This window comes from Esox lucius, chromosome 17, assembly GCF_011004845.1.
Source record: "Esox lucius isolate fEsoLuc1 chromosome 17, fEsoLuc1.pri, whole genome shotgun sequence".
Taxonomy (NCBI): domain Eukaryota; kingdom Metazoa; phylum Chordata; class Actinopteri; order Esociformes; family Esocidae; genus Esox; species Esox lucius.
In genome coordinates, this window is record NC_047585.1 from 4,849,279 (window position 1) to 4,993,457 (window position 144,179).

Genomic DNA, 144,179 nt, shown 5'->3' on the forward strand with positions numbered 1-144,179 from the left:
CCGACGTCCTGTCCGGTAATGTAACAGTCCATCTGGAGAACATAAAATAGTAGCCCCCAGTTTTATTAGAAAGTCTCTCCCTAATAAGTTCACTGGTGTGTTTGCCGACACCACATACGGATGGCTGAGGGCCTGTTTACCCAGTATCGTTTTAAGAGGAAACGGCACTGGCAAAGTCTGTTCCACCCCTTCAAACCCCACAACCTCCGCTGTCTTAGAGGATAATAGTCCTGGGGCGGGAGGGGCGGTGATGGTGGAAAAAGTGGCACCTGTGTCGACCAGAAAGGGGAAGTCCCTCCCGTCGACATTCAGGGACAGCATAGGGTCTGCCTTTCCCCCGCTGTCCCCTCCCCTCCCTGTGGACCATCATTCCTGGTCCCACCCTCCCTCATAAGAGAGTGGGTACTGCCAGGTGCACTAGGTGGTGGGACGGCGTGTGGGTTGGGAAATGGCGCTGCCCCTTGGTTTGGGTATCCTCTGCCTCTTCCGGCGTTCTGTGGGCACTCCCTGGACCAGTGGTTCGGGTCCCCACACGTAAAACAGTATGGGACTTGGGCTCCTGGAGCCCCTCTGCCTCTACCCCGCCCCTTCCCCCTACCGTAACCTCCCCTCGGAGTCCCTGGTCGATAGGGCGCGGTGAATGCCTCCCCGGCCACCGTGAGGTTGGGGTGCCCATGTGGGAACAGGGTATAAATCGGGTGTGTCAGGTTCTCTCAAGCCTAGGGCTGCCATCTGTCTGTGTCTCTTTCTCCCTTCATTTACTTTTAAGTTTCTCTTTCAGTTCCTCTATCTGCTTCTCTTTTTCTGACTCCTCGTCCTTAGCTCTCTGCAACTGGTGTACTACATGCCTTTCCCATACATGTGACTCGCTCCTTGGCAAATCTGGGTTAGCCATCAATGCCTCTTTTATTTTCTCAGGAAGTCCCTCTAATACCGCCCTTCAAACCACTCCTGCTGCAGACCTCCCTTCCCCGGGTGGTGCCCTGGGTGTTTGGCCCATGTTTCTTTATACGCTTCTAGATACTGTCTAGGGTGTTGGTCTTTTTCCCAAGGTAACTTGTGTACCGGGGCCCCAGCCGGCAAGGGGAATCGTTCCCTCAGGGCCGTGGCTATGTGCCCGACCACCTGACTGAAAGGGGTGTCGTCAGGGTTCCACCTAGTGGCACCCCCTTTTTCTATTTCAGTCATAGCCTGGGCAGACATGGCTCAGGCGGCTATTGCCCTCCAGTCCTCCAATGCCAACGTTTGACCGGTTGTACGTTTGTCAAATTGCGCCAACCATAGTCCACCTCCCTCTCCCATCGGGGGGAATTTATCTACCAGCGCCTGTACGTCTCCCAGCCCCAATGGTTTATACCGTGGTTCGCGGCCTCCCAATCTAAAGAGAGGCAGCTGAAACCCAGCACAACTAGCTTCCCCTTTTTCTGCTTGTGATCACGTGTACCTTTTATTTGTAGTCTTTTGAGCCGATTGTACTGCGTCATGGTGTTATTTTTGTTCTGATGGGGGCGAACGCGGCAGAGGTTCTACATCTACATCTCCCTTCCCCCAGTCTCTACTACTGTCTGAGTTGGTGTCTTCGTCTGAGTCAGTCCATCTCCCTACTGCTTTCCCCGTGAGCACTACCCTTCTCTTTTGTGCCCAGTTTCCCCTTTTCTTTTTGCTTTTAGTCCTTCTCTCCGTTGCCTCCCCGTCAGACTCAGATCTCGTATCCCCGTCCAGCCAACCATTACTGCCACCTGACTTTCTCTTGGCTTCCTTTATCTCATCCTGTTCCTCCTAATCTACCTCCCACACTCTCTCTCTGCTCTGGACTTAAACGATTTCACTTCCTCCTCAATGTCTGTCTCGCTCTCTGACTTTGCCTTTCTACTCAATTTCCTCTTTTCTTGCTTTCTAGTCAACTGAGCTACTGGCTCGCTGCCCTCTGGGTCTACACACAATATTCCTTCTTCTAAGCGCAGCACTGGATACAGTGGTGCGGGCGGTGCACTAGGCGACACCGGGTCATTCTCATATGCTGGGGGTTCTATCCTTCCTTCCTATCCTCCTTAATTTTCTCCTCCTTTTTCTCCTTGTTCAAATGTTCTACTACCTGACACCACACTGCTAACTTACACAATTTTTTCTGTCCTTTTCCCATGCCTTCTCCTCATCTTTATATCTCCTTTTCTTGACCAAATTTGCTGTTTCCCTCTTGTCCCTAACTCTATCTCGATTCTTAGCATAATCCATCTCTTTATCCCACAAAATAACTTGTAATGGTCTCCTTTCATCCATCCTTAATCCTGCCTCACTCACCACTTGTCACAGTTTCTCTTCTATCTGTCCCTTTTCTTTCTGAGTTGGGTCCATCCTGCCTACAACTGTCGGTACATTTGCCACCTGTATCCCCAATTTCTTCCATTTTCCCGTACCTGGACCCCACCCACCGTCATCTACTTCTCTCTCAAACTCCACGTCCATTTCCTTGCTAGTGTCACGGCTGTGGTGGTTGAAGGACACAGGCGCAGACTGAATGTCACAAGGGTAATCCATGTTTAATACAAATGAAAGAAGGACTCCAACAAAAACAAAAGGCAGCAACCAGTGACGTGGGTATTCCTTACACAGGATAACAAAACCAAAATGAACCACGCCCCGGGGCCTACAAACTAAACTTAAATAGGGTCCCCAATTGGAGGCAATGACTAACACCTGCCTCCAATTGGGGAAACCAAAAAGGAGTAGAGGTGGCTAAAGGCCACCTCCTGTCCTGTCCTGGCTATGCCCCGAGCCCAGCGCAGAGATGGCTAGGGACACAACCAGGACGTGACAGCTAGTGTTTATTTTTGTGTGAGATCCTAACTCACCCGTTATGTTCAAGGTGCCCCTAAGTCCTCTGGCCTTTCACCCGACTGATTGTCAAGTCTCCTAGTTACAATCTCCACCATCCCCGTCGGGAAGTGGGGGGGTAGTCAACCCCGGAACAATCACCAATTGCCTCGCCCTCCTGAATTTAAACCAGTCCCACTACGTTCTTCACAGGATCACTATTTGGTTCACAGCTAATATGCAGATTTAGATATAACAGTCTCTGCTTACCTTTTTGATGCGCCAGCACTGGAACCTGTGAATCCCGTGTAGGTTAGCTGGACCGGATCAAATTCCTTCTCCTTTATCCAATTCCGGACGAGCCCCCAAAATTGTTGAAGTTTAACACTTCCCCGAGTTGGTTTGTTGGAAAGGAGAATAACACACCAGGAGTCAGGTCAATTACCGTACCGTATATTCTGTTTATTACAAAAGCTTTTAGAGACAGAGTGTCGCCGCACAATGTCTGAAATTCAGCATTCACATCAGCATTATTTATACTTCAAACACGCCTAAAAGTGGGGTTTGAATATGCCAAGCATGTGTGCCATTGGTCCAGTTTATGTTCTATACCTTATATGTGTACATGCAGCACAAACGTCATCTTGCCCTTTGTGGTTTCTGTCTTGTCTATTCTTAATCTGACACACAAGCTGAATTCTGCTCTCTCTCCCCAGCAACAGCCTAAATAAGATTTCCTGTTTTCTACTTGCAACTTTCAGTTTCAGCTTGTGCTACAGACATTCAACATTTTGATTCAATGCTCACAACAGTTTGACAGCTTATACACTCAATGTATCCACATGAGCCAATCACTACTTTCTGCAAAAAAGTCATACCTGTCTCTAAAAATGCGCTCTCGACAAAATGCAGTGTGTGCTAAATCTTCCAACACAAAGATCTGCCGTTTTCCATGTTAATTGACCGTCTTTTATAGTGGTCCATGAGCATATTATTACATGAAACTGTACATTACATAAATTCGCCAATGTTAATAACTTCCCTTATGGTGTTCAATTATATCATTACAATATTTAATGAATTCGTAAAATCCTTATGAAATGCTTTCATTATTGATTTCAATCTTATAGGCCAACATCGACTGCTCATTGGAAGAACCAATCCAGTGTGCAATCGCTGGCAGGCCGCTGGCGTTTTGCTGCTGGCGGAGCACCGAACGAAAATTGGACATCAGGCCAAAAATTGTTGAACGCCGAGTCACCTACATAGCTATGGTGAGTTCTGTTCTGCGCTATTATAAACTAGCGTTAAGTGTTGTTAGTTTGCTGAGTAAGAACGTACTGACTGTTTTGTATTAAACAATTACTGTTTGCAATATTCTATTAAGATTTGCATTCTTTAGTCAAGTTACTGGTAGCTGAACACAAGTTCTAAACCATTGGCGGGAAAACTATTTATAGAAACTGAGCTTGAAAAAAACAGCGTTGGCCTGAGATTAAATACCTACAGTAACCCTTGTTTCTTCGTGTGTCCACAAGTTTGGTTGTTTACTATTTTTGTTTCTTCGTTTATCCTCAAGTTCGGATGTTTTGTTACTGAGGTGTCTGTGTATCCACATTGTTCTTAGCTAGCCAAGGATGCATATCTACACCACAACAGCATGTGGATTGCACCCCTGGAGGTAAGTGAATTACCTGTTGATCTCGTAATTTCTGCAATGTTTACTTGGTTTCACCATATTTACCTGTTCACCAACAAATAAACTATGTTTATTTTTAGGATGGAGCAAGCACAGTACTCCAAGGCACCAGATAGGTACTCCACGCCACCATGTAAAGGATGGCTACATAGGTAAGTGTGGGTTCATTCACTTAACCCAGATGCTTAACTTGTTATCAAAGCATGTTGCTTCCAATTTTATTTGTCAATTTAAATTAATTTTTAAGGGCAAGAAGGCAGAGGTAGGGGGAAGTTTTAGCTCTGCACAACATTTCGGCGGACACTGCGATTTGAGTTCTGATTGTAAAATAACCAGATATTTCGGACTGAATAATTAACTGTCTGTCTTTACTTTCAGAACATTTGGAGAAGATCAAGTGGCTGACTGAAGAGAAGGTCGAGCTGAGGGCACAGCTGGCACTACAATCAGGTAAACACAAGACTATAGTTGCGCTAACATTTAATTTGTCTTGAATGTCATGCAATTCTCAAAATCATGTCAGACCATTTAAGTACAATATCTGATTACTGTATTACAGGAGCCATAAGGAAGAATCTTTCCAACCGGGATGCCACTGATGAGGCTGTCCAGAACATGGTCCCCAGGTACCAGAAAGGGGCAGCTGAGTGTGCAGATGGGAGACCTGCCGTGAATATGATGAATGACATCTCCAGCACAACCAATATTGCTGCTAAGCTGCAGTACTGTATTATTATTATTTTTTAACTGCTGCTATGTACAGTGTTATATATATGATTGCATTATCCTCTTAATATATTTATAGCTCTGTGTAATTGTTTTTAACTCTGACTGTAGTTGTAGTGTTATGCCACCATTCATAAGCTTATTGCACTGATGTATCTATGATATTCAATAACTATTGATTGCTGCTAGGTCATACTTATGCATATTACTGCCATTCTAGCCCTTATTTATTTTGTATTGTATTATGTTTATTTTTTACTTTCAAATACTGTAATTTTACTATCTGTTGCTGGACACGTTTTCTTGCACTATTTGATTTTGTAATTTTTTTATTTCAAATCATTTGCACATGTTTATTTTGTATGCTTGCTGTATAATGTATGTTATTTTTGTATGCATCTTGCACTATTTGAAATAAATTGTTTAGATTTTATTCAGTTCATTGTCATTTGTGATATGACCAAAATTATTATAAATATAACCTAATATTGGGGCGTGAGGCATCCCGCTAGGTTATTGCATAAAAGCGTCTAGCCGCCATCGGGCCGCTTGTGAGCCACTGATCAGGGTATTGTTAGAAAGCATTGTCATGAAAGTGGCCCAACGGATGCTTTGCAGAAACGCTCTGCGGCCACTGCAGCAAAAACCTGGGGTGTTGCTTGTTGGGAAGTCACTGAAATGATCCAGTTTTCAAATTTCTAGAACGTGTGATTCCTAGTTTGCAAAATGGCGATTGTCTTGCCTTACGTGCAATTCACATTTGCTACAGCCCCTTCTACGGACATGGCAGTGTTTAAACACAGTTAAGAACTGTCCCCCATGAAGCGATTAAAGTCGAGGCTATAGGCGAGTAGTTGAGCCGGTACCATGCAGTGGAAAATGGCCATTAGTTTGGGGAAAAAATTATGGTAAGCAATGTACATGTCTACACAAAGATCCCAAGCAATAGTGCAAAAGTCAGTCTATTTTATTTATATACCCTAAGAAACACGATTTAGACAAGTTAGCTAACGATGTTGATATGCGAAGAAGCACAAAATATCCGAACTTGAGGATAAACGAAAGAAACAAAAATAGTAAGCAACCAAACTGGGCCTAACAACATATCCATAAATATGTAAAAATACTTAGGACTAAAAAAAGCTCAGTCCATGATGAACATAAACCTAATATACACACACAAAGAATCACACACACACAAAATCTCTTTAAACAAATCATTATCAATGCTTGAGTAAAAACTACAAGGCATACAAAAATCTGAAAAAGGCAAAAAACTAAATTAGGTAGGCCATGTATTGGTTAATAACACATGTCAAGTTATATGGCATTTCTAACTTAATATCAATGGTGAAGACACAAAGGCAACAAACAATATTTGAGTATTCTGTTAAAAAATCACGTTGTAAGCTTACATTTTAAGCTTAACTACAGAATCTACATCTAAAACGAAAGAAAGCATCTATTTTAAATACCTAATATAATTTTCTTTATAGTTATTGCTATTAAAACAATGATTTTGCACTTAATGCATTGCGTCTCCAGAACTGAAATGTCTGACAAATTACAGTGACGCCGGACATTTTGATCTGCATGCAGCAAATATAGCGGAATTACTGCCCTTCAGAACACAATATAAATCTGTAGGGGAGTGCACTCAGTAAAAATAAGTTGTTCTACATTTTCATCCCGAAAAGGCTGTGACATTCAGCACCTCTGAAAGACTTTAGGGGAACATTATAAATGGACATATAACATCCAGAAAAGGCTGTGACATTCAATACCTCTGAAAGACCTTAGGAAACGTTATGAAAGTATTTAATCTCAAGCCAACGCAATGTTTTCACTTTATTCACCAAGCTCACTTTCTATAACTTGTTTTATCGCCTTGGGTTTAGAACCTCTGGTCAGCTACCAGTCACTTTGAATAAAGAATTCAAATGTTAATAGAATATTGGAAATAGTCATTGTTTAATACAAAACAGTCACGACATTCTTACTCAGTAGCCTAACAACACTTAACGTTAGTTATTTGTAATAATGCAGAACAGAACTCACCTGTAGCTATTCATGTGACTCGGCGTTCAATCATTTTCTGTTGGATGTTGAAAAAAATCTTCGTCTGTTTAGGGAGTTCATCAAATTGTAATGATAATAATAATAATACATTTTATTTTTAGGCACCTTTCTAAGCACTCATGGTCACCATACAAGACACATATCACAATAAATATAAAAACCTACAGAACAATGCTAAAAGCAGAATTAATCGTGATGATGAACATTGCTATAAGCAAATGAAACGTGATTATGTTAGATATGTCAGTGTGAAAAGATGGGTTTTCAGACGGATTTTGAAAATGGAAAGCGAGTTGATGTTACAGATGTCTGCTGGTAGCGAATTCCAGAGGCGAGGGGCAGAGTGGCTGAAGCTCTAAACTCCATAGTGGTCAAACGGGCAGGAAGTACAGTGAGGTGAATAGAAGACTTGAGAGTATGGGTGGGTATGTTGATATGAAGGAGGACAGTGAGGTACAGAGGAGCGAGGTTGTGTATGGGTTTGAAGGTGAGGAGCAGAATCTTAAAATCAATGCGGTATTTTACTGGGATCCAGTGTAACTGCTGAAGAACAGGAGTGATGTGATTAATAGAAGATGTTCTGGTGATGATACAAGCGGCAGAGTTCGGAACCAGTTTAAGTTTTTGTATACATTTGAGAGGAAGACCAAAGAGAAGAGAGTTACAGTAATCGATACGGGATGTAACCAGGGTGTGAACAAGAATGGCTGTACAAGTGGGTGTGAGAGACGGACGGAGACGATTGATGTTATGTAAATGAAAGTATAGACAGGGTGACATTATTAATGTGAGCTTGAAATGAAAGTGTGCTGTCGAGGATGACACCCAGACGCTTAACCTGAGGGGAGGAAGAAACTGAGGAGTTATCAATGGTAAGCGAGAAAGTGTCATGTTTTGTCAGAGTGGATTTGGTGCCAATGAGGAGAACCTCAGTTTTGTCATTGTTAAGTTTGAGGAAGTTGCAGGAAATCCAAGATTGGATTTCTGTGAAGCAATCAGAGGAAGGTGGGTGGGAGGATTGTGTTTGGTTTAGGTGACAGGTTTAGCTGGGTGTCAACCGCATTGCAGTGGAAATGAATATTGAATTTACGAAAGATATGACCAAGAGGAAGTAGATAGCCGCAGGGTGGCCGGGCGATCCCTTAGAGATAGGGTGAGAAGCTCGGTCACCCGGGAGGAGCTCAGAGTAGAGCCGCTGCTCCTCCACATCGAGAGGGGTCAGCTGAGGTGGCTTGGGCATCTTTTTCGGATGCCTCCGGAACGCCTTCCTGGGAAGGTGTTCCGGTCCGTCCCACCGGGAGGAGACCCCGGGGAAGACCTAGGACACGCTGGAGGGACTATGTCTCCCGGCTGGCCTGGGAACGCCTCGGTGTCCCCCCGGAAGAGCTAGAGGAAGTGTCTGGGGAGAGGGAAGTCTGGGCATCCCTGCTTAGACTGCTGCCCCCGCGACCCGGCCCCGGATAAGCGGAAGAAGATGGTATGGTATGGAAGTAGATAGATGATAAAGAGAAGAGGCCCCAGGACAGAGCCCTGGGGAACACCAGTAATAACAAGAGATGGATGTGATTTGAAAGTTCTGAGTTGTAGTAAATCATAATCCACCTGTATTGTCCAATTCATAGTTTTTCATTTTCCGTGAGCAAGACTTAAAGAACCAAGTCATTAAAATGAACCAGTTTTCACATCACAACTGAAACGTAGGATTCCTAGCTAGCTAGCGTGCTTCTCGGTGTGAGCAATGATGGCACCTCCCTTGTTGTATTGTGCCTCACGTGCAATTCACATTTACTACAGCACCATCCACGGACACAGCAGTGTTTAAACACAGTAAAGCATAGATCTTCAACTCTCTCCTGGGGACCCCCCAGCCATTCAATCTATTAGATGTATCCCAGAACTAGCACACCTGAATAAACTTTTTAACTAATTAACAAGCCCTTACCTGTTGAATCAGGTGAGCTATTTCAGGGCAAAATCTAAACTGTGAGATGACTGGGGGGTCCTCTGAAAAGGGTTGAAGACCTATGCAGTAAAGAGTTGTCCCCCATGAAGCGAGTAGAGTTGAGCCGGTACCATGCAGTGGAAAAGGGCCATTGGTTCAGGGAAAAAAAAAAATTGTAAACAACGGCGAGACACGGCTGTGTGTATTCAGATCGTATTATTATTTCTATGCACATTTTCCAACTCCAAAACATATAAACTTTAATGCTCATTTTACCCTCAGGTAAAATGTGCTAAAAAAGAGATTTTACTGACACTGTAAAGTAATACATTGTTAAATGCATTTCAGACAGATGCAACACTCTTGAAATTGCTAAACTACTGAGGCATAACCATGTTGATCTGGCATATATACTGATACCGATACTTTTAAAAGTCTTGTGTACGTATTTGCCGGTTGTAATGAAAGGAAAGACAAATATGCCTGGAAATCCACATTGCTGCTGTGAGAACAGCGCTATCTGCATGTTGTAAAGTTGCCCTTACTATGTCTTGACAGTCTTTATACAGGTCTGCAATTTTACCCTCCATCAAGCGTTTTGCAGCTTGGGATTTTATGGTACCAATCAAGGGACTTTACAGATACCTTAAAACAGGGCTGCCCAACCCTGTTCCTGGAGATCTATTGTCCTGTAGGTTTTCTCTCTAATTTAGCACACCTGAATCTAATAATTAACTGGTTGAAAAGCTTAACTGGGTTAGTCACAAAATGGGTTTGAAGAGAACTCCAGGAGCAGGGTTGGGCCGCCCTGCCTTAAAACAATCGAGATTGTTTGGAGGTCCTTCACATTAATCTCTCCCAGGTTTCTTGTAATCTCTGCTGCTCTTTGGGAGTCATCTATTGGAAGAAAATTCTACAAGCAAACTGTAATGTTTTTAAGTCTTTCTGGACCCTATAACTCACATTCAACCTAAAATGGTTAGATTAAATAGCCTCATGCAATTATAAAAGAGTTTAAGAGTTCCAAAATGCATTACACAATTTGATAAGTGACACTTTCGTGATAAAATTATAGTTTTATTCCCTATAGATCATTGAGATCTTTACTTTGAGGACATTTTATGAGACATTTTCTATGCTTTAGAAATCCTGAGCAATACATATGAGTTTTTCCTCAAAATTTATATAATGAATTCAGATATTGTTTGAAAATATGACCAACTTTTACATAGTTGGGAATATTAACCTTAGTCGGTGTATCAGAATATTAGTTTACATGTATATGCACCCACTGTAATATTCTGTAACTGAGTGTGTTACAGTGTGCCTGTGTGTAGGTTATATTAAGAGCGGAAGGAGACAGTAGAACTAGTTCCTATAAACAACTTGTTTTCAGCACCGATAACACATGGAATTGATAAAATAAATAATAATAATGACTGGTTAAAGAAAGCACTTGTTATCGATATTTTTATGTGAACTTTGATTCTCAAAAAGAAAAGTGAGAATTGAAAGTATTGATACTTTGGTATCGATCCGCCCATCCCGACCTGAGACTTGTTCCTCAAACTAGAGACTAACGTATTTGTCCTCTGATTTGCTCCGTTTGCGCTGTTCTTGCATTGGAATAGCCCCTTATTCCAATGCAAGAACAATGGTAGACTGACGAGTTGTTCTTTGTTTCTGGTCATTTTGAGCCTGTAATCAAAACCAAAATTGCTGATGCCAGATACTCAAACTAGTCTATAGACCAGTTTAACTACTCATTTAATCAGCACAACAGTTTTCATTTGTGCTGGGATTGACATCTTCAGTCCTGGTGGGACTTCAGTTAAAATTTAGTTTGGCGGTTGGAATTAATACCACATTTTGAGAAATAAACATAAAATTCTTCCACAACAGCTCCTGTGTGCATTCTTGCAATCAGCATGTTAATTGTTTCTCTGTTGACTTTAAATGTATTGCTTGCTTTGGTGGAAACTACTGTTCACATAATAGGCCTGTTTACAGTTACAAAACATGAAAATATTTACCTAGTATGACATCCCTCCTGTTCTGTTTTCATTTTTGTTTCTTTCTTCTTTACAGTGTTGGTGGGAAGAGCTGGAATGGCCATGCGGTCAACTTTTTGCTTCGAGTTTATAAATACATTATGTTGTTGCAATTATTTTAACTGATGAGTGTTTCCCATTATTTTGTCTGAGCTTAAGAACAGAGTTGTGACACTAGTTGTAATACCCTGCCACGTTGATTTTCTTAAATTGCTACATTATTTCTTATAACCTGACATTTATTATTTTAGCCTTCTGAAAACTTGTCAAAAGCATGGCCTAACAACAGAATTGTAATGAATGTTATGCTGCTATTAAACTACCATTACTGTATTCATAGCTATCTTTGCAAATAAAATTCTATGCCTTCTTTGATTATGAATGATTTGGGATAGGCAATATGTATTTTTTTGCAGTTCAATCATACACACCAAATTAACAATAAATTTATAGGGCAGCAATAGCTTAGATTTATTTATTTGCATTAGAATTCCTAGTTTTTTATCAAAAAATATATTAATGTTCACCTCAAAGTTAAGATCACTAAGTTCAGGCATTTAGCTGTTAATTCCATTTGTCATTTTTTTGTCACTGAGGATGCCCCCAGACCTCCCCTACTTTGGACTTGTGTATTCACATCCTAGAAACACCCAATGGATTTATGCTTTAAAGTCTGGATACAGACATTATGACATAGTGTGCCTGTGTTGCATTATAAAATGAGAAGTTTGCTGAGAAGCCTCCTAATCTCAGCTCAGTATCAAGGCCTTTTCACAGCCACATGTACATACAGATGCAAACCCACACACAACAACTGAGAGGACCCAACAAATGTAGCTGAGCAAATATGGAGCTTGCAAATACAAACTGAAGACTGCATACTTACAGATGCATTTATTTGCCTTAACAATAAAGAGGAAAAATATGTCCTGACTGTCTTTGCAAACCAAAATTGTTACTTCTAGTCATTTATTAAAAATCTTAAATTGTTGATGTTAGATGGTTTCTCAACTTTAAAGTAGTATATAATAAAACACAAACTTCAGCTATGTTTGGCCACAAGTGACATCATTCTTTTTAAATTGAGGTGCCAGCGTGTCTTTTTAGATTAACAAATAGACATGGACTGCCATGTGGGCAACCAGTGTTCCATCCTCGCCTCAGGCAGAACAAAGTATGCATTAGGATTTGTTTAGGATAGACAATAACTTTGCTGGCTACAAGCTTCAGTAGCTATGTTATAGTAAACCTAAAATAAAACGGTTTACGATTATATTGTGACTATTTCTGGTGGATTTTCGAAGTACGCATCCATGCATGCTTTTTGGGGTAATATAGACACCAAACCCTTGCGCAGTAAAAGAGGAGGGGTTTCCACGATTCTCTCGTCTTTTCACTCAACTAAAAAGTCAGTTATCCTCACGTATATGGATAGTTATTGTATCAATGTCATTCACAAATGAAAGAAAAACAAACGTTGTTGTGTCTTCAAATAAAATAGCTTTGGCAGTGTAAAGTACATCTTCAGTCTCGCTAGCAATTGCTCAATTCTTCAAAACAAATTATGCATTAGGATTTGGTCAGGACAGACAAAAACCTTGCTGGCTTCAAGCTTCAGTTGCTACGTTATATAATAGGCCTAAAATAAAACCGTTTACGGTTATATTGCGACTATTTCTGATGGATTGTCAAAGTACGTATCCATGCATGCTTTTTGGGGTGATATAGATCACAAACCCTTGTGCAGAAAAAGAGGATGGGTTTCCATGATTCTCTTGTCTTTTCACTGGATGAAAAAGTCAGTTATCGTCACCTATATTGATATAGGTGACGATAACTGACTTTTTTGTGTCATTCACAAATTAAAAACGAATGTTGTGCCATGAAATGAAATAGCTTGGCTGTGTAAAGTCCATCTTCAATCTCCCTAGCAATTGCTCAACTCTTATGACTATTCCAAGTGAATAAGTAAGTAGATACTAGTAGGCCTATTAGTGCCTAATAAGCAGTTAAAACGACCAGTGGCCATACAGTTCATAGATGCTGTTTATGGTGGAAGTAAACTTAAAAAGAAACGTTATTCAGTTCAACACAATGCTTAATGGTGCCTAGCTAAATATTCAAACTTGGCGTGATGTTAACACATGACAAAATGACACAATGTAGAGCCGCAATGTTATGATGAGGTAGTATGTCCCAATCGGTCCCTACAGTAATCTCTTTTTAATTTAACGCATAGAATGTAGTGTATCAACCCTTTTATACCTGTTGTTGGTTTGGATTTTAGCTAATGTAGGGAACTAGTTTTGAGAACCATGGAGTTTCGACTAATTGGTTTAACAATGCAGAACACTCTGCACATATATAGCTTAGTGACATAGTGATTAAGGAAACAGCCGGTCACATAGGGCACTATTGTTCAAATCCAGTGAGAGCAACAACATTCCTTCCTTTTATTCGCGGGCTGGCCAAACTAGGCTTGCCTGGTTCCTTTTCTTCTTTCTACATTGTAGTGACTTTAATAGACATTCTTATCCGGAATATCTTAACTAAATAATTTTCATGGCTAAGTCAAGTACAATAGTGAATTCCACTAACCCTGGGCTGTTCTTGATGGCCGATGGAGTCATTTTTCACAAAAAGCCATTATTCATGTCTGTCCCAGTCTGGACATCCGTCCAAGCCATAAAAGCGTTGATGCTGCGGTAAATAGCTAAAGGATTAAGTTGCTATATTAAAATCTGATTCTATTCCTATAAGTAGTGTGGTGTGGGCAAATCATAAACAACTTCCAGCTTTGAAGTCAGACTTAAGACGTAGAAAACATATGTACAGTTAAGTCCGGATTTCTTTTTTGTTGTTTTGGCTGTTTACCAAAATAAATTCAAGTTACAGTTAAATGATAAACATGGGCTTATAGTGCAGTCTCTCAGCTTTAATTTGAAGGTATTCACATCCAAATTGGAGGAAGCGTTGAGGAATTATAACTCTTTAATATGTACTGTAACTCTGTCTATTTCTAGGAACAAAAAGTAATTGGACAATTGACTCAAAAGCTGTTTCATGGACAGGTGTGGGCTATACCTTAGTTATTTCTTCATCAATTAAGCAGGTAAAATGTCTGGAGTTGATTCCAGGTGTGGCATTCACATTTGGAAGCTGTTGCTGTGAAACAGGCCATCCTAAGGCTGCAAAAAAAATATATCAGAGAACATTAGGAGTGGCCAAATCAACAAGTTGGGTACATTCTGAGAAAAAAAGAATGCACTTGTGAGCTCTGCAGCACAAAAAGGCCTGGACGTCCACAGAAGACAATAGTGGTGGATGGTCGTAGGATCCATTCCATGGTAAAGAAAAACCCCTTCACAACATCCAGCCAATTGAAGAACACTCCAGTTGGTGAGCTAATCATTTTCCAAGTCTAATAATAAAGAGAATACGTCACAAGAGCAAATACAGAGGGTTAATCACAAGGTGCCAATCATTAATAATTTAAATTATGGATCACTGGATCACTAGTTTTTATTGATGATGTGACAGAGGACAGAAACAGTCGGATGAATTCTGAAGTGTATAGGAATATATTTTCTGCTCAGTTTCAGCCAAATTCAGCTAATTTGATTGTACAGCGCTTCATTTTACAGATGGACAATGACTTAAAACATACTGCAAAAGCAACCCAGCCAAAGAAGTGGAATATTCTGCAATGGCCAAGTCAATCACCTGATCTCAACCTGATCGAGCATGCACTTCACTTCCTGAAGACAAAACTTAAGGCAGAAAGACCCACAAACAATGAACAACTGAAGCCAGCTTCAGTAAAGGCCTGGCAAAACATCACAAAGGAGGAAACTCAGCGTTTGGTGATGTCCATGCGTTCCAGACTTCAAGCAGTCATTGCCTGCAAAGGATTCTCGACAAAGTATTAAAAACATTTTATTTATGATTGTGTTAATTTTTCCAATTACATTTGAGCCCCTGAAATAAAGGGACTGTGTTTGAAAATGGTTGCAATTCCCAAACATTTCATACTATATTTTTGTTCAACCCCATGAATTAAAGCTGAAGGTCTACACTTTTCAAATCTATTGTGGTGGCGTACAGAGCCAAAATTATGTCAATGTCCAATTATTTCTGGACGTAACTTTATCAAACTTACATTAGAAAAGCAAAAGAAGACTACTATGTCATTACGTTATGTACTTGTCATGGATGCCGGTCCAAATTCTGGAAAACAGTAAAATTCTTGAAAAACAGGTAGTTTTGGACTCTGTTACTGATGTACTCTGTACCTGTTACAAAATGCAATTGCTGATGCCTCTAATTGGCACTTAATTGTAGCAGGTGATCTCCAAAAAAATCTTTATGTCCACCTCAAATGGCTAAATGATACAGTGGGGAGAACAAGTATTTGATACACTGCCAATTTTGCAGGTTTTCCCACTTACAAAGCATGTAGAAGTCTGTAATTTTAAATCCAGAAAATCACATTGTATGATTTTTAAGTAATTAATTTGCATTTTATTGCATGACATAAGTATTTGATACATCAGAAATGCAGAACTAAATATTTGGTACAGAAACCTTTGTTTGCAATTACAGAGATCTTACGTTTCGTGTAGTTCTTGACCAGGTTTGCACACACTGCAGCAGGGATTTTGGCCCACTCCTCCATACAGACCTTCTCCAGATCCTTCAGATATCGGGGCTGTCACTGGGCAATACAGACTTTCAGCTCCCACCAAAGATTTCCTATTGGGTTCAGGTCTGGAGACTGGCTAGGCCACTCCAGGACCTTGAGATGCTTCTTACGGAGCCACTCCTTAGTTGCCCTGGCTGTGTGTTTCGGGTCGTTGTCATGCTGGAAGACCCAGGCACAACCCATCTTCAATGCTCTTACAGAGGGAAGCAGGTTGTTGGCCAAGATCTCACGATACATGGCCCCATCCATCCTCCCCTCAATACAGTGCAGTCGTCCTTTCCCCTTTGCAGAAAAGCATCCCCAAAGAATGATGTTTCCACCTCCATGCTTCACAGTTTGGATGGTGTTCTTGGGGTTGTACTCATCCTTCTTCTTCCTCCAAACATGGCGAGTGGAGTTTAGACCAAAAAGCTAAATTTTTGTCTCATCAAACCACATGACCTTCTCCCATCCATCCACTGGATCATCCAGATGGTCATTGGCAAACTTCAGACGGGCCTGGACAGGCGCTGGCTTGAGCAAGGGGACCTTGTGTGCGGTGCAGGATTTTAATCCATGATGTGTGTTACTAATGTTTTTTTTTTTAGACTGTGGTCCCAGCTCTCTTCAGGTCATTGACCAGGTCCTGCCATGTAGTTCTGGGCTGATCCTTCACCTTCCTCATGATCATTGATGTCCCATGAGGTGAGATCTTGCATGGAGCCCCAGACAGAGGGAGATTGACGTCATCTTGAACTTCTTCCATTTTCTAATATTTGCGCCAACAGTTGTTGCCTTCTCACCAAGCTGCTTGCCTATTGTCCTGTAGCCCAGTCCTGTGCAGGTATACAATTTTATCCCTGATGTCCTTACACAGCTCTCTGTTCTTGGCCATTGTGGGGAGGTTGGAGTCTGTTTGATTGAGTGTATGGACAGGTGTCTTTTATACAGGTAACAAGTTCAAACAGGTGCAGTTAATACAGGTAATGAGTGGAGAACAGGAGGGCTTCTTAAAGAAAAACTAACAGGTCTGTGAGAGCCGGAATTCTTACTGGTTGGTAGGTGATCAAATACTTATGTCATGCAATAAAATGCAAATTAATTATTTTAAAATCATAGAATGTGATTTTCTGGATTTTTGTTTTAGATTCTGTCACTCACAGTTGAAGTGTACCTATGAAAAAATTACAGACCTCTACATGCTTTGTAAGTAGGAAAACCTGCAAAATCGGCAGTGTATCAAATACTTGTTCTCCCCACTGTAGAGGAATGCATGAAAATCATGTAATTATGCAAGGGCTTTCACTGGGTCTGTTCACTGAAAAGAAGCTACTTGATTCATTGCTTGTTATACACACTAAGAAAACGACAGGGACTGATAAGCTAGATACAGGCTTATTAGTTAGTGCTGGTCCAATTATCTTTGGAGCGCTAACACATAATTAATCTAACGCTCATTTTGGGGGTTATCCCTAAAGTCTGTAAAACCTCTCATGTGCTCCCACTGTATATGGGTGGGGACACCACTGTCCTTGATAGCTATTGCCTCATATCTAAATTGTCAGGCTTATTAAAATCCTGGAGTCATTAGTAAATGTTCTTCTTCATCAGATTTTGTGTCTTACATTGTCCTACATTAAAATATGTAACTCTTTAAGAAATTGTGCATTTCATTTTTATGTTGACAATACAGTACTTTCCGACTTTCCGTCAGGGTCCGTCAGGGTCATTGTACGAATGAAGGAACAAGGCGTAGATTTTGCAGTACTGGAATATTTATTAACGCGCGACCCATGCAGCAGCACTCATATTATTTGTCAATAATAAAGATACTGTGTAAAAGCAGCAGACAGGTGAGGTTATAACAGAAATATCCCAGGAGACTTACAAAGACTATCAGTCTGCAGTCTAACCAATAATAATTACATCAACACTCTCGTGGTGTCGGCATTCTCTATACTAGACAAAGGACAGGGGAAACATATGATGAATGCCCCCCCCCCCAACACACCCCTTAGCTGCAGGTCAAACCAGGGTGTGACGTGCAGGTTGGTCTGAATTACAATGAAAATCCCTTGTGAGGACAGGGATCAGGATGTTGTGTGTTCAACTGATACCAGGATGACCAGAGGGGGAGGTATGAGCCCAGGACAGGAGACGCCCACTTCCGAAGCATCTACCTTGACTATGAAAGGGTCTGGATGTGCTAACACAGGCACGTTGTTGCAGAGGGTCTTCAGCGTCTGAAATGCCTATCAGCGCCATCATTCCATTGCAGCCTGGTAGGTCCACCTTTCAGAAATGATGTAAGTGGAGTTGCCACAGTGCTAAAAGATCTTATAAAGTGGCGATAGAAATTGGCAAAGCCAATAACCTCCGGAACACCTTTTAGTGTGGTAGGGTTAGGCCAATCATGCACCGCTCTAACGCGCTGTCCCTCTATCCCCACCCCTGATGTAGTTACGTGATGGAGACAGAACATTGAAAAAACAGGCACTTCGCTTTGGCGAATAAATAATACTCCAGCAGTCTCCCAAGCATTTTGCGGGCCATGGAGACATGCTGGGCATGCATAGCAGAATACATCAATATGCAGAGTTTTTGCCGGACCACGTAAGCCGATCCGGCTAAGAAGAGCGAATGTCTCTGACTGACCGACCAACTGCCCGCCTGCCTGTCCACTCCTCCCTTGTTAAATCGCTTAGTGGTTAGAGAAGTAGACCTGCTAACGATAGGTCCCGCGTTCGAATCTCATCACAGTCAAAACAAATTATGCATTAGGATTTGTTCCGGATAGACAAAAACTTTGCTGGCTACAACCTTTAGTATCTACATTATAGTAAGCCTAAACTAAAACTGTTTACGGTTATACAATATTGCGACTATTTCTGGTGGATTTTTAAAGTACGCATCCATGCATGCTTTTTGGGGTATTGTACGTAGGCTTTATCCAAACCCCTTTGGCAGTTAAAGAGTAGGGGTTTCTATGATTCTCTCGTCTTTTCACTTGACGAAAAAGTCCTATATCGTCACCTAAATTGATAGTTATTATATCTATGTCATTTACGAATGAAAGAAAAACAAATGTTTTGTGCCAGGAAATGAAATAGCTTTGGCAGTGTAATCTTCAGTCTCGCTAGCAATTGCTCAATTCTTATGACTATTCCAAGTTGTAAGTTAGTAGATACTAGTAAGCCTATTACTGGCTAATAAGATGTTAAAGCAGGCAGTGGCAAAATCCATCAACTTCATAGATGCTATTTGTGGTGGAGGTAAACTTAATAAGAAACATTAGTCATTTTAAAACAATACTAATGGTGTCTAGCGAAATATACAAAATGTATATGGGTTCACGTAATAACTTTGGCGTGATGTTATTATGTGACAAAATGATCTAAGGTCGAGATACTATACTGACACTGTAAACATATAGTTTTGTGTGGTGCAGTGGTTAAAGAAATCGCCTCTCACATGGGAGATCCAGGTTTTAATCCAGTGAGGGTATGAAATGTATCCCTATTAATTGCGGGCTGGCTGAACTAGGCTTGCCTGGTTCCTCTTTTGGTTAATTTTCATATAAATTGGCACAAATGTCTTCTCATTTTGGGGTATTGTGCATTGATAGAAGAAATATTTTTTATGTATTTCTATTTAATTTTATCCAAGTCCATAATACAACAAATGGGGGGAAAGTCAAGAGGTTTGAAAGCTTTTCACAAACACAGTGCATAACCAATAAGATAAAAGGAAAACTTCATATAGGCTATACTGTATGCCCAGGTATGTAAATGAAGTTGTAAATAAGTTGATTGATCAGGAAATAGGTGTTGTTTAACCTCTGGTAGCAAAACATCCCCAAAGCATCAATGATCCATCTCTATATTTTAATGTGGGTATCAGGTGCTGTTCCTTTTATGCAGTTCTCTTTTATTTAGAAACATGCCAATGATGTGCATGACCAAAACCAGTTTTGTCTAATCTGACCACAAGACACAATTTTAGTTGTAGTTCCAATAACACTTGGCAAATATCAGGTACTGCAATTTGTGGGTTGGGGTAAGTAAGGACATCTTTTGTGCAACTCCTCCCAAAGAGCTTGTTGACATGGAGGTGGTGTCTATAGCTGATTTTGAGAGTTGATAAACCCAAGATTCCACTTGACTGTGCCGTTCTGAATACTCAGTTCCTCTTGAGTTGATTGAATAGGGCAGTGGATACAAAGTGTTTTTATGTAACACAACTTATGGAAGCAGGGCTAGATCATACTTCTACAACGTACTGCATTACTATGTAATTGTGTGAACCTATATACAATATTTTCCTTGCTATTCCAATCACCAAAAAGGCATACATGATTTTCCATTGACAATGTCAAATTAAAAAAAAGAAAATTCTTATTAGGATACATAACTAAGATTAAGAAAATATAATGTGTCCCAAACAGAAGTTGTTTCTGGTTGGTACTGAATGTCGGGTTGATATATATCCATAACTTTTTGTTGTGTGCCAAAATGTTCTAGAAGGCATTTCATCTTTGCAACTTGGGACCAGAGTTGTGATGTGTGTTAAGATTGCTTTACAGCCTTCATAATTCTTTAAACAGTTTGCATTTCTAGTTCATTCCAGTACATCATGACAACTGGGTGACCTTTCGGTCTGACACTCGGGATGAAAGTATGGATTTGCCCTCACACCTTATTTTACTGAACAGTGTATACAATCATGCCTTGATAAGGCCAGTGAAATGTACATCCAACCACAATAGTCTTCCAAGTGCAATACATTGTTTTCTGACCTTCACTCTGATTCTTTGCTCTTCACTGAATTGAGCAGAACAACTTGTGCCTTTCTACATACAACCACAACATTTTTTATATATTGGCAAAATTGCTGTGACTTACCTGTCCATGTAAGGAGATTTGTGGTAAGGTTTTTTCAGTGCCTTATTTCCTTGCTAACTGACTATTCATTTGTTTAGTCTGGCTAACTGGTGTCTTGTGCAGAAAAAAGGTGGCGAAAGCTGCCACAAAGATGGGATCATAATTTAAGTGATCAGATTTACTCTTTTAGAGACCTTGTTTCCGTTTGTTTTGCTCTTGTCCATCTTAGCTCATAGTGACATGGGTAAAGCACATCACATTTCTGGAAAGGCTGAATGCTGACAAATAATGCCTGTTTGGTGCTATCTATGTCAGCAGAGTCCGAGTAGGATAATGCGAGAGAGTGTGGAGCTATAGTCAGAGTGTTCATGTACAGTACAGCCAGATATTTGGGAGCTGTCACAGATAGTGTTGACAGGAAGACCATTATTTAGTTCATACAAGTACAGAGGCCAAAAGAAACAACAACCCAGCTTCCAACCTGGGGATGTCAAGCACCCTTCATAGGTTAGACATTAAGCCATTTTCCCCCTTTTATCATGGGAAATTGAACCTGTGACACAACGTCTTTAGACATTGATAAGGCAACAATATGTTAACTCCTTCACAATTACCTGAATTGTTGAACAGTGCAGAAGAGAATCTCTCACCGAAAGTTGTCTTCAAATCAAAGCCAGTAATTCGGGATCTAGTTTCAGATGCTTATTTGAATGATTTTAATGTTCAGTGTCAGTTTACTTCCCGCCAACCAATTGGTGTCAAATTTCAGTCTGCCTCTGTTTCCCATATTTTCGATGAGCTCGAGGCAACATGGGCTGCCTCAGTTTCACTCTGCAAAGTTGGAATTATGCTCTACCCTTGAAGCTGTGCCAGATCTTACTAGACTAGCGCCAGTGGCTAAATCACCTAGTACTAAGCTGTTGGGATGGTAGTGCCACCTATCATCTATGTGACCAGGATTGCAGGTACCAAAAGAGGCGTCCAGGTGGCTGTGTCCTGTTTTCCTGTCTCTCTGCTAGGATGGTTGAAAAATTTATATTTCAAACCAAGGGCCCCAGCAAAAATGTATTGTTCAAGGGATTGACTTCAACAGTGATTTGTCTCAAACTGGGCATCACCTCCTACCTTTGTGAGGAGTTTAGTGTCAGAATGTCATAACACACTGGCATTACAAATAGCGTGCTATCGTTTGGAAAGGGATGAAGCAGCGATGCCCAGGTTTGGCATTGCGGCATGGGTCACCTAACATAGGCTACTTGATCTAGTGTACTCTGGGCAGGCTTTGGAATAATGTGATAACACCAATGTGTCATACAGATAGACTGACGTAAGGGAACTAAAACATTATGTCTAAAACCAACATTCTTTTAGGGAGGGAATGTGTTTAGATGAAAGGCAAAAATATATTAAGTTCAAGAACAAATATGTGTGAATGTCAGTGTCATTCTCCTACCGTATCGCTCGACACATTTACTAAATTTGTAATGAGTTCTAAACCCACAAACTCTCAGCTAAACCCGATTCCAACAAAATTACTTAAGGAGCTATTTCCTGTGCTAGGTCAGCCAATGCTGAACATAATAAATTGCTCCCTTTCCTCCGGATGTGTACCAAACTCACAAAAAATAGCGGAAATTAAGCCTCATCTAAAAAAATCGAATCTGGATCCCGACATATTAAACAATTATAGGCCAACATCGAACCTCCCATTCCTCTCAAAAATCTTTGAAAAATGTGTTTCCCAACAACTGAATGCCTTCCTAAAGACAAATAACATTTATGAAATACTCCAGTCCGGTTTCAGATCCCATCATAGTACTGAGACTACACTCGTGAAGGTAACAAATCACCTTCTAATGGCCTCCGACAAAGGTTCCGCATCCGTCCTGTTGCTTCTTGATCTTAGTGCTGCTTTTGACACTATTGATCACTCCCTTCTCTTAGAGAGACTGATGGGCAGGCTTTTCAACAACTGAATCATTACAATGCTAATAGTCGTTGAGTTGGCTCATTAATAAAATAGTGTGCAATAACATGACATCATTATTTATTAACTATTGAGGAGACAAAATGTGTCCCAAATGGCACCCATTTCCATGTGTAGTGTAGTATCCAAGCCCATAATGTTGACCTGGGTCCTTAGTCAAAACTAGCACACTACATAGGGAACAATGTTACATTTGGAGCGTCATTGGAGAAGTCAGAGCAACGGAGCTGCTTCATCCTATTGGAGGGGAACTTGGTTGAGGTCTTTCCACTGGAGGGCTAATATAACCCTATAATATTCAACAATATGGGTTGTACTGTGGGAGGGGAGAAAGCTGTAGGTTAGTTGAAAACAGAGAAGCTACTTTATGATTCGGCATGAAATAGAAAGCCCACATCCCTGATATTTTAGAGCTCTAATACAGTAGCTGCAATGTTGTTTTAAGCTGCTGTATTAATTATGTAAAATAGGTAGGCCTGATACTGTATATTCAGTGCCCTAAAAAGAAGAGGCAGTATCCCGCCAGCTTTTAGAATGCACAGTGGGATTGTCTATGACAGACAGGTGACTAACACTTCCATGTTTAATAATTCATAACATTCAACAACAAAAAAAAGCTTTTAAGCGAAACAGTATTTATGATGGTGGCCTTCAAGAGGATATCACACAAATGGTTGGGTCCTTGTGTATCTATAGAAACTCTGATGATGAATTATGACTTTGTGTTTCATACAGGCCAAATTACAATGATGGAATGGGTAAGGAGGTTAAAGCTAAAGGGGATCCAACCAATGATTTGTAAAAACCTTGATGGAAATAATTATGTAAGGTTTAGTTTCCCCTACATTACATGCCTGCATTGTAACCACCTTTCTATACTAACACCTTATGTAATTGTGTTATACAATAAGGAATTGCTTTGGGACTTCCTGAAGAAAACCAATGATTGTCCCCACTTACAATAGCTGTCTTTGAAAATAATACAATTCATGCCCTTAAAAGGGCAAAAGCTTGATTGCTGAGCTGTTATCGATTGTAATTGACTTTTGAACTTGTTGTAGCACTGAGCTCTCCACAGTAAGGTACAATAATCCTGGTCCCTTAATTTAATTTACCGTAGTTGTTCACTGCATGACATTTTCTCAAACGTAATCCTTCTTTTCCCTCTTTTTTGCATTTTTAATAGGATCTACTTAGCAAGGGTACTCTGAAGCTAACAGGATTCAATGAATCAGTGGACCATTGGGAGGTGTAAAGCTAAGAATCTGTTGACAGCGGAAAGCATGACTTGTCTTGAGTCAGTCAGTAGCTATAGTACATTTAAGAGAACTGGTAATCCCTATACAGCCAATCAGCAAAAAGCCCTGTATCTAACGTCCATTCCAATAGTAACACTAAAATATGTCATTGGACATTGCTTGTTTGATAGGCTCACTGCTTGGTGGAATCCTTTCAACCAAATACTGTCTGTGTGTGTGTGCATTTTTGCTTATGTGCAATGTGTGCCCTTGCACACACGTGTGTGTGTATACATGTGAGTATATGTATGGATGTGTATGTTTCAATTCAAGAGGCAAGGTAAGCATTGTGAAGAGCAGGAGACTGCTGTAAAAGAAAAGCATATCTGACTGTGTGAAACAATTAGAAAAAGTGAACCCTGTGCAGGGAGACTGCTAACACAGCTGTTTTTGGCTGGGAGTGATGCGGTCTAGAGTCAAGGCCAGAGACAGGACCTTCAGTGGCTTGAGACATTCTATCAGCAGTTCACTTCAAAGCCAGGGAGCACTGGCCCTCAGTTCAATCTGCATATCAGACGCGTCGCTAGGATCACAATACATTTGGGGCTTTGCCCACCCACCCGCCCCGCCCAGGACAGAAAGTACAGGGATTTGAATCTACACGTGGAAAATTTCGATGTACATGCTAGTGGCCTACACGTCTACATTGTCATAATGCGCCATCGGAATTATAGATGAATAGATCAGGGTCTCCAGCTTCTTCCGCTTATCCGGGGCCGGGTCGCGGGGGCAGCAGTCTAAGCAGGGATGCCCAGACTTCCCTCTCCCCAGACACTTCCTCTAGCTCTTCCGGGGGGACACCGAGGCGTTCCCAGGCCAGCCGGGAGACATAGTCCCTCCAGCGTGTCCTAGGTCTTCCCCGGGGTCTCCTCCCGGTGGGACGGGACCGGAACACCTTCCCAGGAAGGCGTTCCGGAGGCATCCGAAAAAGATGCCCAAGCCACCTCAGCTGACCCCTCTCGATGTGGAGGAGCAGCGGCTCTACTCTGAGCTCCTACCGGGTGACCGAGCTTCTCACCCTATCTCTAAGGGATCGCCCAGCCACCCTGCGGAGAAAGCTAATTTCGGCCGCCTGTATCCGGGATCTTGTCCTTTTGGTCATGACCCAAAGCTCATGACCATAGGTGAGAGTAGGAACGTAGATTGACTGGTAAATTGAGAGCTTCACCTTGCGGCTCAGCTCTTTCTTCACCACGACAGACCGATACATCGACTGTATTACTGCAGAAGCTGCACCAATCCGTCTGTCAATCTCCCGTTCCATCCTTCCCTCACTCGTGAACAAGACCCCTAGATACTTAAACTCCTCCACTTGAGGCAGGCACTCTCCACCAACCTGAAGTGGGCAAGCCACCCTTTTCCGACTGAGGACCATGGCCTCGGATTTGGAAGTACTGATTTTCATCCCCACCGCTTCACACTCGGCTGCAAACCGTCCCAGTGCATGCTGAAGGTCCTGGTTAGAAGGGGCCAACACGACAACATCATCTGTAAAGAGCAGAGACGAAATCCTGTGGTCCCCAAACCTGACACCCTCCGGCCCCTGGCTGCGCCTAGAAATTCTGTCCATAAAAATTACGAACAGAACCGGTGACAAAGGGCAGCCCTGCCGGAGTCCAACATGCACTGGGAACAAGTCTGACTTACTGCCGGCAATGCGGACCAAGCTCCTGCTTCGGTTGTACAGGGACCTGACAGCCCTTAGCAAAGGACCCAGGACCCCATATTCCCCAAGCACCCTCCACAAGATGCCGCGAGGGACACAGTCGAATGCCTTCTCCAAATCCACAAAACACATGTGGATTGGTTGGGCAAACTCCCATGAACCCTCCAACACCCCGTAGAGGGTATAGAGCTGGTCCAGTGTTCCACGGCCCGGACAAAAACCACACTGTTCCTCCTGAATCCGAGGTTCTACTATCGGCCGTATTCTCCTCTCCAGAACCCTGGCATAGACTTTCCCAGGGAGGCTGAGAAGTGTGATCCCCCTATAGTTGGAACACACCCTCCGGTCCCCCTTCTTAAAAAGAGGGACCACCACCCCGGTCTGCCATCCCAGAGGCACTGTCCCCGACCGCCACGCGATGTTGCACAGGCGTGTCAACCAAGACAGCCCCACAACATCCAGAGACTTGAGGTACTCAGGGCGGATCTCATCCACCCCCGGTGCCTTGCCACCGAGGAGTTTCTTGACCACCTCTGTGACTTCAGCCCGGGTGATGGACGAGTCCACCTCTGAGCCCTCATCCTCTGCTTCCTCAATGGAAGACGTGTCAGCGGGATTGAGGAGATCCTCGAAGTACTCCTTCCACCGCCCGACGACATCCTCAGTTGAGGTCAACAGCTGCCCAACTCTACTGTAAACAGCGTTGGTAGTGCACTGTTTCCCTCTCCTGAGGCGCCGGATGGTTTGCCAGAATCTCTTCGAGGCCAGCCGATAGTCCTTCTCCATGGCCTCACCGAACTCCTCCCAGGCCCGAGTTTTTGCCTCCACAACCACCCGGGCTGCAGCCCGCTTGGCCTGTCGGTACCCGTCAGCTGCGTCAGGAGTCCCACAAGCCAACCAGGCCTGATAGGACTCCTTCTTCAGCTTGACGGCATCCCTTACTTCCGGTGTCCACCACCGGGTTCGGGGATTGCCGCCTCGACAGGTACCGGAGACCTTAAGGCCACAGCTCCGAGCAGCCGCTTCGACAATGGCAGTGGAGAACATGGTCCACTCGGACTCAATATCTCCAACCTCCCTCGGGATCCAGTCGAAGCTCTGCCGGAGGTGGGAGTTAAAGATCTCTCTGACAGGAGACTCGGCCAGACTTTCCCAGCAGACCCTTACAGTACGCTTGGGCCTGCCGAGTCTGTCCAGCTTCCTCCCCCGCCATCGGATCCAACTCACCACCAGGTGGTGATCAGTTGACAGCTCCGCCCCTCTCTTCACCCGAGTGTCCAAGACATACGGCCGCAGGTCAGATGAGACGACAACAAAGTCGATCATCGACCTGCGGCCTAGGGTGTCCTGGTGCCACGTGCACTGATGGACACCCTTATGCTTGAACATGGTGTTTGTTATGGACAAACCGTGACTAGCACAGAAGTCCAATAACTGAACACCACTCGGGTTCAGATCAGGGGGGCCGTTCCTCCCAATCAAGCCCCTCCAGGTGTCACTGTCGTTGCCCACGTGGGCGTTAAAGTCCCCCAGTAGAACAATAGAGTCCCCAGTCGGAGCACTTTCCAGCACCCCTCCCAGAGACTCCAAGAAGGTCGGGTACTCTGCACTGCCGTTCAGCCCGTAGGCACAAACAACAGTGAGAGACCTATCCCCGACCCGTAGGCGCAGGGAAACGACCCTCTCGTTCCCCGGGGTAAACTCCAACACATGGCGGCAGAGCTGGGGAGCTATAAGCAAACCCACACCAGCCCGCCGCCTCTCACCATGGGCAACTCCAGAGTGTTGAAGAGTCCATCCTCTCTCAAGGAGTGTGGTTCCAGAGCCCAAGCCGTGCGTAGAGGTGATCCCGACTACCTCTAATCGGAACCTCTCAACCTCACGCACTAACTCAGGCTCCTTCCCCACCAGCGAGGTGACATTCCACGTCCCTAGAGCCAGTTTCCGTGTCCAGAGATCGGGTTGTCTAGGCCCCTGCCTTCGACTGCCGCCCGATCCTCTTCGCACCGGCCCCTTATGGTCCCTCCTGTGGGTGGTGAGCCCACAGGAGGGCGGCCCCACGTCGCCCGTTCGGGCTGAGCCCGGCCGGGCCCCATGGGGGAAGGCCCGGCCACCAGGCGCTCGCATACGAGCCCCAACCCCGGGCCTGGCTCCAGGGTGGGGCCCCGGCTGCGCCATACCGGGCGACGTCACGGTACTCAAAATGTTATTCTTCATTAAGGGGGTTTTGAACCGCTCTTAGTCTGACCCGTCGCCTAAGACCTGTTTGCCTTGGGAGACCCTACCAGGGGCATATAGCCCCAGACAACATAACTCCTAGGGTCACTCGGGTACTCAAACCCCTCCACCACGTTAAGGTGGCAGTTCTTGGAGGGGTAGATCAGGGTCTATGTTTTATTATTATTATTTTTGTTCCATTTGAGATCTGGAGCTATTCATAAAAGATCCGGGGCTATAGCCCTGGACCCCTGGGGCTAACGATGCCACTGCTGCATATAGCCTTAACTGCAAAGAGACACAGGCCGATGTATTTTTATCAAAATGTATTCATTTTAAGTTATTGTCTGTCTAGGGCCATAGTGGACTGGTTACAATCCTGACACAAACAGATATTTTCCTTTCAATCCCTAAATCCACTTTGTATCTGGCCTGTGTGGTGATTTCCAAGCAGGCTGAATACAAAGTAAAAATACATCAATCAGTTACAGTCCACAAAATAGGCTCTGGAGTTGGTTCACATCCCCAGAAAATGCCAATAGTATGTTATTCTAATACAAAATGCATATTAGCAAAGCCTAAGTTGGTCCAGCAGTCTAACCTGATGCCTCTGTTGCTAACGCACTGCTGGAGCATTGGGTTGGAATCCAACCCCCTGGTCTTTCATCAACAATTATCTCATATATATTTTCCACTGTCTCTATAAATAAATGTTAAATGACTTAAAATATCTATTGTATATTAAATATTGAGTATATAACAGTCTTTATAGCAGTATAAAGAACAGCTATGTATTCATCTTAATTTTTGTGTACGTGGTGTCATATATTACATGGCTTATGCGTTTGTACGTTAAAAAGTAAAAATGATCTAAGCAAAACAAAAATGTGTTGTGACTGGTCATTGCACCTGCCATTATTGTTTGGCTGTCATTAGCTATATTTATACGAATTGTGACTTTTCCACGCATTTTGAAATGGCTGTAAATAAATAAATAGCATGTCATATAAACGTTTATTTCATATTTCCATGAAAATGAATGATTGTCTAATCTTGCGGCGCAACAGAACTTCTAGCGCTATGCACAAATAGCTCCCTTGATTCCACCCGTTTGTTCCAGAAGTGGTTTGCTCCATACGGATAGTGGTGCTACGCTTGCTGAATCTCCACAGAGTCAGTGCTTGCTTCGCTGCGGTGACACTAGTCTATACCTTCTTCAGCGTCTGTCGATCTCTTATTGCTCTTTGAAAATTTTTACTCTCTGACATTTTCCTTGGTGAGTAATTTCTTCCCCTCTTACCTTTTCTTCTTTATTTTTTTCTTCAAATTTTTGTTTCTATATTTTGTTATATTTTTTGCATTTCAGTGCCTCAATCCTCTCATTTTTTTCCGACTTTTGGATAGCTGTTGACTTGAATACAGTGTCTGAGAAGACACTCTCTTACGACAACATGTATAACGAATAAGACGTGTTGGAATAATTTATATTTCCAATGATAAGCTATTTGTTTTCATGTTCTTGTGCATCTTACTCCCGAATGACTGTCAATTAATTTTCGTGTGCAGGGTTTTCTTCACATCTGAAAAGTAACCCAGTTGCACACACCATTATTCTTCTTCCGTATCTTTCTTTGAGGTTATTAAGCAATGTTGTTTTGTTTGAAATTTTTATTTTAAAATGTTATGTATTTACATATCGGAATATTTTTTAATCAGCTCGTATTGAGATGGAGTTGTTGATTACCTTTTCCTGGTCGACAGCGTGCGAGACTGTAGCCTCGTGACCGTTTATGATATGGCTAACCCTACCATTCTTTGAGAAATTACTTATGGAATTCGTTTTCCTTATAAAATAACTTTGGCATGCAGTCATTGTGTCACTGTTATAATGCCTACATGTTGGCCTACAGGTGAAGGAGGCTATTTCAGATATTTGCAAAACACTACAGGTTATTTGCACACACAGAACTTAAGGTAAAGCACTTGCATAATCGAATGTAATGTCTCCTAATTTAATCCGAACTTTGTTAACTGTCAATTTGCATTACTGTTTGTTGAGATTCATGCTTTTAGTTATCAGGCCTAATATGGCAATTGCCTACTGTGTGCAAGGAACTTTGGGATTAACAGCCTTGTTTTTAATGTGTGTTTTATGTGCATGTATAGAATTTCTAGTTGAGCTTTACCTGACAGCAGAACAACAAAATAAAGAAGAAAGATGTGTTTCTCAAAACATGAAGTCATAGTGTAGGCCTTCTCTTATAAACACATTTCTCTATCAGTGTAAATAGTCCAAGTCAATGCAATACTAATGTTCAAACACTCCAGATAGGCTACTCATCAGACTAACAATAAAGTGAGTGAAATAGTTTAACCCAAAGACAGCTACAGTCTTTGCAGAATTGTCATCATCATTATTCAGTGCCTCACCCTAACGCAACTGTTGTTTGTTAAAAGCGGTGCTGTCAAATCATTGGTTGTGCTAAACTGCCTTTCTAGTGGTATCTCATACATGCATCTATAGTGTTAACCATGTTTTAGTTTGTAAAAGTCTATTGGGCATACACAATCCTGTTTAGCTATGGTTAATATTTCTTCAACAGGCAAACCATCAAGGTGTTTTTTTATTTTTATTTAATTTTACACTTATTTCCCCCATTTTTTTTCCCCAATTTGTTGCATCAGGGATAGTTGATGACAAATCGGTATGTCCTCCAGTATAAATCCTGCATGTTTTTTTGCTTCATATCACACTGCATATTTAACCAGGACGTATGCTGGAAAGTAAAGGGTTGGAGGAGACTGCTTCTTTGTCTATTGACATGCAACGCCCTCAAGTTGTTGCCAGAACACACCTTGGCATGGCCACCCTGTGCCGTCATCCCTCCCACCAAGCCAGTCCATGCTGGCTTGACACTTTTTTACAGTTCCCGGCACTGTGGGTGTGCTGCCCCCTGTGCAACAATGCTTTAGAACTGCACCATTTGGGAACTCCTTATAGGGTAATTTTTGCATTTATTATTATTTAACCTACCCCTACATTTGTCACTTTTCTGTGTTCTCAATGCTGATATAACCAAGTCATTCCAATCTTTGCCAATTTCCAAATGTGTTTTTTGTTTTGTTTTTTAAAACTTCGACCACACTTAATTGCACAATGGAATAAATCATCAATAATATTTATGCCCAGGTCTGAAGGTCTATACAGGTATATACAGGTATTGCCCTCCAGTATTATTGGCACCCTAGGTAAAAAACTAAAAAATATTGGATTGTTTAATTGAATGAAAATTGTCGAATTGTTCAAAGAATTTGTTATCAAGATTTGTCATCAAGGAATAAGGATCATGTCATTTCAAATCAAAATATGTGTGGAAATCCCCTCACATTAAAACTGGCTATGCACTTTAAAAGTAGAGTCAGCAAAATGTCATTACCACGAGCAGCACACGTGATAGTGACATGCTAAATTTTAGTGATACATTCATACAGTATCTGTGGTTTGTTTTATGCAGCCATAGATTGGTAGCCATGAGACCAGAACAGGCACTCCTAGCTGTTGTGAAAATGTACCCACTGTGTTTACCTCATTTTGCTGAGTCTACCTTTAACCTCATGGTCATGTTTTATATTAAATCCACAGAAGTACAGATCAAAACATGTTACTGTCCAAATACTTTTGCACCTGTAGCACTTACGTGTGAAGTGTAAGGGGATTTTAAATGGAACGTTCGTGTAGTGCCTTAGGCAGAAGCAGGCTGACACGTCTGTGCTGAAAGGTGACAGGTGTTTGATTCTTTGATCTTACCAGGTGTTGCTAGCAGCTAACTGAGATTAAACTCGAATTCAAATGTTAGAGATCATGTCATTTCCTATATACCATGTCCATCAGATACTGACATTTTCATGAGCACATGATGAAACATCTTCAAGAGAGCATGCATTATTTTCCGGCCATGTCTTGAGGACTGTGGTTTTGCCACTTTTTCCCTGTTGATAGCTGTGAGCACATGCAGAAGACCCTCTGTAACTTGGAAGACGTAGACTTGGATTGTTCAACATGTGTCACTGTGATGCTGTGGAGGGCATACTTTTATTATCCGGATGCTGCAGCTGTAATCTTGGACCCCTAATTGAATCCACGGGGTGTTTTTGTGATAAGGAGTCAGGTGAGCTCCTGCTGCCACAGATTAGATGTCTGTAGTAAAATTATTGTGGTTATCATGCTTCTTTTAAAATTGCAGGGTTCCATTGTACAGTCCCGGGCTGAGAGCATTGGGGCCAGGCATCTAGTATCAGACCTTCTCGTCCCTGGTCCAAGTAGACAGGTATGTGCCAGTGGCAAAAGTAATGATGCACTGTGAAAATGGACAAAAAAAAACATGATTGGATACAGAAAAATTGAAGGCTAGTTCACTAACCTGAGATTTGTTGTTTGGATTAAATGTAAACCCAATGTAACTGTTTTAAAAAACAAATGGAAGTACTTTGGACTTTCAGTGCATGAAAATGCATAATGTGTGTTTCAAATAATGAAATAGTGAAGAATTGCAAATAGTTTATTTATTAATTATTGATTAATTAGAAGGACCTATGGGGGAATTTGTAGAAATGTTTGTAATGGGAGGAGAGTAAAGACAAGACAAGAGTAAAGTTTGGACAGGCAGAAGTTAGAACTGAACCTCAGAGTTTTGTGTCTGTAAGATGATATATTTCTCACTGGAATTTCATGCACTTAACTTACCAGCCTCACTATTAGAAATATATATTTGTGGCCTAGGGTGGTTCAGCGATCTAAGCAGCAGCCTGGGGTTAACACATGCTGCTGCAGCATCGGTTCAAAACTGTCCCACTGCTCTTTCAGCCAAACTTTCCTTTATCTTTCCCCACATCCGCGTTACATAATCATTCAAATCCAACACAATTATGGATGTAAAGACCCATTTATTAGTATACTTTATATTACAATCACTGGTTTGTCACATTTTATTTAAAAAAATATAATATATCTAAATATATATCGAAACCGGCCTGTCAGGTGACATAACAGTCAATGATGGGAAGACCAATCTTCCAAAATGTTCATCTGTTAATGGAACAGGCACATACCTTATCTTGCAGTATAGCTTCTGTAAAGCCGCTAGTTACTGCTTGGGTTTTGAGCACTCAACAGTGCTTCCAAAAAGTGTTTAAACTTGATCGGATACATAAATCAGTGTTATGCATTCAAATGCTTGTGGCTTATGTTGGTCCATTGGTCTGAGCTTCTGCCTCTATTAAAAATGTACTGCAGCAGCATGGGTTCAGATCGCACCCACTGCTCTTTCAGCAAAGATGTTCTCTTTGTTTTCCCACATTCCTGCGCAATAATGCACAAAATACCTGAAGAATAAATATGTCAAATATTCAAATATTTAAGGAAAATACTTTGTGGTTCACACATTCTGTCTCCCTTTCCTAGCCTTACTAAAACCATGAAAAAAGTTTGTGGTCACATAGAAATGTCTTTGTTTTCTAATTAAAAAACAACAAAAAATATTTAGAAGAAGGCTAGTTTTGTGTCTGTAATGGAGTGGCCAGCAAACACTGTTGAGCTGTTGTTGGAGCAGCTTGACCGTATGGTACGTAAGAAGTGCCCAACAAGCCAATCCAACTTGTGTAATGTCCTTCAAGAAGCATGGATCTTTTGATTATCTCAAAAAATTGACAACTAGAATGTCAAAGGTCTACAAGGCGGCAATTGCTGCAAATGAAGGATTCTTTGACGAGAGCAAGGTTTGAAGTTATTATTTCTAACCTTGTCAATGGCTGTGTTTCCAATTAATTGGCTATATTTGCAATTCAAACTCACTTCATGTGTATTTTCATGGAAAACAAGGACATTTCTAAGTGACCCCAAACTTTTGAGTGGTAGTGTAGGTTTTAGAAATATATCTAGAACCATATAATTCAAAACAAAAAGAAAAGGAAGAGGCCGACCAGAATGGAATTGAGTGAACCGTGAGGAATCACTGATAGTTACATTCGCTGATGTGTTCAAAGGTTCAATAATGATTCGGGAAGGATTCAGATGTTTGTGCAAGGAATAACAGTTTGCGCTCCAGTTGTGATCACTTTTCTTGACAGTATTAGATTGAGTGTCAATACTGTATATGCACTTCTTTCCTTATCAAAGGATGGTGGACTACTGTGGGACTGAAGCTTCCCTTTCCGCTTTCATTATTCACTGACTAAAGCTAGGCAAGGTTTGACATTTAATTGATGGCATCTCGCGTAGAGGAATCTCATCAAACTAACACAAAGTAATGGCAACTAGCTTGTGGAGGAATGTCTAGGCTTTTCAGTGTCACTTCATAATTTATGTATCTGCTTCAGTAGAAGGTTGACTGAGAGTGAGGAGAGAGCACACAGGTCAGAGAAAATAAAGGTGGCCTAGAAAACTTTCTTCAGTAGCTTATTGATTTCTTTAAGAATGTGCCATTGCCGGTTGAAATATATGTAGTTGGTCTTATACAGTATACTGTATACGTACTTAGCCTATGTCTATAAAGGAATCTCCTATCTAACATATTGTAGCACAGATGTATCATACCATGGAAATCCTTCATCCTCTAATCAATCATCATTCATCATTAATCGGGGACTTGCAGCATGGATTATACCGACCAAGAGCTTTACCATTTGGGAATTTCACATCCCACTCCACGTCAGCAAAACGCTGAAACCTTGCTCTGAGAGATTTACAGTATGAGAGAGTGTGAAACACAGACCTGTAGGATCCACCAGCAGTAGTTGTTAATGGAAGGATAGTGTGAAGAGACAGGAGGTAATATCAAAAACAATGTTTGCTTTAAAGTCTACATGGACGTGAGAGGAGTTCTACTGGATTGCCGAGAGAAAATACTGGAGGATGTTGAAAGGCACACAGGACTTTAGAGGGAGGAAGAGCTTGAAAGCAGACTGCAGACTGTGATTTGTGCATCTGCTGTTTTTAATCACTGCTAAGAAAGCCTGCTGTGTGAATTATAGATGGACCTGGGTGAAAATTTCATGAAAATGTTATTCATGCATTCAAATTTGTCAAACATGTCAGCTACATCAACTAGAGACACTTCAGATCTGCCTAAATAGAGAACAAGAGAGAGGGTGAGAAAGGGATAAAGGGCTATAGGAATAATTGGCTGGAATTTGGTGATTTGGTTTGCAAGAAGATATACTGTACTGCTATAGAGAAAAAATGAATGGGCTTTTGAATATATTTGCAATATTGAATATATTCCTACCAAATGACTAGGTAACAATAGAGATTGCTGTATCTGTGCACATTAAATACAAAGAATGTATTGAATACATCCACCTAACTCACTTAACCTAGAAAGATCTCACCAACGGCTTAGATAAATGAACATGGTAAATATGGTTGAAAGACTTGCTAGGGGAAATCACTCTCTAGGGTGGAAACACAACACCAGAGAACAGGGATATACTGCAGAATGTATTATAAAATTTAAAATATATATAATCTGAGTGGAAAATACATTACAGACTAAACAAGCCTGAACCCAGGTCCACATTGGTCGTTGTTGGAGATTGATTATCTGATGCTTGGTAGAGTATCAGGACATCAATTGGTAGAGTTTATTTAAGAATGCATATTATTAATTCTGGACACAAACATTTCTACTGTTGCTCTTATTTCCCAAAATCTCCCTATCAGAGTTTCCAGCACATCCTCGGTCCCCAGAGTCTAATGTGGTCAAACATTTTAAAAAGCTTTCTGTTTGGCTAACCAAACAGAACATTATATAATCTCTCTCTCTTTCTTTCCCTCTCTCTAGCTCTCTGCCTCTCTCTCTCTCTATGTGTATATATTTATATATATATACAGCTCCGGAAATTTCTTTGACCACTGCACCTTTTCGTCTCTTAATTTTGTTCCTCACTCAAAACCTTCCCTTTTGACTTTTTTGGAAAGGAAAAGGTTCTGTGGTCTCTCATACAGTCTATATATATTATACCCAATGTGTAAGTGTGACTGGTATGTGTATATTATAGATTTGTATATATACGTTACCATTAAAAAGTTTCCAAAGTACAGTGTAGACATTGTTAATGTTGTAAATAATTATTGTAGCTGGAACGATTTTCAATGGAATATCTACATGGGCATACAGAGGCCCATTATCAGCAACCATCATTCCTGTGTTCCAATGGCATGTTCTGTTTGCTAACCTAACCCTAAACTTTGCCATAAGTCAGTTTGTGAAATTTCTGCCCTACGATCTGCCCCGGGCAACTGTAAGTAATATAATTGTGTAAGTGGAAGCATCTAGGAGCAAAAATCCAGCCGGTGGTTGACTACGCAATCTCACAGAGCGTAGCCTTGGCTTTTCATCCAACATCAGTGCCTGACCTCACAAATTCTCTATTGGCTAAATGGGCACAAGTTCACAATCCTTTGGATTGACACACAGTCACCCACAATATTCAAGTGAACCTTTTTTTTTTAAGTCTGAAAATAAATCAAATTAAAATGGTAAAATACCCTATTTAGATAAGTGAACACTTCCGCCACTTCTGCGACATCATCTCACCGAACAATGTTACCAATCTGGCGATCAGTCCATCCATGGTGTGGTCTATCCTCCGACACATGACCTGAGGCTACAGTCCCCTCCCCGTGCCCACCCTGACTCATCTCAAACTAGGCAGTGCAGGGAAAACAAAAAAAATAAAATGAAAACAAATGAACTGATTGAAAAATGGGGGGAAAAGTGCCTCTATGGTGATAGGTTATTCTGTGAGGTGCGAGGGTAGCGAGTACATAATGGAGAGGCAAAAACGAATATAACAAAACAACACTGACACGAGGAATCACGTTTCTTGTCTTTTATCCAATAAAAACGACACCACACAGTCTCAAACAACATGGACACAATAACCTGTGAGGTGCAGGTGAAAACCAGGAACCTAAATAGACCTCATAATGGCTAACTGTGTGGGTGTGAAAGTGCACTGCTGCCATCTCCTCCAACCGGCGGTTAGTACACCGGCGAGGTGGAGTGCCAGAGAGGGAAAGAGCACACAGCTCCACACAAAGCAGCCGTCAGAGTATTTTGATCAGTTTTAACCCTTTTTTTGGTGCCGCATGATTCCATATGGGTTATTTCATAGTTTTGATGTATTCACTATTAGTCTATAATGTGGAAAATAATATTACTAAAGAAATACCCATGAATGAGTAGGTGTGTCCAAACTTTTGACTAGGACTGTACCTTGAGTTGAAGATTTGGCCAATTGAAAAGATGGAGCTGTACATTGGTAACGTCAACTATACTTTTTCCAGCCTACAAATAAGCAGACCTAACTAATTCAGATGTGGAGAAAATATGGTACAAGTTATTGTTATGATAGTATAGCATTTTGAAAGGGCCAAATGGTTTACAAAATTTTGCAGTGAAACTCAGAGGAATAACATGCTCTTTCCATAAGTAATTGAGGTGGCATGGCCTAAGGCATGAGTTATAGTTTAATTTCATGTCTATCCATTTCTACATCCTTCATGATGACGACTCATTAATTGAATAATTCATAATTGTGGGGGATGCATTTTCATATTTAGATTATACTGTTAGGTTCTCTTGAAATAATGGATGCTCCTAACCAGCTGCCACTGAAATAAGGGATCTCCTAACCAGCTGCATGTTCCAACTGATCCATTTCTCGCTCTGTTTCCATTGAAGGCGATCCATTCATAAGAAAATTAAATTTTGTGTATTTCCTGCATCTGTTTTTTGTTGTTGTAAAAAGCAGCAAAGCACTTAATCCATAATTAGTACCATATAGTCTATTTACCTTTGTCTGCTCGTAGAGAACATCATAAATATTAAGGACTTTATTTATTTAGACCATTTAGAATCCATCCAAATTGTCTCTGTTAATTATGAAGTACCCTTATTATTTTGGTTCACTCTAAGCTATACATATTTTCTTGTTCTGCTGTTAATGTTTAGCTGCTCCATTAGATGTCCTGCTCCCTTGGGGTATACCACTTGGACTGTGGCCTGCCTCTAAACCTCAAGCTCTTTTTATTCTACATGCTACCCCAAGTGAACCTTTTTATTTTCTCCATTATCATGCTGGTATGATGTCAGGTATGGATAATGAACTATGTATCTACTGTAATGTTGACTAGAGAGTCAGGCAGCTTTTAATTAATGTTTTAGAGTTTAGTGTTTTTGCTGACCCTCTTGTCCAGAGCAACTTATGGGAGCAATTTGGGTTAACTTGCTCAAGAACAGAACAACAGATTTCTAACCTTGGCCACTCTGGGATTTGAACCACCATACTTTCGGTTACTGGTCAGACGATCTAGACTAGACTAGGCTGGGCTACCTGCTATTAGTATGTTTACTGAAGTGGTATCTGCAAATGTCCAGAAAGAATAGCTGACTGCTTTGGAAAATGTAAATGGGGATCAGAATAATCCGTAACCAAAACTAAGCTCCATTGTTAATTCATTCTGTACAATTGTGCATTCTCATGATTAAATTACATGATTCTTCCATCTTTACCCTAAAAGCCCTCCAGAGTGAATTGGTCCAGTTAGTGAATTGCCCTTTTGAATTCCCCTTTTGATCTCACATTTGACCTTTAAATAAGCGCCAACAGTCATGGAAAATTTGCATTGACTTATTTTTGTAATTACAACTCAAAAAAGCTGTGGGGTGAGAGATAGTATAAGAAACATGGATATGGAATATCACTGAAGTGATTAAACCCAGTTTAGACAGCTTTGGGGGTAAGCAGAGATGTTTGTGTATTGCTGAGCTGGTTGAACATGGAGCTTGTCATTCCAAGGTTGTGGGTTTGATTATCACAGGAGGCCAGAATCAACATGTATTCACTCACTACTCCTTTTCATTACTATCAAGCTAAAGAAAAGTAACTGCACATTTGGTAACACTAAATACATGCTTAATCATGTGGACAGATATCCTGACTCCACAATGTTACATTATGGAGATTATTTGGGGATGTAGGGAGTGACTGGGAAAAAAGGCAGTAACTGCCATCGCTCACATCAGTTACTGCCATTTACCTTGATTTTAGTTAGCTACAGTATACCTTGGTATCATTCATTTTTGTTTGCTGATTCAAGAATTAAACTCTATTAAACTTGTCAAGTAAATGCAAATAAATCCATGAACACAAAATGAAGACAAAATGTTTTCCAGTGTAACAAGCAAGAAGGCAGTAACTGCTGACCACGTCAAAGGTCAGGGTCGATATTAATATGAAACAGTCAACATATTACCATATAAGATAACATATAACCACATCTCTATTGATCTGTTTATAACTCATTTGGCTGCACCATTTCTTTTTGGTTCCACTCTGTTAGCAGTTATCTTTTGCTTGGTTAGGGCAAGTATTTGTGAGTGACTGTGGATAAGTGTGTCTACTACATGACTTTAATGTCAATATATAGAATCGGTAACATTATTGCATGGAGTACAAAATTATGAACTGTGTTTATATCGCTGGGAAGGTTGCTAGTTTTTCACTCAACCACATTGTCTGATTGACAGGAAGTTATTGCCAGGTTGCATGGTTCATAGGTGGTGGCTCTTCCGTCCCGTGAGTCACAATGATGAATTAATGAACAGGCCACTGCTGGTTCAACGTAGCGGCCAATAAGGGATCTGACATGTCTGCCAAATCTACTTAACGTCTCGGTGTACTGTATTTGCTCTTAATCTCAGGGCACGGTGTGTGTGTTTGCTTGTGGAGGCAAATGTGTGCCTTTTTGTTTTCTAATGATACTCTCAAATGGTCCTCCCAATAACTTTCATCTGGACCCCTAGTGGCAGAGGAACTTGGTCTATATGAGTGTGGTTGGGTGTGTGGGCATATAGTGGGTGCATTTAAAGTGCCTGTATAATGTGCTCACATGTGCACACGTATGACCAAGACTGAGAGAAGGCATAGTGACCACATCCCACCACAGCTGTCCAAGCTCCCATCTCCGTTTACGTCTCATTGTCACTTCACTCTATTGCCTTTTTTAAGAAAGCCCTGGAAAACGAATGGCATCACAGGGACTCCCTCCCAGCTGTTAACGACAACCCTCTGTCTTGTCTGTCCAAGTGTTGCTCATCCCAGGGCACTTCCCCTTGTGCCGCTTCCTGCTGCTGTCAGCTTGTCTGAAGCGATTTGGAAAAGTAGTATTACATGCTTTTTGGGGATCAAATTAAAGCCTATTTGTTGTGTCCTGGCACTGTGTGGAGTCTGCTGGCATGCTGGGTCTCTTTGACCTCCTGTGCCCGATGGTATTGGGCTTCTGATAAACACATCTTGGTTAAATGAAACACCTCCGAAAAACAAAGGCATTAATACAAGATGCTGTACAGTAAGGCACTTACTGTATTTCAGGAAATTAAACCACTTCATGACATATTCACTAAAAATAAAACTCTACCCAGAGGCTAAAATCAAATTAGACATATTCTAATTAGACATATTCCTATGTCCCAGACATGGGATGCCATTTTCTTAAAGCGGACAATGCTGGGATCGGATTGTCCTCCCACAGCATTATAGGCCCACTTATCGAGCATCCACCTGAGGGGTCAGGAGGCACAAGGGAGAGTGATTGTCAGGAAGCCTGGAAAAATGGGTAGACTAACCTACACAACTGTGGTTTCAAATCAGGACTAAGAAATATAATGGACAAGAGTTGTTTGCACCATCTGTTTCTAATATACACTGAACAAAATTATAAACGCAACACTTTTTTGTTTTTGCCCCCATTTATCATGAGCTGAACTCAAAGATGTACACAAAAGGCCTATTTCTTAAAAATATTGTTCACAAATCTGTCTAAATCTATATTAGTGAACACTTCTCCTTTGCCAAGATAATCTATCCACCTCACAGGTGTGGCATATCAAGATGCTGATTAGACAGCATAATTATTGCACAGGTGTGCCTTAGGCTGGCCACAATAAAAGGCCCTCAAAACTTGCGACATCTGTGGCATTGTGCTGTGTGATGGAACTGCACATTTTAGAGTGGCCTTTTATTGTGGCCAGCCTAAGGCACACCTGTGCAATAATCATGCTGTCTTATCAGCATCTTGATATGCAACACCTGTGAGGTGGATGAGTTATCTCGGCAAAGGAGAAGTTCTCACTAACACAGATTTCGACATTTATGAACAATATTTTTGTGTACATAGAGAAAGTCTAAGATCTTTGAGTTAAGCTCATGATAAATGGGGGCAAAAACAAAAGTGTTGCATTTATAATTTTTTTCATTTGAGATTGTTTGAATAATTATTTATCTGTACCTCCATGAAAAATGACTTTTTGGAGCTTTTGATCCAGCTTTCAAGCCATGGTTAAGTATGTTAATTTCAAATGTAATCATGATGCTGTGAATAAGGTTTGTCCATGGGTAATATAAGATAATTCATATCCAATTTTTAAAGAGATGTACAGTAAACCTTTAAAGATATACATATATATACATATTCAAATACACATACATACAAAGATATATATGCACGCTAAGCTCTAATATTTATGGCCCTCCTTTCAGCTTTGGGCATGACAAAGGTATGTCAAACAGCGGGGCTTCGCAGTCAGCCCAGCCTCCAATATGTTCATGTGGAGAGATCCTGACAGTGCTGATACTGTTGATGGGCACAGATACCCTGTGCAGAAAATTATATGCAGAGAGCTAAGCAGCAGCCAAAATCACACCACGCCTCGCTGCTTCCGCAAACAGCAGTTGTTCACCAATCTGCCTCACCTTGCACAATGTCTTCTGCTTTTTAAAACATTGCAACTAGTTGCACAAGATCACTGGATCCCTGATTAGGGATGGAAATTACATTTTGCACAGCTGTAACTTCTCAGCTGTAATTTTACATTCCACATCCATCCTCATATCGTGTAAAACCACAGTGTGAGCAGTCAATATTTTATATTTCACACACTTTCAATTTAAATCGTCTCTCAACATGGCGCATGAGCTTTGCAAAGTTAGTATTCATATAAAGCCCCAGGATTTTTAAAACATTTGACACGATTTCCTCCAAATGTTGTATTACTATTTTCCCCTCTGTGACCATCAGACATGCCCACAGGAGGCCTATGGCAGTACCACGATGGCACTAATACTGCATGCGCCTTTTGTCCTTGGCTTAGCTTTACCGTCCCTCTGTGGCGCCATTTCACATTCCAAAGGCAGACTCAGTGTGCATTTTGATTACGGAGTGGTTTTTAGAGCCTCAGAAATCACACATTATAGTGTTAATTCTGGCTGTCCAATAGAGATTTGATGCCAACCATTGCTCAGATGTGCATATACACCAACTTTAAAAACAAACAATTAATTATTAAAAACAGAGAGAGGAAAAAATAAACATTCTAAGACATTCTGAATTGCTTGACAGCTGTTCCAGAAAATGTTTCAAATCCCTTCAACCATAGCTTTGAAACTGCAGTTAAGTCAGCGTAAAAGCTAATGACAGACACTATTGTGAGACAGCGACATATTGTCCAAAGTGGAATGATTTTATTTTTGCAGATGCATGGTTTTCCACGTGGCTGTGTGGGGTGGTGGTGTCCTTTGGAGGACAGCGGGAGGGACTGCTTTCTGTTGATTAGGAATATTCAACAATGATTAGTGTCACCGTTTTTGCGGAAGGAGCCTGCTGCGCAGCCTCAGAGTAAATTAGAATAGCACAAGCATCACTAGGTCCACAGTTGCCACTGGCTACGGCTATTGAGGATGTATTTTGGATTAGCGAGTGAGCAAGATACATTGGGGCTTCCCAGGCTGGGGCTTCCCAGGCTAACGTTTCCTCAGAGATGGCTGCTAGATCTGCTGCAGGTCCTTTTTGATTAGAAAACAAACAAGGGTTCTGTCTGCATTGTTATTAATCTGTTTGGCAGTTGGAACTGAATATGTGTTAGGGTCTAGGTACATTGAATGTAGCAGACATAAAAGAAACGCCTGAAACTAATTGCCTCGGATATTGGTCTTGATGAGAATAAAGAACACATTTCCTGCAAGGTTCTCTTCAGCACTGTTTCCTAATCCAATAAATCTGGAGGAGTTAAGAGGAAAATGTAAATGTAGAATAGTTAAAGCTTTGTTGACATCTTTTGTTAGCTTTTTTCCACTGAAAACTAAATGCTTACAATTGTTGCCAGCTCTGAGGTTAATGTCTAGGTTATTATTCATTTATTTGTAACTATTGTTTGTAACTATTTTCCCCTGTAACTGGTGAAGAGGTGTATATGCAACATACTTCTGGATAATCATGGTTCATCCGACACAGTAAAGCTTTCAAGTGACAAGTTTAGGGAAATTCTGACCACGAACCATTGACCTTGCAACAGCAGTCTAACATGAATTGCCAAACTGGTGAAACTCTACATTGTAAATGCATGTTGAAGGAATAACAGCAAAAAACAATGTAAAAATACAGACTTCGCTCACAAAGTGCACTGTACAGTATGTAGTAGGCTTATATGGTGCTGATGTCAACAATGGTTTCAAAGAAAAAGTAGTGAAATTAAATGGCTGCGTCAGAGTTGAACATAGCAGTGGTGTCATGCTGAGTGCGAAATTATACATAAGTCTTTTTTTACGCTACACTTGAAAGTAATTGGAGAAAAGACCAACAGAGTTGCATTCAAGAACAACAATAAGTGGCTGGTATTGGCAGGACTGCCGTAATAACAGTCCTGTTATTGTGTATAACAAAAGAAAGGTTTTTTCCCCCATGCAGTTGTTTGTGTCTTTCTTGCTTTCCCTGTTCATGCATTGGCTCCCAATGAGCCAAAATGAGGTTGTGGATATGTGTCTATGTGTGCTGCAAGATGCCTTCCAGAAAAAACACAATGGCATCTTTCTATCACACATCACCTTTATCTACTCATTTAATGGGGGTCGGTTCAACCTGTAAGCAAACCCAAATATAAATTCAGGAGGCAAACCTATTCTTATAGGCTAATGGCAGACCTGTACCAGTTTTTTGCTGTTTATGACAAGGTCTGCCTCACTATCAGTACAATCTAAGCAGAATTATACAAACCTGCGCCTGGTAATCCATATGTGGACCAGACATAAATTTAATACAGAACACCTCATACAACAAATACATTTTAAGGGGCTTTTACCAACAAAAAGTCAAAAGAAAAAACAAAAGATCTTTCTTCAGTCTCAAGATTTGTATGCTGTTCCAAAGGCCAGAACTATTGTGACTAGAAGCAGCCTAAACCAAAGTCAGCATTTGCCTTCCTGCTTTTTTTCCTCTTTATCTACTAACGCCTCTCTCTATCTACTGCTAAATCACATCAATCCAGATTTGAACTTTCTTTGGCTAATCCAGGAAACTCCTCCACCATCATCTTTGTCCTTTGTTGACAATTTTGTTAACCACTTGAAAAAGAATGTTGATATCATCCGCATTTCCTCAGCTTATTGATTCCCCTGGTCCCTCACACACAAGTCATGTACACACATCACTTTTTCATTTCTCCAGAAGAAAACCGGCAACTAGTGACGTCTGATTGTCTAGATGGACATGGGGGGGGGGGGGGGGGGGTGGACATGGGGCAGGGGGAGAGGCACCTGGAATCGTCAGGTATCGTCCTGGTCTGCAACTGCAACAAGTCTTTTGAGCCTGGCACTCCGGAGGTATACGTTTAAATGGAGCCAGAGACAAGTAAAATTTAGAGGGTGCATTCCTTAGATTTAAAGGATTTACAATGAAGAAAGAGAACTGTTCCTACTCCCCCGACACAAAAATATAGCAGAATAAAACCTTGGGGCTAAGACAGGGGGTCCAGATACTCTAAATATACCTTCAAAGTATCTAAAATCCTTCCAAAAATACTTTTTCCCCTTCAAGAAAAGACATTGAAAGCTATCCATCAAGCTGTTATAAAGCGTACTTGATGTTTTGGTTGTCCTACCTAGCTGTATTAAGATGAATGAACTAAATTAAATTTGCGCTGGAAAAAAGCATCTGCTAAATTACTTTAATTTATAATAATGCCCAAAGATCTGAGGGCTGACCAGACTCATAACTTTTTATATATATTTGGTTGCTAAGCATTGTTATGCTTTACAAAAACAAAGTTTTTAAAACACAAGGCTTTAATATGGATTTTTCATTTTACCTTATTGGTTAAGTACTATATTTGTGAAAAGTATTCACACCTCTTGACTTTCCCCCCATTTCTTTGTCTTTTGGATTTGGATGATTCATTTAATAAAAATGTAAATACATTACATGAAAAAATGCCTTCTATCTACACACAATACTCCAAAATGACAAAGAGAAAAAATATATTTGTGCCACTTCATATGAAAATGAAAAAACGTGAATACGTTTTCAGACCCTTTACCTTGACACTCTAAATAGAGCTCACATTAATCCTGTGTCTTTTCATTGTCCTTGAGATTTCTCTGGAACTGTGGCAAATTCAATCGATTAGACATTATTTAAAAAGGCAAAATAAAATGTATTGGTCATTTCTGGAAAATGGTATTCACGTTGTATATATGTTTTTTAGTTGTTTGATGTTTTGACCCACAGTCAACAATATTGTAAAAGCTTGCAGAATTTCCCATGCACATGCAATGTGATCACGAGTTTTAGTTGTGAATAACAATGTTTGTAAGACAATAAAACCAAAAAATATAACTTGCAATTCGTCCAAACTAATTAGCACACTTTTTCTTACATAAATATTTTTTTTCTAAAGTATCTGTAATCCGATTAAAATATTTTTGGTTGTAATGTTACAGTTACAGTTTTTTTGCAATCTGTTATGCCCCAAACTTGGCCGAGGCCTTACAAATTATGTTACATGTATGCTTGTTCTGGTTTTCATTAGAACCCTTGCTGCTGCATGTTAAATTAATTAGAAATAAATGTTTCATTTATTAAGCCTGCCAGGGGGGAAGAAAAGCATGACTGTCTGAGTATACTCCTGAGGAAGTGGCATGACAAAATCCCAGGCAGTAATATTGTGACTTCCCAAGGATTCCCACACTGCTTATAAGAACATATCTCAGATGGGTTTGCCATGGAACGAGAGACCAGATCTTCTGAGAGCTGATGAATGGGTGAGACAACAGATTCGAAGAAAGACTGAAAAAGATTTTAACATTGACCAAAAGTAAAAAAAAAGAAGAATAAAAATAAAAAAAAATAATCTTATATACGACGAGATGGTCACAATACTGAAACCAGTAGAACCAAACATTTTACAGTGAAGTGACATCCATGCAAGACCCATGTCTAGAGACACGCCCCCAGGAGGATGTTACTGGCATTTCATGCCCAGCATGCCACAGAGTTTTCCAGGCTCAGATTGACCTCTATAGACAACTGTGCACACACCAGACTGAAGCATGTCAAGACATCTGATAGACAATAATGGGACAGTGTGGGTTGCTTGAATGCATTTATTTGCAACTGTGTGTGTGTGACATCCACAAATGCAATGTTTGTGTGTTTGTGTAACTGTGTTCTAGGAATAATGATCTATACACCCATTAATTGTTCGATGAGGGAGGAAGCAAGATAAATAGACTTTGCTGATGCGAGGGGTGTGTGCACGATTTTATGTGGACACTTGGCAAACAGATAAATAACGCCAAGTCTTGTTTATGGTACAACTGATTGAGACTGGGGACCAAATTACCTAGATCCATCACACCATTACGATTAGACTCGTGATAGTAAATGCAAGATATCTAATGTTTATTTTAACAAGCGGCTCCTTTTATCGCATTACTCTATAAATTACGTAAGAGTGTGGAAGTGATTAATCGAAATGATTATATAATTATTGAGCATGCTGTATAAAATGTTGGAAGGGTGGAGCTAGAATTGCAAGTTATTAATTGGGTTGTTCAAAATGTTAAGAGGTTCTTGTTGGAACTAAGCAGTGTGCATGTATGTGTGTGTTTGCTTACATGTTTTCTTGTGTCCATACATTTAATTGCTTTATTATATGGACCGACATTGATTAGGTGGGACAAAAGTGATCCTATTTAAAACGTGACTGTTTACCCTATAACATGGCTTTGCCTGTGCTATGTGTATTTACTAAATAACTCAAGCCAAAAGGAGATGTGATGGGCTCAGCAGAAGTGTGAGATTGAGCAAGAGAGGATGTAATGAGGAGAGCGGGTAGGAGGGATGAGTGGTATTCCTTGGCCTTGGTGCTTATTGCAGGCATGTTTGTGAGGTCTGTTCACAGTTCTTTCAACCACATTACCAGGACCACATAGGCTCCAGATCCCAATGACAACGAACGCAGCACTCCTCCCATCTCCCAATCAACAAAATACTAAGCCTGTTCAAGAGTTTGTGATAGCTTTCTAACATTTTTTGATTCTAGCATGCCTTCCGTGTTTACAATTTAGTTTATCCTAGTCTGTATGATTGCTATATTTTTTGCTGTATTTTTGCTTTATATATTTCATCATTCTTACTACGTATATATATTGTGCCATGGCCATGGCACAGGAATTACATTGTGCAGCATGACGCTGTGTTATTCGGTGTATTTGATAAATTAACACTGAACTTCTGGGCCACACTGTTTGGCTGCTACCGGGGTTTTTGGTTTGAAATTAAGTTCTACCTGCTCTGCAATTGGGACAATACCTCTGCCTCTCCCGAATTGTATTGTGGGAGAATCTATTAAGCAACTTTGCCAACGAAGTTTGCAAGAAACATTTTACACAGCATCGTGACCCATGTTCACTTAGAAGAGGACTAAAGGTGAATGCAATTCCATCAAGTTACCCAGTTCAGCCTGGACACAAAACCGATTGTAAGTAATACTTCAGATTGCTATATTATAGTACATAAGTACACATTGCCTCCGGATACCCTGGGCAAGGGTTGGGGATTAAAGTGTTCACCAGCGCCCTCCTTTAGCTGTTAGCAAGCTTCTATTCAGTCAGTTCATTATCTGTGTATTATGGTTAAAACTAGAAAGGCTCCCCGAAAATGTTTATTCCTGCTCGTATTCAGAGTCAGACATAATGTATGTATTGTCTTTTCTCAAGCAAGTAAAGTTTCTCTCCGAGGTGAATATCAAAGACGAAATAGGCAACTTGCTTTCTAGCTAGTGAATACTATCATTTACTGTGATGTGTACACGCTGGAGGGACTATGTCTCCCGGCTGGCCTGGGAACGCCTCGGTGTCCCCCCGGAAGAGCTGGAGGAAGTGTCTGGGGAGAGGGAAGTCTGGGCATCCCTGCTTAGACTGCTGCCCCCGCGACCCGGCCCCGGATAAAGCGGAAGATGATGGATGGATGGTGTACACTTATTCTTCCCAAACGAACACGTGGATTGCTACAATTTTGAACATAACTTTATTTAGAGGAATACAACAGAGGTAAACAACACCACTTGTCTTTGTTTGGGGTGTTTTCCGCTTGAAATGCAGCTTTGTGATAGGGGTACGAACCGTTTCCATTCATACATTTGGATGATGCTAATAATGCTAATGATGCTAATTACAAACTGGGGCAGAACTGAATAATAGACTGTTTCAAAAAATTACTCTGTGTCTTCAAGATTATTTTTTGGTGAATGGACTTTGACAAAAATTTGAATTTTGCACAAACTATCCCTTTAAGGTCAGATTATGACTTGACGAAAGAAAGAGGGTATTTATTGCTTTGCAAAATCCATGTGACATTTAGCTATTGCATGTGGCCGAACCCGTCTGAAGGTGATTGGAGCTGCCATGACAATTATGGAGTTAAATACCGAGCATCCAGTACCACCCATTGCCCAGCACAAGTACCCCTGTCTGAGGAGGGCCAGGTGGGAACTTGATAGTAGTGGTAGGAGAAAGAGGAAGGTGTGACATTTTACAATAAACATTTGGCAGTAGGGATTCAAAGAGAGGGATAAGCAAAGAATGAGTGGCCGAGAGTGTTGATATGGGTGTAAAGAACATTAGTGTGTGTTAGACGGGATGTGAAAATAGCTAATTTTCCATCTTAAAAATGAATAGATCCCCAAAAGAGAGAATTCACCCAAATAAAAAAATGGCACGTTGGTTAATGTCAGCAATCCATGATTTGGTTTAGTTTCCCTGGGGCTGTTTCCAAATCATTAGCATTAGTGGCACACACCCTGTCAATGTCAAAAGACTGCTATTAGCATTTTTAATGCATCATGTCCTAATTGTCCAAAAGGATCAAAAATGTTTTGTGTGAAGCTCAGCAAAGGCCCTTTTTGAACATGTTACATGAAAAATTATAATAATTGTAGGACTTTAATGGGATTCGTACCACTAATACCACAAAATCATGGTGCTAATACTTTTATGTTTGTACATCATGTTAAAAAGGTTAACAGTTAGAAAAGGAGACAGCAAAAATAAACCAACTATGGATTGCTGTCATAATTTGTCTATAGACTTCTTGCAGAGTAAGGAAAACAATGTGCTATTTTGTAATTGGACTTTTAATGTTCTGTAAATGCTTTTTAGTATTTTATGTTACTTGTTACTTGAAGCTGCATCTTTGAGCTAGTATCTCACAACAGACAATATAAACATGCAGCAACAGGAGATTTGTATTATGTGGATTATAATTAGTGGAATATTTGTATGGGTACATTTATTTTTTATCTTTTTTAACTTTCTATCTTTCAATGTGGAAATAACAAATGCATTTGCAGTTGTACAGGAACATTCTGGCAAAATTATTATGACCAAATATAGAGACATCATCTGTCTATAAAAATATCTGAAAAAATACCCTTGCCTTCACAGCAAACAAAGAAAGCCAGAGAAGGCGAGATGAAAAGGACAAATGTAATCTTTGAATTGCATGGTATCTGAAATAAGACCAAACCAATCTTTTCCTTTATCACTCTATGTTTACTATGGTCTATCAGCCAAAGATCATCAAACATCTAGGTGTGTCCCTCCCTCCCTTTTCCCTGTGTATACTAGGATCTCTGGGTCCCATGGATTAGTATCTGTGGGTCGCAAGCCAAACCATCTCCTCAAGAGGCACAGGCTTTAGTCTGCTGGCCCCTGCAGGCCTGATTAATGCAGAAGCATGCAAAGGCTTGGGTGCACACCGTTAGTGTTACTACCCAAACTAATGCTAGGGCCCAACACCACAGGAGACCACAGACTGGAAAGGATGAGTGGGGTGAATGTTTTACCTGAGTGGGTCTTTTTGGTCCTATTTCCAAGAATGAATTAAGTTGCATAGTCTATAGTGGAGAGTCCATTTCTTTTCCCTGAGGGATTATGTACTCCCACTGTCTGACTAGATGCCAGGCAGTTACTTTTTAAGTCACAATGTAACATACAATGTTTACCTAGAATTTAGCTCGAGGATGGGCATCTCCCCCTGAAATTTTTGGACATAAGCAGTTGTTAAATTCATAATTACTCAATCAGCCCATGTTACCAAACCATCTAAATAAATTAGTGACTTAGCCTAGCTTTAGAAACCAGGTACTTTCATTTTTCGAAATTAACAATAACACTTATTAGCAACCCATAATAGGTTAAGTTGAAGGACAAACATGCCATGGCCGAATGTGTTGAATTTAGTGGAAGTAGTATAACACTGGAACATTTTCTCTGCGCAACAACATTATGAAGAGCTGCAAAACATTTGCTATAAAACTACTAAATTGAAATGGTCCCAGCCGGACAGGGCTGTTCCGGTTCGTGTTTTCTGTGTGTCCTTGGGTTTGTCATGTCCTTGTTTGGTCTTTCCTGTTCACGTTTGCGTTAATCAGTTCATTCCATTCACCTGTGTCTAGCCCTGACCCGTTGCTGTTCTCCTTGGTAGTCTGTGTATTTCGTTCAGCCCTTGTCTCCCAGTCTTTGTGGATCATTCTTTAATGTTATGTTCTTGTCTCTTGCTTTTTGGCCATTTGGTTCTTCCTTTCAGTTTTGTACTTTTCCAGCACAAGGTGCTCAGTTTGTTTCTATTATATTAAACCTCCTTAGTTTATCCTGCGTTTGCTTCCACCTCCCTCCTTGAAATGGGACAAAAATGGCCCTGTGCGCCATTAATATAGAAAATATTATTTTTCATTCCAACATATTAACACATCATAGTGTATATATTTTTATTAGGATAAAAAACATTCATTTAATAAATAGAACTAAGGCCCCTAGACATAAGAATCTAAGACCGTATATGAGCACAGCAAAATCTGTAGTCAAGTTATTCAGTTCATAGCTGCTGGAAATAAAACAACCCCCTGGATTGCTTTGTTTAACTAAAATTTGACCACTTTAATGGCTTAAGAGGTATTGTAAACTTCAATTTCTTGGTGGTAGAAATATTTTATCTTTGATTAAGGACCAAACTCTGTGATTAGTGTTTTGTATATTTTCCCTCTACTTCTTTGTAGGAGAATGTGTTTGATTAAAGAAGAAAAATATGCAGCGTTTGATTCAGAGAGTGATCCCAGGCATGTTAGGGCATTGATTTCTTCTCGCCCTGCATGATCTAAGGGGATTCTCTGTGTACAATTCAAATGGCAGTGACAAAAGCAAACTTCAAACGCTGATGTAGTGGAGACAAACGGAGAGCCAGAGACCAAATAAAAAAAGATGTTTGCTTTGGTACCAGAACCTCATATTTTGTTTGGCTTCGACTGAAATTTTGTGGGAAGGCAAATCTTTTGTTGTTTCACTCAAAATCCAAATGCTTTTGAAAATGAAATGACAAAGGAGCTTTCAAAAGAGCAGCACTGTCGTTGTATAGAAGGCACAACCAACCATAATATTTTTTCACTGAGAAACTGCTCTAGTGAAGGAAATGTTTGGATTGAGTAGTTGAATAAAATCTTTATTAACCAGGTTGCTGCCAGTAAAACCAATATACTTTCCCACAATAATGTAGAATCTTTACTATTCTCCTGTATGGTGGAGCATAGATATTTTTTATCCTTGATGTTCACTGCAACACAAGTCAGACCCACTTACTCTATTGAATTTACTTTATTCTTCCCCTGTCACAAAGCACTGAGTCTTTCTGGAAGACCCTGGATGCTTAGGTGACCTTGTGTGTGCGACACACAGTCTTAGTAAATGGTTAGACTACGACTGGCCTTTCTGCACCCCCAAGGGTCAAGGAGCATTCCATGTTTTGCTAGTTTCACATCAGTGCAAGGTTACTAGATCCCTCTCTTTACCCTTTCTTTTCCTCTCTTGTCCCATTCTTTCTTTGTCCCTCTCATTCTCACCTGTCTCTACCGCCTTCTCTTTGTCTTTCTCTCCCTCTTTCTCATCTCATCAGAGGTAAAGCTACTATGTGTTAGACACATTTTGTAGATGGCAAAGGTACAGATGGACATTTTCATTTTTTAGTAGAACAATCCCTTACATCGCATCCCCAGACTGTGCAAAACATCCTCTTGCTGATTGAGAAAAGATGTTATAAGGGTTTTTTAAGGGTCAAACTAGAGAAACTATGTCAATGATTTGACTTCTATACTGATTCTTGAAGAGTACAAATGATCAAATTATTAGTTTAAAAGTACATTATATCTATTTATAATCAGAATTCAAAATAATAGCTTCTTTAAATCTGTAATTAAAAAAAGGTTGCTAGTATGGAAACACTGCACCATATTCATTGTCTGTGAATTTCAGACAGAAAGGCCACAAATACTCAAATAACCAGTCTTTACGACTGTGGTATGCAGGAGGGCATCTGAGCGCATAAGTTATTGAACCTTTAAGTGGATAGGCTACAGCAGCAGAAGTCACCAGATCTGACAAATATTGATTTCTGCTGTGTTATGCAGATGAATGAGTTAGAATGTGACCTAAACCACATTAATATATGAGGCCATCATTCCTTGTGTCAACAGTACAGGCTGGTGGTTGTTGTGTAATGGTGTGGGGAGTGTTTCTTTGGCACACATTAGGCCCCTTAATACAAGTAAGCATCAATTGAATGTTACAGCGTACATAAGTATTGTTGCTGACCATGTGTATCTCTTAATGGCCACAGTCTACCATTTTTCAAATGAATACTTCCAGCAGAACCCCCTTTGAACTAGTTTTTTTGTTGTCCTAGACTAACCTTAATCTGTGCCTGTGAAACAGGTCCATAGTGTGTTATTTTCTCAAGTAACAAATCCAAACACTGGTGCCTGTGTGAGTTCAGTGGGCTTAGCTGGCCAGCCGCTCTGTGGCTTGACTGGACTGCAATGGCTTCAGGTTACATGAGGAGACATGGGCTGCAAAATGGGCAGTTTGGCCCTGAGCTTCTTATCCTAGCCCCCTTATTTAGCTTTAGGACCCGCCATTAAGTAGACCTGGGTGGCCCAGCAAGGAAGGCATGGGGACAATACAGTGAGAGCGTGTGTGTGTGTGTGTGTGTGTGTGTGTGTGTGTGTGTGTGTTTTTGTGCACATGTGGGGATGGGGGGGTTGTGTGACAGAGAGAGGGGAAAACAAAGAAAATGTGTGTATGTGCATATGAAATAGAGGTTAGAAGGTGTGATTGTGTGTGTGCGTATTAAAGAGATGGGGCATGATGGGAAATTAAGGATGCTTGTGTATCTGGGGTGTGTGTGTGTGTGTGTGTGTGTGTGTGTGTGGAAAGGAACTGTGGCAAGATGCATAAGTGGGTATGAGAAAGAGAGAAGGTGTGTGTGTATACATTCACATGAGTGTGTGTGAGAGATGAAGAAACCCGGTGTCTCTCGTCCTCCCGGTTCTGCACTTGACAGAGCGTTTTGTAGTGCTCCCCTGTGGGGTCCCATTCTCTCATCCAATCAGCACACGGAGCAGCGAGCACAGAGCTCACAGCTAGGAACATGCAACAGCACTGTGCCGCATGCAGGCGCCAGTAGGTATTAAATCAGAGCGCTCTATTCTGAAAAGCACGAAGGTCTACAAGGCTTGTGCAATTACCGCCATAGCAGCTGTTGTGATTCACTCAGTCACCTATGTATTCCTCATTTTGATAGTCCATCTTTTGACAGTCTCAGTGTCCATGTGCTTCACTCCCCATGTGCATGTGTGTTTCTGCTGTTCCATATACTAACCTGGTAACCGAGGTGCACGTTGAGGTGCAACCTGGTAACCGAGGTGCACGTTAGGTGCACGTTAACAAACCCTATAAATGTTGTGCTGGTCCCGGTGTAATGTTTTAAAATCCTATATACAGTGGGGAGAACAAGTATTTGATACACTGCCGATTTTGCAGGTTTTCCTACTTAAAAAGCATGTAGAAGTCAGTAATTTTTATCATAGGTATACTTCAACTGTGAGAGACAGAATCTGAAACAAAAATCCAGAAAATCACATTCTATGATTTTAAAATAATTAATTTGCATTTTATTGCATGACATAAGTATTTGATCACCTACCAACCAGTAAGAATTCCGGCTCTCACAGACCTGTTAGTTTTTCTTTAAGAAGCCCTCCTGTTCTCCACTCATTACCTGTATTAACTGCACCTGTTTGAACTTGTTACCTGTATAAAAGACACCTGTCCATACATTCAATCAAACAGACTCCAACCTCCCCACAATGGCCAAGAACAGAGAGCTGTGTAAGGACATCAGGGATAAAATTGTAGACCTGCACAAGGCTGGGATGGACTACCGGACAATAGGCAAGCAGCTTGGTGAGAAGGCAACAACTTTTGGAACAATTATTAGAAAATGGAAGAAGTTCAAGATGACGGTCAATCTCCCTCGGTCTGGGGCTCCATGCAAAATCCCTCGGTCTGGGGCATCAATGATCATGAGGAAGGTAAGAGATCAGCCCAGAACTACACGGCAGGACCTGGTCAATGACCTGAAGAGAGCTGGGACCACAGTCTCAAAAAAAACATTAGTAACACACTAAGCCGTCATGGATTAAAATCCTGCAGCGCACGCAAGGTCCCCCTGCTCAAGCCAGCGCAAGTCCAGGCCCATCTGAGGTTTGCCAATGACCATCTGGATGATCCAGAGGAGGAATAGGAGAAGGTCATGTGGTCTGATGAGACAAAAATATAGCTTTTTGGTCTAAACTCCACTCGCCGTGTTTGGAGGAAGAAGAAGGATGAGTACAACCCAGAGAACACCATCCGTGAAGCATAGAGGTGGAAACATCATTCTTTGGGGATGCTTTTCTGCAAAGGGGACAGGACGACTGCACCGTATTGAGGGGAGGATGGATGGGGCCATGTATCGCGAGATCTTGGCCAACAACCTCCTTCCCTCAGTAAGAGCATTGAAGATGGGTCGTGGCTGGGTCTTCCAGCATGACAATGACCCGAAACACACAGCCAGGGCAACTAAGGAGTGACTCCGTAAGAAGCATCTCAAGGTCCTGGAGTGGCCTAGCCAGTCTCCAGACCTGAACCCAATAGAAAGTCTTTGGAGGGAGCTGAAAGTCTGTATTGCACAGCAACAGCCCCAAAACCTGAAAGATCTGAAGAAGGTCTGTATGGAGGAGTGGGCCAAAATCCCTGCTGCAGTGTGCGCAAACCTGGTCAAGAACTACAGGAAACGTATGATCTCTGTAATTGCAAACAAAGGTTTCTGTACCAAAAATTATGTTCTGCTTTTCTGATGTATCAAATACTTATGTCATGCAATAAAAAGAAAATTAATTACTTAAAAATCATACAATGCGATCTTCTGGATTTTTGTTTTAGATTCCATCACTCATAGTTGAAGAGTACCTATGATAAAAATTACAGACTTCTACATGCTTTGTAAGTGGGAAAAACTGCAAAATCGGCAGTGTATCAAATACTTGTTCTCCCCACTGGGGAGATCCGGGAATATTTAGACACCGACACCATTTTCGTAATTTCGTGTCTGTACGCCACCACAATAGATTTGAAATGAAACAACCAAGATGCAATTGAAGCGCAGACTTTCAGCTTTATTTCAAGGGGTTGAACAAAAATATCCTATGTAACGTTTAGGAATTGCAACAATTTTCATAAACTTAATTCAGGGACTCATATGTAATTGGACAATTTAATATAATCATAAAATGTTCATTTTTAATACTTTGTCAAGAATCCTTTGCATGCAATGATTGCTTGAAGTCTGGAATGCATGGACATCACAAAACACTGGGTTCCTCCTTTGTGATGCTTTGCCAGGCCTTTACTGCAGCTGTCTTCAGTTGTTGTTTGTTCTTAGTCCATCTGTAAAGTGAAGCGCCGTCCAAGCAATTTGACTGAATCTGAGCAGACAATATATCCCAACTTCAGAATTCATACTGCTTCCACATTATCAATAAACACTAGTGACCCAGTGCCAATGGAAGTCATGAATGGCCATGTCATCACACTGCCACCACTGTGTTTTATGGATGATGTGGTATGCTTCGGCTTATGAGCCGTTCCAAGCCGCCTCCATACTTTTTTCTTCCCATCATTTTGGTACAGGTTAATCTTAGTTTCATTTGTCTAAGGAATGCTGTTCCTGAAATGGGCTGTTTTTTAAATGTTTTTTTGGCTAATCTGGTCTAATCTGGTTTTCTATTCTTGAGGCTTATTAATGGTTTGCACTTTGTGGTGAACCCTCAGTATTTGCTCTCATGACATCATCTCTTCATGGTAAACTTGGATAAGGATGTGCCTACCTCCTGGAGAGTGTACTTTACTTGGCTGGATGTGGTGAAGGGGTTTTTCTTTACCATGGAAAGGATCCTACGATCATCCACCACTGTCTTCCGTGGACATCCAGGGTCCTCATTTATAAACGGTGCGTATGCATTATTTTGTGCGTACGCAGTTCCTACGCACATTTTGGGATTTATAAAAAACTAACTATATGTGAGAATGTGCGGTCCTCTACGCACACTTTGACCCATGCGTACGCACAAAGAATAGAGAAATAGGAAACTGCGACTCTGATGGTAGAAGGATGAAACTCGAGAAAAGCTTTCAAATTAACAACATTGTGAAAAATAAATGGAAATAAAACCTCTAACGTATTGCATATGAATAGTTCCCTGGAGTGCAAAAATATGATATCCGATAATATGATTTCCGACAAAATAGGATTTCCGATAAATATAAACACAGATATCGGAAATACAAAAGAATACCTCATATTTGTAAAGGTGAATCGGGAATGATATTCAATTGGATCTGTAATAATTTAACAGTTCTTGCATGTAATGAAATTCATTCTCACGAATAATAAGGCGAACATGAGAACAGTATGATTAATATGAATTCAGAGCGTTTCAGTGACCATTTATAGGCAATTATGGGCGTTAACTGGGGAGAACAAGGTGCTCGCACATGTGCGCTTAATTTAAAATCCTATATACAGTTGGGAGAACAAGAATTTGATACACTGCGGATTTAGCAAGTTTTCCTACTTAAAAAGCATGTAGAGGTCATAACCGTTTTGCAATGTTCCAGAATACCATTTAACCCAAACTATAGATCATTTACCCCAACCTTTATGTTCTATTAACCTGTTTTCACCCATTTCTGTTTCATTCAACCGTTGTGTAAGGCTTTACACACTACCCTCTTTGTAAAGATCCATTTGTCACTGTGTTCCCATGTAGAAAACACTGCCATTCAATTCCAACACTTCATTCTTACAATTTTAACACATAGTTGTTGGGGTGTAACCCCACTAACAAGCATAATTAGTCCACAAGCAATCAGGATGTTGGCACTAATAAAGGGAAGCTTGTAGGAAAGCTTACCTATCTTTTGGAACGATGGATGACATCATTACAGAGAGAGAAAGAATGAGGAGAGGTAGACAAGGGAGAGGAACAATGATCTCTAATGACATTTGTGACACTTTGACCGTGTTCATGTACATATACATGTACATGGCCGCCCCGGACCCAGCAACGCTCCTTAGAACCGTACCCAGCCCGGTCCACTATAGCCAGGAGTCTAGAATCACCTCCATCTTATACGCCAGACCCCCAGCTACCTCTACCAGAGGCGCAGGCGCCACTGCGGGATCAGATCCCCCAGCGGACAATGAACCACCAGCCTGAGGAGAGAGACATGGTATGTGGGAGAGATGTGAGTGTACGTGTAAGTTGGAGCTTGTACGTGATGTAATTTACCTTCCGGAGGACTCTGAAAGGCCCCATGTCCCAGGGACCCAACTTATGACTAGGCTGGCGGAGCGGGAGGTCCCTTGTGGACAGCAACACCTTGTCCCCTGGGCGGAACTCTGGAGCATTGCTCCTCTGCGCACACATGTTGCAGGACAGGACGTAGTGTCGCACAGTCTGTTTCATGCCAGGCCACCAGGACTTCTCCCAGAGTGCTTCCAGGATCCGGGTGATGCCTGGGTGTTCGGTCGTTGACGTGGTGTGTGCCCAGGTCACCAACTGGCCCTGCACTCCCCTGGTACAAAAGTCTTCCCCAGGGGGCACGTTGCTGGAGCGGGGTCGAATCTCCCTGCTCGTAGGATGTCTGTGTCAATGTCCCAGGAGACGGGAATCCTGATGCAGGAGGGAGGCAGGATGGGTGTGTCCCTCAAGTGTTCTGGCCTCCGGTTGTGCAGGCGGGATAGTGCGTCCGCCCTGACATTCTTTATTCCTGGTCGGTACATCAGGGTGAACTGGAAGTGCTCAAAGGGACCAGTGGGCCTGGAAGGAATTGAGGTGCTGCACAGCCCTGATGGGTTCCAAGTTCCAGAAATCGGTCAGGACTGTGAATGGCTCCTGGGCGCCCTCTAGCCAATGTCTCCACTCCTCCAGTGCCAACTTTATTGCCAGCAGCTCACGGTCGCCCATGTCATAGTTCCTCTCCGCAGCAGTCAGTTTCTTCGGAAGTAGGCACAGGGCTGGAGTCGGGGGGTTCCCTGTGCTGCTGGGACAGGACCGCCCCCCAATCCGACCTCAGACACATACACCACAATCGTGAAGGTCCGGATAGCGTAGCAAGGGAGCAGTGGTGAACCTGCTGATCAGGTCAAAGAAGGCCATCTCTGCTTCCGGGGTCCAGCTAAGGTTGGCCTCCTTGCCTCTTGAGTAGCCACATAATAACTGATGAGGTGCAGGTGTGTCAAATGGAGTGCGCTGCTCCGACCAGCAGTTAGTATGCCAGCGAGGTGGATTGCTGGAGAGGGTGTGCAGCACCACATGGAGCAACTGTCACATTAAGTCCAAGGGAGGGCCATTTCATTTTATAATCAATTACATTTTACTTTGCACATTCTCCAAAATACATCGATTTGCCATTTAACAATCAGTTTACCATTACCTTGCACATTCAACTTGCCCTCGTTGCACTTTTAGAATTGCCGTCGTATTTGCAATTTTAAGTTGTTACATATTAATGTCTGCCTCGGGGACCTCATTGCTGCTATCTCTGCATCCCGGTTTCACATGCTACTTTTCTCCTTCAATTTTCCTTGATTGCACATTTAGAATTGCCATTTGTACCTGCACAACTATTTATCCCACTTGTAACATACACTATATTTTATACTTGTACATTTTCTGCCCTCCTCTATTTGTCTTTATTCCACATTTAGTATCGCCATTTGTACTGAATTTGCCTTCACTGCACATTTATACATTCCACTTGTAATATACTTAATACTTTATTTATTCCCGTCTTCTGTTTGTACTTCTGGTTAGATGCTAACTGCACTTCATTGTACTATATTTGTACTTGTTCAGTGACAATAAAGTTGAATCAAATCTAATCCAATCAAATTTCAGAAGTCAGACTTTGGGAATTTACATATTGACTGATGGAACATACCTTATTTCTATAAAACCTTTCTACTGGATATTCGATCAGTACCTCTTTGTGCTTGGCATATCCATATTGTGAATTTAGCGCAATATGTAGTGGACAAAAGGCTTGAAAAAATACAACCTTCATGGCATTGCAGAATTACAGAAGGACCGGAATCGTAAACTAAATTCTCTACTCACGAATTTGAGTAGTCTCTGTTTTGCTGTAGAAATATTCAGTAGACCTTCTTAGACTTAGGGAGATGTTCCATTTGGGAAAAAAGTGAGTGGAACGAGTCACATGTTGGAGGAGTTGCTGCTACTGAGTGTAGAGAACAGTCCATGTGGATGGTTAGACTGTCAGTGTGCCTACATGCATGCTGAATGCCGATTATGGCTTTCCTGTTTTAAAATACAGACGATTATCAGGGATACAGTATGTTCTGAACAATGGCACCGTGTCAGTAACAAACGTATTGCTTCGCATAGTGGAAAAGGATGACAAAGAACAGGACAAGGGAGTAAATGAATACTACAGGAAGTTTGCCACAGCCTTGCTCTGCACAGACAAATCAGTCTCAGAACAGGTTCCGCTAGGCCAAAATCCTACCCATGCTCAAGGGGGTTGAGTGATCTGGAGGAAAGGCTAGTAGCATGGAGGCCAGCAAAACTGCAGTTGAAGGCATTTTGACCCCAAGGTAGGGTATTAATTCTCAACTCAAACCCAATCATGACCGGGCCTAAAATTCTGATATTGTAGTCGGGCTGGGCTTGCAACAGAGATTATTTTAAAAAAAATTAAAAATAAACACAACAAAAAATAATAATGAATAAAAACTAGCTAAATCTCGCATTAGCTGCAAGAAGGGCATGCAGTTACTGCTGCATTGTACATATTAAGCTGAGTGCATGTGTATGAGCTGGTGCCGTATTTGTGTTACAATATTCATATTTTTATAGATGTTTGGAAAAGTAAAAACAACTATAATATGGGCTTGAATTTTCAGGTACAGTGAAATCTTTAAGTTAAAGTGTGTTCTGCATTTTAAATATATAGCTAATCTAGGCTATAGACATTTTAATATTTCCACTTTTACTGGGTCAGTTGTTTTATACAGTGGGCCTAGTATAGGTTACCATTGCAAGTATATTGTTGAGCAGGAGATTCTGTTGCTAAGTTTCTCTCAACAGTGTGCAATGTGTATTAAATAGTGTGATTGTATTTGATGCTTTTGTGTTTTATTTGAGGGCATGGTTTAATTTATAAGACAGGTAATATGGTGATGACTGTCACATTAGTAAGTACCTGGTAGGACAAAAAGCAAAACGCTTATAATGTATCATAGAACTTCAAAACAAGACCTCAAAACAAGCTGTACAAATCAGGCAAATGTTGGCAAGACCAAGGTATACCGTACACGTAATAAGACAGCAAATAACTAGAGCAAGCCAAGTAACATGTGTGTGTGAAATACTCTCTAGACGTGTAACAATGCATCTATCAATGACAATGAACAACGGCAATTCAGGGATTCATAGGCACTGATTATGGGAATGGAGAGGAGATGTGCGCAATGGATATGAGTCAAAGCAGGTGTCACAACAACGGTAATATTTAATTTTGTGTATGAAGTCTCAGTTTTTAATCGATGTGGTGTGGGTTTCGAGAAGGGTGTTAATAATTTTAAGGAAATTGACTAGTAAATCAGGAAATTTGTGTTAGCAGTTATGGAAAAATCTGTTACAGTTTTAGAAAATTGCTAAAACACATTGTGCATTGTTTCAAATCTATAAACACCCTTCTCGAAACTCACACCATACTGACCAAACCCGGACTCCTCACTCAAAATTAAACATTACACTCAAAACTGTATTATCTGTCATAGTAATGACACGTTGCCTTCATATGCCGCCAAAAAGCAAATACAATGACACAACTGAATAACAATTGCACACTGAGAGGAATTGAAAACACATTTATAAAAAGCTATTACTATAATGTGTTCCAATATGTCCCCTGTGAATGTTGCACTTTGCATGATACTATAGACCATAAATTGTGTCAGACAGTATGCAGTAAGTACACAGACAATACACAAATACCACATTTATACATTTTATTATTAATGTACTGTAATTCACCAAAACTTGAATTTACCTAAACATACACTACTGTTCAAACGTTTTGAGCTGCTTAGAAATGTCCTTGTTTTTTCTTTAAGAATTATAGCCTCAAAATGACCAGAAACAAACTTTCTTCTGAAACTTGTCAGTCTATTCGTGTTCTGAGAAATGAAGGCATTTTACAGTTTTTTCTGATTGCTTAAGCACATTTTTTGTAACTATTGGCTATTTTTGCAAAACTCTACACACAAACAAGAAAACCTTGCACCCAATTATCAAAACATTGTAGTTCTCTTGCAAAAGCGAACACAGCTAGATTAACTCTTCACACCTTCGTAAAAATTGTGTTTTCGTATCAAACAGTAAACACAAGCCATCATCTACTAAGCACACAATGTGCCAACTACACACTGATGGTATGAATACAAAACACATCTGGCTTTTGCTTTCTCTGTGTACAGATGTCAATTTGAGGTCATACTTTTGTCATAGTGTCATGTAAACATACAAGGATCCAAACTTCAAGTATTGGTGTTTATTCACACTCATCAAAACCAAGACAAAGTCAGAACACAAAATAGTAATTTCACAAAAAAAATAAAAGTAAAAGACAATCAGCCTACATCATGTCGTCTTTCTGGGTCCAGCCACAACATTTCGTCCACATCGCATGCGATATCCTCCAGTCCAAGGCACCGGGGAAAATATCCCCATGAATGCCGTATCCAGGCCTGACATGATGCCTGGTCAATATCTCCACATGCCTCCTCCATTGCCTGTAAAAGGGCTACCTGTTGATGAGGATGACGGTCGTACACTTTCCAGCGCCAGGCAGAGAAGAGTATGGAGGGAGGTTGAGTGCCATGAAGAATGGGTGTTGCGGACCAAAGCAGCCCTATGGAAACTAACATTGTCTCATATGATGACATATCGGGTATGCTCTGGTCTCTGAACAGTGAGCATGTCATGTAAGGTGTCCAGGAATGCAATAATGTGTGCAGTGTTGTATGGGCCTATGGTTGCATGATGGTGAACAACACCATTTAGGCTTATGGCTGCACACATGGTTATGTTACCACCACGTTGTCCTGGGACATTGATGATGGCACGGTGTCCAATAATGTTCCTGCCACGTCTCCTGGTTTTACTTAGGTTAAAACCGGCCTACAAAGTACTTACCGATTCTCATTTCGAAATGTCCTAATGATGCTTGCCACAGTGTAGCGCCTCAAATTAGGCTGAACCCGTTGGCCAGCGTCCCTCAGGGTCATCCCATGGTTGATGACATGGTCCACTATTGTAGCTCTGATGTCATCAGTTATTCTATTTCTTACTCTTCTTACCCTTCCTCTTTCCCCTCCTCGTCTTCTTCTTGCTCCTCCTTGTCCTCTTCCTCTAACTTCCTCTAACCCTCTCGCTTCTTCAACTCCACGTCCTCTTCCTCCAACTTCTTCACCTCCATGTCCGCTCCCTCGGCCTCCTCTGCCTCCTCTGATTCTCACTCTTCTCACTCTTACTGCTCCTTCCATTGTACTCCACACAGACAGCTTACCTGTGGCTTATTTATAGTGCTTAGGCTGATTGCAAAGTGAACTAATTATCTAAAACAGTTTTCACATGTGAAAGTGTGCCAGACAGTTGGCAAAATGGTGTTAATGATAGCCATACATGTGTATAATTTTGCTAGCAGTGTGTTGGAAATTTGGTGATTGAGTGTAAGCAGTGAGTTGTGTTTAAAGTTCTGCAAAAAGAGTGTTGTGCAGTGAATTGTGCCTACAGTTTTGCAAAGTGTGTGTTACAAAATTGCAAACTGAGTGCAAAGCAGTGTTTGTGCTTTTAGTTTTGCAAACTCAGTGAGTGGTTTTGCTATACGTATTAATAGTTTTAGAAATTGTGATACAAGAATCACGATTAGCGCTTAAGCATTCAGAAAAAACTGTAATGCGAGAAATTGCCAAGAAACTGAAGATTTAATACTGCACTGTGTACTACTCCCTTCACAGAACAGCGCAAACTGGCTCTAACTAAAATGGAAAGAGCAGTAGGAGGCCCTGGTGCACGACTGAGCAAGAGGACAAATACATTAGAATGTGTAGTTTGAGGAACAGACACCACACAAAGTTCTGCTGGCTTTCTAGCCAGAGTTCTTCCTCTGTTCAGTGTCTGTGTTCTTTTGCACATCTAAATCTTTTCTTTTCATTGGTCAGTCTCAGATATGGCTTTTTCTTTGCAACTCTGCCTAGAAGGCCAGCATCCTGAAATATACATTGTTGTACAGACTTTCATCTGCATCACTGTTTATATATTCTCTGGCCATACAGCAGGCAAAATGTGCCCTGGAATGCTTGACCCAACCCTGATAGGACTTGACAGTGTTGTCTACACAAGCTTCATCTATTGCTGGAAGGTTTCCTGTATATAGGAATTGCTGTCCTAGACCTTATACCTCCATGCTGAGAATAACTGCTCAGTGCTCTTGTGTTGTGTAGCAGGCTCAGGCTGACTGAGTAAGCTACCTAACGTCTTTTGTGCTGCTTGGGTGAGAAACAATATGGGACAGACCATTTGTGTAAGAGAGGGGGGTTTGTTCTGAAATAAATAATGTATTAGAAGGTATGATTTAATTTGATAATTGTGAGCAACGCAATCAGATTTTAAGACAAAAAATAATTACGAAAAAAATATGTATTTTACAATGTATTTCAGTTTAAATTTTCATGGGGCCCTAAGCCTTCTGTGGCCATATAGGCGGCTGCCTACCTTGCCTAATGGTACCGATCGCCAATGCATTCAACAAAAAGAAAGAAGGTATGTTCATAGGTAAGAAATAGTAGGGCCCTCTACTAGTCTCTGCCTAGGGCCCCCAAATCTCTATAACCACCACTGCATTATACTGCATCTGCAAAGGTACTGCAAAGGTAGGAGCACTCTGCAGCGATTGTGGGCCTTGTGTTCACTAGCCGTTCATTTAACGTCTGAATGCTAACTCATCTCATGTTGTGTTTCAATGACCACCTACTCTGAGAACAAGTATTTGATACACTAGGATACACTAGGTTTTCCTACTTACAAAGCATGTAGAGGTCTGTAATTTTTATTATAGGGACCCATCAACTGTGAGAATCCAGAAAATCATGTTGTATGAATTTTAAATAATAAATTTGCATTTTATTGCATGACATAAGTATTTGATCACCTACCAACCAGTAAGAATTCCGGCTCTCACAGACCAGTTAGTTTTTCTTTAAGAAGCCCTCCTGTTCTCCACTCATTACCTGTATTAACTGCACCTGTTTGAACTCGTTACCTGTATAAAAGACACCTGTACACACACTCAATCAAACAGACGCCAACCTCTCCACATGGGCCAAGACCAGAGAGCTGTGTAAGGACATCAGGGATAAAATTGTAGACCTGCATAAGGCTGGGATGGACTACCGGACAATAGGCAAGCAGCTTGGTGAGAAGGCAACAACTGTTGGAACAATTATTAGAAATGTTTGCCAATAACCATCTGGATGATCCAGAGGAGGAATGGGAGAAGGTCAGGTGGTCTGATGAGACAAAAATAGAGCTTTTTGGTCTAAACTCCACTCGCCATGTTTGGAGGAAGAAGAAGGATGAGTACATCCCCAAGAACACCATCCCAATTGTGAAGCATGGAGGTGGAAACATCATTCTTTGGGGATGCTTTTCTGCAAAGGGGACAGGACGACTGCACCGTATTGAGGGGAGGATGGATGGGGCCATGTATTGCGAGATCTTTGCCAACAACTTCCTTCCCTCAGTAAGAGCATTGAAGATGGGTCGTGGCTGGGTCTTCCCGTATGACAACGACCCGAAACACACAGCCAAGGCAACTAAGGAGTGGCTCCGTAAGAAGCATCTCAAGGTCCTGGAGTGGCCTAGCCAGTGTCTAGACCTGAACCCAAATGAAAATCTTTGGAGGGAGCTGATAGTCCATATTGCCCAGCGACAGCCCCGAAACCTGAAGGATCTGGAGAAGGTCTGTATGGAGGAGCGGGCCAAAATCCCTGCTGCAGTGTGTGTAAACCTGGTCAAGAACTACAGGAAATGTATGATCTCTGTAATTGCAAACAAAGGTTTCTGTACCAGATATTAAGTTCTGCTTTTCTGATGTATCAAATACTTATGTCTTGCAATAAAATGCAAATTAATTACTTAAAAATCATACAATGTGATTTTCTGGATTTCTAGGGGCCCAAGCAACGACGTTTTATTGTTATTATTAGGGGACCAAGTAACTTATGTACGGTACCCTATTGTTTTTGTTAGTTTTATTATTATTATTATTATTCTTTTTCTCCGGGCCCATTTTCAGAGGCCCGTAACTCTGCCATATGTGGCTCAATTTGCATGAAACTTTGCATACTTGTTGCCATGAGAGGCCCAAAGGGCCTCGGCTATTACTATACCTATACACCCCATGGTAGCGCTGTAGCACTTAGTCAAATGTTGAAAGTTTGAGCATGCTTATCTCATGAACCGAATGCCGTAGAGTCATACAGCCAAGTTCCATACATGCCCCTTCTCAAGTTGACCAAATAAGTCTCTGGGGTCTTTCAAATTCGCCCCTTGGATTTTCCTCCATTTTGAATTTGGTGAAAAACATGTTAACGACATCTCCTCAGAGACCGCTGAACGGATTTGCATGCCGTTTGGTGTGAAGGACCTTTGAACCATTATCTTTAAATGTTGTATAAGAAAAGTTTATATCTCAAATAGTATGGCCCAAATCAGCAAATGAAATAGAGCTGGGCGGGTCTATGACTTTTGAACTCCATTAATCCCAAATGGAACATCAAACAGCTACCAAACAAAACATACTCGTAAATGTGTCTACCAGGAATTGAAAGTAAAAGTCCCATACAGAAATACCTCTTGGGGGCGCTATAAACATCAACGATGTTTATTACGATTTTGCCGTTAATAAAAACTCACTAAAACGACATCTCCTCCGAAACCACTGAACAGATTTGGTTGACAATTGGTATAAAGGACCACTGGACCATTGTCTTTAAAATGTATATAAGAAAAGTTGGTATCTCAAACAATATGGCCGAAATCAGTGAATGAAATTGAGCTGGGCGGGTCTATGACTTTAGACGTCTATTAAGCCCAAATGGAACATCAAACAACTACGAAACGAATCGTACTCGTAAATGTGTCTGCTAGGAATGGACAGGAAAACTCCCATACAGAAATACCGCTTGGGGGCGCTATAAACATAACAGATGTTTCTCCCGATTTTGCTGTTGATAAAAACACACTTAAATGACATTTCCTCTGAAACAGCTGAATGGATTTGGATGACAATTGGTGTAAAGGACGACAGGACCATTGTCTTTAAAAGTTATATTGTTGTAAATGTTTCTGGTGGATTTTCAAAATATGCATCTGTGTGCTATTTCGGGTATTATAGATCACAAGCCGATGAGACTCTTCAATTTGCCAGCTGGCCCTGTGGTGTAGTGGGAACATCCTGGTCCTTCAATATTGTGACCCCAGTTCGATTCTCTTCTCAGACATTCCAAGTTCTGTATTTCATAAATGCTCTTCCACTTGGTGCTTTTCAGCCTTCACACAATAATACATATCTGAAATACCATGATTTTCATTTATTTGCGAGAATTTGTATTCCGTGACCTGTTTTATACTGTTGTTTTCCAAAGAAAGGAACCAGCCATGGAGTGATTGGAGTTATTGATTTCATTATAAGTAGGATGTATAGCTATTAGCTAGCCATCTATAATAATCTTTGTACTACAGTACACTTTAGTTCCGTTACAAACGTTTTGTTGCCCACTTTATCCCAGCAAAATTGTAATGGCTGGAGTAAAATATACATTTGGAGAGGATAGAGAGCTGCCAGTACCACCAGTAGCCCCTGTGGTGTAGTGGGGACATCCCTGTTCTTCAATATTCTGACCCTGGTTTGATTCCCCTTTGAGATGTTCCAAGTATTGTATTTCAGAAATCTATAGCCACTCTGTACTTTTCAGCCTTCACACAACAATATATATCCCCTCTGTAATACCATGATTCTCATATGTTTAGGAGAATTTCTGGTTTCAAAGTCTTTTTGTTTTGTTTTGATTTCCTCTCCTTTGATTGGACATCCTGATTACTAGCGGCATTGGGCATTTTTAAATAGCAAAACATTTCTCTTGTGAGAGCATGCAGTAATATGCTTCCTGTGCCTCGCTTGGCCCCCTGAAACACTGCTCGCAGCTTTAATTATTATTATTATTCTTCTCCATGTCCTTTTTTCAGAGGTCCATAGCTCGGTCCCCTCTAGCTCAAAACGCTCCAAACTTTGCGTGATTGTAGATGGTCAAGGTCCAAAGGACCTTGTGTGTTTATAGGGCTGTACACGACACCCATTCCGTTTATAACAATCCACAGCACAGTGATTTTATAAACCAAAACTGATCACCAAACTGACCAATCCAAATTACATTAACCTCTAACAATCCAAACCCTGGGTCTAAATGATTGATTATGTTATCAGGTCTCATTATGTTCCAGCTGGACATAATAGTTCACTGGTGACTTACATTGACGACCTGACAGGTAATATACCTTTTGATTGAAGACAAACGTGAAACCTCAGTAGCTATTTTCCTAAAAGTGTTTTTGTTATTGCGACAAAAAAGCCATCTCTTTCAAGGATAGTAACTACTGCTAGCTTATATAAAAGGCCTCATCTATATTGAGCTTAGAGGTCATAGAGAAAACCTGTTCTAAATTGCAGTACCGTAGCCCAGAAGGTCAGTATCTGCACTACAGGCCTTCATGTTTGTCTTCATGAGCCATCCAGCAGATGAGCTCATTTATTTTCTGTGTAAATACCCTACCGTGAAATGACCTGGTTGGCTCTGATGAAATTGTGCATTTACAAGTTGTTTGTCAAGGCATAATTGTCCTCCCATGTAAGTTCTATCATGTCCTGGATAGAGTCTAGGCTTGACAATACCGGGTTAAGAAAACTCAATCACTGATACAAAAGCTTTGTTAAATTAACAAATTCACAGGACTATCGCTGTTGCAGGACTCTATAATATATCAATGAAAACATGACCAGTGCTTTCGGAAATCAAGTAGCGGCTGTAGATTATATGTAAAAGATTTTAGTTAATAGAACAACAGTTAATTTTGTTTTCTTCAGTTTGATGGCAAACTCTCTGTGTTTACCATTTACTTTTAGTAATTCCAAAAATCAAAGCTGTTATTGGGATAACAATCTCTGTCTTACAGTATCTGTATTACAGTCTCTATTGTGTATTTTTTGAAACTTGTATTATTGAACTTAGAATTGATTTAACGATTGTTACTTTTGTAACTATGTGTGGAGCGTTGTCCATAGGGGCTTCCCTCCTTTTGCTTTACTGCTTTGCCAATCAGCAGGCACTGAAAATTGCAAATTACACCTCTCGTGGCCATGGTGGCTACATCAGGGAGGCACAAACCCCGCTCAGCCTCCTGAATAACCTTTCTTCACGAGAAAAGCATTCAGAGACCAGCCAGGGCATGAACCCTGTGGGCGACGCTCCCCTCATAGAACTGGAGATATGAAAGTAACTATCGTTCTATTTTGTGAAGCTTTGCCCATAGGGACTTCATTCCTATTGGTTTAGGGCAAAGCGAGTGAGCCCAAAATGTACTCCCTGCCGGTCACCAACCTTTCCAAAGAGACAAGTGCCAAACAGGATGGATCCAGCATGGAACACAGTCCGTGCCACAGATCCGCTTCCATCCTGCTCATCTACTAGCACAAACACTTGTGTACTGAAAAAGCAGACACAAAATGAATGCACACGGCACAAACCCATCCTCAATCAGTTAAAACTGAATCGGAGCGCTTTGGGCCAGACCAAAAACATGCAGATTCCCGAATCCGGCGCACATAGGCATATGCTCTAAACATATGGCTACCGCTGCAGACAAGCAGCACACAAGAATACCCGCCCAAAGGAACATACCTGCATGATCCATAGGCAGGTTCCTAGCGTCCTCACACGTCAAAACGGGAAAGCACACCGTGACACCGCCCAGCATCACACCACGCAGGGAAGATGCCCAGGCAGGAAAATAGCTGCACAGACTCCACCGGGAGTCAAACCCCAGTCTGCCACACGGAAGGCGAGCGCCCATCCAAAAAGCCACACAGGCAATCTGGAGCCCTGCAGGGAACAATGCGTTCCAACCGCCCAACGGACAGCTCTTAAGCTCCATCCTCAGCCACACTGAGCTGAGTGAGCCAGAGTACCCGCAGCCATGTTTCGCAAGTAAAACCGGACAAATGGCGACGGCGTCCCCCAAGACACGGCAGCACAAATGTGCTCCACCCCCACGCCCCGAAAGAGAGCAGCGGAGGCCGCCACTCCCTGCATGGAGTGCACCCTGACACCAGCAGGGAGGCGCAGGGATGCCCCGTGCCTCATATGCCACATCAATCATCTCACTCAACCAGTGAGACAGACAATGTTTTGACAACGACTGGCCCCCCCTGGGACCCCTGTGACACATGAAACGCTGGGGCGCAGCCCGCACCGCAGCCATGTGTTGCACATATTGTGCCACAGCGCGCACAGGGAACAAACTCCTCCTCCCTCACGCTCACATAGGGAGGAGGAGAGAACACCCACAACACCATCTTCATGGACCGAAACAACGCTTTGATCACCTTAGGCAGGAAAACAGGGTTGGTGTGCAACACAGCTCTGCTGCCATCGGTGTTGATAGTGAGACAGCCAAAAAACATTTCACCAAGGGATGGCTAAAAACAGACACTCCATTAAAACCTACTTGACACGCTGAGATCGCACATGCGTACACGTTGAGTGTGCCAGACGACCTCTGCTTATCAAATAGGGATTGCAGGAACGAGAGGACACTGCCGATGTCACATCAAAGGGGGTTAACCCCACACCCTCGCACCAGTGCGTAAAGAGTCTTCACCATCCCATGTAGCTAGCGGATGTGGAAACGCCCTAACCCCCAGAATGGTGCAACAATGTCCTTGGTCAATCCCCACTGCAGTAACCTGGCCCTCTCAGGAGCCAGGCCTGTAATGGCTGGCCTAGCACAGGGAGCGAGCGCCCTGTTCAAGCTGTTCACCTGCGTCAATGCCCCGTGTCTGTAAGGAATCAGCCACAGCCTCTCCACCTCCATCTGTGCCGCCTCCACAAACCACAGGGCTCCCTGGTGAAAATGGGATATCAGAATGAGTGACAGCCCCTCTGCCCATACCTGAGACATGAGAGGAAGAATGCATTGGACAGGGGGAACGCTTAAAGCAGCACTCTCTGTCACAACCGGTGCGCCAATGCATCCACAATACAGCCTGTCCTGCGCGTCCTCCTGGGACATGAACAGATCCATCTCAGCTCTCCCGAAATGTCTCCAAATCTCAACGACAATGTCAGGGTGAAGACGCCCCTCGTTTTCTTGGGGACCCCCCGGGACAACAAGTCCTCTCCCACATTGAGCCTCCTGGGAATGGGGAGAGGTCTCAGCGACCTTAGGTGCACCAGAGCCCATTCCCAAATCTGCTCTGCTAACAGATGTAGAGAGAGAGTCCTGACTCTGCCCTGTCTTTTGATGTACGCAATCGCCATGTGATTGTCTGACCACACCAAAATGTCCCAACCCCTTAAGGTCAGTGCAAAGTGCAGCAGCACACGCCTGATGGTGCCCAACTCCAGCCCGTTGATGTGGCGCTCAGACTGAGACCACATTCCACTCACCGAGTATGACCGGGACGTTCCGCCCCAACCCATCAGGGACGCATCCGTAAAGACTGGGACGCGCACAGACACTCTGCCCATTAGAACACCATGCAGCATATTGTGCGGGTTGCTCCCATACCCAAGGTCCGCTCTGAGGGAGCTCGGGATCATGACCAATCGCCGCCGATGACTCCCAGGGTCCAATGGGAGAAGTGTGAACCAGCGCTGTAAGCCCCTCATGCGCAACAGCCCCAACAGAACCATTGTGTGGGCGAGTGACATCAAATGACATTACAGAGAACACCTACACTGTGTGTAACGGCCAGACGCTCAAGGACATGCAGAGTCGCCACCATCATCGACACTGTGGATAACTGGAGACCCAGAAATACCACCAACTGACTGGGCTGAGTGAAACCCAAACGAGTGAACTGAGTCACCAATGTGAATGTGTGAACACAGGCCTGCTCCGAAGGGTGCGCCAACACTAGTAGGACAACCAAGTAGGCCAAAACCCTGACCCCCTGACACCTCAAAGGTCCTAACACCGTCTCTGTGAACCTTGTGTACTCCTGGCCCTGGGACGCCAAGTGCAGGAACTTCTGGTGGTGAGACAGAATAAGGACATGAAAGTACGCATCCTTCAGATCGACGCTGACACAAAAATCCCCAGGGTGCATGTGTTCCAAGATGTTTCGTCGTTAGCATGCAGAATGGCCTCTTGAACACGCATTTGTTCAAAACGCTCAGATCCAAAAGTAGAGCCGCTGCTCCTATGCATTGTAATGAGCCAGTTGAGGTGGTTCGGGCACGTCCAGCTGGGAGGAGACCTCGGGGTAGGCCCAGGACTAAATGGAGAGATTATATTTCGACACTGGCCTGGGAACGCCTCGCCTTGTCAGTGCTGGCAAATGTGGCTTTGGAAAGGGAAGTTTGGGGTCCCCTACTGGAGCTGCTGTCCCTGCAACCCGATACCGGATAAGAGGAAGATGAGATGAGATCCCCATGCCCTTCATCTCATGATGTGTGGTGCGTGAGTGTTTTTTGTTGTGCTTATGTGGAACGGATATGTTTCCCTTCTCCCTGAGGTGGCCTATGTGTTCATTGGCCTGCTCTGGTGGAGGATTTCCAACATTAACGCATTCGATCATCCATTCTCTGACCTCATCGGCTATTGAGGATGTTTTTGTCTTGGGGTTTTAGGGGACGGTTTCTACTGGACCCTGTAAGCTGTGCTGGTTGGTCTGGCAGGAAGTACATCCTTGCCTCGCTCGCTCCGCCATGAACCATTAGGAGCTATAGCCCCTCTAGGGGGCGGAGCACCACGACATATAACATTAGTTACCGGGAATGTAACTTCGGTTATATGAGAGGAGTGGAGCCCCCTAGACCTGTTGCCCTGCTGTCCCACGAGTTATGCTGAATAAACTCGGGAGGGTATTCTCTGGGCTCACAGGTCCTATATAGGGTCAGGCATGCTCTGATTGTCTGTTGCATCTTGCATAATGAGTTTTCAGGGGGCTCCGCTCCACTCATATAACCGGAGTTACATTCCCGGTAACTAACGATTTATCTCAGGCTAATGTTCTCCAGCATTTTTTTAAATGTTTAAATTGGATATGTTTAAATGGGTACAAATATTTTTGAAGGTTTAAAGGATTGGTAATCAATTAACACATAGCTTTTTTATATATATATGTTTTATCTTGAAGGCAGCGCCATGTTACAGCTATCCAACAAATAGTTGCCTAATCTATTAAACAATTCCTGTAAAAGTAATTTGGTGCAACTCGTCTTGGCTGTGTTGTTTGGTGCATTTGACAAATAAACCTTGAAACTGAAAAAGATATAACACCAGGTAGGCCTATTGCCTATCATTGTTATGAGAATTATGCATCGAGTAGATAACTAATATACAGATTACAGTTACTGTTTTTTTGTACATGTAACACATTACTTGTAATCCGTTACTCCCCAACTCTGATACTATATAATCGCATCTCATTGGGTCTGCAGCCATGTGTGTGCTGTGCTTCAGGACGACAAGAATTAGGACCACTTTCTGCAATGCTAAACTCCTAAATGCTAAATCTGTTCTGCTTGTTAGAGCTCTGTGTGCTAGTTTTGCTGTGTGTCTGTGTGCGTCTCCGTGTGCATGTGTGCATGCCTGAGTAAATGCATGTGTTTGTCTAAAACAACAATTGTATTTGTGCACCTGTGTTTTTTTCCTGGAAGCTCAGCATTACAGAAACAGCATAAGAGGTTGAGATGAAAGGAAACGTAGAAAAAGATAAAGAGTCACTAGAACAGGTGCAATTGCCTCTGATAAATGACCGGTTTCAGTCCAGCAACAATGCGACTGACTGACATTCTCAAATCTTCACGTGCCCTGCTGCTGGATTCAGAGGTGACTAAAGAAATAACGCAGGCTGAAGGTCTAGTTGTATTTTCACAAATAATGATCTGTATTTTTTACGCTTGGTTTCAGTGATCTCTGTGTAGTGGAGCATCCACCTGGGAATTGAGCAAGCTATTTTATCCGAATCTCTTCCCAAGTAATCCATGGGCATTGAAGTCTCCTTTGTATGTCTCTGCTAAATCTCAGTGCCAGAAAATATTGCCATATTTGGTGCTAATTAAGCTAGTATGCTAGCAAGATAATCCCCTTCTAGCCACTTGTGAGGGATGGTAGATAACACAGAAGCTCTGCAGACCTAATTAATAGATTGTCCGAACAGGCCAGAGTAAATTGTTATCACTAGAGAGCCCTGCATGTAAGACCGACTCACAGTGCTGCAGGTGATCAGTGTGTGCTTGCGTGCATGTGTGTGCTTGCGTGCATGTGTGTGCACGTACGTGCATATGTGTGTATGTGCACGTACATGCATGCACGTCTAACTCGAACAAATGGTGCTCCATGAACCCCCGGTTGGATTCAAATCACTTCAAAAGGTGGTTTGTTTCATCACAAACAAAAGACTCAAAACATTAGGAACATTTACTTCTCACATAGGAAATTTCATACCGATCATTGAATTGTGCCCCTTTTCCTTATATCTTGGAGAGAATCGCTAGAATATCCAAGGGACAATCACTGGGGTTTGTCAGGACCGTTTCAGTGCCTGTTCTGAAACAATACTCATAACTGTTTGCCTTTTTCCAGCTGTTTGGAAAGGCCACCATCAAACATATTCCTATATCTCTTGAATATGTGATTGCCATTAATATAACACCCAATATGTAATCTACTTTTGTTGAAATGTCTCCAGGTGTAGCACATATGTTTCTTTGTTTAGCCTAAAATGTAATATGACATTCTAGGTCCTTTGGCAGTGGTTCTTCTCCAGAGCAGTAGTAAATGAATACATTTTCTAATTTTTTTCATATGAAATGTGTTCAATTAGTTGAATAGGACCTGGGAGTAAAATAAGAACACTGAAATGGCTTGCAGTGCTGAAATAGCATGTTTTCCATTAGGTTGCCTGCAGACAGCCTGCTGACATTTTGGCACATGAGCAAAACACCAAACAAAAGCCCCCCCCCCCCCCCCCCCCACACACACACACACACACACACACATTAAACTAATGTTTTCAATTAGGGCTTTTAGTTCTACCTTTATATCCTTTTAAAAACTAGTGGTGCTTTCATTACATTGCTTCTCACCCATGTGTCAACTGCTAATATAATTTTACTTAAATGCCAACCCATGCTAAGAGTTACAATTCTGGACAATGCCAATGCATCTAATTAAGGAGTGAATCTCTCCTTTTAGTTTGGTGCACACATGCATATGCATATGTGGCCTATTTTTACTTAAAGACATATTGATCTGCCACAGATGATTGTAGGGCTGTGAGGAAACATAGAACTGAAGGAATATTGATCTGAAGGAACATAGGTCTGAGGGAACATAGGTCTGAAGGAATGTAGGTGTTTAGGAACATAGGGCTGAGGGAACATAGGGCTGAGGGAACATAGGGCTGAGGGAACATAGGGCTGAGGGAACATAGGGCTGAGGGAACATAGGTTTGAGGGAACATAGGTTTGAGGGAACATAGGTTTGAGGGAACATAGGTTTGAGGGAACATAGGTTTGAGGGAACATAGGTTTGAGGGAACATGGAACTAAAGGAACATATTATATGGCATTGGTTTTGTTCAGAGACACTTCTGCTGTAACACTCCATCAGACTTGAAAATTCTCACCATGATAGACATTGTTTATTAGCTTATTCTATGAACAAGTCATTCTCACGCCACCTTCTTGCACATGTCTTGTACAACCAAGCACTAATAACTTTATTGTGAAGTTGTGGTAGGACAGCTGAGCTGTCTTGATTGTTTCTGCACTGAATTCTGGCATTTTTTGGCAGGACAGTTGTTGATTTATTATAATGTGTTCATCAAGATTAAGTGTTGTAACCTGATAGCTAATTAGCTTCTATTTTGTATCATGAAATGACTGGCTCAGATTAGACTGAATGTAAAAATGTGTTTGTTCATGAATTGTCGGAAATACAGTTCAATTTGATGTCTTGCAGTATTTTGATTTGCTATAATCCAAAGTTTATTACTAAAAATGTTTTGCCGGACCGCGTAAGCGGAGCCGGCCAAGAAGAGCGAATGTCTCTTACAGAGTGAGTGACGGACTGCCCCTTGTTAAATAGCATAGTGGTTAGAGAAATGGACTTGCAAACTATAGGTCCCGCGTTCGTATCTCACAGTCAAAACAAAGTATGCGTTATGAATGATTTTGTATGGACGAAAACTTGGCCGGCTACCTTCAGTATCTACATTATAGTAAGCATTATAGAAATAAAACAGTTTACGGTTATATTGCGACTGTTTCTGGCATGGAAAAGTTCATCGCCATTCTCGCTAGCAATTGGTCAATTCTCATGACTATTCCTAGTTTAGTTAAGCCTATTACTGGCTAATAAGTTGTTAAAATGGCCAGTTCATAGACGCTATTTGTGGTGGAGCTAAATCTAATAAGAAACGTTAGTCAGTTTAACACAATGCTTAATGATGTCTAGCGACTGGTGAAACATGTAGTTCCGTAGCGTATTGGTTAAAGACAGTGCCTCTCACGTGGAAGACCTGAGTTTGAATCTGGTGAGATCAATGGCTTTTATAAATTTAAATTGCGGGCCGCAATGAAACTGTTTTGTTATTTTGGATTTTCGAAGTATGCACCCGGGCATGCTTTTTGAGTCAGGATAGACTGAAACTTAGCTGGCTACAACATTCAGGGTGAGCCTAAACTAAAACTTTTTGTGGTTATACAGTATTGCGACTATTTCTGGTAGATTCCACAATTCTCTGATCTTTTCACTTGATGAAAATGTTATTGTCACCTTTACTGATAGTTATTTTGTATCAATGTAATTCAAGTTAAACTTAATAGGAAATGTTAGTCAGTTTAACACAAAGCTTAATGGTGTCTAGCCACTGGGTGAGTGTGTAGTGCTGTGGCATTGTGGTTAAAGGCAGCATATGTTGCGTGAAAGACCCAGGTTCGAAACTGGTGTGGGCAACAGTATTTATTCATTTTAATTGCGGGAACTAAGCTTGCCTAATTCCTTTTCTAATTTATTTCTTTATTAATATATGTTGCCTCATTGAGATTAAATATATTTTTCAAGAGAGACATGTTCCTCCCACCACCGGGTGGGGCAGGGGGGAGATTGCATTTATAACAATATTAAAACATGACAGTATTTCAGACAGTATCAAACATATAAACATAAATACAAACAATTTCAGACATAAACAGTATTAGTCAAATTTTGGACACCTACTCATTCAAGGGTGTTTATTTGACTATTTTCCAAATTTTTGACAAATAGTGAAAACTAACAAAACAATGAACTAACATATATGGAATGATGGAACAACCAAGCAAGTGTTAAACAGATTCTTCAAATGACCCACTCTTTGCATAGATGAAGGTGTTTTCCAAAAAATAAGGAAGCATGTTTCCATCCCAAACATATTTCCATGTTAAATGTCATACTGTTCCTGTGTTCTATGTGCCTTGGTTAAAAAATAGTGCATAACGTAGGAACATATGATTGCTATTCGGGACACAAGCAGTTACTGTTACTGGAACGTTTGCTATTTTGGAAATACAGAATAATTATAAAGTATAATAAAGTCCCAGTCACAAACATTGTCATTTCCAATGTCATTACACAATGAATCATTTCATCTCCTAAGCACCAGTTCTAGATTTTGATCAAACTAATTAATCAGAACTGCAGACACTCATTTTGATTGGGAGAGAAAGTAATTAGGCCTGCCATTTCATTGACCATCTGTTTGATATGGCATGTCCCAAACATCAATGCATTTTTGACTGTCCATCCTTATCGTTTCACTCAACCTTTGAAGTCTCTCAATATTTGGCTATCCCACTTCTCGTTTTTTTCAAGTGTTCCAGTCTTTTGACAAAGATAAATGTGCTGTTTTCTGTTTTATATATTTCCATATGTTGGTAGCATAGCATAGATTGTTTACCAGCTATAGTTCTAGCCTGATGAGTCAACTGATTGATAGAATCTCCAACCTGTGTGGTGATCAGAATATAAAATTCTGATGACGGGGGTTTTCATCCTCTCAATTTGATTTAATTACCTTGCAAATAAATTGCCTGTGAGGGAAAAAGGGAATGTGTGTCAATTAAAATTGAGTTAACACTAAACCATGGCCTGTGCACCATTATGTGATGAATCACAGTTGCGAATGGGTATTATATGCCAGCTATACTGGGGAACCAGGGTACCAAACCCAATTATAAAAATGCTGAATCAATCATTTTAGTTCAGCTAACTTTTTACAAACTGACAAATGTAGCTGACATTTTCATGTTTTCATCATCTGTAAAGCAGTTTAATGTCAATGCACACTTTGTGTGAAGGACAAATGTAAGTGACAGCAACAAGTAAGCCCACAACAAGGAGGTTGTTGGCTTACCCCCCCCGCCCCCCCCCACACACACCCACTATTGAGGTCCTAACTAGCTGCATAACCTGGTAAAGAAACAGGTGCAAGCCCTTTCGGCATGTGGATGACCAAACTCATTTATTGAAGTCTTAAACAGGGACGTATCGCCGACACACAAATGTTCTCTTGTACTTACTTTCTATACCTCCCTCTAGACCTTAATACACCCACAGACATGTTTGCAATAACACAAGCTACCCACAGAGAGCAGTTAGCTGTGTCTAAAGTATTTTGGCGGATTCCAGATCTGCTGCACAACCAGGTTGACAAGGACAGAGCCAATCATGTGAGCTATGTGCAGTGACAACAGGAATCATCAGGTAGCAACTAGATCTGCAACACAACCAGGAGGAATTTATGACAGTGACAGCTAGAAGTCGTGAGGCTAGTTAATCCTGAGGTATGGTCCAGGTGTCACACCTGCCTCGTCTCTCCCCATGCTCCGCCGCTCGGTGTTGCTGGTCTACTAGGTACCACTGACCCAAAACCCCTTTCCTGCAATCCCCTGGTCATCGGCCCAAACGTGCTTCCATTGTTCAATACCAAACTGATGTTCGTCAGGACTAGTCTTGTTGTGCTTAGGTTAGCTATGCATCCCAAACAACTTAAGTTTTGGAATATAAACCAGAGTTGGTTTTGGGAAAGCTCTCTCTTGCCTAGTCTTCATCTCTGCATGCATCTTTGCTCCTCAACCTCTCCAGAGAACTTCATGTACTGTAATAGAAATAGTCTCTTTATACAGTGGGGAGAACAAGTATTAGATACACTGCCGATTTTGCAGGTTTTCCCACTTATAAAGCATAATAGGTACTCTTCAATTGTGAGTGATTGAATCTAAAACAAAAATCCAGAAAATCACATTGTATGATTTTTAAGTAATTAATTTGCATTTTATTGCATGATATAAGGATTTAGTACAGAAACCTTTGTTTGCAATTACAGAGATCATACGTTTCCTGTAGTTCTTGACCAAGTTTGCAAACACTGCAGCAGGGATTTTGGCCCATTCCTCCATACAGATCTTCCCCAGATCCTTCAGGTTTTGGGGCTGTTGTTGGGCAATACAGACTTTCAGCTATCTCCAAAGATTTTCTATTGGGTTCAGGTCTGGAGACTGGCTAGGCCACTCCAGGACCTTGAGATGCTTCTTATGGAGCAACTCCTTAGTTGCCCTGGCTGTGTGTTTCGGGTCATTGTCATGCTGGAAGACCCAGCCACAACCCATCTTCAAGTGAGTGGAGTTTAGAACAAAAAGCTCTATTTTTGTCTCATCAGACCACATGACCTTCTCCCATTCCTGCTCTGGATCATCCAGATGGTCATTGGCAAATTTCAGATGGGCCTGGACATGCGCTGGCTTGAGCAGGGAGACCTTGCGTGCGCTGCAGGATTTTAATCATTGACGGCGTAGTGTGTTACTAATGGTTTTCTTTGAGACTGTGGTCCCAGCTCTCTTCAGGTCATTGACCAGGTCCTGCCATGTAGTTCTGGGCTGATCCCTCACCTTCCTCATGATCTTTGATGCCCCACAAGGTGAGATCTTGCATGAAGCCCCAGACCGAGGGAGATTGACCGTCATCTTGAACTTCTTCCATTTTCTAATAATTGCGCCAACAGTTGTTGCCTTCTCACCGAGCTGCTTGCCTATTGTCCGGTAGTCCATCCCAGCCTTGTGCAGGTCTACAATTTTATCCCTGATGTCCTTACACAGCTCTCTGGTCTTGGCCATTGCGGAGAGGTTGGAGTCTGTTTGTTTGATTGAGTGTGTGGACAGGTGTCTTTTATACAGGTAATGAGTTCAAACAGGTGCAGTTAATACAGATAATGAGTGGAGAACAGGAGGGCTTCTTAAAGAAAAACTAACAGGTCTGTGAGAGCCGGAATTCTTACTGGTTGGTTGGTGATCAAATACTTATGTCATGCAATAAAATACAAATTCATTATTTAAAAATCATACAATGTGATTTTCTGGATTTTTGTTTTAGAATCCATCTCTCACAGTTGAAGTGTACCTATGATAAAAACTACAGACCTCTACATGCTTTGTAAGTAGGAAAACCTGCAAAATCAGCAGTGTATAAAATACTTGTTCTCCCCACTGTATATTCAATTCATTTGTAACATTAATTCATTGACTATTTGGAATTAATCTAAAATGGGTCAAAATCCTGTTCCTTCAGGGGAAACTTAGAAATGTCCTTGTTTTCAAAAGAAAAGCAGTGATCAGAAATACGCTGTAGACTTTGTTAATGTAAATGACTATTGTAGCTGGAAACGTCAGATTTTTTAAATGGTATATGCGTACAGAGGCCTGTTATCAACAAAAATCAGTTCGGTGTTCCAATGGCACGTTGTGTTTACTAATCCAAGATTAGCATTTTAAAAGGCTATGTGATCATACTATTTCTGAACCATTTGAATTTTTTTGTGTCCGTGCTTGGGTCCTGCAAAACTCTAATCCTGACAGTCATTTCTAAGTGACCCCAAACTTTTGAATGGCAATGTAGGCAATTGTTTTTTTACTTTAATTCAATAGCCCTGCACGTTAAATTAAATATAAAAAAAGTAAAATATAAATAAACATTGCAAGGTATTCCAGGTATAATTAATCTTTTGGGTTGCACCCCAAAACAAGACCACATTTTTATCAGGACTCAAAATAGGCCCAGGTAAAATGTTACCATCTGTTGCGTAATCCCCAGCATAAATGTAATGTAATACTGTTAGTTAATTTGTTAGTTTCTTGTATTATATTGTTTTCAAAACCTTTTGCAAAATGTTATTCATTTCACAAAGATCTACTTTTCTCAATGTCCGTAGTTTTGGATTAATTACATTTTTTATGGATTATCGTTCAACACAAAGGACAACCAACAAAGACACCAAACAAGCATTTCAAACAACTGTTTTGGACCAATAAACTGTCATGGTGCAGAGGGAGGCAGGACACAGGCGCAAGGTTTAAGGGAATAATCCTTTTAATGTTCTTCTTCATGACTTACAACTGAACCAAAAATCAACAAAAGGAGAGTCGAACCGCAAAACTGAAGCATTCATGTAAACAATGACCGAAAACCTAAGGGGAAAACAAGGGCAACTTAAATAGGATAAGTTATTAAACATAAGCGTGCAGAGTTGCCAAGAGGTACCTCTGCAGTCAGGCCCTGATTGTGGCCTCCAGGCACGTAGAGATGCCTAGAGGCACCCCAGCCAGAACCTGACATAAACATTACTGACTCTGGACACATTTACCAACTCTCAGATGCATTTATTAATTGTTAACATTTTTACTCACAAAATGTTCACCTGGCACATTCAGAAAAGGACTGGCAACCCCTGAGAGCCTGGTTGCTCTCTAGGTTTCTTCCTAAGTTTCGGGCCTTTTATGGAGTTTTTGTTTTTTCACTACTGATGTAAAAAGTGCTTTATAAAATAAATTTGATTGATTGATTAATATTAGAGTGTAGTCTGGCACATAATATCTATGAATCCGACTTACATTTTAGTATTTTTCAAAACTCTGTCAGGAGTCAACATCTATTAGCAGATTTACATATGACCAGAAACTTTGATTTAAAGTTTGGCTGTGATCAGTGTAGAAATTCTGGAGAAAACATTTAAAGTAGTAAGCATTTTTGAAAGATGTATTGGAACAAACTTTCTAAGATCTGTTAGTGGTTCTGTTATGATATTTGGCAAGCCTTTCTAAGGTGTGTAGTCCTCATGTTAGGACAATGTTTCCAATGTCCTTTTACTGGTGCTACAATATATTGAACCCTGCCATATCTGCTTGAAGCTATAATATTTCTCACTTTGTTTTTGAGAAATAAAGGAAATAATTTCTTTGCTAAAGAAATACTTTGTCATTTTGAGAGGTGAACCATTCATTTCACGCTTTATTGCAGCTTGTACAATATAGCTTATATCAGCATGTACAATATAGCTGATATAAATGACCAACTAACAAACTTGCTATCAAATTCTTCATCAGAAAAGAGAGGAAATGGGTGCAGTTTGATATCTATTCAAGGGTGTATGCAATAGGCAATAAAGCTACTGATATTTTTCTAACTGGTTGCTACAATATGATTTTATAGTCTCTGTGATGACTACAGTAGAATTAGATTTGAGTGTTGGAGTCTTTGTTAATGAGGGCAAAATTCTTTAGTCTTTTGTCTTTTGCTTTGGGGGGCATATGAAAGCAGTGATGGAACTGTCTTTACCTCCTGCAGCAGAATCTTTTAAGAACCTCAGTACTCCCCGGGTCACAAACATCAAAGCGTTGGGAAAGGGATCCCTCTTCACACTGTCAACAGCCAGTCAAAGCTAAACACTGCAGAAAATGTCATCAGTGTCACAGGATGATCCAAGAGTTGTGTGGAAGAGGAGGGAAAGAAATCATCATAAATTAAAATAGAGAGAGATTTAATTTAACAGGTCATTAACATACATATTAGATTAATACACATCCATTAAAATAAATAAATGATAATCAGGCAGATAAATGTATGTATCGTCATTCTCAAATTGGCCAGAATAAAGCAAATTATTATTTTAATTGACACATCGATGGTAAAATAATGTTATCAACCTCACTTAAATGAAAATGGTTCAAGATGCTATCTTTTTCATTGAACACAGTCCAGTTGTTTGTGAGCTAAATAATATGGTAATATTATAAATATAATTATAAATAATTTTCTCTCTCATTGTAATTGTATCTTGTTAAGTGGTCACCTTGCGAAATACATAGAATAGGTGCTTATCAAATCAGGCAATCACCAACAAGAGTTTTTATGAGGGTCTTGGTGAATTTTTCAATCCAGATTCAGGATGAAAAGGGGAGGATAATGATTAGGCTTGTCTGGTTCCTCTCTGGGGGTGGAATAACCAGCCACTTTGTTTTGTAAGTCTATATAGTAGGTGGCTGGTTTCAAATCTATTGAGAACATTACAACTAAAATGAGATATGTAGAAACAACCAGCAGAAATGTTGTTGAGCTATGAAGACAGAGGTTTAAAATACAATGTATTTGAATATTTCCCAAAACCTTCCAAATGTATGTTCAAATATGTTCTTCTATTTGAAAGAACACAGGCCTCAGATGTATGTGAAACTAACTGAGATATATGAAATAATATTTGATCTTGTAAATCATTTCAAGTATGTTTCAGATAGTTTTCAGAACTGTAGACTGTAGACATCAAATTGAAGATAGGACGCTAAGCAATGAGGTTTGTGACATTGGTAGTATTTCACTTGTTTTTGCCAGCTTATCGTGGAAGTTCAGCTGCACTGATTTGGTTGAGATGTATGTAGACATGTAGTGATAACCTCTGCTGTCTATACATGTGTATGTACAATAACCTCTGCCTCTATATACCTGTTACTGTTGCCTGCGTCTGATAAGTTCAAGCAAGCAAAAAGATTGACTTGGTTAAAGGAGAGACAGATTTTATCCAGTAGCTTTGGCTTTTTGCTGATAGACGAGCCGAACGGCTAAAAAGGCTGTTGACGGATGATGTGCTAAGCTGAGCGGAAATCTTTTGGTGCCTGTCCACCGTGAGGCTGGGAGGCCAGAAGATTCAGCAGCTGATAATGAGTCTCCCCCTGCCGCAGAGAGACAGAAGCAGGAGGAAGAATGAATGTGGGGAGAGAGAGAGAGAGAGAGAGGAATGGGGGGTGGAGGCATCAGGCACGGGTGCTTACAAAGCACTGAGCGTCCTCAGTAGCTGCCAATCGCTAGCGGGTAGCCGCTTCAACAGCAAATTAGCCTCCAGGGAGCTTCTCCCCTCAAATTGAAATTGACAGCAGGTGACACTTGCAAACTCATTAAAATAGCCCTGGTGAAAGCAAGACCGGAGTTAGCCGGCTCTTTATCAGCAAGGGAGAATAAATTAAACATTTCATCCCCCCACACGGCCTTTCAAATTATTCCACTCAGGTCAGCCACCCAAAGACCAGAGACGAATGAACTGGCCAGTCAACCAGAAGTTAACAGAAGCATTTCACTTTATTGAACTCCAGTGCTAGCTAACCTACTGATCGGTTTCCCCTGCATCAGCTTCATCTATCAGATTTTCTGTTTGGAGGCAATATTTTCAGAACGTTTCTTTTCTTGATAATTAGTATGGCTTACAGGCACGCTACTCCTGAAAGACCAGCTCTCCAGTGAGCATTACCATTTTTGCTATTGACTGTTGATCTACACTGAGCCTGATAAACCTACTCTAGTAGTGGGGGATGTGGACCAGGGTAGTTACAAGAGTCAGTGTAGAGAAGTGGTGGGAGAGACTTCTTTTCGTCCTCAGCCAAGTTATCCTGTTTTTCCGGATGGATCAGATGTTTATGAAGAAGGGTTGTTTGTTGAATGGAGCGACCTAATGAAGAAAGTATTGATTTCCCATTAAGGGGATTTAATCAAACCCATGCTGACACATCCAGAGGGACAGGGCTGGGCAACAGAACCAAATTACACTTCATACACCATCTATTTCTCAGCTGTGCGGATAAATGAAGCTGCCCTGTAGATAGATGAGAGGCTCCATCGCTCGTTCATCACCAGGAAACAAGGGGATGAAAGCAAAATGATTGAGACGGCCAGGAATACTCATAGGTAATGAAAAGGAAGGGGAAACCACAAGGCTGGGCCCTATACCCCTTGTAAACCTTTTGGCTGAGGGCTCCTAAATGTATTTCTCGCTGTCTCTTTCTCTCTTATTGTGTCTGAGGGCTTTATCTTGATGTTTGTGTTTGATAAGTAAAAAAAAATATACCTTTTAAAGTGGAGGAAATGCCCAGTATCTGCAGCACAACCCTAAAATGGTTGTGGTCAAATGTTAACCTTATATTAAGAATAATATCAAGAGGTGGCAAATTGCTGCAGGGTTATTTAAATTGGTTTAGCTTTTCATTTTGCTTAAGGTTCTGTCACTGTGTTCCATATTGCCATTGCCCTCTCAGGAAGTTCTGGTCTAATCTTTCTTTTGGAATGTTTAACATTGTGATGGTAGTGCTCCTTCCGTGTTCATATTAACACATTTACACACTGTATGAGGATTTACAAAACTCAGAAACGCTGCAGTCAAACCAGAGAGCAGTTAAAACAGAATTAGGGTTCTTTAGGGAAAAACTGTCATTGTAATGAAGGTCAAAACGTTGTCATTTGTTTAACACAAACTAGGGGTAATCCAAATTTAGAATTGTATGCTCTTGTTAATTATCCATTGTAAACTTCATCTCATGAATTAATTACCATTGAAGTGGTACTAACGCTTTATGACAGTTTGTTCTAGGAAAATAGAAAGTCCAGTATTGGCATTGTGATTCTGCGCCTGCCTTGGGGTTTGGTTGAAAAACACATGGTACAGCTAAGGACAAGACATGTTTGTATTCTAAATGCCTACTGTATATGTTGTACAGCATTTGTAAATGTTTAGAAATCCTCTGCTTTGATAGATGGTCTAGGTATTTTTATTGACAATACAATCAGGTATCCACGAATCCATACATATATATGTATGGACTTTTTAAATTATATTTTTGGTATTTTATGCTTTATTGGACTAATAATTTATCATTATTACAAACTGTGTAAAAGGTAGGGGGAACCAATGAACTGTAGGCAGTGGATTAAACCGAAGATTCTTAACAGAATTCTAGCTAAATACAGAATAGCTGTCTATTAGGTTGCTCTTTCTCTCCCTGTCTAAAAATATGAAGGCACATCCACTTCTCATGTTACTGTGGTGACTTTAGGGAAACAGAGCTTTGATAATTGAGCAAGAGTGATTTCATCCTCATTTGCATAGAAGCTGCTTTTCTGCATTGATTGTGTTGTGTCAATCATTGACCAACAAGCCATTTAGAGGCTGTGTAGGCCCCATGGCAATACATAAATACCCTCCTGCCAATGTTTCGCCTCAATTAGTTGAGAGCTGACAAATCACCTCTATGGCTTCAATTTCACTCATTTGCATTTGAAATGCATATTGTTCTGCATTGTTGTTGTGGTTTAATATCACACATTTTGCATTTGTAATTTAACATTTGAAAACCAGCTGAGTTACCAGCTGAGAAAACCAGCTTGATAATATCAAGGTAATAAAATTGTAATTTATATGTCATAATGCTAAATCACCTCTTTCAGTTTATTAATAATACCATTACATCCCCTCCCCATAACAAACATAGCAGTAAGTTAACAAAGGCGTGGCTAACAAAGTCAAATTAACAATGAGGCCACTACTCGTCCCTCCAAATGGGATATCCTTTCTTGGAACAGTGTATAGTACGCCCTGCTGGAGAGCCACAGGTTGCAGGTTTGAGGGCCTGCCCCTCCAAATGCTTTGATATGCACAAGATATTTGACAAATGACAGATACGGAATCGGATTCAGGTAAAGTCATGATATCGCAGCTTCTAATGGTAACACAATATCTGCTCAATAATAAAAATTTTAAAAAAAGAATATAATGGAATGAATGTTGCATTTTGAAGCAGATATTCTGCATTATTACAAGGGGACTAGTCTGGGATGGCACTAATGTACTGAGGGGAATTACTAGTTACTTACCTGGTATACATACAAATACAAATTCATAGTTGTTACCATGTTATTAGAATTTTTTAGCAGGCTGGAAGGTAAAGTGGGATCAACTTATTTTTCCTTCGTCATTTGATATATTTAGAGGCTGCTGTTGGAATTTCTCACAAAGTTTACAGCACCACTGTAGTAGCAGATGGTCCTATATAGGCCATAATACATAATTTACTCCAGGTTGAGCTGAAAGAGAACAACAAGAAGCTATTTCAGCACCTTGAATCAATACAGTAAACAAAAGAAAGATAGTATTTTTTTCTGCTTGAGTACAGGTCCTTCTGTATGCCAAGTTGACTTATATGGTGTGTCCAAGCATTATGGTGTGTCCATTACCCACCTTAATTACCCATCTTAATTTGAAAAAAATTAACTGGTACATATACATACATAACTTGAATGGAAGGTGAAATGACCGGAACATATACGTCTTTCACATTGTGGTTTGAATCAAGGGTATAGAGCATGGTGTATCTCTAGAACCATTTGATGCTTACAGTGGCTCTGCAGATGGTGAGGGTTACTAGGGTTTTTCAGGTTGCGCAATGTCCTCCACACATCACTGCCACACACACAGCCAGCCCTGCCCGGAACACACCACACACATCACCTCTTCTGACTGTGCGAGTAAAGGCCACACACCATTAAATGTGGATAAACACAGATAAGCAACAGAAAAAATGGCTGGAGGGACAAACTCGAAGTGAATATCCGAGATTGCACTGGAAATTAATTCTGCCAGTTATGTGGGGGAGGGGCGGGCGAGGGAATGGAGAGAAATCAGTGGCAGAGGTTTGTCGTGTCTGGGAGAGGAAATGGAGTGAGGCAGCGCGGCCCCTGGGCTAGCTGAAGGGCCCCTCCGACTGGCACTCAATTATGCATCAGTCTGGTGATCCACTGAGCATGGTTGCAGCTATGTTGAGGGTTTATCGAGTTCCCTGGCTGCAGCCCCCAGCCACGGTTGTCTGTCTGCTGAAAGGTCCCTCTTACCAGGCAAAATCAGTAATGTATTGGTAGGGGGAATGGAAATATGTATCTAATTAATCTTTTTGTAGCTTGACACAAACTTGCACAGCATGTTTGAGTGTGATGCTATGGCATTTGTAATTAATTATTATCCATTATCACCCACTTTCATAATTTGAAACAAAATAATATAGGACAAAAAAGATAAAAGAATAAAAAAACGTTTTAATCCGTAGGCTGGTATTTCCTCACAAGATCAAATGCTGATCCTGATGCCAGTGACACTTGAACTGATCGTAGACTTAATTTCTAAAACAAATTATGTATTTAAAGCACCAATTATCAGTGGACAGATTTCTTTTAAAAGTTGTATTACGCACAAGTGAGTAATGTTGTTTATCAGCTGTATGACCTTTTCCACAGTCAACATATATAGTAGAACGCAGCTGTTTTCGACAGACCTATTTACAGTACAGTGGTGCTGGGCTTGGCCTGCCGAAATTCCAAGAGGTATTAGCAGTATATTTCCTCCTGGCCTGACAACGTTGGCAATTGATGTCAGCAGTTCCTATTGGCAGAGAAAGAGGCCACATAACTCAAGGGAAAGAAAACGATCAATATGCCCCCTGACTATTGTTGTTCTGCCGGCCGTGTCACGACAGAATATGATGGACTGTGACCTTCAGTCTAGTGCCACTGCTGCCGGAGCTTGCTAATTATTGTGCAAATGATAGCTGAGAGGAAGATAATACTCAAGACATCACTTTCTTTTCCTTCTTTTTTGTTTTTCCCTACCAGGGCTTCCGTTAGGAAAATTTGTCGCCAGACAATATGACCGTCAGCATTCTATTTTCCCGAACATTTGCGAATTGTACCTGACACAGCCCATAGCACTATGAACAAAAAAAGCTATTCAATGTAATTGTTTTCAAATATTAACCAACATTTTCATACTATAAAATAAAGTACAAAATAATCTTCTTATAGCATAACATGTTTAATTGGAGAGCAAAACATTTATCATTGCGTCTTCACTGCTAAATAATGTTTGAATAGAGACATTTCGTATCTAAGGCTCTATCTCATTGCAACAACTCCCAACGGATTAGTGAGGCTTGAACCTAGACTGTGATGGTATGAAAGAGCACCTCGCACATTACATTCTGACAGGGATCTAGGGTCTGCCAGCTGTACTAAGAAAGAGAAGTGCACTATCACACTTATTTCAGCAGCCACTTTTATCTTCAGGAAGCACACATACTGTCTGGGTGACTTAAAGTATATTTGTTTTCCTCAGGTGCCAAGACACCCTTTGGGATATCTGGTGCTTTGTATTCTAATAACATAACCTGCTTTAATGTCATCTAAGGCTAGGACTTGGAAGGGAATATCTGCCTCAAAATCATAGCCATACTTGGCTTTTAGGTGTAATTCTGGTGCATAGCTCATTGCTACAGTGCCATACTGTTCTGGGACTTTCAATGGTTTGATGGTTGTCCCAGTGCCTGTTGAACAGCCCCAGGCAACAGTGAATTGAAGCTAATGCCTAATGTTACTGTTTGCAAACTCTGGCTGTGTGACATATGCATGCACAGACACACGCACATATCCACAACAACACACACCAACAGTGGCCTATAAGCTTCTCCCAAACCTGTGTGTGTGTGTCTCAGCAGGCTTTGGTGCAGAAGTGTTTGCTTGCCCACAGGCTACTCTGAGAGCACATTTTTCTATGTTGGTGCCAGTAAATGCCAGCACAGGAGCAGTGGCAATCTACACACGTAGGAAGTAATTACGCAAATGATTCCCTGCTCCAAAATTGCATTTTAGGAGAATTTGGTAAATGCGTAGTACACTTCACCGTTCTATGTTTTTTTTGTGTCATACCTTGGGAGCTGGAAATGTGTCAAGTCTCTCAAATGTATGAGGGCAATCTATTTTATTCGATTTGATCTATTTTTGCCTCAGAAGCAGTCCCCATCAGGGTTTCTGAGACAATTTATTTTTGTGGCAGTTTCTGGGGCTTCCATATTGTGTGGCACTTTTAGGGGTTTATAACTTCCAGGTCTCAGAGGGACAGCCTCAATTGGATTTATTAGAAGGCTCACAGCAACCGATGAGGTTTCTGAGAGCTCCCTCCATGGAGGTCAGATGAAGAGAACAAGTGCACAGTGAAATCCACAAACTCGGACCAGAGGGCCCTCAATAGCAAAACAAATGTGGAACCTAATTTGTCCATGTCCTTGTCAATCATATGCCCTTGTCCATCATTTGTCCATGTCCTTTGTTCATGAGTTTATCCTTGTCTTGTGCAGTGAGCTGTCAGAGACCTTTTGGCCTTTTCAGACTATTGGCTAGAGATAAATCCTAGAAAAACTCTGCTCCAGCATTTACAAACAGCTGCAATATGGCCTCATAAGTTGGATAGGCCATACATCTACCCCTCAGTGGGTTATGTAAACACCTTGTGAAATGTCTTTCAGCGGTGACATGCTTCAATTTCACACCCAGTTGTCGGGGTGCATCGTCTACGGACTGTCGAGAAGCAGCCGTTCAGTGCTTAACCATGAAGACTCCGCTGCAGTTGACTACTTAAAATTGCTCCCGCTGTAACAGCTGAGCGCTTTTTCTTGCATTTCTTCACTGACTATTTGGCTCCTGGAGTGAAACTGCAAAGGGTTTTAGGCTTGGTAGAGGAGCTGTCAGTGAGCGAGCCGGCATGGGGCCTACAGTCAGTCTACTTCCTAGTGATCCTCCACACAGACACACAGGGGGTGCAGGCAGCAGCTTCACACAGCTCTGCTCCATAGAATCAAATTCACTGCTATGGAACTCAGTTCTCTTCCTAACTCTTTGTCTTTAAAGTATCTTTTTTTTTTCTGTTATAAAATACGACATCTGATGTAACAGTAAAGCTGAGAGTATTGGGTGAAACTTGAAAACTTTGTTTTCAGATAACTGTGTCATCAAAGTGACAGAAGTATAAAAACTGATGGCATCCTTGAGGTGTAATTTTTTTCTTTTGTTAATCCCTGTAATGGAAATACAGAGTGAAAGGGAAAAAATGAATTTGCCTAACCGGGGCTCAAATGCCTGTTGCCGAAAATCGTTAGCTTTCAGCTAACACACTAGTCTCTGGCACTGAAAGGTTTCATTTTAATGGTTTTAAACCATTTATGAGGTTTGCATTTACAATTGTTTTACCCTAATGCAGTAATCATACTTAAAAAAACTAAATAGTGGAGGTTCTCTTTGCACTCTTTACCCAAACCACTAAATGTGTTGGCTTGTTCACAACCTGCTCAGTTTCACGTTTCATAAATGTAATTGTTACTCCCACATATATAAACTGTTTACTAATCATTGGTAACAGTAACACAGGATATATAAGGAAAGATACATACATTTTTAAATACCTAGTCTATTAACATGCAGGGGTAATGATTAGCAGATGGACAGCAAACTGTTCTGTGTAAATGCCTTATTAATGGTTTATACTTGGAATAATGTGAGACCCAATTAATAACCCCAGGAAACTGAATGTTTTTTGTTTGTTTTGATCATCTGGCTTTTATGTGTTTTTTCACAGCTATTTTAGGTTTGTAACCAAGATGTCTCTGAAGGTTCAGACCAGCAACGTCACTAACAAGAACGATCCCAAGTCCATCAACTCACGAGTGTTCATTGGTAACCTCAACACAGCAGTGGTAAAAAAGTCAGATGTAGAGACCATCTTCTCGAAATATGGCCGTGTGCTGGGCTGCTCTGTGCACAAGGGCTACGCCTTTGTCCAGTACGCCAGCGAGAGGCATGCCCGTGGGGCCGTTATAGGGGAGAATGGACGAGTGTTGGCTGGACAGAACCTGGGTGAGTCCTGTTTGGGTTCCTCTTTCATTCTTCTACATTTTGAAAACTATGGCCATGTTCTTTCTTTCAAATGTTTGTCTGGCTAGGGTCTTCATGACTGGTAACAAAACAGAAATTTCAACAGCAAATAATGAGAATATAAACATGTCTATTCTTTGTAGAAAGCATTATTTGCCCGTTATTCTTGTTTACATGGACACATCTGAAATCGGGCTACCTGATTGGACTTTGATTAATTCACAAAATTAATAATTCCTTCTAAAACAGCTGCTGGAGCTGGTATGTGAACATCTCAGGTACCCTGCTGGAACTCCAATTCCATTTCCTAATAACTTGAAGGATTGTTTAGAAAACCAGGTGTTTTAATCAGCACATGCTTGCTTCATGTATTACCTTTATTATAAACATAGTAAGATGTTTACAGACTAATGCCAGCCTACAAACATAATCATTTTAATATGAAATCATTAGGTTGCAAGTAAACATACTGACTTACAGGAGTGATCACGTATTAAAATAGTTCACCTTTAAATCTAGGTTTGTCAGGGATTTTCAGATCTGGAAATTGAGCTAGGTTGAATAATAACAATAATAATAATAAGTTTGAATAATAACATATCTCTTGGAGTATCTATGGAGTTGGCTATTCTTAATTGCAAACAAATTGAACTAACCAAAAATAGTAGAGAAAGGTATCTTATTCGGGAGCAAAGAATCTTATTGGCTTTACTATTGTATATGTAATGTAATGTAAAATGTACAGTTAAAAGTATTTGAACAGTAACCATTTTTCTGACTCCTGCACATTGGATTTGAAATAATACAATGATGATGGAGTTAAAGTACAGGCTATCAGCTTTCACTGGATGGTATTTTCAGCCATAGTGGATAAACCATTATGAATGATAGCACATTATGTGCATAGTTCCCCCATTTTAGGTTACCAAAAGATATTTTCACAATGGATTTTACACCTGTTTCTGTAAGACAGTTCTGTTTGTTTACATTGTTTCTGCATGCACAAATAAGCTGACTAGTTTTGCATTTGCAACTTTGTTGCTGGTGTACAACAACATGAGGTCCCAAGAAGTTTAAATACAAGTCAAGCATTCCATCATGGGGCCGATAAATCAGAATAAATCGATCAGAGCCATAGCCAAAACATTAGATGTGCAAAAATCTAGTTTCTATTACATAAAAAAAAGACAGAAATCTTTGAGTTCAGGAATTACAAGAAAAACTGGCAGTTCAAACGAAGATGAGTATTGTTGATGACCAAAGATTACTTTCAGTGGGACCGAAAAAACCTAACACCATTCCAAGATTCTTGAAAGTAGGCATAGATTAGTAGTAATAGGCAAAGACTACCATACACAGAATAGTACACTACAGAATTTCAGAAAGTACACTTCAAGATGAGAACCACTAGTAAGCCTCAAGAACAGAATGGCCTTGTTACAGTTTGCTAAAAAGTACCTAAAAGAGCCTGTAGTGGTGTAGTCGTATGGATACATGAGATGACGATTAACCTGTACCAGAGAGATAGGAGGAATGTGTTGGGGGGATAGGAAGTGTACAAGATCCACAGTTAATTGAGAATGTGAAAGGCAATCATTGCATGCAAAAGATTTGCAACCAAATACTACACATTACCATTTTATTCTGCTTGAAATGATTCTGTCTAAATACTTTTGGTACCCAGTTTCATCTGATGGATAAATATAACCTCAAAATAAAGCTGACACTCTGCACATTTATTGTATTGTTCCAAATCCAAAGTGATGATTTCACTGTCCAAATATTTTGGAGTGCGGTGCATCTATACAACATCAAAATGTTCAGATTAGGGGTTACTAAGCCCTCAAATACTTGAGCAAACTGAAATCCAATTAACTAAACCACCCTTGACCTTACAGTAGCCCATGTATAGCCCTGTAGCCATGACTACGATTCAGCACTTTATTATGGTCTGGTATCGTGTCTCTGCGAGATCAGAGAGAACAGCGAGAGCCAGTGTGTCTCCTCTAAAAAGCAGTGTGCATCAGGAACCACTCTAACAGCACTCCCTGTAGTCCTTATCAGGCCTTTGAAGAGTGGTGCTTGTTATCAGAGCATTGATCTTGATGGAACTCTGAGATTAACCTCCTGACTGTGTTGTGCGCCACAGAGGAATACAAGCACTGACTACACTGCACTGAGCAACATTTAACACTCTGCTATTGGTACTGTGGTACAGCTTCATCCCCCATTACGTAAAGCCCCAGCTGGACTCTCCTAGCGACAGGGAGCAAAATGTAAGTGGAGGAAAGGACCAGAAAAGGCACATTGCTCGGTATACATACTTGCAGTGCTATAAATCTCCTATTGACACCTAGGTGGCAGTACGGGTTGGAGCATCTGACCAGTAACTGAAAAGTTGCTAAATGAAATCCCAGAGCTGGCAATGTGAAAGTGTCTGTTGTTCTGTCCCTAACCAAGTATCCCCAAGATGTTGCTAGAATTTACATTGTGCTACATTAACCCAGTAAAATAAATTATTACTCAAAATCAGTCAGAATTGCATAGGCTTGAAGCTTATAGAAAACCAAAGGAGTCAAAATTTAATTAAATATCATTTTAATGTTGGTCTCAAGCGATGTTAGGCCGGATGTCCCAATTTGGACATTTTGGGTGCTAAATTAATTTCTGTAACAGGTATCATTGAAGTAATGTACAGCTCTGGAAAAAATTAAGAGACCACTCCTATTTTTTATTAAATCAGCATCTCTACATGTATGGCAGCCATTCCATTCCAGTTAAATCTGTTAAATTCCAACACAGGCACACCTCATTTTACTTAATGAGGTACTGATTAGGTGATTACCTGAAGCAAATCTAATTTAATGAAGAAAAGTATAAAAACCACTGCTGTGGTCATCACTATCCTCTTGCAATAGGACCAGCTGGATGGCAAAAACTGTGCAAGTAGTACCTCAAAAGTAATATGAATAAAAAATAACTATTCAGCATGAAAAAATAGTTGAAAAGAAAAGCTTTGAGTGAGGAAAAGAAGAGTTAAATTCTGATTTTACTGGCAGAGGGATACAGTGAGTGTCAAGTTGCTTCAATCCTCAAAATTTCTAAGACAGCGGTTCATAAGAACAAGGTCAAGCAACAGACATTGGGGACAACAAAGCTACAGACTGGCAGACGGCAAAAACAACTGTCCACTGACCGAGAAGACTGTCAACTAATTTGAATGTCACTCAACAACCGTAGGATGACATCAAGTGACCTACAAAAAGAATAGCAAACAGCAGCTGGGGTGAAGTACACAGTGAGGATGGTTCCAAACAGGCTCCTAGGGACAGGGCTGAAGTCATGCAACGCTAGAAAAAAGCCCTTCATCAATGAGAAGCAAAGAAGAGCCAGGCTGAAGTTTGCAAAAGAACATAAGGAATGGACTGTAGAGGAATGGAGCAAGGTAATCTTCTCTGACAAGTCAAATTTTCAGCTTTGCCCAACACCTGTCGTCTAACATTTACACAGAGACCTGGAGAGGCCTACAAGCCACAGTGTCTCGCACCTACTGTGAAATTTGGTGGAGCATCGGTGATGATCTGGGGATGCTTCAGCAAGGCTGGAATCGGGCAGATTTGTCTTTCTGAAGGACGCATGAATCAAGCAAAGTACAAGGTTATCCTGGAAAAACACCTGCTTCCTTCTGCTCTGACAATGTTCCACAACTCTGAGAATTGGTTTTTCCTGCAGGACAATGCTCCATGCCACACAGCCAGGTCAATCAAGGTGTGGATGGAGGAAAACCAGATCAAGACTCATGGCCAGCCCAATCTCCAGACCTGAACCCCAGTGAAAACCTCTGGAATTTGATCAAGAGGAAGATGGATGGTCACAAGCCAACAAACAATTGAATTTTTGTGCCAGGAGTGGCATAAAGTCACCCATTAGCAATGTGACAGACTGGTGGAGAGCATGCCAAGACGCATGAAAGCTGTGATTAAAAATCAGGGTTATTCCACCAAATATGGATTTCTGTAAAAAATAATATAGATTTTCTCTTCCTAAGTTAAACCATTAGTATTTTGTTGTTGAAAAATGAATATGAATTAGTATTCTTCGCATTATTTGAGGTCTGAAAACAATGCATCTTTTTTTGGTAATTTTGACCAATTGTTATTTTCTACAAAATACAATATTTTTATTTGGAATTTGGGAGAAATGTTGTCAGTAGTTTATAAAATAAAACAAAACTGTTAATTTTACTCAAACACATACCTATGAGTAGTAAAACCAGAGAAACTGATAATTTTGCAGTTTGTTCCAGAGCTGTATATGTATGTCATCAGTACACTCTCAGCTACACTAAAAACACATAAAAACAGTTTTTGTTTTAGTTACTTATCAATTACTCCTTCATGCCTTTATATAACAGTGCTTTAGGGTAAAACTAATGAATACAATTAATAATACCATGTAAAAATGTTGGTTTTGCCTAAAAAAATCTCTTACCCCAACATAGAACCATATTTCAAAAGTTTGTAGACTTCAAAATTGTATGCGGTAATTACACCAAAATTTGTACATTATGTTTATAATGCAAACGATGTACACGTTGCTATATATCGTAAATAGCAATCTATTTGTTATCCGGATGGGTCAGGTCTACAGTCGCCTGTCAGAGCCTAATGGTCATTCTGGTCGCCTGATAAAAAGTTGTTCTGGACAGAATCCCCTTCCTCAGCCGCTTTCTTACATTCAAATATATGTTCTATTTACCCATAAACGTTTTGGGTTCAAAACAAACATCATCATCATCATCATCATTTTCTTCCGCTTGTCTGGGGCCGGGTCGCAGGGGCAGCAGTCTAAGCAGAGATGCCCAGACTTCCCTCTCCCCAGACATTTCCTCCAGCTCTTCCGGGGGGACACTGAGGCGTTCCCAGGCCAGCCGGGACACATAGTCCCTCCAGCGTTTCATAGGTCTTCCCCAGGGTCTCCTCCCGGTGGGACGGGACCGGAACACCTTCCCAGGAAGGCGTCCCGGAGGCATCCGAAACAGATGCCCAAGCCACCTCAGCTGACCCCTCTCGATGTGGAGGAGCAGCGGCTCTACTCTGAGCTCCTCCCGGGTGACCGAGCTTCTCACCCTATCTCTAAGGGATCGCCCGGCCACCCTGCGGAGAAAGCTCATTTCGGCCGCCTGTATCCGGGATCTTGTCCTTTCGGTCATGACCCAAAGCTCATGACCATATGTGAGAGTAGGAACGTAGATTGACCGGTAAATCGAGAGCTTTGCCTTGCGGCTCAGCTCTTTCTTCACCACGACAGATCGGTACATCGATCGCATTACTGCAGAAGCTGCACCGATCCGTATGTCAATCTCCCGTTCCATCTTTCCCACACTCGTGAACAAGACCCCTAGATACTTAAACTCCTCCACTTGAGGCAGGCACTCTCCTCCAACCTGAAGTGGGCAAGCCACCCTTTTCCGACTGAGGACCATGGCCTCGGATATGGAGGTACTGATTCTCATCCCCACCACTTCACACTCTGCTGCAAACCATCCCAGTGCATGCTGAAGGTCCTGGCTTAAAGGGGCCAACACGACAACATCATCCACAAAGAGCAGAGACGAAATCGTGTGGTCCCCAAACCTGACACCCTCCGGCCCCTGGCTGCGCCTAGAAAATCCTGTCCATAAAAATTACGAACAGAACCGGCGACAAAGGGCAGCCCTGCCGGAGTCCAACATGCACTGGGAACAAGTCTGACTTACTGCCGGCAATGCGGACCAAGCTCCTGTTTCGGTTGTACAGGGACCTGACAGCCCTTAGCAAAGGCAGCCCATATTCCCGAAGCATTCTCCACAGGATGCCGCGAGGGAGAGTCCATCCTCTCCCAAGGAGTGTGGTTCCAGAGCCCAAGCCGTGCGTAGAGGTGATCCCGACTACCTCTAGTCGGAACCTCTCAACCTCAAGCACGACCTCAGGCTCCTTCCCCGCCAGCGAGGTGACGTTCCACGTCCCTAGAGCTAGTTTCCGTGTCCAGGGATCGGGTTGTCTAGGCCCCCGCCTTCGACTGCCGCCCAATCCTCTCTGCACCGGCCCCTTATGGTCCCTCCCACAGGTGGTGAGCCCACGGGAAGGCGGCCCCACGTCGCTCCTTCGGGCTGAGCCTGGCCGGGCCCCATGGGGAAAGCGCTCGCTTACGAGCCCCAACCCCGGGCCTGGCTCCAGGGTGGGGCCCCGGCTGCGCCATACCGGGCAACGTCACGGACCTCAATATTTTTCTCATTAAAGGGTTTTGAACCGCTCTTAGTCTGACCCATCGCCTAGGACCTGTTTGCCTTGGGAGACCCTACCAGGGGCATATAGCCCCAGACAACATAGCTCCTAGGGTCACTCGGGTACTCAAACCCCTCCACCACGTTAAGGTGACAGTTCATGGAGGGGAAAACAAAGAGCTATCTTGCAAAACGGAATTGAAAACTACGTTGGTAATCGCCAATGTGCTATGTTGTTATCCTTTCAAAGTCAACATGACCCCACCCGTTCCCATCATTCCTACATCCTAAAGGTTATGTTTTCAGGCATTTTGACATAGCACCGCTTGTGACTGGGCAACAAGGATAAGACCTACAAACAGGGGATAAGGTGAATTCCCCATTACATCGCGTGTCACATTGGCCAGTTTTGGTGCAACTCTACTTTTGCCTCACACAAGCTGTGAGACCCATAGGAACAAAAACTATGTATGGATCGCTTCGTTAGAATGTCTAAATATTAGCAAAGAGAACCATCCAGCCATTCTAGTGATACCTGTTCTGGGTATTTATAGAAATGTACAATATGCGCTCCGTCCGCAGGGCTGCGTATCGAGACGGTAAATCGTTTTAGGTGGCACGTTAGCATGAAATCTGTGACACATGGTATGATATTACATAATAATAAATTTTACAAGATGCATTGAATAATATCAAGCCATTTTCATAATTTCTTGGCCTATTTCTTAGTTTCTTGGTCATTGTCATAATATCATGTTGTTTTTTATGATCACAAGGGATATGCCAATCAATGCAAGTGATTGGCTAATCCAGCTACATTATCTTCACCTACATTTGCTCACTTGTAGACATGCAAACAGGATTTTTCAGCATTCACAGTTGTGGTTGAGGATAGCAATTTAGCAAATTTAGCAAACAAAATCACTATTATTATATAGACATCCTAGTAAATTACAAAAGAAATGCTATAACAAATGAAAATGCAGCTAGTCACTGCTAGTTGGGTTCTTAGGCCTGGGATTCTGGTGCTTCTGCCCCAGATAATTTAGGATTAGCCACAAATCTTTTAATGCAATTACCAAATGTTATATATGGTGGTATATACAATTTAAAGTTGACTGCAATCCCCCAACAGAAACCTAAAAAAGAACAATAAGAATTGCCTGATGTATGCTGAGGCAACAGGGGTAGCAGCTTTAACCACATCTCAAATCGCATACTACGTACTACAAGTACTTTGCGGATGATGGTGAAGTACATACTGTTTAGCAGAGATGGGGACAAGTCACACATGGTCAAGTCCAAGCAAGTCTCAAGTCTTAACCATCAAGTCTCGAGTCAAGTCTCAAGTCACAGTTCAGATAAATCAAGCAAGTCAAGTCAAGTCAAGGGTTCACCCTAAGCAAGTCAAGTCGAGTCCTTATAAGTTTCAAGTGAAGTCAAGTCAAAGTACTAAAGAGATGAGCACACACACACACACTGTCCTCTGTTTCTGACGTGCGCTCGGTGCGAAGCTCGATTTCAAAATCAAATATTTTTCTCCTCCGCGGTAACATTTTTTGGGGGGACGAAGCGGAGGGATCTTGAATCAGCCTGAAGGGGTTGTATTCGCTATAACAACCGCCTCGCTATACCTTATCCCGCTTATTACATGGCTACCTACCAAATAAATCAATAATTTGACACAAAATATTGATTTCAAAAGGAATTTATTGATTTAAAAACGATTGTATTGCTTCCTCTAAAGAAAATAGTCCGTTCTGTCTCTGGTTAGAATCCTGCTGCGTCCATAGCAACGCGCTGTTTTTCATGGCAACAGTCTGAAGAAATAACACGCATTCTGCACTGGAATTCAGCCAATACATGTAATAAGGGCTAATAATAACAACCTTATAAACTAATTATTGTGACTGAAAAATTGCCCAATATGTAATTACGTTTAGGTGCTAGTAATCACATCGGCGCCTCCATGTTAGCCTTTCATGCAGTAAAGTTAACTGTTATGGAGTAAGCACAATGCTTTTTAGTTTCCACCAAGCGTGCCGCACAAGCCCTGAAAAGTGAAGCCAAAACGTCTCGATCGCCCCCTGGTGAGTGGTCCCAGTATAGGTCATAAACCCCGCCCTCCCCATGTTATTCAATGGGACGCGAGATCAACTAAACAATTAAATTACCCTTCAAATATATTTTTTCCGAAGCTGGTTTCTGTCATTTACTGTAGTTTGTATCACGCTAATGTAAATTCAAGAGTTTGTTTTTAAAATAAGTTTGTTTTTAGTTAGTTATTTAATGCTCTAAAAACGGTGGTGTGACGTCGTGATTCACAGCTGTGATTGACAACTATCTGAGCCGAGGAGCCACTGAATCTTCGGAGGACTGAGGAGATTGGAACTTTACATTTAATCTCTAAATTTCTATAATTGATATAATTTCACACGGACATAATGGGTTGTTCTGCAGTACATTGTGCTAACCGATCTGGCATTTCCAATCGATCTTTGAATTTTTTTCGGTAAGTTACATTTATAAGCTATTTAATTAGTAAATAAATGTAATGGGCTAGCTAACGTTAGCTAAAAGACAACAAGCCTCGTTAATAGCCATGTTAATAGCTAGCAGGTGATCGTTAGCTAGAAGTTACCAATTATTTTTGTATTAGGCCTATTCTAAATTAAGGTTAAACATGATGTAAGTTAGGCTATAACATATCGTCTAGGTTTAACAAGCAAAGGTTGTACTGTACTTGGACTTGCGATTGATTACGGTATGCGCATTCTGCGAGGGAGAGTGAGGGCGGGGCACAGGGGTGGCGCCGTTGATTTCGTGGCTTTACGGCTTTACTTCCTTCTCGCTACTGCGCATAACTACTGCGCAGAACTGGTCCCAAGATCGCTATCTGCGCAGACGCAAGTCCAAGATGTCAGCGCCGTATCAGGACACTGGTGGCTTCATTTTTCACCAATGGAAAAGAGCGAAAGGGCGTCGTCCATTATATATACAGTCTATGGTTTCCACACGCAGTCCACAAACACTTGAAAATGCCCACATTTAATACAGACATTATAGCCTACGTGTAATAATATACATGCCCGCTCATTTTAAGATGCCCATCAACATTAAAATTCAGGCTATGCCACTGTTATAGTCAAATTCCCTTACATCTATTTACCAGACGTATTCTGTAATGATAATGGTCACATTTCTAACAAGAAAAAATTAAATAAAATATGCAACCAAGGCCAAATTATGACAAAATATTAATTCATTACTTAATCGTTATAGATCTTAGTGAAACTGAATATAAAGAGATTACTTTCTTACCTTTCCTTGTGGTTCTTAAAATGACGAATGAAATGGCAAATCTTTTTTTATTCACACGGTCCAGTTCAAAGTCCTTGTATCCAAACGATACAATTTGTGGAGCTCGACTAACTTTACTGTCTGCCATGTTTGGCGCGGTTTGAATTGTGCAGCGTTAAAGGCACATACGCTGATTAGTGCTGCTGATGTCACAACATATAAAATAATTGTATTGCTGTTTGTTTATTATAAGTTCAAGTCATTGTCGAGTCTTCCACTTCAAGTCAAGTCAAGTCTCAAGTAACTTGTTCTCAAGTCAAAGTCAAGTCAAGTCATTTTCATACTTTAATCAAGCAAGTCACAAGTCCTGAAAATTGTGACTCGAGTCAGACTCGAGTCAAGTCATGTGACTCGAGTCCCCCACCTCTGCTGTTTAGTATATAGTTGTCTAGTATACCAGTATTGGGACAGATTGGGACATACTACCTTGTCATAAAATTGTCTCATCATTAGATCATTTTGTCATGCCTTTACCGGCATTAACATCATATTTAGGTTTTAATATTTAGGTTAGACACCATAAATGATTGTGCTAAAGTGATTAATGTTTTTTTGTGAAATGTTTACTTCCACTACAGTTGGCATACATGTATAGTATGGCTTTTGCCTCTGGCCATTTTAATGGCTCACTATTGAGCCAATGCTAGAGAGCCTGAAGATGAACTTTACACAGCCAAAGCTAACCCTGCTTGAATCTAGCTGGCTACAGCTAGCTAGATACCGTTTACATCTGCACCTAATGGATTGTGCCTAAAATAGCTAATAATTTTACCTAGCATGCTACATTTCATGGCATAATAATGTTTGTTTTTCTTTTATACATTAATGACAGAGGTGTCGCTAGGATCACAGATCACAGCACACCCCCCTGCCCCGCTCGGGACAGAAAGTACAGGGTTTTGAATCTACATGTGGAAAATGTCGATGTACACGCTAGCAGCTTACATGTCTACAGTGTCATAATGCACGATCAGAATTATAGATGAATAGATCAGGGGCTATTTTTTTATTATTATTTTGTTTGAGATCCGGGGCTATTCATAAAAGATCTGGGGCTATAGCCCCGGACGACCAGGCCTAACGACACCACTGTTTAATGAAATTGATGCAGTACCTATCAATATAGGTGAAGATAGCTAACTTTCTTGTGAAGTGAAAAGATGAGGGAATCATTGCAAACCCCCTCCCCCTATTCACTGCACAATGGTTTCTGGTCAATATTACCCCAAAAAGCGAAGGTCACAGCCAACCAATATTGGTTTTCAGCCTTGCCCCTTGTGTACAGCGATTTCTCCAGATTCTCTGAATATTTTACTAATATTATGAGATCCCAAACTCTATGCAATGTTATGCTGAGAAATGTTTTTCTTCAATTGTTGCCCTATTTGCCCGTGCAGTCTTTCACAGAGTCGTGAACCCTCCCCATCTTTACTTCTGAAAGGCTCATCCTCTCTGGAATGCTCTTTTTATACCCAGTATTGTTACTGACCTGTTGCCAATTAACATAACAGAGATTAAAGAATGCATGGTAATAATCAATGACATTTATTTTGTAAAAAATGATTTTACTGATAACTATTGATAAAAAATTCTATAACTGGGTTTTATGCTTGGCCCACCTAGCTATCCTAAGATTAATGTACTCTCTGTAAGTTGCTCTGGTGTCGGCTACAATAATGCACCACATTTGACCATTTGAGACATTGTAGACGCAATCTTTTATAAGGAATCATCTGCATTTGGAGACATTCATCCTGCAGCCACTGTAGTAAAGCCCTTGCCTCAGATATTCAGTAATTATTACGCTCACTAATAGCTCAGGGTAGGGCTTATTAACAGTGGGAAAGTTTCGGTTTGCATTTCACTTGTGTCCTCTAAATTTAGAACTAGGTTAATCAGCTGTGCCATGGGCCGCCTTAACCCTGGGTAAGTTACAACGGGACGGTATGGGTTGTTGCCCTTCAAGCAGATAGATCTGGGGCAGGTGTGGACCCTGCAGGTGTCCTCATGATCATAGGGGGAATCTGAAAGAGCTCAAAGCGATCACTGACTTGCCAACTCTGCTTTGAAAGACTCATGGTCCCAGCACGGTGAAGCACTCTGACACCAAACACACACACCCTCAGTTACAATATATTCCCGATGTGCATCTGTGTACACACACGCACACTTCCTTCCCACATGTAGACTATAGGTTCAACTACTGTCATTCTCATTCTCTCTTATAAACACACACAAACATACAACTTTGCACATATACTCACAATCTCTCATGCACTTATTTTCCAGAAGCACTCCTATATACACACACATCTACTCCCACACATTCTCCTTTACCACACATAGGCTACATGCTTAAACCTACTCTTTCGCTCTCTCAAAATCACCCACATAACTACAGACACACTCGCATTCACACACTCACAAACTGTATTTCATGTCACGGTCAAGTTAACAGGCTTTTATGTGTGGAGGTTTTCGCTCTCACCTTGTACCTGATTGATTAATTAGTTCACTAATTGGTTAGTTTCTACCCCCACCTGGTTGTTTAGGTCTGAAATGGGAACCAATTTAAAGGAAAACCCAAAGACCTGCAGACACTCGGCCCTCCGTGGAACCGGTTTGACACCCCTGCCCTACAGCCTCAACCAAAACCCCCTCCACAGCAGGCGTGTCCAGAGAGCACAAGCAGGAGTCTTGCTGCTCAGATTGGAGCTGACGATGTTCACACAAGCCCCTGAGAGTGACAGCTAGGGCTCATGGCACTGCTGGTAGCATTAGCTCAATTTTTCAGTGAGACCCAGAGAAGTGTACTAGATAAACACCTCCCTCTGGTGGATATGGTAGGGATGCACAGACATCAGAGTGGTTCTCAGGCTCTCATGTGTGCCCTTTTATGGCAAGGCTCCAGACAGATGTTGAATTAGCATCTGCTACCGCAATCAAAACTATTCCAACAATCCACGAAGAGGGAAAATATCACATCTTATCGGTTCACCTTCGTGTTATGGCTAGGTTCCACTCAGAGATCATAGGCTAGATTCCAGATGTTCTTGTTATTTCCTAGTCTGTTTACAGAGTGACCTTTCTGTTGATTGACCTCTACTTGACTCTAATTTCAGGCATAATATTGTGTGTTCAGTTACATCTGTAGCATAAATCCTCCTAAATCCATTTTATATTGAGAAATGAGAGGAGTCCTTATGTCTATGTTTGATAGTTGCCTTAATATTAAAGTTCACCCAAATTGCAAATCACAAACTATTGTATATTGATTTTCTTAGCCTCTAAGGAATCTACAGACAATGTATTGGTATCAGTTCTTGTTTTGGTTTCATTTATATGACTGCTGTTTGTGTGGTCCAGTGGTTGGAGCGCTTACCCTGGCACCCAAGTCCAGTCCACTTAAACTTAAAGGAGTGGTACTGGCCCAGTATTTTCTATATTGACTTGTATTGAATTTGTTCCACAAATAAAAAACATATTTAGAGACGTTACCAGGTGAACCAAACCAAAGCAAACTTAAAGGTTTAGGAAAGCAATGGTATTTTTGTATTGTGTGAACTACTACTATAATAATTTAAGGATAAGGGTGAAATCATACCTGATGGGAAGTCTGATTTGGTTGAGATTGCTCTCTCTCGCTCTCTGTAACACCCCCTTTTTCTACTCCTCAGACATCAACATGGCGGGAGAGCGCATGCCCAACAGATCCAGAGGGCAAGGTTGATATTGATGACTGAGGACTCTTGTGACACATACCCCTAAATGTTTCTCCAATTCTCTGTAACATTATTTTTATCTCTGTGCTGTTCTTCAGACATCAACATGGCTGGGGAGCCGAAGCCCAACAGACCCAAAGGGCTGAAGAGGTCTGCCGCTGCACTCTACAGGTCTTCTATAGAGTGTAAACCTTTAGGGAAGGGAGGGGGTTTGAATATGAGCTTGATTTCTTTTGTCTTAATAGTTGCATATTATTCCTACATTATGGCTTTTGGCCATACTGCTTTGACTGCTTTTTTCATGAAATTGGTGCAGAAGTAATTTGGGGAATTGAGGAGACAGTTTTTACACTGTCCAGAATTAATTCCAGAATGTTCTGATCCAGTCTAATTCTGTTTGTTCATTTTCTTTCAGTGGGTACGACTTTGATTATGACTACTACAGAGAGGACTTCTATGACAGGTTTGTGGATTAGACCTTAAAATAAGCCTTTTGGCAAATCTCTACATTCCATGTCATCCAGCAATGAGGAATAGGGAATCAATTTGCAATGCTGAAAAGGTTCATTATAGTAAATGAAGAGATAATAATGTGACTTCAGCTGCTTTAGAATCTCCTGAATGGTCAGTTAGACAGTGGTGGCCTTATTAAGCAGTCACACAGACATAGTGAATGTATTTTTGTGAGGGTGCAAACCATTAATGTCATTGATCAAAGACTATAAAGTAAATTTATTTTCCTGTGGCCATTTTCCTGGGAAGGGGAAGATGTTTTAGCATTTTTGATTCGCCACTCATCATTCCACTCGCACCCATAAAGAACACTAACCCAGCTGTTGAAGCAAGCTTTTGTTTCACAAGGCAGCCAGTGCGGAGCAAACTTTGGCATTGTCTCGCCTCCTTTTTCAGCCCCGACCTCGTTTCAGTGGCTATAGAAATCCTGCTGCTGCTCTGCTGGATTCCTGTCTTCGCAGATGTCTGAACATAATATCCAGATGAGGAACACATTTCAGCCATCAAGACAAGTTTATTTATTCCCTCTCTGTGATGTCCAAGTCTGAGTTACGGCTGTCAGAATCTGCCTCTGACTGGGATCAATATATTACAGAGAGATACACCCAATCATTTAATCCCCCTTCTGCTTTCAAGTGATCTCCAACCCCCAGTCTTCAGGGGGGCGTGCTGATGCAATAGCTGAACGTGCTCTCTGTCTGGATGGCAGATATTGCTTTGAAGCCGAAGTGATAGCCTCAGCTTCTTACTTCATTTTAATTTCATTCACAACGCACCCAATATAGAGCTTGTTGCAGAAAACAGTCTTCTAAAAAATCTTTGCTATCTCATTCTTCACAGAGAGAGGATCATTTTCAAGCAGCATTTTCCAAACAAGGGGTCTCGACCCAATGTTTGTTTGCCTGATATGAGAATAGGGTCACAAAAGAAACACTGCTCTTGTTGGTTCTACATAGCTCACAACCTTTTATTCTTAGCTGTCAAAATGTATCCATGTTTTACCCAGGGTCTGAATACCTATCTGATCGAGACATTATGTTTATTAAATGAAAAACAAATCATGGATTAATTCCCCATTGTGACATAATAAATTAGTTTGTGTAGATAATTGATACCAAAATGTATCACAAATCAAATGTAATCCTACTTTGATGCACAATTTAAAGTCAAGACAATCAAGTAGGGGTGAATACTAATTGACTCTGCCTTTTGTACTATTGGTATGTTTGAAAAGGTTGTGCTATAACTGTTTTTTTTAAATATCAATACATTAAAGACCAGTATCAACATAATGAATAGCCTTCCTCCAAAGGACCTGTTAATGATAGGTACCCTAGATAAATATCTTTCTTCCCCTCTTCAGGCTGTTTGAGTTCAGGGGCAGAGTGTCACCGGTGCCCCGGGTGGTACCAGTTAAGCGGCCTCGCATGCCCATGCCCCTGGTACGCCGGGTCAAGTCTTTGCCCGTCAAGCTGTTGACACGCTCCTCAGTTCTCCCCAGCGGTACGGTCAAGCAGAAATGTAAGTTCCTGCAGAAACTCTAGAATTATTGTCAATAAAATGTGAACTTTCTGACCTAAAATGGCTCTGTTGAACAACTCAGAATCAATCATTTTTCATGTAGAAGATGATCTGCTGTAAAGCTGTTAATTATAAGGTAAATTACTTTTGTGTAACGACAAGTACTTTGTCTTCAGCAACAATCCTTCGCAATGTTGTTACCATGTACAACAATCCACTCATATCTCTCCATTCAATCAATCTGAAGGAAGTTAACTGTTTTAAATGCCATATTTAACTGCAATTTTCCCTACATTAGCTGAGACTGCATTCAATGTAAATGCTGCAAACAGTACATTTGGAAATTATTCAGACCCCTTCACTTAAGTTATGTTACACGCTTATTCTAAAATTGCATAAATTGTTTTTTGCCCTAAATAATCTACACAATACCCCACAATGAACATGAAAAAAACAAAACAGAAATATTTCATTAAGACAAGTATTCAGACGATTTGCTTTGTTTCCATAAATCACCCTTTGAGATATTTCTACATCTTGATTAGAATCCACTTGTGGTAAATGCAATTGACTGGGCATGATTTGGAAAGGCACACACCTGTCTATATGAGCTCCCACAGTCCGGATCCAAGGAATTGTCGGTAGAGCTCTGAGACAGGATTATATCGGGGAGAAGAGGATTGAGGGAAAGATACAGGCAGAGTACAGTCAGCTTTTTTATGAAAACCTGCTCTGAAAGTGTTCAGGACTTCAGACTGGGGCAAAGGTTCAAATTCTGACAGAACAGTGACAGTAAGCACACAGCGAAGACAACGCAGGAGTGGCTTCAGGAGTCTGGGATTGGCCTTGATTGGCCAAGCCAGAGCCAAAACTTGAACCTGTTAGAATATCTATGGAGACACCTGAAAAAGGCTGTACATTGACATTCCCCATCCATCCTTATGGAGGTTGGTAGTATCTACACAGAAGAATGGGAGAAACTCCCCAAATGCATGTGTGCCAGGATTGTAGCTTGATACCCCAAAAAACGTTTTTTTGCTTGGTCGTGTTGGGTAGTATGTGTAGATAGTTGAGGAAAATATATTTTTAGAATAAGGCCGTAACAACATTTAGAAAATGTTCAGGGGTCTGAATACTTTCTAAATATTTTTTTTTATACCGGCTCCATCAGACAGTGTCTTTACATGTATATTGCCCAGTCAGTTTGTGTGATAGAGACTTAATGCAGTCCTTTTTTAGCATCCTATTGTGTGTTGTTTGAAGTTGAAATATGATACACATGGAGTATAGAGTGCAACAAACTTCTTACTTGCAGGTTTACTACTCGACACTGCAAAAACAAAATAGGGTAACAATTTTTCAAACATATCATAGAGTACAAGAACACAAGCAAGTTGAAGTAGGATGTTTACACATGTGGGCACTTTGCAATATATTGTGCAATATAAACTGCACATTGTTCCGAAATAACAAAGTAGCAGCAGTCATGGAATTTGCAGTATGCATGCAGGGTATGTGTGTGTTCATGTTGATAGGGACTGAAATAACAAAGTAGCAGCAGTCATGGAATTTGCAGTATGCATGCAGGGTATGTGTGTGTTCATGTTGATAGGGACTGAAATAACAAAGTAGCAGCAGTCATGGAATTTGCAGTATGCATGCAGGGTATGTGTGTGTTCATGTTGATAGGGACTGAAATAATAAAAGTAAACCAATGGAAATGTGACCTTTAAGTTCAGCAGGTTTGGTCCTTGTCGATCCCTGGATGAATGACCAGAGGCTGCTGGAAGTGGTGTTGGAGGGCCAGTAGGGGGCACTCTTCCCTCTGGTCTACAGATCAAATCCTAGTTACACAGGGAAATTAAGGAAACTGCTCTTCATTGTGAGCTACTTGTCAGATAAGACCATGAACGGGTGTCCTGACTCTCTCATGCTCTCTCTGCTGTTTTTGGTGGGCTCAGCAGTGAAATCCAATGAGCTACAGGCAATCAAATCAGAGCTGACTCAAATCAAGTCCAACATTGATGCGCTGCTTGGCCGACTGGAACAGATCACAGAGGACAAACACATTGCTGTGGGTGAGTTTAATCAACATCAGGCCTCAAGACAAACACACAGTGCAGCTCCACACAGCACTCTTCCTCTAAAGGGTGGAGTCAACCAAGGGTTGAACATGTCTGTTGGAACACACCTTTAGAGAATAGAGAAAGTGCGAGGTCCCTTAAACCCATGAGGATTGGAGTACAGGTTCATTACATCTTGAACCCCAAAGTACTCAAAAAGTGCCAAGATAGGTTTAATATAATTTTATACAGAAGTTTCAAAGCAAACTGATTTAATAACATGATTAATGTAAAATCACACATCAAAAATAGCGTTTGAGTTGGGTTTTCAATTGTGCCAAGGCATCTACAAATGTTAAGCCCAAATGGCCAGTAGGTGGCAGAATGACACAATTGCATGCTGAAACCATAGAGAATGATAGAGGCCCTATGAAACCAAAAGACCACTTGAAAATGGACAGTGTCATTTGGGGTGTTTCACCATTTTTACTCGGTCAAACGGGCGGGACTTCTATCATTGGCTGATGCCTCCAGATGACCCTGTTAGTGTTATCAACAACTGGGTTATTTGGAGGGGAACAGTCAATTGCAAAGTAGAACATTTCAAAAGGAAGATTGCTGTTCTCTATCTAGTTCCATCACAGGAACTATGTAGGAATGCTTTCTCTGTCATTTTCTATGGAATTCACCAAAGTGGAAAATATTTTTTCTCTCCCACTTCCTGGTTACTGATTCAACTAACCTGCACTTTGTTCCTATAACTTCCTGGTAATTTTTCTTATAATGTGAGACACCTTGTGGCTTTTTCCAGAATAATCACCCCTTAATTCACTTAAACACCTTAATTCACTGGCTACATATATTCTTTGAATATGCTGATTCAAGAAGTTCCTAGTATGAGACTTAAATGGCAGCCTATTCACTATGTAGCATACACTACTTTGGAATAGTTTTGTCCATTTATGATGCAGCACTGTAGTATATGAGCTGGTATTTGAAGTGAGTTTATGACCCCATGCTCAATGATGCCAGCTGGGCCAGCTGTGCTCAATGATGTGTCTGGACAAGTAGTACCTAGTTAAAGTGCTTGGTCAAGAGCAGATACGTAACTTAGGAGCTTTTCAGGACCCATAAAGTCATATTGCAAAAAAAATACATATACCAGAAGCTGGTTTAATATTAGTTGTGAAGTGTTTAATAGAGTTCTTTATAGTTTAGACCATGGGTGTGAAACATCCGTCCTATGTCTGGTTTGAATACAAATATACAGTACAGATATTGTGTGGGGTGGGAGCCTTGAATGCTAATTTACTGAAAGCTGTGGAATAATAGAACTTACAAACCTGGGGATTTGAATCCTGAATGCTGATTGACTAATAGCCATTGTATTTCAAACCATTCTCTAATTGCTTTGTTAACAGTTTTTTAAGCACAAGAAGCCATCTCTTGCGGTTGTGATATATTGTCAGTATTTGTGTCCAGGCACTCCAAGCTCTTGGTCGTGGTATATTGGTCAAATACTGTTCGTGCCCTTTTGCTTACGTATGCCATGGGTATGCCAATTACTTTTTACTTTATAACAGGGTTTGTGTTGTAAGGCAAATATATTTTTTCTGTCCATACATTGCTTTACATGCATACAGTGCATTTGAACAGCCCTTAGCCATGGTATATACAGCAGAGGTGGGGGACTCCAGTCACATGACTTGACTCGAGTCTGACTGGAGTCACAATTTTCAGGACTTGTGACTTGCTTGATTAAAGTATGAAAATGACTTGACTTGACTTTGACTTGAGAACAAGTTACTTGAGACTTCACTTGAAGTGGAAGACTCGACAATGACTTGAACTTATAATAAACAAATTATTTTATATGTTGTGACATCAGCACCACTAATCAGCGTATGTGCCTTTAACGCTGCACAATTCAAACCGCGCCAAACATGGCAGACAATAACGTTAGTCGAGCTCCACAAATAGTATCGTTTGGAAACAAGGACTTTGAACTGGACCGTGTGAATAAAAAAAGATTTGCCAGATGCAAAATATGCAACAACGTCAAATTCCATTCGTTATTTTAAGAACCACAAGGAAAGGTAAGAAAGTAATCTTTTTATATTCAGTTTCACTAAGATCTATAACGATTAAGTTACTAATGTAATTAAATAATCTTTTGTTTGTCATAATTTGGCCTTGGTTGCATATTATGTATTTTTTTTTTTCTTGTTAGAAATATGACCATTATCATTACTGAATACGTCTGGTAAATAGATGTAAGGGAATTTGACTAGAACAGTGGCATAGCTTGAATTTTAATGTTGATGGGCATCTTAAAATGAGCGGGCATGTATATTATTACACGTAGGCTATAATGTCTGTATTAAATGTGGGCATTTTCAAGTGTTTGTGGACTGCGTGTAGAAACTAAAAAGCATTGTGCTTACACCATAACAGTTAACTTTACTGTATGAAATGCTAACATGGAGGCGCCGATGTGATTACTAGCACCTAAACATTTCGAAGAGTTTTTTTTTTTTACTCATGTTATGGACGCAGCAGGATTCTAACCAGAGACGGAACGGACTATTTTCTTTAGAGGAATCAATAAAATCGTTTTTAAATTAATAAATTCCTTTTGAAATCAATATTTTGTGTCAAATTATATATTTATTTGGTAGGTAGCCACGTAATAAGCGGGATAAGGTATAGCGAGGCGGTTGTTATAGCGAATACAACCCCTTCAGGCTGATTCAAGATCCCTCCGCTTCGTCCCCCCAAAAAATGTTACCGCGGAGGAGAAAAATATTTCATTTTGAAATCGAGCGTCGCACCGAGCGCACGTCAGAAACAGAGGACAGTGTGTGTGTGTGTGTGTTCATCTCTTTAGTACTGTGACTTGACTTGACTTGAAACTTATAAGAACTCGACTTGACTTGCTTAGGGTGAACCCTTGACTTGACTTGTCTTGCTTGATTTATCTGAACTGTGACTTGAGACTTGACTCAAGACTTGATGGTTAAGACTTGAGACTTGCTTGGACTTGACCATGTGTGACTTGTCCCCATCTCTGATATACAGTATATTGGTGATATACCACACCCCATTAATACATCTTTAAAATATATCTACATGGTATGTACAGTATATTGGTCATATACCACACCCAATCAAATTGTTTCTTGAAAATATATGCCCACTTAGAATTTGATGTCAGCAACACATTTCAAAAAAGTTGGGACTGTGACAAAAGACTGGGAAAGTTGGGTTATACAATAAACAAACCTGGTGGAATATCTCACAACTAATTAGGTCAATTGGCAACAGGTCAGTAACATAATTGGGTATGAAAAGGTCATTCCAGAGAGGATGAGTCTGTCAGAAGTGAGGATGGGCAGTTGTAAAAGACTGTGCAGGCAAATAGAGCAACAATAAGATAATAACAGTAAGAATAATGCTATGCAATGTAAAATTGCAAGGAGTTTGTGGTTTTCATCATCTATGGTACATAATATCATTAAAAGACCATATACACTGCTCCAAAAAATTAAGGGAACACTTAAATCACACATCGGATCTCGATGAACGAAATATATATTAAAATCTTTACTGTACATTATGTAATTCGTTGAGAACAAAATTATGTAACAACGGTCAATGGAAAACAAAATCACCAACTGATTGAGGGCTGTATTCAAACTCCAAAAATCTAAGCAAACAAGGGAAATCACAGACTGTTCCAACTTGCGTGTATTTCAAAACAACAATCATAATGTGACTCAGTAGTGTGGATGGCTCCCAAATGCCTGTATGCACTCCCGACAACATCTGGACATGTTCCTGATTAGACGGTGGATGGTGTCCTGGGGGGTCTCCTCCCAGACCTGGATTGGAGCATCAGTGATCTCCTGGACAGTCTGTGGCGTTACTTGGCGGTGTCGGATGCACTGATACAAAACATCCCGGAGGTTCTCAGTTGGATTCAGTTTTGGGGATCACAAGGGCCAATCAATGACATCAATGCCTTCGTCATCCAGGAACTGCCTACACACTCTGGCTACATGAGGCCAGGCATTGTCCTGCACCAGGAGGAACCCAGGGCCCACTGCACCAGTGTAAGGTCTGACGTTGGGTCTAAGGATTTCATCCCGGTACCTAACAGCAGTCAGGGTACCATTGGCTAGCACATGGAGGTCTGTGCGACCCTCCAAGGATATGCCTCCCCAGACCCACTGCCAAACCGGTCATGTTGGATGATGTTGCAGGCAGCATAACGTTTACCACAGCTTCTGTGGTCAGTGTGAACCGGCTCTCATCTGTGAAGAGAATGGGGCATCAATGGCAGACCTGCCAATTCTGCTGTTCTCTGGTGAATGCCAAACGGTACACTCTTAACGCTGACCGTCTGGAATATGGAATAAGGAGAGCCCTGACAGTATGGGAGCAGTCAAGTCTTTGTGAGGACCAATGTGTAGATAAATAAATAAATGCATGTGTCTGTTGTGTGTGACAAACCAGGGAAATTGGTGTCCAGCTTTGTACTAATTTGGCTTTTTGCTAAATATGCCCACTAGAGGATGTCGGGCCCTCATGACACCTTCATGGAGTCTGTTTCTGATAGTTTGGTCATATTTCATTGAATTGGTGTCATTCTTTGATGATTATGTGTTCCCTTAATTTTTAGCAGTGTATAAATGATCCAGAACCGCAGCCACCTTCTCTGGGCCCAAACTAATTGAAGATTGACTGAGGCAAAGTGGAAAACTGTCCTGTGGTCTGAGAAATCAAAAATCTAAATAATTTTTGGAAATCATGGACATCCTCCATTATGGAACATAAAATACGACAAAGGAGACCTCAAACTATTGTGTTGATAAAAGAAGAAGTGATGCAACACAGTTAGACATGCTGCAGTCCCAATTGTTTTGAAATGTGTTGCTGACATCAAATTCAAAATGAGTAATGTATTTTTCCAAAAACAATAACATTTCTCAGTTTCAACATTTGGTATGTTGCCTTTGTACTATTTCCAATTACATATAGGAATTAATAATTTGCACACCATTGTATTCTGTTTTTATTTGCATTTTACACAGCATCCCATTGGGGGGGGTAAAGGGGTTGTATTTTGACTGTACTGTATTTATCTTTATATAGTTAGATGATAAATAGACTGTTGCCCAAGGACAGAACAACTATGCTTTGAGTCTAGGCTTTCTTTTAACGTAGACAGCAAGGTAGTCATTTTCTAGGAACATATTTACATCACAGAAATCAAAATTTGTCAAACTTGGTGCAAAAGTTGTTTGACACCTCTGCTTTAGACATTTGAATATAGCATTATACAAATATATAAAATTATGACTCAGCAAAATGTGTCAACCAATTGTTTCTGTAATGAAACACAATTGTTTTATTATTTTGGGTTAAATTCTGAATTGATTTAGTAGTTTCCCATTAATTCCAATAAAAATTTTGATTTTAATAAAATGTTATTGGTTGAACGCCACATCAAGTAGAATTCTATTTGAATTATCGGAAGTATAATTTAATTTAAAGAAATTATTATTGTAGCTTTTTTTATTTAATATTAATTTAATTATAACATTGTATGGTTACCAATATCTTATCTTTGAAATATGAAACCTTTTTTAAATCTTATATATTTAGAGTAGTCTGAAAATATTCTAAACCCATGCTTTATATAACATATCCACAAAAGAGACCTTCATCCGCAAAAGAGGCCTTCACTCTGAGCATGAACCCCTTAACTTAAATTAAATAAACATCTCATTACAAATAAATCTTTTTTGACAAATTTGTATTCTAAACAAAATCTTTGCACTATGCAATGCACTCTTTGCATTAATGAGGGCTTTCCTTTTGATAACTTTGATAATATATTCTAAATGTGTTGAATGAATGAGGCTTTCAATTTTGTTTTACATCTCAATTTAATTTTTTTAAATTGTTTTAGCCGATATTGTACTTTTAAACTCCAAACCATAAAAGTCTAGATAATTACTTGAATTGAAATGTATTCAGAAATTGAAAATACACCCAAAGCAACAAAAGAGTGGAAAAAATACCACATGCAAAAATGGGTAAAGTCACCAGTGTATCACAAGACATTAGCTCAGGATATTTTTCAGTTACAATCTAAAAAGTTGCTCCAGAAGTGAAGGCGTGTAACAAAATATGCAATGCACCCAGACCCAGAATAAGGCCTAGCACAGCCTCATATCAACAGTTTAGTTGTCTATAAGGTATGTGTATGTTTCTTTTAGTCTAGGATGTTTGTTTTTTTAAGAAAACATAAATTAAATTAAAAGTCTATAAAAGTTGATAAAATAACTGTTCTGTGACAAGGTGATTTTTTTTTCCTCTATTTTTGGGAGGATACACAGTATGTTAAAAATGTTGATACCTTAGTCAAAAAGCCATAGGCATAACAAGAGTTGATATACTGTATGCCTCCTTGGTGTTTTCATAACAGTTACTGTTACTTTTTACACCTAAGCCACTTAAAATATATTTACATTGATTGGTCTGTGTGCATGTATGTCTGTTGTTGTTTATTTGTTTATGTGTGTGTAGAGCTACGGAAGGCAGATGAGAGCAAGAGTGAAGTATCTCAGGACGAGTCATGCTCAAACACAGAAGAGCTAGCAGACGAGCCCCACAACAGTGACGAGGAGGACGGCTCACAGGACGAGTGCGAAGATGAAGAAATGGTCAGTGTGATGGCGCCAGTCAAAAGAATGTGTGCTAGAGAGCATTTTTGCGTGGTTGGGGTTTGGGGTGTTTGTGAGTGTGGGCAGGTGTCAGTGGGAGGGGATGTAGGCGGAGGTGTCGCAGGGAGTGGCGGGTTAAGGTGCTTCAGGTCACAGATTATATTTGTGTGAGCGTTGCTTGGAGAACGGCACTGCACTGGCGTCACTCCCTCTCTGGACCAGTGTTTCCCAAAACCATATGTTCATATGATATGACAGTCAATTTCCTCCAGTAGGCACTAACATTTCTTTACACATTTTTTCCCAGGAAAACAACCACCTATCAGAACTGGACTCCATTCTTCAATAAAAGGCACGTTTCTCTGAATGTCAAAATAAGCATTGGAACATGTGTCAGTTTGAGACTGTCTGTCATGACTTGAAATGTGCATGGCCACCGCATATTTATACAAGACAAACTATGTCAGAACAGAGTTATTCCGCAGCATATTCACAGCTGTGTGTATTGTCATGTCTGGTCGGTCTTTTTTTACACTTGAAATAGTTAGCTGGCAAATAAATGTATTATTTTGAATGGAAACATGGGTAAAGCTACAGCACTTAGATAATGTCTTGGATAATGGTATCTTTTGAATAGTCAGTAACAATTATTCAATTCAATTATACTGAAAAACCTGTTATGCAACCCTACCAACCAAGATTCAATACAAAATTGACCAAATGCCAAATTTACAGTAGTTAACAACATATGAGTTTAACTTGGCTCTGAGCTACAGTGTCAGTTATAGATACCTAGTGGGAAATTGCTCGGATTAATCTTGACCCAGGCAGGACAAGTTATCAAAATGATGGAAAATATCCAGATTGTTTTCTTTATTCTGGTATTCAAGGTAGAAATGCTCAACTACTTTCACGTTAAGACCTCCTCAGCCACGGTGATATTGCAAGGCTTTTGGAAGACAAACAGGCCACAATGTCAGGAATCTGTTTCTGATTCCCCTCTAATCCCTCCTTTTTGTTGTTTATGAAACTCTATGGTGTTTTTGTGGCTCCTTGGTGTGTGCAGAGGTCCCCAGCCAATCACACTTCACTTTCCTCATTTTTCCTCTAAGCAAACCCCCAGTGTAGACCATGACACCCAAGCCAAATGAGCACAAAGCCGGACACCAAGTTCCCTGGTTTGTCACACCGCAGACAGACACACACGACAGACACAGGCATTTATAAATGTATCTACACATTGGTCCTCGACTTGACGGCTCCCATACTATGAGGGCTCTCCTTATTCCATATTCCAGATGTTCAGCGTTAGGAGGGTACCGCACACTGCTTTCACAGTAGATGTTTCAAACGTCAGCAGCACTGATTGAAGAGAGTTCTGAATGGGGCAGTTGAGTGGGTTCATTAATATACAGTCGTATAATACAGTTTACACTTTACTGTAACTTTACAAGTTTACCGTTGTATAATTTAGTATTCTTTTGTATTACATTATTTTCAAACATTTTCTCCCCCAATTTTTGAATAACCGATTGTTTTGCTACAACTCCTATCATATTAAGGCCAAATCATTATTTTTTCCCATTCATCATTCTTCCAACCAGGAAGAGAAGGTTGTGAACGTAGAATCTAACATTGTAGACATAGTGGCTGACTGTAATTCCCCCAGAACAGTTTGAAGAACTTGCAGAGACAATTTCCATCGTTCCTTACAGTTCAATTCAATAATTAGGTGCTTGTCTCATTCAGAAGATGCTCAAAATAAATCCACTCTGACATTACATATATAGATCTAACATGATGACAATGATACTAGAAACATTAATGTGGGAGTTATAATGACAGCAGATTTATCACCTGGCAAGAGATGCAGGTCAAATATATGTAGGGCTCTGAAATATACAAATATAAAAGTAATTGGTGCTTAAAAATGTGGTGAGGGGAAACACTAGATGGTTTTGTTTCAATTGTAAATGTATTTTCAAGTAAAACATTTTTTTACATTTGTAACAGTATTTTTTAGTACAGAGACAGGATCTGTCTCTCTGTTCCTGCTAAGCAGTGGGTTGGAATTTTCAGTCTTTTTGTCTGTCTCTGAAGTGAAGGAGAAAATATTTCATGTTCGCTATTCAGCTTTAAAAGCAATTGAGGGAAAATAAAACCACATGTGAGGATTGACAGTAATCCAACTTTTTTTTGGGGGGGGGTCTCAACATGCTCTGGTGCCCTCCCTGTTCACAGACACGTCTTAATACTGCTCTTCCTTTTCTTGTATAGTCAGCGGGGAGCTGGAAAAACCTTCGACTGGAAACTGTTTTAGTACCGCAGACTCCACAGGAAAACACTCAAACCATAGGGTGCCGTCAAAACCCGCAACACTGGCCACAGATGAGAAAGACAGGCTGACAGCTACACTGTCAAACAGTGAAGGGGAGCTGCTCCCTTCAAACCGAGATTGGAAAATAATTACATTACAATTCTGACTGACACTACCCAGACGATGAATACAGGAATCAAGGACCTGTACAATTTCAAACTAAGGAATGCTACTATCTAAAGAAAGGACTGACATTTTTCTACTGTATGCTACAGAACCTTCCAATTGACCATCACTCCTTGTTTAGTCTCTGTTCTCCTAGGTCTTTTGTGTTTTTCCAATGTTTATTTATATGACGATCTTAAATAGATTAAACTGTTATTTTTAACGACTATGAGCATATTCCTCGGCTTGCACTTTCAGGGCTGCAAGAGATCTTTACATATGTAAATAAACTAAGTGAACTTGTGACTTGGGCTTGTGCTTTCACTGTGTAAAGACATTACCTATCAAATATTTCTTCCGAACTTTTTTCTGGTCTATAAAATGTATATGTTCCAATGTAATGATCTCACCAGAAAACAACTAAATAAAAACTAGGTCTTTTTCTGGTCTCTAAAAATAAATGAACTCAACTTTTTTTTATACAACTTCAGTATACACATCAGGGTGTCATAACAAATATCAAGATGTCATTGCAAAAACACTTGCCCAATGGGATTGACCCAGTTTCTCGCTTTGACTATCAGAGAATATGGAATTGATTCAAAATTATTTTGCAAGTCATTAATAATCCTGCTTTTGATTAATATCAAAGTGTTCTGGTAGTGTCTGTATAATATCATTTGTGAAGGTCTGGATTCATTATCTGAGCAGGACAATGTTCAAACTTGAACTGGATTGGCAGACAAAAGTTATTTTGAAAAGACAGTGAACAGGCTCTCATGCCAAAAGGTCAGATTAAATGTTATTTTGACATAGAAAATGCCTAAGTATCTGAACACAAGTGAGGGCTTCTATTTTATGAAGCTCTGTTAAGGCACGTTAAGTAGTACTTTTCCAGTAAGTAAGAGACATGAAAATAATATTACAACCAAAAATTATATTTGTTCAGTTTTGTTTGCTCATATGTTTTTTTTAGTTCTTATTTCAGTGATATTAGTAGGTCATAAAGAATTAAGTAACAATAGGTTCAGATTGCCACTTGATGGTTATTTGACATCTAAGCAAAAGTACAATTAATAGGTAATTGTGTAATTACCATTTAATTCTATAATTTCCCAGGAAATGTGTATAATGTAGATGTAAAATGAAAGCATGGAATTAAGTTTAATATCCACTACAGTACCAGATTATTTGAGTTTGTATTGGCTACAACTGAAAACTCAACAAAGAAACCATATGGCTTTTAACTGATACCCCTTTGGCCCAATGAAGAACCGTTTTTCAACCTTGAATCTCCCTGTGCGTAAGCATTGGTTTAATCAACCAGCCAATCATCTTCCACCTGGGGGTCATCAAAGAATAAAGGTTTTTCAGTACATCACAGTTTAATTTAATTGAATATTTCATAACGTAATACTGAATAGGAATTACGTGCAAATTTACTTTTGAAACCACGTCAGCCCTAAAGTTTACTCAGTACAGACACCACTGTATCGTTAGAATATATCCCAGGCACTATTGCCTATGGACGAGGTTGCTCAACTACCTCCAACTTCCAGAGGGAAAGAAGTATCCCCCATTTCCAACAATAGAAGTATGAGTAATGGCATTTGTTAATGGTTTAATAGCTGAGCAATTTATCTGACTTTATGAATTACATCTTCCATTTTTCATTGTAGTCCAATTACCCAAAGGTTTATGCTGTACTTAGGGTTGAAAACATTCCATTGATATGAGGATTTCAGGTTTTCAACATATTCTGTAAATTTTCTAGCAATCTTCCAACCAGAATGTTTGGAAAAAATCTGAGAATCAAGGGAACGTTACCAGACCTTGGCAAACCTGTGACAGTTTAGGTCAGCCTGGGACATTATGGAAGTTCCTCCTGGATCACACATGATCATGCCTGACTGTATTTCACATCGCCGTTCGACAGATCTAGGAATGCATGTGAAGAGGCCTCCAGGAATTAAATGTTGCTTACATTAATCCATGACATCCATCACTATGGTGCACTGCACTGCTACCTCTGAACATGTCATCCAGTTACTGCTAACTACTTTTAGCTCCATTACTTAGTTGCCAAAGCTGTGTGACACAAACAAGATACACACTATTATAGAATACATCGACTTGGGGGATGTTTTCCAGCTGAGGCACACCGTCTTAACCACGCTATATACCGTACTTGATTTAAACCAGGGGTATTCAACTCGACCTCAAAGCCATTCCCACTAAATGTTTTCATTGAAACCCTCTAACCAGGGACTCACTTAGACCTGGGACACCAGATGGGTGTAATTAATGAGTTAGAACAGAAAACTAGAAGGCTCAGGGCCTCATAGGTTAAGAGTTGATCACTCCTGATAAAATCTTACTCGCCATTTTATTAGGTAGACCTATCTCATATCAGGTAGTACCACCTTTTACCACAATCCACTTCAAGTTTTGACCTATTGTACATTCATAAATGCCTTTCTGCACCAGTTGTGTAGTGGATGAGTATTTGTGGCATTTCTGTCAGCTACTCTGACCTATACTACTCTAGCTTCTTATAAAAATGGTTTTCACCCAGATTTGCCTCTCACTTTATGTTTCTGTTTATCTCACCACTCTCTGTCAAGACTGCAGTGCATGAAAATCTGTTTGAGGATAGACCCATTACATCAGGCACAAACAATCATACCAGTCGCTTAGACCGCACTTTGCCATTCGAATGGCCGGTAGAAAAAAAGCAACCTCTTGACCTTGTCTACAACAAGCAGGTGAACCTAATAAAGTGGCCAATGGGTGTAAATCAGTATTGATTTGTTACCTGCTTCATGTCCTTCCATGGTATTTGGATAAGGAAACCTTTTAGGTTTGGGAGCTCAACCTTCCAAGGCATTCCATCTTTTGACTCTGGAAATATACGGTTGTTTTAAAGAGCTTTGGGCTGAGCCGTAGCAAGGTCAAGCCATTATTTACGAGGGGCTTATGTCGTCTGAGTGTAAAGTGATGTTAACCAGGAGCTGCCACATCGGAGGACAAAGAGCAGCACTTGATTAAAACCATCCGAATCACATGAAACCATTTTAACAAGGAGAAAATAAGAGCTGTTCATGAAACCATTTTAACAAGAAAAAGCAGAGGTGTTTGTTAATCATGTAAAAACAGAGGCCAGTGAACGTATAACCTTTCAGGCTTAGATATAGTTGACTAGTTCTCCTTGCCTCTAATTACACTTTAGGGAAACATCCATATTCAACAGAAATATAATCATCTGACATTGCAAAGAAATTCCAATGATGTCAGTTTCACCAAAGGGATTAACCTTAAACTAATTCTACATTTAAGGGACCATTCAAACAAAAATGCAGCCAAATAGTGGAGGGACATAATGTAAAAAATACTGCTAGGCATTAACAGTGGGGGGGGAAACAACAAAGCAAGCAATTTGGTACATCGAAAATCATTGCATTTCATCAGTTAAAATGCATATGAACAGGCCAATCATAACTGATCAATCCTGGTACAGAAACATGTGATGGCCTGAACAAAACTAATCACAAAGTAGGCGACAACACCTAAGCTCAAGTTGAACCTTCATCACCTTAGCCCAACGTAATGCTGTTTGATTGAATTGGAAAACAGACTTATCACCAAGAAGGTATGCAGTTTATTCATTTCATTACAATTGGCAGCTGTAACAAATCCACAGACAGTCCATAAAAGCGTCCAGCCTGCCCCATCCTGTCCACTCCTGAGAAAAAAAACACGGGGGGTGGGGGGGGGGTAGTTGGGGTCTAATTGGCTTTGGCACGGAGTTGTGCCCTCTTGCCCGTGACAGCCTGGAAACCTGCCTTGATGCTGGCGACGGAACAGCGCGAGTGACAGGTCTCGCACTGTAGGAAGTAGAGTCGTGTGTCTTTCTGCAGGATGGTGTCAGGAGAGCGGCACGTATGGCACGTCACATACTCCTCTGTGAATAAAGCCACAAAAACACTGAGGAACTGTCCTTCTCTAATTCACCTGAAGGGACGCTTCCCCTAAGTGTTTTTGCCATTGAAATTATTTCATTCAATCATTCCTTAGGTGTGTACAAAGGTATGTCAACTCAAACACTTACTAATATATCTTCGTAAGACATTCTCTATCTGTTTCTGCTGAAATCTTCCTTTGATGATGAGCTGATTAGTTCCATCTATAGAGCCACTGTTGCAAAAAAAAAAAATACATATACAAAAATATACTTTGAATTTTCAAAAAGAAAATGACATGAAGCAGACAAACATGAAGCAGAGAACCCAAAACGTACCTTGTTCCAAGCTCAGCCAACAAAAAGGCCAGGAGATGTTTTGGCTGTCGATGCAACCTGAGAATAAAATAGCAAATTATCATAAGGGAATTAATTACACAGGACTTCAGAGCAACCTTCATGAACTGCATGTGCAAGATAACTTCTGGTCACTTGCAGCTCCTCCCTATAAGGGAGTCACCGATAATGAAAGAAGTAGTACAATGAAAGATGTGTGAAGGTGCAACTCAGCGGGACATTCCAATCTCACATCGGAGAACCCATTTGCGTCCTCAGAGTAGCAAATATAAAAGGTGGCGGAGTCAAAGTAGCCACACTCTCACAGGCAAACCAATGTGGCCCATAGATGGGTGAACTGAAAGCTGGATGTAGGGAATTGCTTCAGAAGAAGCAAGACCAAACTTATCATTAACAGATACTCTTAGATCAGGATTTGTGCTACAGTGTTTTATATAAACATCACAGCATAACACCAAGTCAATTAGACTTCAGGGATATCAGTCTGTCCAGTTAGGAAGCATAAGCAATTGTGAATCAATATTACCTGTTTTGGGGCAAATGAAAGTGACAACAGGTAGTGACAACCGGTGCACTGGAGCGGCAATGGCCAGACAACCTCCAAAAAGGAATGGTTTTGCAGGTGGCAGCCACAGACAATTGTTATCCTTCCTGACAGATTCTACTCTAATTCGCCAGAGAACACCAGAATTGGCAGGTCCGCCATTGGTGCCCCCTTCTCTTCACAGATGAGAGCAGGTTCACACTGAGCAGGTGACAGACGTGAAAGAGTCTGGAGACACCATGGTGAACGTTATGCTGCCTGCAAAATCATCCAGCATGACCAGTTTGGCAGTGGGTCAGTAATGGTCTGGGGAGGCATATCCTGGGTCAGTAATGGTCTGGGGAGGCATATTTCTGATGGAGACGAGCTGCCTACAGGTGGGAGATTGACCATCTGGTATCCTGGTGTAGTCAGAACAACTTGGAGCTCAACTTTCTGGGGACCACCACCGCCCAGGACCTCAAGTGGGAGCTGAACATCACCTCTCTTACAAAGAAACCAGAGCAGAGGATGTACTTTTGGCGACGGTTGAAAAAGTTCAACCTGCCAACGACTATGATGGTGCATTTCTAAACTGCTACCATGTAGTGGAGTCCATCCTGACCTCCATCACCATCTGGTAAGCTGCAGCCACTGACAAAGACAAGGGCAGGCTGCAACGCATCATCCACTCCAGTGGCGGCTGCTGGTCTTTCAAAGAAGGGAAGCAAATTTTCGGCCTACATTATAACCCTCTGATGGTCTTCATTTGTAGTGACACTCGGGGTCTTTTGGACCCCAGACAATTACATTTACATTTTGTAACAGAACAACATTTAATTATTTTTTACAAATATAATTTTACTCTGTTTATTAATGGCTTTGCTAAAATTAGGTAGACAATATTAGCACTGTCTGCCATCGTGCGCAGTTTCACCCCGAGTGTACTTGAGAAATCCGCGATGGGACTGAGCGCGAAATAGCTTCAGTGACTTCTTATAGAACAGACCGCTGTCAGTTAAAAGGAGATGCAATTTGACAGATCGTCAGATCCTCCAATCATCACGCGGAAGCCCGGGCCAGCCCACTCCTCATTCACCCCCAGAGACGCTGAGCGTCCGTGGGCGGGACATAATCGCAGCATTTATCAGTCTACTTTCGGAGCACTGAAAAAAAAAAACTGTTCTAAGCAGGCCCATTGAAGTCAATGGACGCTCGGCTTCAACAGGGAAATGCACTGTGACGCTGCGGGATTGTATGAGAAGATCGAGTCAGCCAACCTGTAGCTGATTCTGAACTAACTAGTTTTATAGATGAACGTGTTTTAACGCATTTTTTGTCAATAAAATGTTTACACAATAGTACATACTTGACCATAATTTTTTTGTTTCCCTTGCAGTCTTAAAGAAATCCCCACTGATCCACTCTGCAGAGATGACGATTGGCTGCAATCCACCATCTTTACATGACTTACAAAACTGCCAGGACGTGGAAGCGAGTGGCAAAGATTGGGGCTGAATAGTCACTGAAACTGACTATTCAGTGCTCTCACGTCTAGCAAAAGGCTGAGGTCTATCAGGATGAAAAACAGTTCTTGTGGCGGGGAGGTTCTTTCCTACAGCAGTAGGCCTCATGAAGCCAACTGACTATAGCCCGCTCCGCGCGCACGCGCACACACGCACGCACACACGCACGCACACACGCACGCACACACGCACGCACGCACACACGCACGCACATCAACTGGACAAAATCTTGTGCCTTACATATACTTTGCAATTTATTAATGCACAGTCTACTATTTTTATGCTCAGTCCACTGTTCTTTTTTGTTTTTACTTCCTTATGCCTTCTGTATTATATACATTTTTACACCAATGGCTAGTACAAATTCCTTTTTGTTGTGAAACTTACAAATGAAACAAGAATCAGAAAAATATTTTCTGATTCTTGTTTCATTTGACCCGTTACACAATTTTGTTCTCAACGAATTACACAACGTAAAATAACGATTTTGATCTTCAATATATTTTGTTCATCGAGACCCCATGTGTGATTTAGGTGTCCTCTTAATGTTTTTGAGCAGGATACAATATATGTTGAATACTGCAGGTATGTATCAATGTGAAGCACTTCAACTTGAGAATTAATTGTATTACTTAAAATGCATATTACTACGGCATTCCTTGTTCATCCCCTACATACTGACAGCTCTCTTTCAGAACAAATGTAAGGTAGAGGAAATCTAGCAATGACTATAATGGTAATATGTAGATAATGAACAATAAGTTAAAAAAACATTTTAAAAAAACTGCAGTTCTCAAACGTTGCACTCTAGTAAAACATTACAATCTAACAGGGATCAAACTGCAACTAGCCGATTATAAATGAAAACTATGTTTTCTATAGAAATAAATATACTTTGTTTAAACGCTAAGTCTAAATGTCCACAATAATCTCCAAGTTTGAAGGAGTGGCTTGATATAGAATCATATCTTTATTTTCAGTTTATTGTTCAGCTGATAGTAGGGTGTCCTGGGGTTACCAACTCAAACCACTTCTAACCGAACGATGATCAATGGACCTCAATTGAGTGCAGGGACAGTTTACTCCTGCAGCAGGTAGACCAGACCTACAAGCTAGTGAAGGACCCTACAATTGATGTATAATTCGGCCACGATAGGTCACAAACGAAAAACCTTCAGTAAACAGCCTCTCCTGTACCCACCTCTATGGCCCGGCTACTGTCTGAAATAGTTTAGTCACAATTCCCATAAAACCTAGCAGCAAAAAAATAATTGCGGCTATGCATTATTACACTATTTATTCCCAGATTTACTTTTTTTATAGGACTTCAAATAAGGTCTCTGTTTATGCTAAGCCAAGGACAGGTTTGTAAACATGCAGCTTCGGAAAAAATTGAGACCACTGCAACAAATAAGGTTTTGAGTGAGAAACAGAAGGGCTAAAATTAAGAGACCACTGCAAATTGAACGCTTCTGTTCCTCACTCAAAACCTTCCTTTTCAACTTTTTTGGAAAGACAGAAAGGTGCAGTGGTCTCAATTTTCCAGAGATGTATTGGCATCAATTCGCTACACAAAAAAGGTGTTGCCTAAATATAGGAGATGTTGATAAGTCACCACTTTAAACAGTTATCAAAATGTGGAGGCGGTGTAAGCCTAAACTAAAAACAGACCTAATTTGAAATGGATCTAAAACTCCCATATGAAAGAAATGAATGGTGGAATAACACAGAGCCGCAACCATGTTTTACCACTAGGTTTCCTGTGGATTATGACAACTATTTTAGAGGAACCTGCAACTTTTCCAAAACGAAGAGCCCTTGGGTCTGACTCCTACACTTACCAACGAACTATGTCAGTCCATTACCACAACCGTGGGGGAGGGGGTTTGGTACTAAAAACGTTGTAAACATAGCTAGTCCAAATTCCTACCATCACTCAGGGAAAATTACACCAGTTGCTAGCATCTAGGAAGACCATGTTTGAGACTTGCAAGGTCAAATTAAAATTTGCAGCTTGAATTGAAATATTCCAGGTTAAGAGAGACAGACTTTAAAGTTTAGTCACTACAACAACCATTAAAGCACCATGCCATTTTGGATTCATTGTAGCATTCCAGGAAGCAATCAGCACAGTAAAGATGGAAGCAAACTAGTTACACCGCAGCGTCAAAATGTTAGTTGTTTAGCTACTATTCCGTAAAGCAAAAGTGAGAGAAACTTCCTTTAGTTTTTTTATTTGAGTTAATAATTGTTGATTCTGTTGGGGAAAGGGCACACAATGGAACACAACATCTGGTAGACTGCCAGAAGGGTCATTACCAGTAGCCCATTCTGAGTGTGTGCTGGCATCATGGGTACCAAGTATTTTTACAATATGAAAATGACTGATTCATATGTATTTGTGACCAATTTTCATTGGTCACAATTTTCATTGGTGGATGTCCTATAGATAGTAATACTATCAACAAACTTCGGCTGATAAACAACTGCTTACATTTCTGATATGAATAAGGATTAGGGTAAGGGGTACAGTTAGGGATGGAATAAAGGTTAATGTAAGGATATAGATAAGCGTTAGTGTTAGTAGATAGTTGGTTAAAATATTACAGATTGCCTGCTGACTATGTGTACAACATCTCCAGGCACACTTTTGGGACTCAAAAATTGTTACCAAAAAATGTAATTCAACCTTATCCATAGACTTTGCATAAGGGGTGTCACGATATACCGTTATTGACGATAACCGCGATATCTAAGAAATTAAATATTGATATCATGTTAATAATACACATATGATCGTATCGTATACACTAGGCGAAACGGAAGTAGTATTTATCCAAAAAACTCTTAGAATACATTATTCATGTCACCTATAGACAAATGATGTACGTGCTTTAATAAGATGACTGGACCTACGCACTAGCGTGGAAATCAACGCGTTAGCCCCACTAGAACCCCCAGGAGAGATCTGCAAAGACGCGCCGTTTTAGTAGCCCATTCACATGGAAAATATGACGATGTATATTAAACTCCTCTCGGTTTTTGAATACTTTGTCACCTATAGACACTAGAACCCCAGAGAGATATCTGAAAAGACTACGTGTTTTTTTTGCCTATTCACATGGTTTAAAGCACGTTGTGTTTTTCCAAAAGCTCCTCTCGGTTTTTCCATGGCTTATTCATGGACAAATGATCCATTTGCTTAAACTCCAAGTCTAGACCGATACACTAGTGTTTGAATCAATGCCTTTTCATAGCCTATTCACTAGGCCAAAAAACCTCCTCTCGGTGTTAGGCCTTGTATCATTTTATCAGTTAATCTGGTTGCCTTTTCACTATCCATTAAGTGCAATTGTTCTTTTTGTACACTTGTTATTATTTGTACAGTTATGGTTAGACTCTCCACCTCCATACACTTTATTTCCAAAAAAGAGAAAACATATCAAACAAAGTTGAAGATTAATTTGATTGACAGCATTTTTTTCCTTTAAATGTTCTACAGATACTGCGATATTATCGTTAACAAGAATTATTTTGGCACAATAATCATGTAATGAAAATCTGATCTTGTGACAGCTCTACTTTGCACATTCATAGAATGGCATATCTGCACAAAAATTTTAGTGTAGTACTTCAAAACCGAGTGCAGGAATATGAGAACAATTGCGCGTTAGCTATCAAGGAGTTAGAGCAACAACGACAACTCTTTTGATAATCAAGTTAACTTTCTGCTTTGTATTAAAAAAAAAAAAAAATGCTTTATCAAAAACAAAAGGTGAGTGTTTACTTATCTTACACAATGCTCTCTTTAAAAACAATTTGCCACACAATTCTGGCAAACAGTTTTTCTTAAATTCTACAAATTGCCCCCTTAGTTCAATAGACTTGCACAAAAACAATGTAATCAAAACTGTTGTTATGCACATTATTCACTTCTGCTCTGTAAATAGATTATATGCTGATGCAAAACACTCTTCTAAAGGTCATAGCCCTTTTCAAAATCCACTTCAAAAGTTACAGCTGCCTGGGTGAGTCAAATATTTGTCATTCACTGGTGTAATGAGGCTATACTTTGTATCCCACTTGTCTAAAGTAGGAATTGCATGTACTGCTGAAGGCCCCAGTAGACCTCGCTATGAAGTAACAATCCTGATGGCACGTTAGAATGTTAACAGGTTGAGGTGAATGCCTTTAGCCACTAGAAGAATAGTTATATTGAAAAAAATTAGATCATGGGTTGGAGAAAGAATGGAAAAGCCACATTTTATTGTAGCATTGGGCCGAACTCAAAATAAGAGAACAACCACTTATTGGAGTATACCCCTGACCTTGCAAAGTATACATTTGTAAATGGATGGTTTATCACACTAGAGGTTGAACGATTGATAGGCCAGGCCGATTAATTAGTGCCAATTTGAAGTTTTCATAACAATTAGTAATCAGCTTTGGTAATGAGAATTAAACCGATTATGGCCAATACCTTTTTTGGGGGTAAGCACATATTAAAATGACATAGCAATCCACAAGGGTCTGTGTGGCAGTCTGATTACCTATCATACACAGATTGGTGTGTATGACAGGTAATCATACACAGATTGGTGTGTATGACAGGTAATCATACACAGATTGGTGTGTATCACAGGTAATCATACACAGATTGGTGTGTTTTTAAACAATAATATTTAGCTTAACAACATTAATGTTAGCAGGCAAGAGCAATTAGGGACACCTTGTCATGTCTCAAAAGTGCAAGCATTGTCATATACAGCAGAGTTTGCAGGATTGGATTTGAAGCAAAATGACAAAAATGCCAACTGGGCATCCCTGTGTATCGTCATATCACTCACAATTTGCAGATGTCTGTGAAATTCACAAAGGACGACTTCTTTGTGCCAACTCGGACCACCTGCGGAGGCTTCATGACAAACTTCCTCTTCTCTCCAGCCACCATGTCAGGGTTCTTCTCGCGCATGATGTTGAAGACACGGTTCAGTAACTAAGAGAGGGAGAAGAGTCAAGCCTGAAGTCTGGGTTGAAATACCCAGGAAATGCCACTTAATTGGCATCTATCAACAACTTCCTGATAAGGATGTGACTATACATTACAAAGGACATGCTGATCGGACATCTGGTCAAACATCTTAGAACTAACTTCATGAAAGAGCAAGTCTATATTATTGAGTTGATATATTTTATTAACACAGGTCTAATATTCCTCTACAATCCCAAAGCAATGAAATGTTGACCCAGACCTCATCATACGTGTAGTCTCTCTCAGAGCCCGCCCAAGCAGGGCCTGATTGTGTGCTGCTGAAAGTGATGTCGTCAGTGTTCTTTCCATCGTCGTCTTCCTGGGCTGTAAACCACAATAAAGGCCAAAGGTTAGTTTTCATGCTGCTTGAATGCATTCATTGTATGTATTATAGATTGCAACATTCATCCAGGCTTTTCATTTGGGCACACTCACGGTCATCTTTTCTCTCCAAGTCATCCTCCATGTCAAAATTCACAGCTTTGGGCTTCCTTTTCTTTTTTCCTAACTCTAACATCAAGTCGTCCTCTTCGTTGGTTTCAGAGGGCTCTGCCTCAATTTTCAGTTCCTGTGTTTGGAGTTTTGCAATGCAGTAATTTCAAATACATGCTACAATGTCAAGCCACAACATAACGAGAACATCTTAAAATCCCTACAAAAGCCAGGATCTGATGTCCACCAACAACAAGATAGAGAGGCATCTATCTGGAAGTCACACGTATTAATATTTCATTAAAGATATTCTTGCAACAACATGTACAAATAAATTCAGTGTTGCACACCCAAAGACCTCTGGGCACTTGAACAAAAAAACATACCTTTATTCCTTCCTCAACATCATTGTCAAATGTCTTTGCTTTTTTCTTTTTCTTCTTCTTCTGGTTGAAGAAATTTAAGTCATCCAGGTCATCCGAGATTTCTGGCAAGCAAACAATCACCCAAGTTGAAAAAGGCCGCAAAATTGTCTACCAAAATCTGACTACATGCCATTTCAGTGTACACAAAGGTTCGGGGGTCACTTAGAAGTGTCCTTGTATTTGAAAGAAAATATATATTTTTTAGTCAAATATTTCTAACATATTAAATGACTATATTTCTATTCACTTTCCTATATTACCTATACAAACTCATTTCATGTACAGGTGCATCTCAAATTAGAATATCGTGGAAACATTTCAAGCCTTTTTTTCAATCTTGAGGATTACCGTTTATGGAAATCAAAAATCCAGTATCTCAAAATATTCACAAATTATAATACAAATGTGGACCTGAGAAGAGCTGTAAGATGCAATCATCAAGATTGAAACAAAAAAGACTTGAAATGTTTTACTTTGTGTAATTTATCTACAATATATAAAAGGTGTCACTTTTTGATTTGAAAGAAATGACATTCTCCACAATATTGTAATTTTTTTTAGACCTGTATGTTTCCATGGAAAACAAGGACATTTCTAAGGGACCCCAAACTTTTGAACGATTGTGTATATTATGGTACAGCTAACTTTGTGACTCAACTTTAATGTTTACATTCATAATATGGACATTTACATTCTGTTTATACTGATAGCTGAATTTGTAAACACCCACAGCATGAAATCCATGATCAAACATTTAACTTTCGGGTCACCAAATTTCTGTCAGCAAGCTGCTAATGTATTGTAATCCAGACCAGGCAGCTGCAGTACACTAGAGAGTAGTGAACTACTATGTAAAGTTATTTTAAAGTTTATTTGATAATGAAGAATATAGTCATTGCACATTTGAAGGTCAAAATGATTATGATCAAACTTATAATAAATGGCTAAGTTGAGGGAGACATTTAATTAAGGCCCCTGAAAGCCATACTACTTCCTCACCTTTCCTTCTCCCCTCATCCTCATCCAGGTCCAACTCTCTGTCCTCTCCTCCCTCCATCTCCACCTCCTTAGCTTCTGGCTGGGGAGCATCCTCACTAGCACCCTCCCCTCCTTCTTCGTCCAGCATGAAAGGCTTCTTCTTTTTCTTCTTCTTCTTGGACATGTTCGGGTCAAATATCATCTAGACGGTACAATACAACAGAAAGGTTATGAATAACTGACCCATATGAGTGCCAGCATCACATCTAAATATACCTGTTAATTAACTAGTTCTAAGTTAGCTGTGACCCAACTATTTTCTAATAAAACCAAGGTATTAGTGAAGGCACGCCATTACCACAAAATTAAACATCAGTCTGTTTTCTATGCTAGCTAGTTACTAGTGGTACATTAGCTAAGCCTTAGGTAGCGTAAGATGTACCGTACCATTGCCAAGAACGAGAAATACAGGGAAGCCAGCGGAAAACTGATTAGCAATGTTCAATCTGACACTTTTACACAGAGACAAATAACAGCAAATAACCGATGTAATGAAATGAACCAGCAAACTGAACAAACATCACCAGAAGGGTGGCTAACGTCAGCCCGCAGCAAGCTAGCCTGCTGCCTCATGCTCACACACACGTTGGTGTGTAGGCCATAACGACGTTGCTTACGAAGAACAATTACAATATTTAAAGACGATATAATTGGTTACCTCGTCGTCTCCCGACATGTTTCTAGAGTATGTATCGCCAGATAACGATGAAAATCCGTAGCCGTATATATATATATATATATTTAACAACGCAAACCACTGGTCTAGTCAGTTTCGGATTTCTTGCATCAGCTACCGGGCAGTGAATAATGCGCAGGCGCAACACGCCTTTCAATCGGATGTACATGCGTACTGGGATAGCTGTGTCGTTTTCGTATTACACCACTCAGCCTACAGATGAAAACGATTTCAGGCGACTGCCGACTGACTGATCTACAAATCACACTGTGTAATAAATAACTATCGAATATTTTCTGTCAATCAGACAGTCAATCCCAGTTTACCCATATTAAAACATTACAGTTTTGATCCTTTCACAGGAAACGTCTGCTGGGATTTGTAGTTTTCGTCCTACTTATCCCTTATGTTCTATGGCAAGCCGCATAAACAATTAAACATGTTTAAATAAAAAAAGAATAACTTCATTCTGTTTGCAGAGGATTAACATTTTGGTACGATAACGGGCCTCTGTGCCATGTCCGCTTATTATAGCGACTTTGGGAATCAATTTTTCAGAAAGTCGCGTAGAAAAATATTGTCTGTTGCCGGTAGCGTTTTTTCGGCTTGTGTACGGTATTGTTTTGAACGTGATGTGCGCAGTTTTAAATAAATGCTGTAACGTCCCGATCTACTGTTTCGCCCTGGTCCCTATACTGCACATCTAAGGTCCACTACCGGCTACTATTACCTGTGATTGTTTCCCCTCCCCATAAATGGCTAAATTTGCTTTCAATCAAATCACTTTTGTTTGGAAACAACTGCAAATGCATTTCCGTTAGTTTGCAAATACATGTCCCCCATCCTACTCTTTCAAAATTGATGCTAGTTTAGCCTACATTTTTATGTATATTACTGCCATACTTGCCGTAGGCCCATTTAAAATATTCAATACTACTCCCAATATTGCTGATGGTTTAGTCTTTTTAAGCTGCTGCTATGTGTTATGTATATTATGGCTTTATCCTCTTGCCATACGTTTGCTGTGTGTAAATGTTTTCTTCTTAATTCTCACTGCGTAGTTGTAGTGTGCTATGCCACCATTTATAAGCTTATAGCACTCATAGGGTGACCACATTTTCAAACCCCCAAACCGCGACCCTTGTGTAACCGCACGTTATTGCACGCGCATACGTTGCGATTATCATCGTGCGTGCTTGTGGTTGGTGGAGCGGGGCGGTTTGAGCTTTTGTTGCTTTGTTCCGCAGTTCTACGCAGCTGTTTGTCTGGCTCAGAGTTGTATGTGGAAACATTACAGTATTATTATTATTATTATTATTGTGGTGAAAACAATTTGGTATTGGTAGTGAAAGTCGGAAACCGGGACAATTGTGTTTTACAGATTTATGGGGACACGGGACACCCAGCTTGAAACTGGGACAGTCCTGGGCAAACCGGGACGTCTGGTCACTAACTCATATCTGTCATACCATATCAATAACTATACAAATTTTGTCTATTTGAGATCCGGGGCTATTCATAAACGATCCGGGTATATCTAGCTATAGCCGCGGGCGCCCAGGCTTAACGACGGCACTGCTACCCAGACTGCTGCTATATCAATAATACTACCAAGACTGCTGCTATATCAATAATACTACCCAGACTGCTGCTATATCAATAATACTACCCAGACTGCTGCTATATCAGTAATACTACCCAGACTGCTGCTATATCAGTAATACTACCCAGACTGCTGCTATATCAGTAATAATACCCAGACTGCTTCTATATCAGTAATAATACCCAGACTGCTGCTATATCAGTGATAATACCCAGACTGCTGCAATATCAGTAATAAAACCCAGACTGCTGCTATATCAGTAATACTACCCAGACTGCTGCTATATCAGTGATACGACCCAGACTACTGCTATATCAATAATAATACCCAGACTGCTGCTATATCAATGATACTACCCGGATTACTTCTAGTTGAACAGCACTCTTCTTTTTTTTATGCTGCTAATGTACAGTGTTATATATATTGTTGCTTTATTTTAGTATTATGTTCTGTCTAGCTATATTTTTGCCTAAATACTCTTCTTAACTCTCATTACATTCTTGTCAGGTGCCATGTCACAAGAATTTCACTGTGCAGGATGATGTGTTGTTCAGTGCATTTGACAAATTAACTTTGAAACTTGAGACTATGTAGAAAGCTGGTGAAAGAAAGGTTGGATTGAAATACACCTTTTAGAGAAAAATGCTTTTGTATGTTTGCTGAATTAGTAAATGTTTAATGTAACTTCAGCGTAAGATACTCACACCCATTAGAGCAGCCGGCTCTCTCTCATGCTTAAGTAGTGCACATACTTAATTGTGTGTGCAAAAAAAGGCATTGCTTTTTGGGGTTTCGTCTGCAGCACCAATTTGCTTGTTTTAGGCTTATTTGACAGTCCCGTTGCTTGTTTCTCTTGCGATATCTGGCAACACTGCCTCTAATGTTTACAAGACTAAAAGATAACATATCACCTCCTCTTCCCTAACCAATGCTAATATTAGCTGGTTTAGGGTGGGGTATTCTCATGACCCCACACCTCCAATCTTGTCTGGCCTTGGAGGTCTGGAAACTTACCTATCAAAAAAAGTTGCAGCTGACTCTCAGCGGCAAGATTTCTACTGGATGTAAGTTTTAAAGAAAAAATCTAACTCACAGGTTTGTTGAAGGCGGACTATGAGTGGTTTCACAATTTCTTCGAATTGAATAGAACACATTTACCTAGGAAAAGGTTATATTTGTTTCTCAAAGACTGATATTGTTCACCACAAATGCGACATACATCTAGATTTCAATGGGGTTTTATTTGGTGATTTTGCTGCTATCTTCACATAGCTAGGTAGTGTTTCACTGAAGTCATTATTCGCGTGAGCACCTGTATAAGCCCCGCCCAAGCAATTCATTTGATTGGGTTAACATGTTTTTTTAGGCTTTAGCCCAAGCAATTAATTTGATTGTGTAAACGTGTTTTGAGACATTACTGAAAAAACATCTCACCCTTTAGCAACAAAAGTCCTACAGGTATTCCCCAGGCTTAGCAACAAGCCATGCCTAGAGGCTAAAGGTGGGGGAAGAGTATTGCGATTGTCTAAATTGAGTATGAGGAGACTGCAAGTCATTACAAACAGATAAATGGACATGGCAAGAAAGTTATAATGGGGAATATCTCAGGCACTCACAACAATTTTGTAGAATAAATATTTGAAACAATAGCTGTAAACATTAACTGCAATACAAGTGGTGCCAGGGTTGTTTGACTGTGGGAAAGAAAATGGATTTAGGTCGAGGCCAGGGAGGTCCGATAACCTACAATTATCTACGAGCACTCGCATGGCACATGCCGTCTGCTTTAAGCTGTACTATGTAGGATTTTAATATTGAAAATAAGATGTTTTGTCTATATAAACATGGTGTCTAAGTTAAATGAGGCTATGTGTGAGATAATTAGCACTACAGACAGCTCCCAACCCTGGAATCTTTCTCTGAAAAATGCTGCTCAGGTAGTAACAATTCAGCCGGAAGTCGGAGAGAGATTTAAATCATATGAGAGTTGTCTTTTTGTGAGTGAAAAACATAATCAAGTGAGAAAACAAACAGCCAATTGCGAATCTCTCAGGAGATAGTATCAGATAAATAAGGTAACACGTAATCATCACAGTAACACCAAGTCAATTAAACATCAGGGTTATCAATCTGTCCAGTTAGGAAGCATACCTGATTATGAATCAATGTCACATGTTTTGGTGCAAATGAAAGTGGCAACAGGTGCACTGGAGAGGCAACAGCAAGGCAACCCCCAAAAAGGGAATGGTTTTTCAGGTGGTGGCCACAGACAATTGCTCTCTCCTTATCCTTCCTGACTGATTCTTCTCAAGTTTAGCATTTTGCTAGTGTCCTTCTCACTACTGGTAGCAGAAGGCGGTCCCTGCAGCACATTCAAGTTGCACAGGTAGTCCAGCTCCTCCAGGATGGCACATCCATACGTGCAGTCACAAGAAGGTTTGCTGTGTCTCCCAGTACAGTCTCAAGAGCATGGAGGAGATACCAGGAGATGGGCCGTTACACAAAGAGCTGGACAGGGCCATAGAAGGGCATCAACCCAGCAGCAGGACCAGTCTCTGCTCCTTTGTGTGAGGAGGAACAGGAGGAGCACTACCAGAGCCCAACAAAATGACCTCCAGTGGGCTACTGGTGTGCATGTTTCTGACCAAAGTGTTAGAAACAGACTCCATGAGGCTGGCATGTGTTGGGAAGGTGTTCCGGGCCCGTCCCACCAGGTGGAGACCCCGGGGAAGACCTAGGACATGCTGGAGGGACTATGTCTCCTGGTTGGCCTGTGAACGCCTCGGTGTCCCCCCGGAAGAGCTAGAGGAAGTGTCTAGGGAGAGGGAAGAAGATGAATGAATGAATGAAAACACGAATAACAGAATAGCCAAATGCATCATTAGCTTTTTGGTTATGTTCTGATAAAAAGTCTGATTCTGGAAGATCGAAAGTTATTGGATTAATTGGAATCCCTGAATATCTGACAGACCTTTAGCGTGTAATGTAGAGATGCAGCCCAATCATATTGAAGTAGAAAGCAATGGTTTAGAAACCCTTTCCAAAGGCACAGTACACAACCCTTAAGGTAAAATGCTAATTCCGTTTTTGGCCAACTATGTAAACTCTAACATTGATTGATCCTGCAAAAGGTGTCCAATTGGTTATAGGCTATTCCTATATTTTTTTCAATGCCTCTTAAAAGTAATGTAAAAATTGAAAGTAATGTAAAAATTATTCAAAGTAAACAGATGACGTTACTGTGTTTAAGTAATCAAAATGTTAAGTTACTGATTACAAATATGGACAGTTAACTTGTAACTATAACAGATTACTTTCAAAAGGTAACCTACCCAACCCTTGCTCTGTATAACAGTTTGGAAGGAGGGGAAGCTGCCAGATTGTTGGAAAGAGGCAGTTGATATACTGATACGAAAACCAGGGCAAGATCTATCCAAACTGACCAGCTATCAGCCCATAGCTTTAACTTTGCATATTTGTAAGGTTATGGAATGTGTGATTGTAGAGAGGCTTACTAATTTTCTGGAAAGTTGGGGGTTGATGTCACCTCATCAGAGTGGGTTTAGAAAGGGTAGGGGAACAATGGACCCAGTGGTTTTTTCGACTCAGACGTGAGAAGGGCTCCGGTGAATAAGGAAGCAGTGGTAGCTTTCTTTTTTGTGGAAAAGGCTTATGACATGATGTGGAAGGATCGATTTTTAATCAAACTCACTGCATTAGGGGTGGGATGGAGGATTTACTGGATTAAGGATTTTTTGTTTAACAGTAATATTTGAGTCAGGATTGGGAGGTCTTTGTCAACCAGATACATGGAGGAAAATGGTACACCACAAGGTAGTGATTAGCCCTCTTATATTTTTAATTATGATTAATGATGTGTTTTCCCAGGTTGGACCAGCCATAGGGATGTTGTTGTTTGCAGATGACGGGGTAATATGGAAGAGTGGTAGAAATGTGCGGTTTATTGTTCGGAAAGTGTTGGAAGCAAAAGTGGTAGAGAGGTGGGCGTTGGCCTAAAATTGTATGGGGAGTGCTTGGTGAGAGTAAAGGAATTCAGATTTCTTGGGGTTGTTTTTGAGTATAGAATGACCTGGGTCGGGCATGCAGAGAGGTTGGTCAGGAAGTGTAAGATGGTGTTAAATGTGATGCAGTGCTTGATGGGACTGGAGTGGGGGACGGCGTGCTCCTGTTTGAAAACAATGTATGTGGCCTTGTTATTGACTATGGGAGTGTTGTGTATGGGTCAGCAGCTATATCAGTGTTGGCCAAATTGGATGTCGTTCAAGCTCAAGCTGTCAGGTTGTGTAGTGGGGCTTTAAGGTCATCATCAGTTGCAGCATTGCAGGTGTAAATGGAGGAGTTGCCACTACAGCGGATGTTGAATAATTGGGCTGACCTTCTGGGACATGGGGTATCTCGCACAGCAAAAAGGGTGCTAGAAGAATGCTGGGAACATGAACAGGGTTAGTTTGAGAGTTAAGGATGGGTAGGAAATAACCAGGCGAAGCAGATAGGTCTCTTTGGAATGGAGAAGGTGTGCCGTATTCACTAAGTAGCTTTTGCTTACTACTGTTTGTATTGTTTTTATTTTTGTACATGCTGCATTCTCGCTCATACAGTATGATTGTCAAGCACTTTTGGAAGTTTGTTCATTACTGGATATGGACTTTTTGTTAACGTACCAGAGCAGTTGCTGCAACTTCTTTATCCTGCTGCCGATTTGTTTACTAACACACTGACGGAGGAGAAAGAAAAGAGGCAAACATACTGGTATCCTATGCAGAAATTGGACGAGATACTGCAAGCCGCCGTTACCAAGCATTTTACTTGCAATTGTTCAATCCCTGGACAATGAAATGGACGGACTACATGCATGGATTAACTTCTAGTCGAACATTGCGAACTGTTGTGTTTTGGCATTTTCTGAGACTTGGTTAAACTGTATGGCGCCGACTCGGCCACTACCCCACCTGGTTTTTCCATCTACTGGCAGGACATAACTTTGGAATCAGGTAAACGTGGGGGGGGGGGTTGTATTATTATTATATAACTCTCACTGGTGTTCGGATGTTTCAGTACTTTCAATACACTGCTCATCACATCTGGAGCTCATAACTGTAAAGGTACGGCCTTTCTGCCTTCCGCAGGAATTCAGCTCCGCTGTTATCACAGCAGACTACATACCCCCGCAGGCGGATAAAACGTGCGTGGTAGAGGACCTATATGAAGTAATTCATGGACTAGAGTACGTTCACACTGAGGCAGCTGCTATTGTTGTTGGTGACTTCAAAGGGCAAATGTGAAGAAAGTTTTGCAGAAATACCAACAGCACATTAACTTTCCTACCTGTGGTAATTAGTCTCTTGATCATTGTTATTCACAAATACAGAAAAGCTACAAACCCTTCCCCCGCCCTGCATTTGGTAAGGTGGCTCACACTCCTTGTGTTCCTTCTACTCCTTCTACTTCTACTCCTTCCAATGTACAGACAATGTCTAAAACAGGAAGAACCGTTTTTTGGGGGCATTTCAGCACTGGAGTGAGGAATCCATTACCCCTCTCCAGGACTGCTTCGAGACCACAGACTGGCAGATGTTTTGTTTTGCACCTTGAACTCGTTGTTGTGTTCCTCAAAACATTCCTGAAACCTTTCTGCTTTGTGGCAAGGCACATTATCCTGCTGAAAGACATGGAGAAAGAGAATACAGTAGTAAGTTAAGGAGTCTAGGACAACAACCGCGTAATCAGAGCTGGCCAAGAAGAGCAAATGTCACTGACCAACCTCCGATCGATCGACCGACCCTTGTTAAGTAGCATAGTGGTAAAAGACGCGGACTATAGGTCCCGTGTTCGAATCTCGTCACAGTCAAAACAAATTATGCATTATGATTTCTTCTGGATAGACAAACACTTCCCTGGATAGCACCTTCAGAATCTATGTTATAGTAAGCCTAAAATAAAACTGTTTACGGTTATATTGCCATTATTTCTGGTGGATTATCAAAGTATGCATCCATGCATGCTTTTTGGTTTTATATAGACAAAAACCTTACTGGCTACAACCTTCAGTAGCTACGTTATAGTAAGCCTAAAGTAAAAGTGTTTACAGTTACATTTCTATTATTTCTGGTGGATTTTTGAGGTACGCATCCTCGCATGCTTTTTGTGTTAATACACGCTAGATCAAAACCCTTTGGGGTGTAAAAGAGTAGGGGTTTCCACAATTCTTTCGTCTTTTCAGTTGATCTAGTCACCTATATAGACAGTTATTTTACCAATGTCATTCACGAATGAAAGAAAAATGCAAATGTTGTGCCTTGAAATTAAATGGCTTTGGCAGTGTATAATTCATCAGTCTTCAGTCTCGGAAAAATTTAGCTAAATTTGAGTTTGGCTTTTTATTGCATTTTATTAAGGTCCACACTCAGAGCTTTGCAATGGTATATTTGTTTGATAAAGTTATGGGAAAGATATGCTGCTTTAAATGTTGATAATCTGCTCTACTTAGTTCTGAGAAGTAATCATTGAAAGATTCACACATGCCAGAGACCTGTTCTTTGTTAACGCCCATTCAGCGTAGTTCACACCCTCTTAGGCCTAAACCCAACCCAGCAATTAAAGGTATTCAAATGAGGGAACTCTGGCCTTTTGCTAAACTGGTCTGGCTGGTCTCAAATAAACAAACAATATCAAACCAAATGCAATGTAGTTTTCACATGCACTTGATACATCAGGTAGAAACAGTACAGTGAAAGGTAAAGTGGCTTATCAGCAGGATTCACAATAAATAGTAGCAGCAATGTAAGTGCAGAAATTTAGTGCAGGTGGACAGCCACTGGGCCATTTAGCAGTCTTACAGTTCTGATTGACTGGGTTGTCCACATCACACATCAGAATCAAAATCAGAAAGAGTAAGTTTCACAACAAACAAGGAATTTGTTCTTGTCCATTAGTGCAACATTCTTTACAAAAGGAAAACAAACAAATAAGAGTAGTGGACTGAGCATTAGTAAATGACAAAAAAATATTTTTAAAAATATGCAAGGTGCAAGATTTGAGGGTTGGGGAGGGGTTATAGTCAGTTTGGCTTCGGGGGCATGTTCATGAGGCCTACTGCTATATGAAATAAACTATTCTTGCGGCGAAATTAGCAAAGGGATCTATATTCTGAGTGCTAGTTTCTGTCCTGCCCTTGGTTTTAGTCGAGGTCAAGTGATGTCCATGGCCTGTTCATCGCAAAACTCACTGATCTTTTCAAAAAAGATAAGTATTTCGAGCTGTGTCCACTCCAGGTGGTGCTTGTAAAGGCAGGCCATCTCTGGGAGGAAGAATGTCAGAGTTACGCAGGAGCTGGAATCGGGTCCAGACTGAGCCTGGATTCTGCATGGCAACCACAACACCTGAGCATCAAAGCTGTAAAACAAGAAAATAGACAAAATATTGGAAGATTGCATACCAGCTATAACATATAGATAATTACAATAAGCTAAAACGATGCAATGACCTAAAGTGCTGGTACTGCTTGATCTGTGGCAGCGGTCTGAAATACGGAGTCACTTGTTTTTGCCAGTCATAACATTCCACTAGCACAGTTCCATCCTCCAGTCCAACCAGCTGTGGCATGTTCACCCTGTCACGGTGCTGTCCTTCACCACACCAGCAATGTCTGACAAGGTGTTCACTCTGGTCTTTCGGAAGCACTGTTTGATGAGTCCAAAACACCAGTCAGGGGTAAACTTGGTGTGGCCTGCAATCAAAAAGTGGAGATCTAGACTGTGGTGGAGCTTGTGCATTGTCCACCAGTGCATTGTCCACCACAGCACAGACTTGTCCTTGTTTTGGCCACTGCAGTTGTCACGGTGCAGGTCCACACATGTTTCCCCAACTCCATTGTTGGTGAAGAAATGGTGCAGGTAGTCGAGGACTGCGCTGCTGCCTTTGCTAGATGACATGTCTTCATCAATCAAATAGTTCACCTGTTTCGGTATTCCTTCACAGCAGATTCCAAACAAACCACACTTGCATGGAGTTAAGAAGTAGATGGGACAAGGCTGGTGAGGGTCAGAAGTGTAGTGCACCTGCAAAACAAAACATTAGAAAAACTGAACTGAATAATAAAGAGTGACTGACAGACCTGTCTCACACGTGAGTATGACAAGTGTGTCTGCTTGCCATGTATTGCTTACCTGTTGAGCAAAATCAAAGCTGCAATGCATCTAGATTTCTTTGCTTGCTGGTTCAGTAGGAACCTCCAGAGACAACTGGAGGTCTTGCATTCAGCAACCATCTCCTGGTAGACAGACTGCTCAGCCTCTACAAGCTGGAGATGCTGCTCTTGCAGATTGGAATACCTGATAGTTGTTCTTTTGGCACTGCCAGCAGAGGTCTGATATGGGCTTGGTGCTTGAGATGTGGGGAAGCAACTTTCTCCAAAGATTTCTGAAGTAAACCCCCCCCCCCCACCACAAAGAATAAAAAATCAATATTGTTTTCCAACAAAACAATCAAGATGTGTTTAAGACTTACATACCAAGTGTTGTCATTGCCTCCTTGTAGAGACAACAGACTGCTGCTTTTTTCACCTGTGATGGGAGCATCTTTCCACCAACATCTCTGTCCCACATGGCGTCCTGCAAATAATATTGCATTATCCTCTGCATAGTTGTTTATGAAGTCCACAACTCGCTGTATGTCCTCCTGCTTCATGTGAAACTTGTGCTTGGCGGCTCTCTTTCTTCTGGTCGGGGGCAATGTACCATTCTCCTTGTAGGACTGATGGAGAAAAGTCAGACATGTCCTGTTGATGCTGAAAGAAATTCAAGAGAAAAAGACAGATTAGGAAAAAGACTAGGCATAATCTCACTTTCACACATACCTGGGTGAATGACCGGTCAATCAGGTAGCTTATCAAACTGACTTGCTCACTTTTGTGTAGACAATGCAAACATAATAGCTAGGCATAATCACACACCTGGGTGAATGACTGGTCAATCAGGTAGCTTATTATCAAGCTAACTGACTTGCTCACATTTCTGAAGAAAAGCTAGTTACCCAACAAACAAGCTAGAAACCAGGACATTTTAGCTAGCTGGTAAGTTAATGTTGTTACCTAGCTAGTTAACTTTAACAGTTACATCACTAGCGACAATATAGCTAGATAACTAGCAATGCAAAGGACTTCGACAACTTTCTGAAAAAGAATTATGTAGGTAAGTCAGCAAACTTTAGACTCACCCATATACATGTAGGAATGTTTCACGGCAGATAGAAAATCCTTTGATAACATACGAGGTACTTTGCTGTTTGCGTTTGGTCTGTTGACATTGTTTACTACGCTGTGTGTTTTCGCTACAGTTCACACTCAGTGTTCAATACTCCAAGAATCTGTGCATCTTTCATTGTCTCTGTCATGGATGCCATGGCTGCCTTTTGTTTGTAAATGTAATCCGTGGACAGTTGTTTTATACAAGATGAGCCAGCATTTTCTTTTCGGCCATCATCACATTTGCAATCAAATGCCTGAATTTTGTCAATTTCCTTCTCATACGCTGCTTGCACAGATACCCTCACACTCTCAACTTCATATGTGACAATAACACTGTACATCTCAGTTCCTTCATCACCACTTTCATTAGAAGAATCAGAGTCAGAGAGGGTCATGGCATCATTGTCCTCCAGAAAATATTCTCTTACAACTTGTTCCCACTCAGATTTGTTGACAACACCAGCTAAATTCAGGGCAGTGATATGGTTGAGAGCTCTAGCAACGCATACTCACTTGTCCATGTTTTAAATTCCCAGGATCAAAATGATACTGACCAAGTCAAAATCAAATC

General features: G+C 40.9%; 2 protein-coding genes across 7 annotated transcripts; one reads left to right on the forward strand and one right to left on the reverse strand.

Moving 5' to 3' along the window:
- Positions 1 to 29,200: 29,200 nt before the first annotated feature.
- raly (RALY heterogeneous nuclear ribonucleoprotein) lies at positions 29,201 to 119,079 on the forward strand. 6 transcript variants are annotated; one of them, XM_020045139.3, is made up of 13 exons: positions 29,203 to 29,316; positions 30,810 to 31,042; positions 32,041 to 32,209; positions 32,285 to 32,368; positions 91,821 to 92,098; positions 105,419 to 105,466; positions 105,562 to 105,634; positions 105,879 to 105,926; positions 107,340 to 107,497; positions 109,459 to 109,575; positions 116,155 to 116,291; positions 116,599 to 116,643; positions 118,569 to 119,079. In XM_020045139.3, the coding sequence occupies exons 5-12, from the start codon at positions 91,843 to 91,845 to the stop codon at positions 116,638 to 116,640; spliced, it is 879 nt and encodes a 292-aa protein (XP_019900698.1). In that variant the 5' UTR covers positions 29,203 to 29,316; positions 30,810 to 31,042; positions 32,041 to 32,209; positions 32,285 to 32,368; positions 91,821 to 91,842; the 3' UTR covers positions 116,641 to 116,643; positions 118,569 to 119,079. The 6 variants fall into 6 exon arrangements, with proteins under 6 accessions (XP_010904050.1, XP_010904051.1, XP_019900698.1 ...); XM_029114260.2 differs by lacking the exon at positions 29,203 to 29,316 and adding an exon at positions 29,403 to 30,014; XM_010905746.4 differs by lacking the exon at positions 30,810 to 31,042.
- Positions 119,080 to 122,414: 3,335 nt separating this feature from the next.
- On the reverse strand, positions 122,415 to 132,832 carry eif2s2 (eukaryotic translation initiation factor 2, subunit 2 beta). Its single transcript, NM_001304139.1, is given in 9 exon segments — positions 122,415 to 122,734; positions 122,882 to 122,967; positions 123,071 to 123,127; positions 129,985 to 130,133; positions 130,390 to 130,493; positions 130,605 to 130,737; positions 130,988 to 131,088; positions 132,026 to 132,206; positions 132,723 to 132,832. Coding segments are annotated over 9 exon segments (1,005 nt in total). The 5' UTR covers positions 132,741 to 132,832; the 3' UTR covers positions 122,415 to 122,558.
- Between the last annotated feature and the right edge of the window lie 11,347 nt (positions 132,833 to 144,179).

Bases quoted from the DNA above. Each gene is read 5' to 3' on its own strand.
- raly (XM_010905748.4), top strand. From the start codon at position 91,843: ATGTCTCTGAAGGTTCAGACCAGCAACGTCACTAACAAGAACGATCCC. The intron at 105,467-105,561 runs GTTGATATTGAT...GCTGTTCTTCAG, and splicing joins CAACAGATCCAGAGGGCAAG to ACATCAACATGGCTGGGGAG. The intron at 105,927-107,339 runs GTTTGTGGATTA...TCCCCTCTTCAG, and splicing joins AGAGAGGACTTCTATGACAG to GCTGTTTGAGTTCAGGGGCA.